Raw genomic sequence first — 144,179 nt, forward strand, 5'->3', positions numbered from 1 at the left:
GGTGGGGATAATCGAATTGCACTTATATCAATTAAATATTGATGCACTGTCATAAAGGTAGTGTGTGTTATGTGTGCTCTTTCAGGAAAACTCCTCTAAAGAGGTGGTCCACTACACAGCATAGTGGCCACATCTATGTAAAGCTCATAAAGAAGAATTTTCTCAAATACCTTGTGTAGTCAATTATAACTCTGTGAGGCGCTATTGTGGTCCTCTCATCCCCATAAACTGACCCTGGGGCTTTGTGACCTCTGAGATCCGGTAATGTCACGTCAACTTCCAGTTGACCCGTCATCATCGAGGCGGGACCCTATCTCCCTGAGTGACTCGACTGTGGGCGGAGCTTGTCACAGGACAGCATCTTTCCTGCTTGCGGCACTATGCAGCAAAGGAGAGCGCGCGTGAGATGCTGGGCCGTGATGAACAGTGAAACTCCACCTACAGCCCAGCCACTCAGGGAGACTGGGGCCCACCTCAGAGACGTCAGGTCAACTGGAAGTTGACATGACATCACCAGATATCAGAGGTCATGGAGCCCGTGGGTCGTGTGATGGGGATGAGCGGACCACAGTAGCTCAGAGGCCCAATTGACTACACAAGGTATTTGAGAAAAGCCTTCTTTATGAGCTTTACATCGATGTGGTCACTAATGCTGAGTAGTGGACCGCCCCTTTAAATTACCATTTACTAAATTAAGCTAGTCAAAGTACATAAGAGCGGTTCTTAAAAATTAGGCAGTTTATTGAATGCAGTCATATCTGATAGCAAGACTCATGACACAATTAGATAAAATAGCTCAGCAATAAAACATTTCTGGCAATAGCAGCGGAGGATCTAACATTTAGGAAACCATTGCGAGCATCCTCTTCTAATCATGAAATAAGGTGCACAAACTACTTGTACAACAATCGTCCCACTCATTTCCCCATTTTTTCATGTAGTTTTGGTTGCGCACAATGAAGTGGAACAATAGAATAGTACATTTCTGATATCTGATGCTACCAGCAGGAGTTTGATTAGAATCTTGACCTCATCTTGGTGACGCGATAGCTCAAAGACTTCTTTTCCTATTTACTATCTTTCCATCTTTGTGGTTAGCAGTGATATACTAAAGAGTTTCATGATGCTATTATTAAATAGTCACTAGTTATTCTCATTTCAATTACTGTTGTATTTTTGGCGTTGATTTCACCCACGTTATGTCTTGTAAAAAAATAAAAATATTCAGAATGAGAAAAAAAAGAGTGTATCATTTAGATGTGAATTAACTTGATTGCTTGCTTGTCTTCAGGGCTCGTAATGAAAGTTCATAAGTCAAAAACATTGCCGCACTCATTGGAAAACCACGGATGGCGTTTACTGTGATTCCCCTAAAAAACACCTGTAAAAGATAACATTTCCAAATTATGATTAGAAATTGCTCCATAGAGAACATAATGTAGGTTCTAGCACAACCTTGATATGATTCACACATTTATAAAGAAACAGTTTCCAACTCTCATATCGTATATGCGTGTGAACTAGGAAAATCCATATTAATGGTTTTTATGATTGAATGATAGCCAGATAGGCAAAATTGCCGGAATCTGAACTTTTCACATTTAATTTGTGCAAATTCCCAAAAAGCTAGTCATATGACCTCCATTTTGCGTTTGCGGTAGGAGATAAATATTTTATACACACCTCTCCTCAACCCTCTCTGTACTTCTCCTGCCATTTGCAATTCTACACTTAGCTTATTTGTATTTTAACTTCTGTTTTCTATCTTCTCTACTATGCTCCACATCATGAAGTAGGGCCAATGTACATCATTGATGTTAATCCACGTGTTTTGCCACACGTGACACATATCATTAACATCAGTGACATTTCTTGCACCCCATGTGACAGTGTAGGGCTTAGTGAAGAATGAAATCGTCGGAGATAGAAAAGGACAGAAGAGAGAAGATAGAGTAGCCTTTCAGAGGACCAATGGAGGTAGGAGAGGTAGGTTAAGAGGAGGACAGATGACTATACATTTTTTTAGTATCTTCGCAGCAGAAGCAATTTTCACTAAAGTTATTAAATACAAATCAATGATGGCTTAGGTACAGTATGCTTCTACTGATGGTGGTTCTCATCCTGTAGTAATGAAGAATGAAGTAATCCTTAATTTGTCCTGTTGTTGTTTTCATGTACTAATGGCAATTCTAGTTCTGCATTTGTAGCGCCCCATGGGGCCTCAGGGGTTACTCGTCACTGGGCCAGTGGTTTTGTGGGGTTGCTGTGACTGGTCTGACCTTGCTCTGTGGCCCCGTAGGCTACATGTAAAAGACAAACGAATGGGTGTCCGGTGTAGAGGGGGGATGGAAGGAGGGTCAAGGGTCCCTGGGAAGCGTGTCACCGGTTGCAGCGGTGACTGAGGTCTTGACGTCCTCCGCCGCGGACCCTTCCTGCGACTTTTCCTCTTCCAGGAGTGGTGCTAGATGGGAATGGGGGGTGCTTTTCAGCGCCATCCGTGGTGTGCGGCCAGGGATTAGCTGTCGCTGCGAGATGTTGCTCTCTTCTGGGGCTGACGTTAATGCAGCCCAGATAGTCCAGTTCCCTACATATGGAGCGAGCCCCAGGGAGGATGAGGGTGATGAGGACAGCTGATGGAGCCGAAGCGCGGGGCGGCGGCACCGGCAATGACCAGGACACCACCAGGGCTGCGGTTCAAAGTTCCTTTTAGTCACAGTTCTTAAAGCTCCCAGGAGGTGTCGCTTTCTGCCGCCATGGATGGACTCCAGCCGGTCCCAGGTGAATCAGAGGCAATCACCGTTGTCTGTGTGAAATGTGTGAGACCTTCCTCCTTGCGTTTGGTTTTGGATCCCCGTGGCTTGAAGCAACTTGGGGACCCCATTGTCTGTGTTAAGTGTCCCATCCTGTGTGAAGGTGATGCGGATCCTCTCTGTGGGACCTGGCTGTAAACCCGACCCCGGATCCTGTATGTCACTGTGCTCCGGGATGGTGGGTGGTGGGCAATGGGACATGAAATTCCCAACCCCTGCAGATTTGTTAGAGTCCATGAAGGTTTTCCCAACCGAGGGCTCTGTTCCCTGACTCCGCTGGCACTGTGTGACCGGTTAGGCATGACCTCAGCTACCATGTCTCCTCTGTCTCACCATCTCCACCGGTTGCCTCTCGCCCTATTCCAGTCTCATTCCTGCACACTCCGTGCGGTGTTGTGGCCCCTGGTCCTGGGATAACGTCCATCAGTCTACCGTCACCAGGACCAGCCTTACTCACCTTCCTATCTTAAGGCTGTCTGCTCTCTCCTGTTCCCAGACTGAACTGAAGTGAAAAAGGTTTGAGTCTCTCTTACTCACTCAGTGCCCCCACCCTTGGGATGACTTAGTGGCTGTTGCCCTGGCAACCTGGATTTCCCCAGATTGCCTGGCTTCCTGTGTAAGTGGTGACTCATAGCTAGATGTTTAGTAAGTGAGAAAACAACACCAGTGATTAACTCCTTCATCATCAGAGTCCAAGCATTGCACTGTAAATGAAATACAATGCCCTGTGGCGACTGAAGCCTCAGGGGTGCCACACAGTCATGTGCTGATGATAGTTCTGGTGATGTATCTATGTACTGATGCTGTTTCTGGTGATGCATTTGCATACTGATGACAGGTCTGGTGCTGCATACATGTAGTGATGATGGTTTAGATGCTGTACCCATATATTGTTGATGGTTCTGATCCTGTAGTAATGTAGATGAAGTAATCCTTAATATGTCAGACTTGACAAATGATCATTATAGGGTCAGAGTACTGACAACATAAAAAATAATGTGATTTGAACAAGTGTATATTTTCTCAGTCTAACAAGTATTTGATTAAAGAAGACCGCACACACTTTAGAACCATGGTAAATCCTTTTGTTTGACCTGCAGCTATCTCACCCAACTCTCCCTTACACAGGAGCACTCACTCTGCCAAGTGCTTTTGTGTTCTCTAAAAAAAAGAGTCTCTGCTAGACATCTCTGGTTGTATCTTATCTCTTGGAAAGCAAAAGTATCTGCAGTCTGAAATTGGAATAGCTGGATTCTTACCTTCCCCACAATCATCTGTCATGGGGAACCATACACAGTAGACTGTTGTCCTGCCAGCCGAAGCTGTCAGTGTTGGGTAGCTTGGCTAATGTTATTCTAATGTAAATGAGTGCAACACTTACTATCCAAAGGCTTTGGGCACTTTTTAAGTCTGACTTACTAGTAGAGCGTGTGACAATTTAATGTGCTCAGGTCAGCATGAACACCACATAGGACCCAGATTAGAAGATAATTTGAAGGTAAAAATAGACCTCGTGTTTTCAAATAATTGGATGACAGACAGGTGAGAGTGATTTATTTAACTTTTTCCAGAGTGGGTGTGTGGCGCCCTGGACAAGCCAGGGGCCACAGGTAACAACACACAAACACCCCCACCCCCAGCAGTTCACAGCAGACATCTCCAGTGAAACCTGATTCCTTTCCTCGGGCTCAGACAGACACACCAGGTGGGCGGAGTCAGGAGATGGAGACGCCCACCGAGGAGTTTGGCTGGCCTGAGGCAGGAAGCAGGTCCAGACAAGTCTAGGAGAGGAAGAGAGAGGAGGTCTGCAGAGAGGCAGACGCAGACTGGGGCCTAGGTTGGAGCCTAGGGCCCTCGTGCAGCAGAGAGTGAGGCAGACGGTAGTGGCCGTCTGCAGGGAGCCGGGCAGACAGTTGGTGGAACCGCAGATAGCCGGGGCTGGGCGGTGGCCCACCGGTACTGAATCGGGGAGCCAGCTGGAAACCGGAGCGCAGGAGGAGCGTACGGAAGGTGCAGGAAAGGACTTACATTACCAACCTGGGGTCAAGGGAAAACACCGAAGCCGCCTGTGGGACCCGTCCATCCAGCCGTTTGTTTCAGCAGAGACTCTGTGTGCATCATTGGGCTGAGTGAGTACCACCGTGCCGTACGGCACAGCGCTGCCCCCGCGACCCTGCACCTCCCCAGGCCCTGCACCTGGCCTGCCATCCATCCCTACCCCATCACTGGGCCCCGGGACAACCAACCCCCTACCCACGGAGGGGAGAAATAACAACAAAGCTGCTCCCTGTCACCGCTCCTGGGATCCCTATACAGAGCAGCGGTGGTGTCCACACAATCACCACAACCATGGGTGACGTCACGGACAACAATAAATCCCCAAAACCAATCCCCTTTTCACTCACGGGCGAGGAGCGCCACTCGAGTCCCCGGGATCCGGCACATCGCTCGAGCCACCGAGCAGCAGAGGCCGCAGCAGCAGCGGCAGCCGGACCCGAGCAGAGGGAGAGCGCGGCGTCCCCTCCTCCGCCCGCGACAGGTGAATTTTCTATTTTTTTTTTCCTTTTCTGCCAACAGCCATAACATTTTTATTTTTCCATCATTCTAGACATATGAGGATTTGGCCTTTTTTGCAGGATGAGTTGTAGTTTTGAAAGACACCATGCATTTTCCCATTCAGTACACTGGAAAATGGGAAAAAAATGAAAATGTAGGATTCCCTGACTATGGTAATGTGTCGCCCAGGGAAGGGGGGTTCTCGGTACCCGGGCGGTTGCAAATGGGAATGTCACTCTGGTGGCCGTTGCCCGGTCACCTGCCCTGGGGCTTCTCTTGTAAAAAGGGGAATTATTTAAAGGAAGGGTGAAAGTTAGTGTACGTGACGCCACCTGTTGCGGTTAAGGGTATAGAACCGCCGCTGCTAAATGTGGGTATTCCCGGGGCTGGTGGTGGTTGCAGCAATGATATTGGGCCCTCCACAGGAAGAGCCGTGCCTGGGAGATGTGAAGGGCAATAATGGAGACAACACAAGGTTGTAATGAACAGTCTCTACTCACTCAGACCCTAGGATTACTGGTTCAGGTCCCATGGAGTATCAGTGCCAATGTAGTGACCCAGGTTGCTGTGTCCCCGGCACTCTCTGTTGGTTGGGTCCACGTAGCATAGAGCGTTTGGGGCCCGACTGTCCCTTTTGAGGGTATCAGTCTCCTTCTCCGTACAGCGGGCAGTGCGGACCCTGTGGGAGGTAAGTGTCCGAACCCCAATCCTAGTTTACTGCTGATGCCTTGTATTATTTGATTCGGTGAAGTTCATGAAGGTGTGCTCACCATGCAGGTGATTATCAAGCCGTATAGAACTGGCGCCTGATTTAGGGCCCTGTGACCCGTGCGTGCTCCGGTCCCAGCGGTACCTGTCCGTACCCGTCCTGGCGACCTCTCTCCCATGCCCCTGTGTCACCCGTTGCATCGACCCACCTCAGGCATGTCCGCACACCTCACTGTGTGCCATGGTCTCTCTGTCCCCTCCCACCAGGCGGGCTAATCCCAGCACTCATTCCTACCTTTAGGCGACCATCCCATTTCTTGATTAACCCAATATTCCCGGTGTGGAGTGGAAAACTAGGATTTTGGTTGTGCTTTGGTGATATCGGCACTGGTACTCCAGGTCCCAGGGGGTAGGTCCTGCATCCCCAAGAGGATGCAGTTCCTTGTAGTGCCCTGAGTGGCTCAGGGGCATTACAGTAACACCAAAATGTACATTGGGGCTGATGTCAACCCAGAAGGCACATTGGCCACAGGTGTGTGTACTGTACACTGATATGGGAATTACTATCTACATTACATAATGCACTTTAACCATGTAAGTATCTGTTCATGTCTCTGCCCATAGTCACTTTTGCGGAGTATGACTCTTTTGGAACTTTGCACAAGGACATTAATGGATTTGATTAATTACACATTATTACTTTGTTTTAATATGCATATAGAAGTTTCAAACATATTTATTTTTGTATCTACATACTTCATTTTTTGATTATTTGTGCCAAGTCCAAAACATGATATTGTTCTGCCCTCCGGTGATGTCTTTGTCCAACATGTGACTCATTTTTAATCCCTTGTCATTTTAATTTACATTTATAGCATTTTTGCAGTGGTATTCCATTCCTTTGTAGGTTTTAGTTTTTGTGTTGGGCATATCCTCCATTTACTATGCACTACGCTCAAGGACACACTTTACTCCAAAATTATTGATTGATTTGTGTTGTGTATTGTGTATTGTGTGTGTTTTGTAATATACATATTTTGTTGAGGTGAATTGTGTTGAGAGCACATTTCTAATTTCTAATAGTTTTAATCAACCGCTGTGGGCTAAGTAGCTAATATCAACTTCTATCGCAGACTAACAGTGGCATGTAAGTGGTTAACAGCAGTGGGCCAAGCTGGGCTCTACCCACTGTTGTTAGAGCCAGATAGTGGCAATGTATCACAGTTATGAGCTACCTGCAAAGATGTAAGATCATTTTCTGAGTCTGCATCAAGAAGGTGACCTTACATATGATGAAAATGTACATCATATGTTGGGAAGGGATTAATGTTTTGGCTGGACAAATGACAGGAATGATAAAGTCTCCTTAGCATTTTAGGTCTAATTTGGAAATTTACAAAGCAATGGTGACATTCAATTGATGGCGGATACATGATCCCCAATCCATAGACACCATGTATCAGAGACTGGCTGTATAATTTCAGCCATGTATGTTTGCCTCTGAAACGCCATAGCGAAAAACATAATTTAAAGGCCATTGGGGTCCAAGCCGCATGGGAGACTAGTCAGAAAGGCAGGTCCTCAGTAGCTTCTTCCCACCTGCTCTCCTTGAGTGATAGGTCTCAGATATGTCTCAGGTCTTAGCATTTCCGACTAAACATAACTGGCTAAAATCATTTCATTTAAGTTTTTTTCCCAGTTAGGGTTTATTTTTTACAGCATTGACCATGTAGCATAGGTGACATACGAATTTTGTTCAGTACAATTAACAAAATAAAAAAAATGGTCATTGTCAGGCTGCCAGCAGGGGGAGCTGGAGTCCTGCAGGGAAAGACACTACACGGAGCTGAGTGAGCACGGAGGGGAACTCCCAGTGTGTGCTGATGCAGTGTCTGCCAGCATCAGCTGGACAGCTGAAGCTGTGGAGCATGCGGGGGATGGTCAGACGGGTCCCGGTCATACACAGTACGGGCAGCAGAAAGACCCGAGGAACTAGCAGTGGAGGAGTTGAGATCAGGCCGAGGTCGGTACCAGAAGAAACAACTGAGTGGGGAGGTAGGAGAGGGGAAAACAACTGGGGCTATTGTGGGAAGGAAGGAGGTGGGACAGTGGAGTTGAAGAACGACTAGGGGACAGAACACAGACAGAGGCTTAGGGCACAGAGAGGGAACGGATCAGGATCCCACTTACAGGGACCAGCACTCACAGGCAAAGCAGCGCTAAGCTTATAGCCATTGCTGGTTCACTGGAAATGTCAGCTTTTAATGCATCCAGGCTCCGGAAGTGAGGCCCGAGAGAAGGCTCCGCCTCCTAGCCATGTGGACAGGGAGGCGAACCATGACAGTCATCTTACTGAAAGTGCATCACACAGGGGAAAACTAACTTTAGTCTGCAGGTCGATAGCATTACCAAGGTGACCGACCACAGTATTGAGAATGCAGCAATGAAGAGAAACTGTGAATGATGACTGTAGCCGCAACTGCATGTTTACATGACTGAAAGCCGGCAGCTCCTGGAGAAATTATGCTCATTTTTTCCCGAGTGCTGCAATTTTAGAAAAACAGCCGTGCACATGTCTACCACTATTAACCTGCAAGTTAACTCCAAGTTAATAGCATTAACTGATGTCACCGATTCACTCTAACAATTTAATCACTCGTATAATACTCAATACTTCTGCATTGAAGTACATTTAATCTGTTTGTTATATATGGACACACAGGCCATTAGACCCTGCCACTGGCAAAATCTAATAGATTTCTGTAAATGGGAAATCATAGCAACTATAGCGGGTGATTACGGTGCAGAGGGAGTCCCCTCTGTCAAGTGTCCATAGGCAGTAGCCTTTACTGACCACAGCATTTAGAGGGGGGCACACGTCTGCCAGAGAGTGGGGTTAAGACCTGCCAGAAGAAGAGTCAGTAAACCTTGTAAGCTCCACTGAACCTGCTTTAAACTTACCATGTTTCCCCGAAAATAAGACCTACCCCAAAAATAAGTCCTAGCATCATTTTACAGGATTTTTGGAGTATACTTTAAAATATAAGCCCTACTCCAAAAATAAGTCCTAGTCACAGTCAGGGCCAGTATTAGGGGGAGTCAAACTGCACAATTTCTCTACGCCCTCACTTTCTGCTGGGGACCCCAGCAGTTGTATTCCGAGGTTAAGATTGTTTAAGGACCTTTGATGAACTCACAGTCATGTGACATCATGTAATCAAAGGTCTCTTAATTGCAAGAGTCTATAGGAACTGAACAAGAGAGAGGCTGGTATGCAGGACTGGTATTAGGGGGAAGGGAGAGCAAACTGGGCAATTTCACAGGGCCCACATTGCTCTAGGAACTCTAGTGTTTATATCCTGATAAGACTGCTTCAGGACCTTTGTGACATTACATCATGTGACTAGGTTGTCCCCAAAAGAGGCTGGTATGTATGTTGATTGTATGTGTAGATAGATAGATACATAGAGAGATAGATAGAGAGCGATAATGGATAGATAGATAGATAGATAGATAGATAGGTAGATATTAGAAAGATGCACGTGTTACACACAGGGTTTGGAGAGTTGTGTTGATGTTCCAGAATGTAATATGACTGTAATTGAATAAATGTTTATCTTTTGTTCAAGAATAAATGTGGATTGATGTTCATGGGAAAAAACTAATAAGACATCCCCTAAAATAAGCCCTAGCCCATCTTTTGGAACTAAAAATAATATAAGACCCAGTCTTATTTTCGGGGAAGCAAGGTAGTTAGCTAGTCTTCTCATTCATGGAGGAAGGGAACAATACGAGTACATGAATAATGGCTCTGACAACAATGTGTTTTGGCATCACAATAGTATTCCCCTCCCTGATGCTTGCCATCAGAAGTTGACAAGCATTCACATATGGAGATAAATAAATACCTGCTCTCAGTCCCTTAGCTTTAAAGGGATTGCTCAGCCTTAAGCTACAAGTCTAAAGGCACTCAAAGTGACTGTAGACCTGAGAATCCTCACATTGAGTGCACTGCACGCTGTGAGAATATTGGTGCCAGCGCAAGGATCGGTACAATTTGCACACTTCCGGCTGCATTCTGACTAGACTATGTCCACCCACGCTTAATGCAAGTGTATTGAGCGAGGCTGTGTTCATTTATTCGGCATGGGCCCACATAGAGTGACTGCAGACTGGCAGCCTAAGGCTGTAATGAGCCTAATTTAAATGTAATGGTAAAACAATTCACTAATATAATTACTGTATATTTACATTTTATTTTATTTTAGCATGGGCTTTCTACTTAAGGATTGTTTTAAGAAATACTCCTTTGTGACAATACATGCTCCACAATCATATCAGATACAAATCCCATATTGCTTACCTGAATACCCTCGTTACAGTAACTTTGCATTATGCAGTCTTTGACTCCTTTATATTTCCTATCATAAAGACTGTCTGCTTGAAGTCGGCTCTTTACTACATCCATTGGAGTAGCTGTGCCCCAGGAAATGGCTCCTGAAAGTTTAAAATTTCAGTTATTTAAAGGAGACTAGAAGATATATGTTGACAAAAGGGTAGAAATGAGAAAGATTTAGTTAGATTTGTCAAATATATTGATTGAATTTGAATATACAGTATTAGAAATCAATAACAGTACATCTGATTATTTTAGTGCAATTTACGTAAATCTTCCCATTTGATTTTTGACGAAAAAATGTAGACAGACAAGTCTACGCGTCTCGGGCAATTTGTGCCCTGATTCATGACAAACAGTGTCTGTAGCAAGAGTTCTTATATACAAATGTCTATAGAATGATTCAAATTCATTTGTTTTGTTTTAATCCTGTTTCTATTTTAATTGTTGGAATAAATTATGTGATGTTGTATGGATTCATTTTCCTGGCGGATGATGGTTTTTCTTTTTCTAATGTGGATCTTATTGTGTTTAGGAGTCTGAGTAATGTTTAGGGCCCATACATGAATACTCTTCTTTTTCTTCTTTAGGATCAGCATTTTCACTTCATCAGCTTGTATAAAGCCTGCTTTACACCTTACAATTAAGCATATGATATCGTATGCGATGTGACATGCCCCCATTGTATGTGCGACACGTTCAATTTGTTGACCGTGTCGCACAAACGATTAATTGCCGTCACACGTACTTATCCTTCCATATGACCTCGATGTGGGCGGCGAACATCCACTTCCTGGAGTGGGAGGGACGTTCAGCGTCACAGCGACGTTACAATGAGGCCGGACAATTGAAGCGGAGGGGCGGAGATGAGCGGGACGTAAACATCCCGCCCACCTCCTTCCTTCCGCATAGGCGGCGGGAGCCACGGGACGCAGGTAAGATCTGTTCATCGTTCCCGTTGTGTCACACACTGCAATGTGTGCTGCCTCGGGAACATTGAACAACCCGACGTGCAATTTTTAGCAAATGAACGACGTGTATGCGATGAACAGTTTTACGTTCAATCGCAATCGCACGTAGCTGTCACACGCTACAACACCACTAACAATGCCGGATGTGCGTCACTTACGACGTGACCCCGCCGAAACATCGTTAGATATGTTGTAGCGTGTAAAGCCCACTTAAGATGCAGTGAAATCCCACCAAAACACAACCAATATGAGAAGACCACCCCCTTATCTGTATCAGGTTTTTCAGTTCCACCATATATTAACAATGATGTTAATATTATTTGAGAACCTCCCACGAAAGACCAGTTGTCAATTAGCCCCTTAAGGGCACAGACTTTTTTTTTTTCATTTTGCACCTTGAGTTTTCCTCCTTTTCTTCCAAGAGCCATAACTTTTTTGTTTTTACATGATTTACATATGAGTGCTGGGTTTTTATTCAAGACCAGCTTTTGTTTTGAATTTCACAGTTCATACTATATACTGAAAAATGGGCAAATTCCAAGTGAGGTGAAATGGTTAAAATCACCAATTGTGCCTATATTTTTTGGGTGTCATTTTTATTGCACTCATTCCATAGTAAAAAATGACAATATGACTCTTCAAGACAGTAACAACAAAATGTGGTTCACATTTCAACAGAAAAGCGCGTGTTAGAAAACAAATCTCTGATGACATTAATCAAGATATCTATAATACTTCTGCGGTATCCTAATGCTTGATTAGATGCCATGGTAGTGATAATAGTGCATTTCAGGTAACTGGCACTGAAAAAAATATCACATGAAGGATGGATGATAGAAGATATTTTAAAACATCAAGCATCGAGAATAGATTGCCAGCAGGTTTAAATATTGAGTACCCAACAAAGATGACATTCGAAAAAAGAAAATATTTTAAAATATACAGTGGGAAAATAAGTATTTGATACACTGCTAATTTTGCAAGTTTTCCCACCTACAAAGAATGGAGAGGTTTGTAATTTTTCTCATAGGTACACACCAATTGTGACAGACAAAATAAAAAAAAAATACAGAAAATCACATTATACGATTTTTAAATAAATAATTTGCATTTTATTGTATGAAATAAGTATTTGATCACCTACCAACCAGCAAGAATTCTGGCTTTGGCAGACTTGACATAGACAAAAATTTGGCCTACCTACAGTTGGCTCAGAGACTGAATCCGTGAGAAGCCCAATGGTCGGTGTTCTTTGTCGGCTTTGACTTTGTTTTCCATTTGAGGCCAGCCAAAAAGAACGTCAAGACAGCTACTCTCTCCAAGTCCTTTATGTTAGCCAACCAGGAGGAGGAGCCTCAACACATTACTGAGCCCTCCAAAATGCTCTTGGTAGATCTAGTAAATGTGTCTTAAGTGCCTACTGGGAAGATGTTCGTTACGGAAGCAAACACAAAGCGTGTTCTACAGTGGGGTCATTCTTCTAAGTTGGCCAGTCATGCCGCTCAGAAGAAGACTACTCTACTTATCTTGTGGCACTACTGGTGGCCAACTCTGTGCAAGGTTATGGAATTTATCTCAGCTTGTCCCTCGTGTGCCCACAATAAGACTCCTAAAAAGATTCCTGCTGGCTAACTACAGTCTCTATCTGTGCCATTTGCTCCATGGCAACACATATTGATGGACTTCATCACTGACCTGCCAGAGTCATCTGGTTGCTCCGCCATCTGGGTAGTAGCAGGCAAGTTCTCTAAAATTGCCCACTTCACACCACTGTCCAGTCTTCCTTTTACAACTGTGCTCGCTGAACACTTCATCCAGCATATCTTCCAGCTAAGTTGGCCTAATGCTCCACATTGTTTCCGATAAAGGCATCCAATTCACATCTCAGTTCTGGAGGAATACCTGTAAACTGTTGGATGTCACCTTAAACTTCTCGTCAGCCTATCATCTGCAGTCGAACAGCCAAGTAGAGCAGGTCAACCAGATCTTGATGAGCTTTCTTGGTTAGTGTGGAGTAAGAATAACATTCTTCCTGAAAGAGCAAGTAGTAAAGGCTGAGTAGTGCTGGTGAAAGTACTACGTTCTGGCAATACAGAGTTGGGCTAGTTCTCCACTGGTAGATTCTCTTGAGACATCTAGGGCCCCAGGCATGAGTACGGAGGACTATGTCAGGCATCTGAACCCATTACTTGAGTAGGAGTACTGATGTGAAACTGTGAGTAGAAGAAATAAAGGACTCTGAAGGTATTGCAGACCTGGATCTGAGATACCTGGCAACTGATGGGAAGAGATAGTGCAGAGGGAGAGTAGGAAGAACATTAAATAATTCTTGAAGTGTACTGTAGCTTGGAACTGAACTGAAGAAGATATTGTTGTTACATGTATCAAGTAAACAATAACGGATTGTCAAGTAAAGTTCTCTTGTATGAAACAAAGTGTCTCCTGATACCACGCGTGTGGGGGTTTCCTGCAATGGAGGAATCAGATGACACCTAAGGTGGATGTGAGCAAGTGAGTGCAACATATGCCACACAAAGCCACACATTTAATAGGAGACATAAGTTCTCTGTAGAGTGCCAGGGCATTATATTGCAACTGCGGCTCAGCCACGACTACCACCGTTTGTCATTCTACAAATACTGACACTGGGCAGCACATTTCACTTCAAAATACCTTGATAGTCTTCAAATTTTATTGAATACTGCACAGATTCAGAACACCCCGTGACAGGTGTAATAAAACAGACACAAAAAATAGCCTCCCCAATGTTTCACAGTAGGTACGATGTTCTATTTTTTGTATGCTTCACTTTTGTGTCTGAACATAGAGCTAATGTAAATTGCCTCAAAGCTCTAGTTTTGTCTCATCTGCCAACTAACATTTTCCCTGAAGCCTTTTGCTTAGACATTATGCATTTTGGCAAGTTCCAGTCTCACTTTGTAATGATTTGCTTTCAACAGTGGCTCAGTCCTCAATTATCTCCCATAAAGTCCAATTTATAAATAAATAAAGTCCAAGACAATGATGGAGGGTGCAATCTGATACTGATGCACTATGACTTCACAGTTTCCTCTAATCTAGTTGTAAGCTGTTCTGGGCTCTTTGGTTACCATTGATATTATCTGTATCTTCAAATTGTCAGCAATTAAGCAATTATCTTCTTGCAGCTAAAGGCCCCGTCACACTAAGCAACATCGCTAGCAACATCGCTGGTAACGAACAACTTTTGTGACGTTGCTAGCGATGTTGCTGTGTGTGACATCCAGCAACAACCTGGCCCCTGCTGTGAGGTCGTTGGTTGTTGCTGAATGTCCTGGGCCATTTTTTAGTTGTTGCTGTCCTGCTGTGAAGCACAGATCGCTGTGTGTGACAGCGAGACAGCAACAACTAATGTGCAGTGAGTAGGGAGCCAGCTTCTGCTGAGGCTGGTAACTAATGTAAACATCGGGTAACCAAGAAGCCCTGTCCTTGGTTACCCGATATTTACCTTTGATACCAGCCTCCTCCGCTCTCACTGCCTGTGCTGCCGGCTCCTGCTCTGTGCACAGATAGCTGCAGCACACATCAGGCAATTAACCCGATGTGTGCTGTAACTAGGAGAGCAAGGAGCCAGCGCTCAGTGTGCGCTGCTCCCTGCTCTGTGCACATTTAGCTGCAGCACACATCGGGTTAATTAACCTGATGTGTGCTGTAACTAGGAGACTGGGGGCTGGTCACTGGTTGCTGGTGAGCTCACCAGCAACTCGTGTAGCCACGCTCCAGCGATCCCTGCCAGGTCAGGTTGCTGGTGGGATCGCTGGAGCGTCGCAGTGTGACAGCTCACCAGCAACCTCCTAGCAACTTACCAGCGATCCCTATCGTTGTTGGGATCGCTGGTAAGTTGCTTAGTGTGACTGGACCTTTAGTCCAGTGAGGTTGAATACAGTCCCATAGACCTTAAACTTCGGAATATCATGTGCTACTATGGTAACAGAAACATCAAGTTGTTTAGAGATGATCTTATAACCGTCCCTTTACCTTTTAGCATTTTTATCAATAATTTTCTTTCTAATCTGAGAAAACACTCTTTTGGTCCATTTTCAATATGCTATACACCATGATGCCAAACAGCACAGAAACTACTTTCACACTTAAAATAAGCAGACTTACTGATTATATGGCTGAAGACACCTATGATGCCAATTACAGGACACAACGAAATCTATAGTCAAAATATATTCAATCTTTTCTAGGGGTAACATCATTTTTGTCCAGGTCATTTTCATTATTGTTTTTACTGCTTATCCACACTTAAAAGCAATGTCTGATTTTTTTATTAGTTAGTATTCAGTAAGTTCAAATTGAAGACTACTTTTGTCAGTCTCAAATTATTTAAGTGACCATTGTGGGCTTTCCCTACTTCAATAGAAAGGTATGTAAAATTTCCATGTGGTAATATATAAATATATATATATATATATATATATATATATATATATATATATATGATTAACAACCTCATGTCCTAATAATTAGTAAGTAGCACTCCAAATAGCATAATAAAACACATTTATTGGACATTAGAGGAATGACCCAACTTGCAATAACAAACAAACAATCTTTATTTGTGACATATTTTAAAAATATTTTTTAGCATAAAGGTACCGAATAAACAGAGAGACACACGCAGGAAATTAATTGTGTCCCTATAACAATCATAAAACAGTGACTGGGACATACAGTACATACCAAAAAATCCAGGTGAACATGTACTTTAGAGTCAGAGCCATATGACCTCCATTTAGAGGACAGGAGCAGACTCTCCGGTTCTGACTGCGCTACTGCAAATAATGGAGTTACCTTTCACCACTGAAAACCCCATCCATAATTTGTTCCCATGAGAATAAATAAATAAATAAATAAGGGTATATGGATTTGGAGTCCTTCATGTGGGAAAAAAGAAATACAGAAGCATGATGTATTAATGCATATGAAAGCGCATACAGACTGCACAGAGCATGCACGAGTCCCCTGGGTGAAATAAATCATTAAGGTGGGCTGACAAAGATTAGAATCATGTTAATAAATTACATCACCTGGACAATAGTAACCTGCAGTGACCCTCACACTCCGACACGTGTTTCGCAAATGGCTTTCTCGAGGAGCTTAGGAAGGAGGCGGTTCGCCGGCCAGAGCGACATCGCAGGGCAGGTGATTGCAGGTGAAGCTGCCGTAGCGATGATGTTTGCTACGGCAGCGATCACTAGATATCGCTGCTGCGATGGGGGCGGGTACTATCGCGCTCGGCTTGCGATGTCGTAGTGTGCAAAGTACCCCTAAGGACAGGCAACAAGCAGAAGAGACTTGTTTGGGCTAAAGAACACAAGGAATGGACATTAGACAAGTGGAAATCTGTGCTTTGGTCTGATGAGTCCAAATTTGAGATCTTTGGATCCAACCACCGTGTCTTTGTGCGATGCAGAAAAGGTGAACGGATGGACTCTACATGCCTGGTTCCCACCATGAAGCATGGAGGAGGAGGTGTGATGGTGTGGGTGTGTTTTTCTGATGACACTCTTGGGGATTTATTCAAAATTGAAGGCATACAGAACCAGCATGGCTACCACAGCATCTTGCAGCGGCATGCTATTCCATCCGGTTTCCGTTTAGTTGGACCCTCATTTATTTTTCAACAGGACAATGACCCCAAACACACCTCCAGGCTGTGAAAGGGCTATTTGACTAAGAAGGAGAGTGATGGGGTGCTACGCCAGATGACCTGGTCTCCACAGTCACCAGACCTGAACCCAATCGAGATGGTTTGGGGGTGAGCTGGACCGCAGAGTGAAGGCAAAAGGGCCAACAAGTGCTAAGCATCTCTGGGAACTCCTTCAAGACTGTTGGAAGACCATTTCCGGTGACTACCTCTTGAAGCCCATCAAGAGAATGCCAAGAGTGTGCAAAGCAGTAATCAAAGCAAAAGGTGGCTACTTTGAAAAACCTAGAATATAAGACATATTTTCAGCTGTTTCAAACTTTTTTGTTAAGTATTTCATTCCACATGTGTTAATTCATAGTTTTGATGCCTTCAATATGAATTTACAATTTTCAGAGTCATGAAAATAAAGAAAACTCTTTGAATGAGAATGGGTGTCCAAACTTTCGGTCGGTACTGTGTATATATATACATATATATATATATATATATATATATATATATATACACACACACACATACAGAAAGTGAAATAGGTTGAACACACCACTGTTGTGTATACAGTAGGTAAATATATTTCTAAAGGTACTTTTGACATGACTTTCTCACCAGATGTCGGTAATAACTAGTGATGTGCGATCACTAAAATGCTCGGGTGCTTGGTACTAGAGTTGTGCAATTTGTAATGCTCGAGTGCTCATCTCAAGTAACAAACATAATGGAAGTTAATGTGAAATTTGAAGATTTTTCTGGCAGACCCTTCCAGGAAGTCTTGGAGGACAGGAAAATCACTGAAATTTATGGAAACAGTGCTCAAATGGAATGGCAACAGCATGGTGAAAATTAGAGAGAGACTCCACAATGCCATACAAAGAAAGCGGGGGGCCCTATTGTAATCAGACACCCACCCACCGCACAAGCTTATAATCATATTGCAAACATGAGAAGAAAACAAAAGCTTTTAAAGTGCAAAAAGATATAAAGTTTATTTTGACAAAGGTGACAGTTCATTTTAAGTTAAAAAATAGATAAAAACAGAGACCATTATTATTGCAAATTACTCCATATTGTTCCCCTATTCATAGGTGTAAATTATGGTTATATTTGAATCACACATAAAATCTTAATGATGATACATATAAATTGTATACACCAATGACATCCAAACAAGAGATCAAGTCAGTGACATAAGGATCATGCCACAAATACATATTGCATATTGCCCATTGGGGATAATATAATATAAAGGGAATCCCAAGAAGGATGGAAGAAATTCAAAGGGGTAAGAGCATTTGTACTGCAGGTTTTAGGGTATGTGCGCACGTTGCTTTTTACCTGCTTTTTACCTGCTTTTTTGCTGCTTTTTCTTCTGCGCTGTTTAATGCCAAAATGGATGTGTTCTTCTATTCAAGCAAAGTCTATGGGAATTTGGGTTTCTTGTTCACACTATGTTGTTCAAAATGCTGCCTTTTTGAGGCAGAACTTTGGTCAAAAACTCAGCTTTTCAAAGAAGCAACATGTCAATTGTTTTTGCCATTTGGGTTTTGCACTGCAAAGCTGAGTTTTTGACCAAAGTTCTGCCACAAAAAGGCAGCATTTTGAACAACATAGTGTGAACAAGAAACCCAAATTCCCATAGACTTTGCTTGAATAGAAGAACACATCCATTTTGGCATTAAACAGCGCAGAAGAAAAAGCAGCAAAAAAGCAGGTAAAAAGCAGGTAAAAAGCAACGTGCGCACATACCCTTACTGCTAAGGAGGGTAGTAGCGGTCAGTCTCAAACAAGTCCTCAAACTAGCCCAACGTATGTTTCAATCAAGATTTTCTTTCTTATTCAGTGGAGAGGTGCAGTGATGTGTGCCCATCGGACACTAAGTTTAAAAAGCCGCCGCTGCTGTCAGAAAGCCGGAAATAGCGTATTGGCGCATGCACGGACCTTCACAACCAGCCTCCAGGGTTAGCTCGCCATCATGTCATCCGGCGCATGCGCGGGAGCGGGGACGCGTCTCCAAAGCTCCCGCGTAGGCGCACGACGTGCAGATGACGGTAGTCACAACAAGAGACAGGTTTCGCAGTCCACGCATGCGCGCAGGAATCTCCGGGAATAAATATGTCTTTTTGATGCAGGGGCGGTGATCCTGATCCATATAGGCAAATTGGAAATCCAAAGATGCAGAGGAGGAAGGAGTTCATATGTATCAGGCGTAAATTTTCATATATTTCCTTCCTATAGCTCTGCACGTATTTAAATGGGTCACCTTTTAACCTATATGGGACAAACAAATAATCCAGCATTATTGATAGACCGATGGGGACTTTAAAAGAATTATATACAAAAAGTGACTAAAATCAACAAAAAATGAAAAAGAGGAAAACAGAATTAGCACAGAGAAGCAAATATACTGCCAATATACAAGACAAAGTATTACTCTCAGCTTATAAGAAACGGTCCAAATAAAAAACGAGAAAAACGAAAAAATGAAAAAAATTTAAGTCAAAAAAACTTTTTTACCTTAAAATGAACTGTCACCTTTTGCAAAATAAACTTTATATCTTTTGCACTTTAACCCCTTAACGACCGCGGACAGTAAAATTACATCCTAGCGGTCATAACGTTACTGCCCGCGGTCTGCCGGCAGCAGCATGCCGCGATCAGCGCACATCTCAGCTGATTTTCACAGCTGAGATGTGTGCCTGCTAGGCACGAGCAGAATCGTTATCTGCTCATGCCATTTAACCCCTGTAATGGCGCTGTCAATATGTGACAGCGCCATTATAATCGCGATCGCGGTAAAAGTTTACTTACCGCCCGATACCGGAAGTCACGTGACATGATCATGTGACTTCCGGTAGTTGTCATGGTAGCACAGGGTCATGCGATGACTCCTGTGCTAGACATGAACCACTTTCACTTTCGCTTTGTACGGAGGCCAGGGAAGCAGGAAGTGCACGTATCTGCTGTTTACAGCTGTGTAGCTGTGATCAGCAGATAGAGCAGAGTGATCGGATTGCTGATCGCTATAGCCCCCTAGGGGGACTAGTAAAATAAAAAAAAAAAGTAAAAAAAAAAGTTTTAAACAATTAAAAAAAAACAAAAAAACCTAAAAGTTCAAATCACCCCCCTTTCGCCCCTTAGAAAATTAAAGGGTTAAAAAAAAAAAATATATACACACATTTGGTATCACCGCGTTCAGAAATACCCGATCTATCAAAATATAAAATCAATTAATCTGATCAGTAAACGGTGTAGCGGCAAAAAAATTCCAAACGCCAAAATGACGTTTTTTTGTCGCTGCAACTTTTGCACAAAATGCAATAACAGGCGATCAAAACATAGCATCTGCGCAAAAATGCTACCGTTAAAAACTTCAGCTCAAGTCGCAAAAAATAAGCCATCACAGAGCCATAGATCCCGAAAAATGAGAACGCAAGGGTCAAGGAATATGGCGAAAAACGTGCGCCACGTTTTTCAGGCAAACTTCCAAATTTTTTTTAACCCCTTATATAAAAGTAAACCTATACATGTTTGGTGTCTACGAACTTGCACTGACCTGAGGCATCACACCCACACATCAGTTTTACCATACAGTGAACACAGTGCATAAAATATCTCAAAAACAATAGTGCTATCGCACTTTTTTTGCAATTTTTCTGCATTTGGAATTTTTTTGCTGTTTTCCAGTACACTATATGGTAAAACCTATGGTTTCATTTAAAAGTACAGCTCGTTCTGCAAAAAATGAGCCCTCACATGACCATATTGACTGAAAAATAAAAAAAGTTACGTCTCTCAGAAAAAAATGGCGAAAAAAACCCCCGGAAAACGAAAAATCGGCCGGTCATGAAGGGGTTAAAAGCTTTTTTTTTTTTTTTTTCTTCTCATGTTTGCAGCATGGTGAAAATGCCTGGACAATACTGATAGGTGGGCCAAGTAGTCCTCTAATGATAATCTACTGCTCATTTAAACAGTGTATTTATCACACCTACACGAAGTAACCCAGTAAGTGAAAACACCACTGGAATCAGGATATCTGCCCCTACGTTATGCTGGTCTTGGATTAGGTAATGAAAATCTGGTGACAGATTCACTTTAATCTTCATAGATTACATAATACCAGGAACTGAACCACATGACTGGTGCATAGCATACGTGAAACCAATGTTCAAAAGGGGAACAAAATCTGAGCCTGGAAATTATAGACCAGTAATTTTAACCTCTATGGTGGGTAAAATCCTTGAGGGTTTCATAAGAGATGCTATGCTGGAGTATCTCTAGAAAAATAATTTCATGACCCAGTATCAACATGGGTTTATGAGACATTGATCCAGTCAAACTTATCTGATCAGCTTCTACGAGGAGGTAAATTCCAGACTGGACAGCAAAAATACAGTGGATGCTGCCTACGTGGATTTTTCAAAGGTGTTTGATACAGTGCCACTCATAAAGATGGTACATAAGATGAAAATAATGGGAATACAAAAAAATATATGTGTAATTAGGCCCTCTTCTTTATAACGTATATATTAATGACCTTGTAGTACATGACTAATTCAGCAGAACCACCATCAGTACAGAGATACATAACTATAACCACCATAAGTATATGAACACAGCATCAGGACCATCTGCCCTGCATACTGTTCCATAACAGTCTTACACTCTCTCATGTGCTGTCCCCTCCCATTCCTCTCTTATACTATACTCTTTCATTATTGCACTCATACTGTCCCCTCAAAATTTGTACCTTATGTTGTCCTCTGACATTATTCCCTTCCCATACCATTATGTCTTATAGTCCCTCTTAAACTGTTCCTTAAGACTTTGTCATACTGTCTCCCCACTAATTTATATTATATACCCTCACACTCGCCCTCATAACCCATACTGGCCCCTCAGAATATCCTCTTCCTCCAAAAGTGCCCCCTCACAGTTCGTACCATCTGGAAGACACAAGCGCAATTGAATACAGGTAAATGGCAAATGCCAATCCTAGAGACAGCAAAATATTGAGATACCTTGGACCTTTGCTTTAGGAGGCCTCATGGCGCCCCCTGCTGGCTGCATCGGGGGACAATACCCTCTCTGTTCCTCCTAGATTTGTGATCTAGATCTAGTTGGTGTGGGTGGGCGCAGCTCCCAGTGCTCTGATACATGTTAAAAATAATATCTTTCACTGTGTCAGAACAGCTGCAGCCAGTAATCTAAAGGGCACGTTACACGCTTCAATATATCTTACGATGTGTCGGCGGGATCACGTCGTAAGTGACGCACATCTGGCATCGTAAGGTACATTGTAGCATGTAACAGCTACGTGCGATTGCGATTGAATGGTAAAACGTTCATCGCATGCAGGTCATTCAATTCCTAAAAATTGAACGTCAGGTTGTTCATCGTACCCAGGATAGCACACATCGCAGTGTGTGACACCCCGGAAACGATAAACAGATCTTACCTACGTCCTGCGGCTCCCGCCGGCAATGCGTAAGGATGGAGGTAGGCGGGATGTTTACGTCCCGCTCATCTCCGCCCCTCCGCTTCTATTGGCCGGCTGCCGCGTGACGTCGATTTGACGCCGAGCGTCCCTCCCACTCCAGCAAGTGGATGTTCGCCGCCCACATCGAGGTCATATGGACGGGTAAGTACGTGTGACGGGGGGTTATTCGTTTGTGCGACACGTTCAACAAATTGAACATGCCGCACATACAATGGGGGCGGGTACGATCGCATACGACATCCTATGCTGAATCGTATGGTGTAAAGCAGGCTTAAGTTATACATCGTTAGATTCAGAATTTCTTTGCCAACATCGTGCATCTCTCAGATGAGTTAGCAAAAACCTGCTGACAGATTCCTTTTAAAATAACTTTAGTAATAAAGAAACAAGACAAAATATACAGATGAGGTATAGCAATGCCATATAACCATTGTGATATTGAATTTAAATTTATGTGTAAACTTTTTCCTGGAAACTTCTTTTAAACATTTTGTTTTGTTGACTTTTTGTTCATTAAAGTAAAGGGAAAAGTAGAAAAAAACCCCATGAGACTGTTCATAATTATAGTTTGATTGTTATATTGACTGGCACAGACACTCCCCTATGTGGTTAACCAACTGCAGGAAGACGACATGGCAGTATTCTCATCCGTAAGCCCTGTAAGAAGCAAATTGCACAGTGCTTCTAGTTTACACCACAGATAGCTTTTACTACAGTGTAGGTGATTTATTGCTGCTAAGTTCTTGGTTATTTAGTATTTCCAAGATACCTGATTTCATGACAAATTTTCCCACTGTGATTTTATTAGGTATACTATTTTAATTTTATTTTTTTTTAATTACCGTATTTTATTTATTTATTTTATTATTTTATTATTTATTTATACTATTTTATTACTATTTTATTAGGTATATTACTGTGTAGCATATGATGCACCGCTGATTCTATACTGAAATTTAAATGGCGCCCTTCCCCAAATTACAATATAAAGTTACAGTAAATAAATGCAATTCCAACATTGTTTTTTGGATTCTAGTTTTAAGCTATCCAATTTAAGGTAAAAGGTAAAAGTGACCTGTGAATAGTATTCTCCAGGTGAGTATCATTAAGGCAATACCAAAGATTTTTTTTCTTTTTGTTAAAAAATATTTAGTTTGTTTTACTACTCCTTACTTTATGGGTTAGTTTTATATTTTGATCATTTTGATCAGAACTTATACTGATGTGGCCATACCATATACAGTGCCTACAAGTAGTATTCAACCCCCTGCAGATTTAGCAGGTTTGATAAGATGCAAATAAGTTAGAGCCTGCAAACTTCAAACAAGAGCAGGATTTATTAACAGATGCATAAATCTTACAAACCAACAAGTTATGTTGCTCAGTTAATTTTAATAAATTTTCAACATAAAAGTGTGGGTCAATTATTATTCAACCCCTAGGTTTAATATTTTGTGGAATAACCCTTGTTTGCAATTACAGCTAATAATCGTCTTTTATAAGACCTGATCAGGCCGGCACAGGTCTCTGGAGTTATCTTGGACCACTCCTCCATGCAGATCTTCTCCAAGTTATCTAGGTTCTTTGGGTGTCTCATGTGGACTTTAATCTTGAGCTCCTTCCACAAGTTTTCAATTGGGTTAAGGTCAGGAGACTGACTAGGCCACTGCAACACCTTGATTTTTTCCCTCTTGAACCAGGCCTTGGTTTTCTTGGCTGTGTGCTTTGGGTCGTTGTCTTTTTGGAAGATGAAATGACGACTCATCTTAAGATCCTTGATGGAGGAGCGGAGGTTCTTGGTCAAAATCTCCAGGTAGGCCGTGCTATCCATCTTCCCATGGATGTGGACCAGATGGCCAGGCCCCTTGGCTGAGAAACAGCCCCACAGCATGATGCTGCCACCACCATGCTTGACTGTAGGGATGGTATTCTTGGGGTCGTATGCCATCCAGTCTCCAAACGTCACGTGTGTGGTTGGCACCAAAGATCTCGATCTTGGTCTCATCAGACCAGAGAACCTTGAACCAGTCTGTCTCAGAGTCCTCCAAGTGATCATGAGCAAACTGTAGACGAGCCTTGACATGACGCTTTGAAAGTAAAGGTACCTTACGGGCTCGTCTGGAACGGAGACCATTGCGGTGGAGTACGTTACTTATGGTATTGACTGAAACCAATGTCCCCACTGCCATGAGATCTTCCCGGAGCTCCTTCCTTGTTGTCCTTGGGTTAGCCTTGACTCTTTGGACAAGCCTGGCCTCGGCACGGGTGGAAACTTTCAAAGGCTGTCCAGGCCGTGGAAGGCTAACAGTAGTTCCATAAGCCTTCCACTTCCGGATGATGCTCCCAACAGTGGAGACAGGTAGGCCCAACTCCTTGGAAAGGGTTTTGTACCCCTTGCCAGCCATGTGACCCTCCACGATCTTGTCTCTGATGGCCTTGGAATGCTCCTTTGTCTTTCCCATGTTGACCAAGTATGAGTGCTGTTCACAAGTTTGGGGAGGGTCTTAATTAGTCAGAAAAGGCTGGAAAAAGAGATAATTAATCCAAACATGTGAAGCTCATTGTTCTTTGTGCCTGAAATACTTCTTAATACTTTAGGGGAACCAAACAGAATTCTGGTGGTTTGAGGGGTTGAATAATAAATGACCCTCTGAATAAACTTTTCACAATTTAAAAAAAAAAAATAAAAAAAGAAATAACATTCTTTTTTGCTGCAGTGCATTTCACACTTCCAGGCTGATCTACAGTCCAAATGTCACAATGCCAAGTTAATTCCGAATGTGTATACCTGCTAAATCTGCAGGGGGTTGAATACTACTTGTAGACACTGTATGTACCGTATATCAATAGTTATCTCGGTACACTTCGTGACAGTGGGGTCCTCCGGGGTCTCCTCTCATAGTGTTTCTTTTCATTCAAATGTTGACAGTTACAGTAGTTCTCACTAACACTGTTGAACTCTGAGCCTGCAGGACACCTTGAATTTCTTTGCCACTTGATTTGGGCTGCTTATCTACCATCCAGACTATCCTGCATTACAACCTTTCATGGATTTTTCCAGTACACTATATGGTAAAACTTATGGTTTCATTTAAAAGTACAACTCATCCCGCAAAAAATAAGCCGTCATATGGGAAAATTGATGGAAAAATAAAAAAGTTACGGCTCTCGGAAGAAAGAGATGGAACCCCCCCCCCCCCCCGAAAAAAGCAAAAACGCCTGGGGTGAATGGGTTAAAAACAAAGATAATTTTAAAAGTACTAAACCAGCAGGTGGCACCACAGCTCAAAGTAAAGCAGGAGGGAGCAGTGAATTAGGATACTATAATCCCTTTACAAAAATTTGTCCAAGCAATGAGAAGTCCAGCTGCTTAAATAAACATAGAAAATAAGCAACATATTAGACTGTGACAAGACAGGCATCACTAATTTCTGTGTTTTAACCCTTGCAGAATGCTGTTTTCATATTACATAGCAAAAATCGGATGACAGATTCCCTTTAAAAGAAATTTTTAAAGTTTTATATGGCAATGTTTTTGGACCAGATGGAATAATATGGTACGTTTGTATTTATTTATTTATGTATATTTACATTGATTTATTAATATGGTGGTGTATATATACAGCACCACACTTTGCAGGATGTAATGTTATCTTTCCATCTACTCTCCCTTTCTCTTCCTCCTTTTTTTTACTATTATGCATTGTAAACCATCAGCCATATTTGCTCATTGACAATCTAATGTCACATAGACATCTGATAAGCATGAATATTATTGTCACTTAAGGCCGCTTTACACGCTGTGATATCGGTACCGATATCGCTACTGTGGGCACCCGCCCCCTTCGGTTTTGCGACATGGGCAAATCGCTGCCTTGTCGCACAACATCGCCTAGACCCGTCACACTACTTACCTGCTCTGCGACGTCGCTGTGACTGGCAAAACGCCTCCTTTCTAAGGGGGCGGTTCGTTCAGTGTCACAGCGACGTCACAGCTGCGTCACTGAACCGCCGCCCAATAGAAGCAGAGGGGGGGAGATGAGTGGGACGAACATCCCGCCCACTTCCTTCCTTCCGCATTGCGGGCGGGAGGCAGGTAAGGAGAGGTTCCTCGTTCCTGCGGTGTCACACGGAGCAATGTGTGCTGCCACAGGAACGAGGAACAACTTCGTTACTGCTGCAGCAACGATATTAGAGAATGGACCCCCATGTCACCAATGAGCGATTTTGCACGTTTTTGCAACGATGCAAAATCGCTCATAGGTGTCACATGCTAAAGCGACCGGATGTGCGTCACAAATTCCGTGACCCCAACGAGATCGCTTGAGCGATGTCGCAGCGTGTAAAGCGGCCTTTAGACATATACATTATTCTTATTGCAAAGACATTTCTTTTTTAGGCAGCAATTGTCCTGTGTATGATTATGACATCAATTCCATCTGCCTATGTGCAGTAATAGGTGGTAACTGTACAGTAATAACTATATATATATATTACATATTCTCTCTCTCTCTCATTATATATATACTAGAAGGTGGCCCGATTCTACGCATCGGGTATTCTAGAATTTACGTATTGTGTAGTTCATGTATGATTTTTGTTATATATATATATAGATGTTGTTGTGTGTAGTTACCAAGTGTTTGTGTAGGGCGCTGTACATGTTCTGAGTGTCGCGGGTGGTGAGAGCGGTGTTGTATGTGTGTTGCGTGTGTTGCGTTGTTTGTGGAGCGCTGTGTGTCTGTAGCGTTGTGTGTGTGTGTGTGTTGTGCGGTTTGTGTGTGTGTGGTGTGTTTTGGGGGGAGGTATGTTTTGAGCAATGTGTGTGTTGTGCAGTATGTGCGTATATTTGTGTGTGCAGCGTTGTCTGTGTGTGTGGGTGTCTGTGTAGGGCGTTGTTGGTGATTCCTAGCTTGTGTGTGTTGTGCAGTGCGCGTGTGTGTGTGTGTTGGGGGGAGGTGTGCACCTCCCATCGTGCTCCATCCCCCATGCTGCGCACCCCCCATCGTGCTGCATCCCCCATGCTGCGCACTCCCAAACGTGCTCCATCCGCCATGCTGCGCACTCCCAAACGTGGTCCATCCGCCATGCTGCGCACTCCCAAACGTGCTCCATCCGGCATGCTGCGCACTCCCAAACGTGCTCCATCCGCCATGCTGCGCACTCCCAAACGTGCTCCATCCGCCATGCTGCGCACTCCCAAACGTGCTCCATCCGCCATGCTGCGCACTCCCAAACGTGCTCCATCCGCCATGCTGCGCACTCCCAAACGTGCTCCATCCGCCATGCTGCGCACTCCCAAACGTGCTCCATCCGCCATGCTGCGCACTCCCAAACGTGCTCCATCCGCCATACTGCGCACTCCCAAACGTGCTCCATCCGCCATACTGCGCACTCCCCATCGTGCACCATCCGGCATGCTGCGCACTCCCAAACGTGCTCCATCCGTCATGCTGCGCACTCCCAAACGTGCTCCATCCGTCATGCTGCGCACTCCCAAACGTGCTCCATCCGCCATGCTGCGCACTCCCAAACGTGCTCCATCCGCCATGCTGCGCACCCCCCATCATGCTCCATCCGCTTGGGAGTGCGCAGCATGCTGGATGGTGCACGATGGGGAGTGCGCAGTATGGCGGATGGAGCACGTTTGGGAGTGCGCAGTATGGCGGATGGAGCACGTTTGGGAGTGCGCAGCATGGCGGATGGACCACGTTTGGGAGTGCGCAGCATGGCGGATGGACCACGTTTGGGAGTGCGCAGCATGGCGGATGGACCACGTTTGGGAGTGCGCAGCATGGCGGATGGAGCACGTTTGGGAGTGCGCAGCATGGCGGATGGAGCACGTTTGGGAGTGCGCAGCATGGCGGATGGAGCATGATGGGGGGTGCGCAGCATGGCGGATGGAGCACGTTTGGGAGTGCGCAGCATGGCGGATGGAGCACTTTTGGGAGTGTGCAGCATGGCGGATAGAGCACGATGGGGAGTGCGCAGCATGGCGGATGGAGCACGTTTGGGAGTGCGCAGCATGGGGGATGGAGCACGTTTGGGAGTGTGCAGCATGGCGGATAGAGCACGATGGGGAGTGCGCAGTATGGCGGATGGAGCACGTTTGGGAGTGCGCAGCATGGCGGATGGAGCACGTTTGGGAGTGTGCAGCATGGCGGATAGAGCACGATGGGGAGTGCGCAGCATGGCGGATGGAGCACGTTTGGGAGTGCGCAGCATGGGGGATGCAGCACGATGGGGAGTGCGCAGTATGGCGGATGGAGCACGTTTGCTCAGCCTCTCTCCTTCCAGCCTCCCTCAGCATCAGCCTCCCCCTCCCAGCCTTCCCCAAGATCAGCCTCTCTGCTCCCAGCCTCCTCCAGCACGCCGTGCTCCTCTGCCGACACTCACCCACACCCGATCGCATCCACTCACCCACACAACTGATCGCATCCACTCACCCACACAACCGATCGCATCCACTCACACACACAACCGATCGCATCCACTCACACACACAACCGATCGCATCCACTCACACACACAACCGATCGCATCCACTCACACACACAACCGATCGCATCCACTCACACACACAACCGATCGCATACACTCACACACACAGACACTGACGATATTGCACATACGCGCTGATACTCACAACATCCGGGGATATCACATGCTTCTGGCCATGTGATCCTCCGTCAGGTCCTGGAAGCTCACAGCACAATATCGCCGCCGAGAAGCAAGCGATATCCCAGGATGTTGTGAGTATTTGGATGCGATGTGATGTGTGAGGTATGTGTGAGTGTGATCTGATTTGTGTGTGTGTGTGTTGTTATGTTATGTATGTTCCGCAGCTGCAGGACCTTGATGTGTGGATGCGATGTGATGTGTGTGTGAGGTGTGTGTGAGAGTGAGTGTGAGCCGGTGTACACTGGTAACTATGATACACATCGGGTAACTAAGGGACCTTAGTTACCCGATGTGTATAATGGTTACCAGCTTTCACGGCCTCCGTTAAGATCCCAGCATCGCAAGGTTATGTCTGGCGCTGCCGGGATCCTGACGGAGCCGGTGTAGAAGCAAGCGATATCCCAGCATGTTGTGATGTGTGGATGTGATGTGTGAGGTGTGTGTGAGAGTGAGTGTGAGAGTGAGTGTGATCTGATGTGTGTGTGTGTACTCACCTGGGAATCGGAGCCCCGTGTCAGTTAGGCCAGAGCGAGCGTGCATTGCGTGAGGGGGGCGGGGCCTGCAGAGAGCCGGGGCGAGAGGCCAATCCGTGTGGGGGGGCGGGGCCATGGCGAGCCCAGCGGCCAATCAGCTTTGTGTCACCGTAAGGACACAATTTCGGAGCATGACAGACAGACAGATAGACAGACAGATAGACAGACAGACAGACAGACAGACAGACAGACAGAATAAGGCAATTATATATATAGATATATATATATATATATACACATTTCTTGCTATGGATAGATTTGTGGATTTGACCCAGTTATACTACTACTACACTACGATATTATTAAGTCAATATAAAATATATACATAAGGAAATTGCTACATCTAGTATAAAAACATTGAAATATTAACTGTGTAAAAATCCTTTTAAGGTTGCAACCAGAAAATATTTTGTCATCGTTCCTGAGCAAATACCTGTGTATTATTAGACCAATATACTTAGACATACTGTATATATAGGAATTGTTGTAAAATGATTACATTATCCTAATTCACTGCGCTCTCCAGCTTTACATTGAGTTGTGCTGCCACCTGCTGGTTTCCCACTTTTTAACTTCTCTTTGTTTTTAATGCACCTTTTTTTGTACCCAAATAAAATAAAATAATGCAATAGTAATCTACAGGGGTTTCAATATACACATTTTTTTTATTTAGGATATAAATGTCTATTTTAAGGAGAACCTTTTCCTCATGCATCAGTATCTCCTCCACCTTCCCACAGGATGAGGATTACACTGCAAACTGAGAAAACTACGTAAGGAAATGTGTGTGGCTTCAAATAACTTTTAAATGAAAAAAGAACTGACTGCTATAACAAACTTCAGATGGAAATTTCAATGTTGATCAAACTGATATCTCCATATTGTATATATGAAGATTTCAAAAATGTCAATCAAAACATTAAGAATATATAAATTGGAACAAGAAATCATGAACAGAAAAAAAACAAGAAACTTCTACCGGATCATAATAATAATAAAAAGAACAAAAGCTACAAAACAGAAACTCTGGAAAAAAACCCTGCAGAAAATATTCAACCAACCTCCAACCTGGACATTCATCAGAATACAGCTATACTACAATAGAGATATCCTCAAAAAGGAAGAGGTTTCTATAAGAATTAAGCCCGCTTTACATTCTACAATATATCTTACAATGTGTTGGCGGGGTCACGTCGTAAGTGACGCACATTCGGCATCGTAAGGTACATTGTACTGTGTGACAGGTACGTGCGATTGTGATTGAACGTTAAAACGTTTATCGCATACACGTCGTTGAATCCTGACGAATTGCATGTCAGGTTGTTCAATGTTCCCGAGGCAGCACACATCGCAATGTGTGACACCCCGGGAACATTGAACAGATCTTACCTGCGTCCTGCGGCTCCCGGACGGTAATGCGGAAGGAAAGAGGTGGGCGGGATGTTTACGTCCCGCTCATCTCCGCCCCTCCGCTTCTATTGGCCGCCTGCCGCGTGACGTCGATGTGACGCCGAACGTCCCTCCCACTCCAGGAAGTGGATGTTCGCCGCCCACATCGAGGTCGTATGGACGGGTAAGTACGTGTGATGGGGGTTAATCGTTTGTGCGGCACGTTCAACAAATTGAACGTGACACACATACGATGGGGGCGTTGCAAATCGCATACGATATTGTATGCGAAATTGCAACGTGTAAAGCAGGCTTAATAGAAATAGAAAATGCCAGAACACCATTCATTGCAGCAGGATAGGTATTATGACATCAGCACGTAGACAGCCCCGTCCATGGCTCCAAAGACTCAGATGCAAAATTCAGCAGAAATCAGGCAGGGAATAAAAATACTTGCTTTTTTATATAAAAAAGTTTAAAAATACCGCATGGTTACAGGTGCCAAACAGATCCCCTTAGGGATATTATATTCAACGCGTTGTGAAGATGGTAAAGTCTTAAGCCTGCTTTACACGCTACAAGATATCTTACAATGTGTCGGCGGGGTCACGTCGTAAGTGACGCACATCCGGCATCGTAAGGTATGTTGTAGCATGTGACAGCGACGTGCAATTGCTATTGAACGAAAAACCGTTCATCGCATGCACGTCGTTCATTCCTGACGAATTGAACGTCAGATTGTTCATCGTACCCGGGGTAGCACACATCGCAGTGTGTGACACCCCGGGAACGATGAACAGATCTCACCTGCCTCTTGTGGCTCCCGGTCCACAATGCGGAAGGAAGGAGGTGGGCGGGATGTTTACGTCCCACTCAGCTCTGCCCCTCCGCTTCTATTGGCTGGCTGCCGCGTGACGTCGATGTGACACCAAACCTCCCTCCCACTCCAGGAAGTGGACGTTCGCCGCCCACATCGAAGTCGTATGGTAGGTAAGTATGTGTGACGGGGGTTAATCGTATGTGCGGCACGTTCAACAAATTGAACGTGCCACACATACGATGGTGGCGTTGCAAATCGCATATGATATCGTATGCGAAATTGCAAAGTGTAAAGCAGGCTTAAATCATGGAACATCCTTTCTTCTATAGGAATAACGCGCCAAATGCACAAAGTGGAAACTCCACCTCTCCACCCAAAGAGGTGATCAAGAAACCAAGCAGAAACACATTCAATCAACCCCAGGAATATCCACTGTATAAGATACATCAACACACGAATAGAAGAGCTAAAAATGTAAATATATCCCTAAGTATCACAAAGAGATTAACAGATGATTTTCAACTATCATTGCCAATAACACCATAACATCTCAATATCATCCAAAGAAGTAATGCCTTAAGTGAACGTGCACAAGCAAAGATGAACAAATGCAAATAAAAAAGTACCTCAACCAAAACAAACACCCATCACTGGACCTCAACTAGGAAAAAACGGCAAATACTGACGTACAAGAAATACATGGTCAACACTCGACCACAAACTAAAGCCGAATATGTATTAATTGACCTGTCCAACATTTACCACATACAATTGCACACTGAAAAATACTCAATAACATAAGAATTCTGGAATTATTGTTAACGATAACTCCAATGCTGAATTCATGGCCAATGGTGGGCGGACCCACACTGTAAATGTCCAGATCTGCGTGGTTTCAAACCTACCCAGGTGCCAGACCCGGGCCAGGGATTGATCCGGATCCAGCACTAGGAAAATAAAAAAAAATAAAATAAAAAAGAAAAAATAAAGAAAACAAAAATTAAACAAGCGCTTCAACTTACTGAGGCTCTGTCGCTGTTGTACACTGCTCCCACGGATACCCATTAACTTCTGGGGCTGTGCATTTTTGCTCATCCATATCACTGCTTTACCCTCCCACCGGCAGTCCTGGCATCTGTAATTGGTTGCAATCCGATGTGCCCCCAGCCTGTGTGACAGCGTCTACCTGCAAACAATCACAGGCGCTGTCTGTGGGTCACTATCGTGGTATAAAAATAAATACAATAATTGGCGTAGGGTCCCCCTATATTATGATACTCAGCACAGATAAAGCATACGGCTACAGGCTGCAGCCCCCAGCTATGCACTTATCTTGGCTGTGTATCAAACTAAGAGGAACTGCATACGGCTTCTCTTTTGCTTTTTTTTTTTAATTATTTAAATAAATAATTTTAAAAAATTATGTGCAGTGCCCCCCAATTTTGATATTCAGATAAAGATAAAGATAAAGCCTTACAGCTGGAGGCAGGTATTCTCATGCTAGGGAAACCCCTGCTTATTTGGCCACCCCCCAGCCTAAAAATAGCAGCTTGAAGCCACCCAGGATTGTCGCAACCATGAGATACGACAAGCTGAGCGCTTTACCGTGATCTTCCCAATTGCCCTGGTGCGGTGGGTATCGGGGTAATATAAGAGGTTAATGGCAGCCCACAGCAAAAACTAAGCCTTAGATTAGTAATGACAGACATCTATGAGACCCCCCATTACTAATCGATACAGTCATATGAGAAAGTTTGGGCACCCCTATTAATGTTAACCTTTTTTCTTTATAACAATTTGTGTTTTTGCAACAGCTATTTTAGTTTTATATATCTAATAACTGATGGACTCAGTAATATTTCTGGATTGAAATGAGGTTTATTGTACTAACAGAAAATGTGCAATCCGCATTTAAACAAAATTTGACCGGTGCAAAAGTATGGGCACCCTTATCAATTTCTTGATTTGAACACTCCTAACTCCTTTTTACTGACTTACTAAAGCACTAAATTGGTTTTGTAACCTCATTGAGCTTTGAACTTCATAGGCAGGTGTATCCAATCATGAGAAAAGGTATTTAAGGTGGCCACTTGCAAGTAGTTCTCCTATTTGAATCTCCTATGAAAAGTGGCATCATGGGCTCCTCAAAACAACTCTCAAAGGTTTGATGGTCGCCGAGCATGGACAACACGCTTCAAATCATCCCACAGATGTTCAATGATATTCAGGTCTGGGGACTGGGATGGCCATTCCAGAACATTGTAATTTTTCCTCTGCATGAATGCCTGAGTAGATTTGGAGCAGTGTTTTGGATCTTTGTCTTGCTGAAATATCCATCCCCTGCGTAGCTGATTCTTGCACATTATTGTCAAGAATCTGCTGATACTGAGTTGAATCCATGCGACCCTCAACTTTAACAAGATTCCTGGTGCTGGCATTGGCCACACAGCCCCTCAAAAATGAAGACTAGCAGTTAATGTTTGATTGGTGTTTTCAGAATTGGAGATTTTCGAAGAGTGATGCTGGGACTGTGGAAGGTTCGAGGTAAGTATGCAAAGGAGGATCTTCGCTCCCCCGGTAAAATGCATCACCTGGGTCCATTCTCTGGGGTACAGTGCAGGGAGGTCAGCTCCGTGTTCAAATAGACAAAGTCTGGCAATAGAAAAAAGTTGTTACCAGCATCACGTCTAAGAAATAACGTTAAAAAACAATTTTATTCCATAACTTGTGCAAATCTAGCAGGATATGTCTAAGACTAAGAACCTCTTTTAGGTGTGAAACGCATAAGACATTGTTTTATACTTCGTGGATGTCCATCTAACCTAGTGTTGGTTTTAACCTTATGGAATAAAATTTGTTTTTAACCTTATTTCTTGGACTTGAGGCTGGAAACACCTTTTTTCTATTGCCATAGTTTCGAGGGGTAGAGGTAGAGCTGTGGTGGAAGCGGAGTCTGAAGGGGGCTCGAAAATTTTGGCAGTATGGGGCTCTAAAATTCCTGGTGGCAGCCCTAGGTAGGATGTACTAGCAACATACAGGCTGCGGCGCGACTGAGGGAGTCCTGCCCACCTGTCTGCCGAAGAGGAGCGTCCTCTGTAATGGTGATGGCAGACGGCGTTGTTGCAGGTTACACTGGAGTCCAGCAGCCTGATGAGTGGAGACAGACCAGCGACCTGTTCTGTGGAGGTGCCTGCCGACCTGTTCACTAGCAGCAGACAACGGAGGCACGCTATGTGAAAGTGGGGGCAATGGCGGCACACTATGTGAAAGGGGGGGGATTGTAATTTTCTATATGGTGGGCACGAGGATGTCTATCAAAGTGTTCTGCGGCATCTGATCTATGTAGTATCAATCCTCCATTCCCAATCCATACACTGTGTATATATATAGATTGGGAATGGAGGATTGAAACTGTATGGGTGAAACGGCCCAGCACACTGTGCCCCACTGGCCCTCCCTCCATCTTGGATATTTCCAATGTCTGACTCCCCATACTGTGTGTGCCCCTCCATGAGGATATTCTGCATCTATCATGATGCATGTAGTGGATATACTGGAGGGGCACACACAGTGTACAGACCGGGGACATCTGCCCCCACCAATCCCATACCCATATATATTTTCACTACTACAATAAGGCCATGTGGATGTGTACCGCCCCGGGGCTCGGCCGCAGTCAAGCCGCTCGGATCCGGGCTTGTCTGTGAGTGGCTCGAGCGCCACTGGACCTGGGGGTCACGTCGCTCTGAAGGGCAGCTAGCGCTACATGAGGGGTTTCGGTGGGGAGGGTCACGGCCGGAGCCGTGGTTTTGGGTTTAAGTTCGTGACGCCACCCACGGGTCGTGGTGAGTGTGGACACCACCGCTGCCGTTGACTAGGCTCCCTGGGATGGTGTTGCACAGCCAGGTGTTAGCCCATCTGTGGGTAGGGGGGTTGATGGTCCCGGGGCCCGTTTGTTGGGGTTTGGATGTGGGGGTGCGGGCATGTTGGTGCAATGCGGGGCGGTGCGCAGCCCGAGGGCAGTGTTGTACTCACTATGACAGATACACCGGAGTCTCTGGTAAACCAAAAAGATGGTGGTCGGTTCCCGCAGCCGACTGCGTCTGGTCCCCCACCCGGTTTGGTGGCTCCCGCCTTTCTCCTGCACCTCGTTTTGTAGACTTTGACTGCCTGCACTTCTGCGACGGGAGTCCGCTCCCCGGCTGTGTGTGTGTGTCGGGAAAGCCCATTTGCCCGCAGACACTGGCCCGTGGGATCTCTCTGCCTAAGCGGTGGCTTTCTATCCCCCTCGTAGGGCTGTTGTCTTCAGTCAGGACTTGGGTGGGAAAGAACCTAAGGTCCAGACCCCAATCAGTGAATTTGACTCGGTCCAGCGGTTTCTGGGCCTCGTTCTGGGTCTGAGTACCGCTCCTGGTGCTCCGGTTTCCAGTTGGTTCCCCGGTTCAGTACCGGCGGGCCACTACCCAGTCCCGGTCCCTTACGGTTCCACCAGCCATCTTCCCGGCTCCTGCAGGCGGCAACCACCATCTGCCTCTTGGCCACAGGGTATCTGGGCTACGACCCAGATCCCCGACAGACGTTTTCTCTTTTCTACTACTCTCCTCTACTCCCTAACTTCATCTGCTTGCTTTTCCCGCCTCAGGCTATCCGAACTCCTCGGTGGGCATGGCCAACCGCCTGGCTCTGCCCCGGGTGTGAACGTCAAAGCCTGAGAGGGGAGACTCAGGGTTTTTAGGTTGGCTGCTGTTACCTTTCTAGGGGACTGGTGTTTGTGCAAGGGCCTGTCTGTGACTACCTGGCTAGTCCAGGGCGTCACACACACATTGAGTATTTGGTGAGGTTTTTTTTACTTTAATATTTTTTTACAGATACGGAGGTAAAAAACTCACCAAATGCTGGCCGTGCACACATGGCCTTACAAGTACTGAGGTAAAAAAAACTCACCAAATACTCAATGTGTGCATGTGGTCCAAGGCCTTGTGCACACGTTCAGTATTAGAGTGTTCATTACCTTAGTATTTAAGCTATGTTCACATAGGGCAGTTTTACAGTTTTTTTTCTTTGTTTTTTTTTTAATTGGTTTAATGCTAATACATGCTAATAAGAAGCTGCAGCTTTTGCTCAGATTTTGCTGCAGAAAAAACTACCGTGTGAACAAAGCCTAAGGTCAAGTGCACACGTTCAGTATTGGTAAGGTTTTACCTCAGTATTTGTAAGGCCTCGTCCACACGCTGAGAATTTGATGAGTTTTTTACTTCAGTATTTGTTAAACTATATTCACACAGGAAGTTTTTGCTGAGTTTTTTCATTTTTTTTGGCAATAGTGTTGCTTACAGATTAAAGTTAGACTGTTCAATACTATGCCTTAGTGTTTTTTTTAGCTGAAGGGTATATTTATTAGATTAGTGGATGTTTTTTAGGTTATAGTTTCAGCAACTATTTTTCAGAAATGATCTGTTTCAGGTGTATGATGATGGGCCCATCCCATGACTCGTCACATGACCCGTGTGTAGGGATGGGGGGGACCCACAGGGGTCCTGGTTACCCTTAATCTGCCCATGGACGTCAGAGGATACTAGTGGCCACAGCACTAGATAGCGCCGCTCAGTGCCAGAACTGCAAATAGATGCCAATGAAGAAAACTCCTAAAATTGTAAGTTACACCCATAGAGAAAATAAAATAAATGGGTGAACCATCCCTTTAATTATTGAAATATTTTATTTGTTTTACTATTTAAAACAAGGATACCAGAACTATGCTTTGTATTAGTTATATGAGAAAAACACATGACCATCTAATATGTGTAACTGTCAAGTTTTCAATTTTGACGACCAAAACTGCTAGACGACCCACGCAATGCACTCTATATACTCAGCCGACGCACTCCAACGTCCTTTGTCAATGCTGGTTTGCATGTAGCATTCAAATAACTAATAAGTCGTGATTAAATCTCCAGGTGCATAAAAAAAGTTACTCGATTTGTGATAACGTTATTTAAAATAAGTATTAAACAAAAATAGTTAAAAAGAATGATGAAACCAGTAAGGAGTACCCGGTAAATATCATATATAATAACAGTTTAAGAGTGGAACATCATTTCTTTATGCACACATAAACTCATCGGGACAGAAGTCCCCAAGTGGTAGATCCAAAAAGCTTCCCTGATGAAAGTTGATTCACACTGAGCAGAAATGATGGCTGCCAGTGATGTTGGACACGTCACGGAGAACGCGAAGCATCAGCCACTGTTGTCACCAGACGAGCCTTTGATAGTGGTGGTGTTACAATGTGGGCAGGTGAGTCTTGTTAATACAGAACTGCCCTACACTTTGTGAATGGTGACAAGGACCTAGAACTTGAATATCATTATTAAGAACGGGGCTATTTTCCATTTTTCATTTTTTGCTCCCATTCTTCCAAGAGCCGTAACTTTTTTATTTTTTTCGTCAATGAGAGTTTATTTTTAGCGGGACGCAATGTACTTTTGAATGACACCATTCATTCTGCTCCATATTGTACTGGAAAACGGGAAAAATAATCCAAATGCGGTGAAATTCCAAAAAAAGGACAATTGCACAGTTGTTTTTGGAGTTTTTTTTATTTTCTGTGTTCACTATTTTGAAAAAGTGACCTGGGATTATGATTCCCCAGTTCAGTACGAGTTCGTAGATACCAAACATGTATAATTTTACTTTTAAGTAAAAGTGGGGGAAAAAAATTCAGAAGTTTGTAAAAAAAAAAAGAATTGTGCCTTTCTTTCCTTTTTCTGAGACCCGTAGCATTCTCATTTTTGGGATCTGAGGCTCAGTGACAGCTTATTTTTTGCACCTTGAGCTGGAATTTTTAATTATACCATTTTTGTGTATATGCAATGTTTTGATCACTCATTATTACATTTTAATACAATGTTGCAGTGGCCAAAAAACCCGTGAAATTGGACTTTTGAACTTCTTATTCTCGCTATGCCGTGTACCGATCACAATTGATTTTATAGTATGATAGATCGGGCATTTCTGAAAACAGCGATACCAAATATGTGTATTTTTTAATTCTTGTTTTATTTTCAATGGGGTAAAAGGGAGTGATTTGAACTTTTAGGTTTTTTTATATTTTAAAACTCTTTTTTTGTATTTTTTTTACTGGTGCCCCTAGGGGACGTTATGATTACACAGTCTGATCACTTCTGCTGATTAGAGCGCATTGCGCTCTGTCATCATTCACAGGAAGTGAGTCATGGCAGTGACAGGGATCATCATCTGACTCCACGCTGCAATGCCAACACATTGGCGCCCTGTCATCATGTCACTGGGCACTGTTGGCAGTGGGGAAAGCATTAGATCGCACTGTCAGAGTTTGACAGCGCGATCTAAGGGGTTAAAAGGACAGGTGGATGTCTGATACACCCGCACACGTTAGCTTCACATGTATATGTAACGCCCTGAACTAGTCAGGTCGTCCCAGGTAGTCACACACACACACACACACACACAACACCACCCCCTCCCTGACTAGGTGACAGCAGCCAACCAAGAAACCCTTGTCACCACCCTCCAGGTTTGATGTCCACACCATGGGGGCGGAGCCATGTGGTTGGCTCCGCCCACCGAAGAGTTCACAGGCCTGGAGGCGGGAAAACAGATGAGTCGAGAGTTGTGCAGGGTAGAGAGAAGTCAAGTTCAAGGGCAGACCTGCGTCCAGGTCTGCCAACAGACTACTCCGGTGGCTGGGTCGGAGCCCAGTCACCTTTGGCAAGGAGGCAGACGGTGGTGGCCGCCTGCAGGAGCTGGGATTACAGCCAGTGGAACCGTAGAGACCGGGGTCGGGCGGTGACCCGCTGGTACCGAACTGGGGAACCGATTGGAAACCGGAGCACCAGGAGGGGTACTCAGACCCAGTACAAAGCCCTGAACCGACAAGGCCGAGTCAAATCAACTGATTGCGGACTGGACTTTAGGACCTATCCCACACAAGACCCGTTAGAAGACAACAGCCCAACCATACAGGGTAAAGCCACCGCCAAGGCATAGAGACCCAAAGGGCCAGCGTCTGCGGGCAAACGGGCTCCTACGGCATATACAAGTCGGGGAGAGGATTACTGTTGCTTAGGCATAGGAGTCAAAACATTCTTACAAAGAGGTGCAGGAGAAAGGTGGAAACCACCAACCTATTCTGGGAGAAGCTGCAGCCGGATGAGGGCCCCGTTCATCACCCCGTTTGGTTTACCAGAGACTCCAGTGTATTGTGTCATAGTGAGTACGCCAGTGCCTTCGGGCCGCGCATCGCGCTGCTCCGCACCAGCGTACGCCCGCAACCGCTCCCACGCTTCAGCACCTCCCCGGGGACCATCATTCTCCTACCCACGGAGGGGTTAACACCAAGCTGCGCAACACCGTCCCCGGGAGGCCTAGTTAACGGCAGCGGTGGTGTCCATCTATTCACCACAACCCGTGGGTGGCGTCACAAACTTAAATCCCAAACCAAACCACCGCGGTCCCGGCCGTGGAACTCCCAGTCAAGTCCCTGCATGTAGCGCCAACTCCCTTGCAGAGCGACATGACCCCCGGATCCATGAGAGGCTCGAGCCACCACCCACTGTACGAGCACGGATCCGAGCGGCTTGGCGGTCGCAGCCGAGCCCGCGGGGCGGTACATATACTGATCAGATCACCAGATATGGGCAGGGATTACCGCGGGCTCGCAGTGCTGACGGGACAGAAACGGCCAAGGACGTACCAATGCTCCAGCTCATTGAGGTTGCATCATTAGGTAATGGCTGCTGGATATTGGGGTACCTCAAATGGAGCGGCTTCACTTTCTCCAGAAATGAGTCCCATAGAAATCATCGTGCAGAGGCTCGTAACTCCCCAGAACCTCCATGACCTGAGGGCGTCCTTCAAGAAGAGTGGGATGCCAAGCATCCGCAGACTTGTGACCAGCATGAGACATCGTTGTCAGCCTGTAATTGATGCTCAAGGCCACATAACAAGTTACTGAGACACTGACATTTTTGGGAGGGGTATACCTGTAGGAGGACGTCCTACGGATAACCCCCCCCTCTTGAAGATGCTGGATGTTATACTCTGAAAGTGTATTTTATCTGTTTACTGCATTGTGCCTCTTCCCTTTCACATCATGCTGCAGTCATTTCTTCTTCTGGATGTCTCTACTGGCTGGTGTTCCATGGCCCATCCACCTGGCACTGCCCCAGAAGTGAGACTGAGTGCACTAGTGCCCAAACACTTGTTCAGTTGGAGGATAAGTACGTGAGAGGGCTAGTGCGATCAGGGGACCACCTTAGCACATCTTTGAGGATGACCAGCAAGTGAGGAGTGAGTGGAAGATGATACGGGGATGATGAGGTCCTTGACCCCACAGGGAGCAAAGGCCATCCTAGTAACATGGGCAGTTCGGAGGTAGAGGAGGGGGTCCCACTAACCCAGAAGCACAGTAAAAGAGGGAGCAGGGTGTAAAAGTACAGTGGCCGACCCCTAGCCAATACTGCTACTACCCACCATGCCGAGGAAATGAACACACCAAGCCAGCTCACAGGAGCTCCATGGTATAGCATTTCTTAAGGCAACGTGCTCATGACAAGAGATGGATGGTTTACATGCAGTGCTGTAAGATCCTGAAGTGAGGCATAATTGTTCTGAACCTGAGCACCACCTGCATGATGAGGCATCTGAATTCCAAGCATGAGTTGCAGTGAAGTACTCACCTGAAAAATAATGAAATATCTGAGGCTCCTCCTGCTTCCTCTTCTACTGCGGTCTCGGCCTCTTCTTCCCTCTCACGATCAACAGGGCCCCCTGTGCCCTCGCAAAGAGAGGATGTGACAGTGTGACGCCCTGGACCCCAGGGGTCACAGTACACTAACACCACACACACACACCCAGTCCCCTGGTTAGGTGACACCAGTCAACCAAAAATCCTTGTTGCCACCCTCCAGGCTTGATGTCTACACAAGGTGGGGCGGAGCCAGGCGGTTGGCCCCACCCACCGAGGAGTTCACAGGCCTGGAGGCAGGAAAAGGACAGTAGTTGGGAGTAGACAGTGAAAGTGAGAGGAGTAAAGACTGTCGGTGTCTGGGTTGGAGCCCAGGCACGATCAGCAAGGTTGGCAGATGGTGGTGGCCGTCTGCAGGAGGTGGTTTAGGTCAGTGGAACCATAGGACCGGGGTCGGGCAGTGGCCCGCCGGTTCCGAACCGGGGAGCAGATTGAAGCCAAGCACCAAGGCAGGGTACTCAGACCCCGACTAGGCTAGGAGTCGCCGAAAAGGTCAAATTCTCTGATTGCGGTCTGGACCTCAGGGGTTCATTCCCACCTAAGTCCCGTCAGAAGGCAACAGCCCAACCCGTCCGGATAAGTGCCACCGCCAAGGGCCAGAGATCCAAGGGCCAGCGCCTGCGGGCAAAACGGGCTCTCCCGACACGTACACGCTGGGGAGCAGACTACCCGTGGGAAGCCATAGGAGTCAAACACATTTACACTGGTGCAGGAAAACGACAGCCACCATCAACCCGTCCGGGGAGAGTGAAAACACCGCAGCCGGCTGTGGGCCCCGTCCATCCAGCCGTTTGGTTTACCAGAGACTCTGTCCTTCTGTGTCTGAGTGAGTACAACAGTGCCATCCGTCACAGCGCTGCATCGCAACATTGCACCCGCGCCCACGCTGCCTCCCCGCATCGGCACCTATACCTCCTCCCTACTCCCCAACCGGGGCCCCTTGACCAACAGCCCCTACCCACGGAGGGGTCAACACCTTAACTGCTCTCCGCCATCGCTCCCGGGATCCCCCGTCACCAGCAGCGGTGGTGCCCACCATCACCACAACCCGTGGGTGGCGTCACGACTGACATCCCTAAACATCCAACCACAAACATCCCCCTTTTCACTCGTGGGCGAGGAGGCACTGCTCGAGCCCCCGGGTCTGGCCCCATACTCGAGCCACCGAGGAGCAGAAGCACTGGACCCGATCGCCAGCGGTTCCAGGCGAGCGGCGTTCCCAACCCCTCCGCCCGCGACAAAAGCACCACCAGCAGCAGTGTCAATGATCATCTCCACGTCGTCCCATGTAAGTGTTCAGCTGACCATCCCCCAAACCCTAAAGTGAAAGAGGAAGTACCATCCTACCCATGCCCGAGCCCTGGTCCTAAATGACAGTGTGACGAGCTCCTGCTGTAATTCTTGGCTGTGTCGCTCCCAGTAGGCGGCTGTAATACTATTGTATGTTCTGAGGATCTCGATAGCGTTAGGGCAATGACAACCAGAGACGAGATCTTGGTACAGAGATGTTTATAATATGTAACCACGATAGGTACACAAACGGAACAAACACAGTAGAACAATAACACACGAAATACCTTCCCGGATCGGAGCGAAGGGAATTCCCGGGACCACGCACCGGACTCCCCCAGGGAGACCACCAAGAGCGAACCCCTATACAGGGACTGTCTGGCAATCACCCCGGAAGGCCTAAATGCGCAGCAGCCGGGACACAAGGGGCAAAAGATAAAGTCCAGAAGTGTCCGTACGGGATGATAGTCCAGAGTGGTTACGAACCAGAAGGAACCGGGCAAAAGGTGCTGACCAAAGACGGCAGACGGAGTCCGGGCACAGCTTGATGAAACCGGGTAAGGTCCAGAATCGGCGTCGGTGGTCTTTCAGGAGGATCCAAATGTCAATCAGGAAATAGGAGCAGCAAAGCAGGAGCACACAGCAAGCAGTATACTCAGGCACTGGACTAGGCTTAGAGGCGGCCTTTTAAGCAGCTAGACAGGAAGTAGGGCAACAGAACAGTAAACTCCATGTTAACCGAGGGCAAGCTCTTTCAAAAGAGAACTGGAAATCCCGGAAACCTGACAGCGGCATCGGCGTCCGGCCTCAGCTGGCTCTGGCTTGAACTGGACTCGTGCGGCCCTAACAGCCGTCGGGATGCCGCGTGATAGTGGAACCGGTGGACTGGAAGGTCCCACTCTCGCTGCTGTAGGCAGAAAAACCGACTGCTCCACAGCCGGTGTTGCAGGGCCCGGGTGCTCCACCTCTGAGGACGGGCCCGGTGATGAGGCCGGGTCTAGTCTGGCCGGGGTCCTGTAAATATTTCAAAAAACTGACCCGCACATCCTACAAGTGTGTATAGGTGCCAGCTGAAAAAACCTAGTAAATACAAAATGGATACGGCCGAACACTAATTGCCATCAATGTATAAGGGAACTCTGGTACTGCATTACTGCTATATGAAAAAAATGAGATTTTTAGTTTATGAATTGGCCAATGCATGTAAGCCCGGAAACCAACGGCAAGGTAAATCTCAATATTCCGGGTCCCTAACTAAAATGCCACTATCTAGGTTAAAAACATCCATGTCTGGGCAGCTAGAATAAAAATCTAACTTGAAATGCCACTATCTGGACTAACCTCCATGTCTGTGCAGCTAGGACTCCTGGTATAAGGATTATGAACACAGCCTGGTTTATAGGGCGGAGTGCTCAGTCAGAAAAAAACCTCAATGCAAATATTTCAAAAAACTGACCCGCACATCCTACAAGTGTGTATAGGTGCCAGCTGAAAAAACCTAGAAAAAACCTGGCCGGGGTCCTGTGACCGCTGACATGACTGGGATGACGGTAGACATCGGGGCTGCTGCTGGAGCTTTATATGAAAGTACTGCAGGTTCCGCTGCCAGGATGGGTGATGGCAGCTCGGCGTCCGCCGAGGACGGGGTAGGTGACGATGGAGTGGTTGCCGCAAGCGGGGGCAGACCAGATCGCTCAGTCACCATGATTAAGGTAATCATCAGGGACTGGGTAACCGCTTACCCTGTCTTCACGTAGGATTTCGATCTCACGGGCTCGCACCGCCACCGCCAGACTCCTCATCTCTTCCCTCCAGTGATTCAATATGAACAGGAACTGTGTCCGCATTTTCCTGCACAGCTGCTCAGTTTCTTCTTCAATCCAAGTCGCAGTCCCGGGAACAGCACGTTCCGGTGACCAGCTCTGCTCCGCCATCTTGCCTCTGCGTTGTCCAGGAACAGTATGTCAGAGTCCTGGCATCCATGCTTCTCTTCCGCTTTCGTTACATTCAGGCACGCCTCCTCGGTTTTCTCCCAGCACTCTTTTGCGTGCTGTGGCCCTCTGGGAACTTCCGGTTCCTGTTTCAGGCTGAGGACGAAGGGCGGGGCTTCGGCTTTGCACGCTTTCTGAGGAAAATGGCGTTTTTGGCGCAAAAAAGCGCAAAAATGGCGGGCGTCACGGGAAAAAGGATCTGGACTCCCGGACTTTACTTATCAAGGGGCACGTCACCCAGGTTAGTGGGTCCTGCTTGCATCCTGTTCATGACGCTAAGATTTTCGAGGGTGTGCTGCCCCCGTGACAGCCGACGGTCTGCTCGGATCCGGATCCACAGTGGCTCGAAGGGTCTCCGGACCCGAGGAGGGATCGCGCGGCCGCTCGAAATGGAAAAGGGGGGTGAAGAAAGGTATTTTCAAAAGGGAGTGGATTGGATAATGTTCGTGACGCTGTGACGCCCTGGGCAAGCCAGGGGTCACAGGTCATCACACCACCACACCCTACATCCCAGTTAGGAACACCAAAGCTACTAAAATCCTTGTTGCCTTCCTCCAGGGGCTGATGTTCACACCAGGGGGTGGGCCAGGCGGTTGGCTCCGCCCACCGAGGAGTACACAGCTCTGGAGGCGGGAGGAACCAGTCAGTTAAGCTAGGGAAGTGAAGGAGTAAACAACAGAGTCTAAGTGAAGTGAAAGTGAAGTAGTAGTGGAGCAAAGAAGAAGAGAGTAAAAGTGAACGTAGAAAGACCTGAAGTTAGTCCAGCTAAGTGCAGGACAGTGTCAGCAAGGTCAGCAACAGCGGTGATCGTCTGGAAGGGGACTGCTCGGAGGTTGCTGGAAGGACCGCGGACGGTTAGTGGCCCGGCGGTCTGGAGCAGTATACGAAGGACAGTCAGCACCAGGGCAGGGGCCTCTCGGACCCCGGCAAGGCTAGGAGTCGCCATAATTTGCCGAATCCGTCAGTGAAGGGGACGTCGATCCCCCAACAACCAAGTCCCGACTGAAGGCAAAAGTCCAACCATTAAGGAGGAACACCGCCACCGCCAGGGCACCAGTTCCTCAGGGCCAGCATCTGCGGGCAAAGTAGGGCTCCTCCGGCCCATATCCAAGCCGGGGAGCGGGTTACCGGTGGGAACCCATCGCTACCAACACAGAAACACTAGGTGCAGGTCAAAGGGACATCACCGTTACCTACTGGGAGAGCAAGTGCAGCCGTCCGTGGGAACCGTCTTTCCAGCCGTGTGGTTTACCGTAAAACTGTGTCAACGTCTCAGGCTGAGTGAGTACCACAGTGCCGCAAGGCACAGCGCTGCCCCCGCGTCCCTGCGCCCACCAGGCCCTGCACCTTTCACTCCATCACTGGGCCCCGGGATCACCAACCCCTACCCACGGAGGAGCAACACAACACCTGGCTGCTCCGCATCACCACTCCCGGGATCCGCATATTGAGCAGCGGTGGTGCTACAAATCACCACAACCGTGGGTGGCGTCATGGACAATAAACCATCCCCACACCCAACAACCCCCTTTCACTCACGGGCGAGGAGCGCCGCTAGAGTCCCCGGGATCCGGCTCATCGCTCGAGCCACCGAGCAGCAGCAGGCCGCAGCAGCCGCGGCAGCCGGACCCGAGCAGCAGTGGGAGAGCGCGGCGTCCCCTCCTCCGCCCGCGACAACTTGGCGTCACGAACAGGATCTTACCGCTCTGCCGTTGGGTAGAGGTGCGCCTTGTGACCGCCGGAGGTATCCGGCTGAAAATTTCCAGAAGTCGCCATCTTTGGCGCGAAAAGTTCCCGCTCGAGCGTCTTCTCGAGTAGCAGAGGCGCGAAGGCCAAAACTCCGCCCCAATAGAGGAGTGGCCGGAAAGAAGCTAAGGGGGACGCGATGGCGGCTGGCTGCATGTGAGAGCAGCTATAAAAGCAGGGACGCCAGGACTCTGCAGTCACTCCGTTCCTGGAAGAAGAAGTCGCTATGTGGATGCCGTCCTGAAACACCGTGGCCCCCGCGCCGGGAACCGCAGCGTGGGTGGAAATCCGGACCGCACAGCTCAACCTAAGGCTGCAGGTCAAGTTGCAGCTCCTCTTGGAGGAGTGGGAGACCGACATGGCGGACGTTATAGCCACCGTGCGGAGACACGAGGAGGAGGCGGAGGAAGGGAGGGTGAGTGACCCACGCCCCTATGTCCCCGAGGGACCGGTCGCTGCGGCTGAGGGACCCGGTCCAAGCCCTCTCCCTCCGCTGCCTCCTTCGCCACCCGTCTCGGAGGCCGTGACCCCGCCACTAGGCCCGCTGCCACCGCAACCGGTAGCGATACCCAGCATGCCCGCCCCGGCGGGCCGACCTGTAGCCAGAGCCCGTAGCAAGCCGGAGGTGTTGCCGTGGAAGGCCCCGAAGTCTGCACCGGAGGCAGCCCTTGAGAAGTTCCCCGAGCCGGAGCTGATGACCCGCTCCGAGCCGAAGGCCCAGCAGCGGAAAGCCCCTATGCCCATCCCCCACACCTCGGCTGAGGTAGCGCCGGGTTGTTGCTGTAAGGCAGCGCCCAAGGCCAAGACACCGCGGGACACGCCGCCCAGATTCCTGACAGTGAGCAACGTCCAGAATGTCCCGCGGGGCCCGACCCGTGCGCCGGAGCTCGCAGCAGCGCCATATTGGGATAGGGAGCCGGTACTGTTGGGCCTGGAGATCGGTGAACGGGAGAGAAAGAAGGCCGAGTTGGTGGCCAGAGCCATTAGAGAAAAAGAAAACCTCCGACAAGCAACATTCCGTGTCCGGGGACCGCTGTACGAGGGGCAGGTGAGGCGGTTTGATGTCCGCCGGGGCTACGGGTTTATCTATGAACCGGGCCTGGAGGCCGAAGTGTTTGTAGCCCGGCGGCATGTGAATGCCCACCTGCCTGAGGAGCACCCCGGCCGTAACCTGATGCCGGGGGACATAGTGCAGTATACCCGGCACTGCGGAGAGAGGGGGTGGTTTGCCCTAGATGCCAAACTGCGGGGCAGCCAGGAGAGCAGAGTGAGTCCTGCACCCCCTCCCTCGGATGAAGCCGAAGAACCGGAGTAGGGCAGCGGAGCACCGCTGCAGCAGTCCCCATTGGGACCACCTTTGTGTTTGTTGAAAAAGTTTGAAAAGTTTGTTGAAAATAATAAGTGAAATGAGACCGAAAAATAACCTGATTGACAGTGATTGAACCGGCTGGAGCCGGCACCGTTGTCCCCGTGGGGACCGTTTAAAAAGTTAGCATGGGAACTATCCATGGACAAGCCCGTGAACTTGCAGGGCAAACACAAACGTTAAGTGGCTTGTAAATATGTTGTTTTACCGTACCGTTTTCCGCAGTTGCCGCCTCCGGAGAGGCAGGTTGGAGGGAGGGCCCTCAGCAGAGCAGGCTGGGGCCCAGCCACCACAGGAACCGGTGGCTACCCTCTGGAGGGGAAGGACAGATCCCGCTCGGGTAACTTGTGCTGGACTGTGGGTCAAGGGGTGCTGCCTGGGTTTTAGGGGCAGCATCAGGGCCAGGTTGCTTGGGTGGGAGAGAGCGGAAACCGTACCCGTAAAACCTTTTAGTAACCTTTAAGAAATGTGCCTCCCGTTGTGGGATGATGTTATGATTCATATGTTTACTTTTTATATTTTACAGAAAATAAAACCGGTGTTGGACGGGCAGCTCGCGGACGGTCTGCATTTTGCTAAGGGGGAATGTGACGCCCTGGGCAAGCCAGGGGTCACAGGTCATCACACCACCACACCCTACATCCCAGTTAGGAACACCAAAGCTACTAAAATCCTTGTTGCCTTCCTCCAGGGGCTGATGTTCACACCAGGGGGTGGGCCAGGCGGTTGGCTCCGCCCACCGAGGAGTACACAGCTCTGGAGGCGGGAGGAACCAGTCAGTTAAGCTAGGGAAGTGAAGGAGTAAACAACAGAGTCTAAGTGAAGTGAAAGTGAAGTAGTAGTGGAGCAAAGAAGAAGAGAGTAAAAGTGAACGTAGAAAGACCTGAAGTTAGTCCAGCTAAGTGCAGGACAGTGTCAGCAAGGTCAGCAACAGCGGTGATCGTCTGGAGGGTGACTGCTCGGAGGTTGCTGGAAGGACCGCGGACGGGTAGTGGCCCGGCGGTCTGGAGCAGTATACGAAGGACAGTCAGCACCAGAGCAGGGGCCTCTCGGACCCCGGCAAGGCTAGGAGTCGCCATAATTTGCCGAATCCGTCAGTGAAGGGGACGTCGATCCCCCAACAACCAAGTCCCGACTGAAGGCAAAAGTCCAACCATTAAGGAGGAACACCGCCACCGCCAGGGCACCAGTTCCTCAGGGCCAGCGTCTGCGGGCAAAGTAGGGCTCCTCCGGCCCATATCCAAGCCGGGGAGCGGGTTACCGGTGGGAACCTATCGCTACCAACACAGAAACACTAGGTGCAGGTCAAAGGGACATCACCGTTACCTACTGGGAGAGCAAGTGCAGCCGTCCGTGGGAACCGTCTTTCCAGCCGTGTGGTTTACCGTAAAACTGTGTCAACGACTCAGGCTGAGTGAGTACCACAGTGCCGCAAGGCAAAGCGCTGCCCCCGCGTCCCTGCGCCCACCAGGCCCTGCACTTTTCACTCCATCACTGGGCCCCGGGATCACCAACCCCTACCCACGGAGGGGCAACACAACACCTGGCTGCTCCGCATCACCACTCCCGGGATCCCCATATTGAGCAGCGGTGGTTCTACAAATCACCACAACCGTGGGTGGCGTCACGGACAATAAACCATCCCCACACCCAACAACCCCCTTTCACTCACGGGCGAGGAGCGCCGCTAGAGTCCCCGGGATCTGGCCCATCGCTCGAGCCACCGAGCAGCAGCAGGCTGCAGCAGCCGCGGCAGCCGGACCCGAGCAGCAGTGGGAGAGCGCGGCGTCCCCTCCTCCGCCCGCGACAACGCCACCCACTGGTTGTGGTAAGAGTGGGATACCACCGCTGCTGTGTTTGGGAGGGAGCGCCCGGGAGCAATGGGATGGCAGCCTGTGATGTTAACCCCTCCGTGGGCAGGGGGAAGGTGTCCCGGGGCTCAGTAATGGTAGCGTGGGGACCCGTTGAAGGCAAAGGGGCACAACGTACTCACACAGTCCAAAGATGCTGACACCAGGTAAACCAAAGTCTTGAATGCTCTGTAGTCCGAACACGCTGGGTCCGTGCCCCTTTGGCGTTGCTGGTTGGTCTGAAGCCTTGTCCCTTGGCACTGTGTTTACACTTGGTGGATCCCTTTCGCCTAAAACTACTCGGGTCCCGCTCACCTGCGTGGCTAGCAGGGTGAGCCTGCTCTCAGGGTTCACGCTTGGGATTTTCTGGACGATTTTGGGAAGTCCTATCCCTCTCAGTGCGCTAGCACCCCGATTTTGGAGCGGGTGGAGAGCGGTTCATGAATATTTCGTCCTCGTCGGGTGAATTACTGGGCTGCATAAAGCTACTTCCCAGCCTAGAGTCTGCATACCCCGTTGTGCCCTGGCCCCTGCCCGGTTGTAGCACAAGGCCGCCGATCTGCCCTCCATGGCAGTACTGTGCCCCTTGCCATTACCCCCTGCGACCGGGGTTCCAGCTCCTTCCAAGCCAGGCCAACGTCCGGCACCTGGGACGGGTACAGGAGGCCAGCTCCGCAGCGTGACCTCTTCCTGTCACTGCTCACTGACACTCTCTGACTACAACTGACACTTCTGGTCCTCCTTTTTACCATCCTTTCATCTGGGTGGCTCTATTCCCCTCAGGCTGCCCAATGGGTGGTTGGTGTGTGTGGTGCAGAGTGTTCCTCAGGATTTGTGTATACCTGTTCTTAGCAACACCAAAGGGACAGGACCCGTAACCAAGGAGGAGCGGGTACCATGCAGAAGGGCAGACTGCATGGCACCCTTGTGACGACCTGATAGGCCAGGGCGTCACAACTGCATTTCAGAATTTCTGACCTTTGAAATGCTGCCAATCTGGCTGGTGGAGATGGTCAGTTTTAAAAATCTGATGACTGTGGCTGTCTCGCAGTACATTGTTCCCAGTTGCTACTACTTTTTCAGGTGGGCATCCCTGCCCTGCACACATGTTGCGGACCAAATTAGGTATGCACTGTGCAACGCCATCAGTAGCAAGGTCCACGTAACCACCAATATGTGAACCAGTAAGTACAGGCAGGGACATTGTATCTCCCTAACTGCCCACTGGGTAAATGTAATGGTGGCTTGGCCAGAGGCAGAAACCATTCTAGCACATGTCCTACCAACACCAAGGATTGCTAGACATTTCTCTGTCCAAGTTGCCTGTTCCTCCTAATCCACTTCCTCTACCGCCTCCTAATTTGGTCAGCTCAAGACCTGTACCATCAACTTCAGCATAGCCATTGGAAAAGATAGCAGCCTGTTCTGAAACTTATCTGTTTGGGAGAACAAAGGAGCTGTGGATGGAGATCAAACAGCACACAGATCAATGGTTGTTGCCGGTGAACCTCAAGCCCAGCCTGGTGGGGTGTGATAATGGGCACAATCTCGCAGCAGCTCTTGGCCTAGCCGGTTTGACGCACATCCCTTGCCTGGCACATGTGCTGAATTTGGTGGTGCAGAGCTTCCATTAAAATTACCCACAAATATCAGAGCTGCTGCTGAACGTGCAGGCAGTATGTGCACGTTTTCGGCAATTTCACCTGCTGCTGCTTGCCTGTCTGTGCTGCAGCTTTACGTCTGCCTTCCCACTCACTGCCTCATATGCGACTTACTGACAAATTGGAACTCCACCTTGCATATGCTGGAGAGACTGCGAGAGCAGCTTCAGGCAATCGTGAAGTTTCAGCTTCAGCATGGACAAGTGAGTCACTCTGTAGAATGGCACCACTTCACCACCAATAAGTAGGTCTTCATGAGGATCGTGTGTGCCATGTTCCGCTGTTTTGAATTTTGAATACTCCACCCACATGGCCGGGGCTGATGACGCCATCATCAGTGTTACAATTCCACTTCTATGCCTGCTTGAAAAAATGCTTCTGGCGATGATGAATGAGGTAGTGGCACAGGTTGAGGAGGAGCAGCAGGATCAGGGACAATTCACACTATTATCAGGCCTTGTTGTCCACACTTGGCTTAGAGGGTGAGTTACTGTACTAACAGTGGACAGGTACACAACTTGAGGAAAAGGGTGAGGGAAAAAAAGGGGTGAGGAGGAGGAGGAACCAGGTTCAGACCAGGGTGGCTCTGAAAGCAGCTCAGGAGCATCATGGTGCATGGTTGGGTGATACAGATGACACAGACCATACACCTCCCACAGAAAACAGATTGCCATTGCCTCTGGGCAGCCTGGCACACATGAGCCAATACATGCTGCTGTACTTGCGCAATGACTCCTGAGTTGCCCGTATTGTTACCAGTTCTAATTACTGGGTAGCCACCCTGCTGGAGTCCTCACGTAAGGTGCAGTACTCATCCTGAGTAAGGAAGAGGTTAAGTGCTGGTGTTTTTCCCATTCACAAACCACACAGGTGCTTTGCCACCGGGGTTGGCCTGGGGTAGATAGGGGGGTGGCCATCATGAGGCATGGGACTTTCACGGTCACTAGGACAACCACCTGGGAGGCGGGCACCACTTGGGGAAAAGGAAGGAGCATCTTCACACAGAGTGAGTTAACCCCGGGTACAGCTTGGGGTGAGGAGCACAGTCGGGACCTCGGTCCAGGCATCTTTCTACCTCACACTTCTGGGAGCACCACAGGACCCGCAGCTTGGAGCAGGCAGCTCAGCCCGGGTTCTCCACAGCTACCGGGGACTCAAGGGTCTGCGGAGAGTGCAGGAAACACCCGCAGCCAGTTCCACATTCCATATACGGGATTGGAGGGACCCCGACCAGAAAGGACACACAGTGGGAACTCCGGCGGTGACCTCCGAATTATCCGGGATCAGTTGGGGCCCATCACGGTGAATACCGGCACCTCCGGGCACCTTACGGACAGTGAGTAAACACCTTGCACCACAACCACTGTGTCAGCCCATCATTGCTGTCGCCATCGCCCCACGCTCTAGTGCCAACGGCCACTGCTACAACCCCCCATCATTCTCCCTGGGGCCTAGCTTCACCTGCGGGAAGCTGAACTATCCTAGGTGCAACACCATCTGCCCAGAGGACAGCGACCTCAGCGGCGGCTAATCCCTGGCCACATACCGCAGGTGGCGGCATGAGACAATTACAACTCCTATCACCCTCATCATCACCCATCCTCATCCTATCTCCATATCCCCTTTTGGTGTACACCTCGGGGCCACGAAGCTGGGCAGCGCCACCCATGACATCTCAGACCCGACATCACCGGCCCGGCGATGAGTATTCAACCCTGCCCCGTGGGTGCTACAGAAGCACTACTGAAGGCATTTCTTTCTGAAAGCTGAGACTCAGTGGAAGCACAAGGCAGAGAAGGAGGAAGTGGCCAACGCAGCTGGGGCACTGGTACCACCTTGTAAGGGAGGGTTAGCATGCCTGAAATGTGGAAAACCTTCCCTAGCACACCACAACATCCGGTACTACAATCTGACACAGTCTGTATTAGCAGGAGGCATTGTTTCAACAACATGGTGAAAGAGTACATTTCCATATTTGTCTACGTACTGAATGATGAGCCTGCCCCATTTACCTTCTGGATCTCTAAATTGGACACATCACCTGAGCTTCTTCTTTATGTCTTGGAGGTGCTGGCTTGCCCTATGGAAAGTGTACTGTCGTAACGTGTATTTAGCATGGCAGGGGGTGTGATCACAGCCAGGCGCATCCGCCTCTCTACAGCCAACGTGGGCAAACTCATATTCGTTAGCCTCTTCATGACACATGACATCCTAGGTACATCATGGATCGTGTTAGGGTAATCCCCGCTGGCTGCCACGGGCAGCCGGCAGAGATCCTCGCACATTTCAGCTGATTTGAACAGCTGATATGTGCGGCTATCATTCATGAGTGGATCCACTCTGCACTCGTGCCTGTTAACCCCTTGCACCGTCCTGTCAAAATGTGACAGCACAGTGTACACCCCAGCCACAGTAGCACTCACTGACCCAGTTCCATCGGAAGTCATGTGACGTGATCTTGTGGATCCAATAGTTGCCATGGTAACATCGGGTCATGTGATGACTCCTGTAGCTATCATGAGTCACTTCCTCTTACATCCGGCAAACCGTCGTGTGTAATAGGAGAGCAGCTTTTCTGCAGATCTCAGCTGTGTAGCTTTGATCTACAGAAAGAAACAAGCAATCAGACTGCTTATTATTATAGCCCCCTAAAGGTGGCGTTACACGCAATGACGGATCTAACGATATATCGCCGGGGTCACAGATTCCATGATGCACATCCGTTTTCGTTAGCGACATCGTTGCGTGTGACAGCAAGGAACAACCATTAACGATGGAAAATACTCACCTTATCGTCCATCGTTGACAGACACGTCGTTCCTTTTTAAAAAATCGTTGATTCTTGCAGGACGCAGGTTGTTCGTCGTTTCCGAGGCAGCACACATCGCTACGTGTGACACCTCGGGAACGATGAACTACAGCTTACCTGCGGCCGTCGGCAAAGGAAGGAGGTGGGCGGGCTGTTACGGCCGCTCATCTCCGCCCCTCCGCTTCTACTGGGCGGCTGCTTAGTGACGCCGTTGTGACGCCGCACGAACCGCCCCCTTACAAAGGAGGCAGTTTGCCGGCACCAGCGACGTCGCTAGGCAGGTAAGTCCGTGTGACGGCTCCTAATGATTTTGTGCGCCACAGGCAGCGATTTGCCCTTGACAAACAAACGACGGGTGCTTTCACCAGCGATATCGCTGCATGCAACACCCCGTTAAGGGAACTAGTAAAATAAAATAAAAGTTAAAAAAAAGTTTTAAAAAAATTAAAAAAAAAATAAAGTTCAAATCACCCCCCCATTAGCCCCATTGAAAATTAAAGGGTTAACAAAATAAAAATATACACATATTTGGTATCATCGTGTTCAGAAACGCCCAATCTATCAAAATATAAAATCAATTAATCTGAGCCATAGATCCCGAAAAATGAGAAGGCTATGGTTTTCGGAAAATGGTGCAAAAAGTGCGCAACATTTTTGGATAAACGTCTGAATTTTTTTTAAACCCCTTAGATAACAGTAAACCTATACATTTTTGTACTGACATGAGGCATCACACTGGCATATCAGTTTACCCATATATTGAACACGGTGAATAAAATATCCCATAAACTACAGTTAGGTCCAGAAATATTTGGACAGTGACACAATTTTCGCGAGTTGGGCTCTGCATGCCACCACATTGGATTTGAAATGAAACCTCTACAACAGAATTCAAGTGCAGATTGTAACGTTTAATTTGAAGGTTTGAACAAAAATATCTGATAGAAATTGTAGGAATTGTACACATTTCTTTACAAACACTCCACATTTTAGGAGGTCAAAAGTAATTGGACAAATAAACCAAACCCAAACAAAATATTTTTATTTTCAATATTTTGTTGCAAATCCTTTGGAGGCAATCACTGCCTTAAGTCTGGAACCCATGGACATAACCAAACGCTGGGTTTCCTCCTTCTTAATGCTTTGCCAGGCCTTTACAGCCGCAGCCTTCAGGTCTTGCTTGTTTGTGGGTCTTTCCGTCTTAAGTCTGGATTTGAGCAAGTGAAATGCATGCTCAATTGGGTTAAGATCTGGTGATTGACTTGGCCATTGCAGAATGTTCCACTTTTTTGCACTCATGAACTCCTGGGTAGCTTTGGCTGTATGCTTGGGGTCATTGTCCATCTGTACTATGAAGCGCCGTCCGATCAACTTTGCGGCATTTGGCTGAATCTGGGCTGAAAGTATATCCCGGTACACTTCAGAATTCATCCGGCTACTCTTGTCTGCTGTTATGTCATCAATAAACACAAGTGACCCAGTGCCATTGAAAGCCATGCATGCCCATGCCATCACGTTGCCTCCACCATGTTTTACAGAGGATGTGGTGTGCCTTGGATCATGTGCCGTTCCCTTTCTTCTCCAAACTTTTTTCTTCCCATCATTCTGGTACAGGTTGATCTTTGTCTCATCTGTCCATAGAATACTTTTCCAGAACTGAGCTGGCTTCATGAGGTGTTTTTCAGCAAATTTAACTCTGGCCTGTCTATTTTTGGAATTGATGAATGGTTTGCATCTAGATATGAACCCTTTGTATTTACTTTCATGGAGTCTTCTCTTTACTGTTGACTTAGAGACAGATACACCTACTTCACTGAGAGTGTTCTGGATTTCAGTTGATGTTGTGAACGGGTTCTTCTTCACCAAAGAAAGTATGCGGCGATCATCCACCACTGTTGTCATCCGTGGACGCCCAGGCCTTTTTGAGTTCCCAAGCTCACCAGTCAATTCCTTTTTTCTCAGAATGTACCCGACTGTTGATTTTGCTACTCCAAGCATGTCTGCTATCTCTCTGATGGATTTTTTCTTTTTTTTCAGCCTCAGGATGTTCTGCTTCACCTCAATTGAGAGTTCCTTAGACCGCATGTTGTCTGGTCACAGCAACAGCTTCCAAATGCAAAACCACACACCTGTAATCAACCCCAGACCTTTTAACTACTTCATTGATTACAGGTTAACGAGGGAGACGCCTTCAGAGTTAATTGCAGCCCTTAGAGTCCCTTGTCCAATTACTTTTGGTCCCTTGAAAAAGAGGAGGCTATGCATTACAGAGCTATGATTCCTAAACCCTTTCTCCGATTTGGATGTGAAAACTCTCATATTGCAGCTGGGAGTGTGCACTTTCAGCCCATATTATATATATGTAATTGTATTTCTGAACATGTTTTTGTAAACAGCTAAAATAACAAAACTTGTGTCACTGTCCAAATATTTCTGGACCTAACTGTATTGTGCAATCGCACTTTTTTTTCAATTTTTCTGTACTTGGAATTTTTTTGCCGTTTTCCAGTACATTATATGGTAAAACTTATGGTTTAATTTAAAACTACAACTTGTCTCACAAAAATAAGTAGTTATATGGCAAGATTGATGGAAAAATAAAAGTTACAGCTCTCGAAAGAAGGAGAGCAAAAAACAAATGGAAAATCTCCCGGGAGTGAAGGGTTAAAGTTAACCAGGCATTGTTATACTCTATTTGCTATTCCCTTATCTTTTCGGGCCTTCCCAAATAAACAAAAACAAACAAATAGAATTGGTTATCTCCTCCTCTGCCTTTTCCACCTATACTGCCACATCCATGCCCACCTCCTCCTACACTTGGACCTCTACTTGCTGGTTCTTATTTTTTATTTGCTGTTATTCAAAGTCATTTCTCTATCCACATTTGTTTGCAGAACAATTGTCCTCCTCTTACCTACATTTTGCTTCCTTTTGCAGCCACCTAGCCCTTACTAAGACCATTTTACAACACCAAAGTTTGGGTCCACATTTACTTATATGGGGTTCGGGATCCGAGGTCAAGTTTGGGTTAAGTCCATATCCTGAACTTAACTTTACACTAAAGTGCTGCCGAACCAGGAGAATCCAAACTTTCATGGGTCCACTCATCCCTAGTCATAGAGTAAATTAGCAAACCAGGACCAGGCCCTTACGGGGGGTGTCATTGTGCTATCAGTCCAATATCCTTTGCGTGAGATCTATTGCATCATTGTATTTCATTTTTATACGTTTTCTGTAAGATCCCTACATTGTAATTTAATCACTTCCCAGACTGCAAACTCCTCTGCTTTTAAGATTCCTCTCCAGTAGTCAACAGCCGTGCTCGTAAAATGACATATGATTAAAATAATCTATCTATGTGCTTAGGGTACCGTCACACTTTAGCAACGCTCCAGCGATCCCAGCAGCGATCTGACCTGGTCAGGATCGCTGGTGCGTCGCTACATTGTCGCTGGTGAGCTGTCAATCAGGCAGATCTCACCAGCGACCAGTGACCAGCCCCCAGCCACCAACGACGCGTGGAAGCGATGCTGCGCTTGGTAACTAAGGTAAATATCGGGTAACCAAGCAAAGCTCTTCGCTTGGTTACCCGATATTTACCTTTAGTTACCAGCACACACCACTTAGCGCTGGCTCCCTGCACTCGTAGCCAGAGTACACATCGGGTTAATAAGCAGACCGCTTTTCTTATTTACCCGATGTGTTCTCTGGCTACGTGTGCAGGGAGCAGGGAGCCGGCACTGGCAGCCTGAGAGCGGCGGACGCTAGTAACCAAGGTAAATATCGGGTAACCAAGCAAAGCCCTTTGCTTAGTTACCTGATATTTACCTTGGTTACCAGCGTCCGCAGCTTTCAGAAGCCGGCTCCCTGCTCCCTGCACATTCAGATCGTTGCTCTCTCGCTGTCAAACACAGCGATGTGTGCTTAACAGCGGGAGAGCAACAAGCAGAAAATGAACCAGAGCAGTGTGTAACGATCAGCGATTTCACAGCAGGGGCCTGATCGCTGCTCAGTTTCACACACAGCGAGATCGCTAATGAGGTCACTGGTGCGTCACAAAAACTGTGACTCAGCAGCGATCTCGCTAGCGATCTTGCTATGTGAGAAGAACCCCTTACTTTCAAGTTCCCTTCAACATCTAGGGTCAAAAGAAGATCAAAATCATTAAGCTTGAAGAAGCTCTTTGAGCTCTACCAAATTCAAACATACCAACAAGACAATGCTAATGTGCCACTTACAAACCACTTACCCTCCAAGGATTCTCTAAACAACTCCTCTTCAGCCATGAAGGAATAGAAACAAAACAGATGGAATCCATCAATCTTCCCACTTATATCACTCAACAACAAAGGTCCGTCCGTCTACTATGTTATTTTTCTTCAGTGGTTACTATTTCTGATAACCTCTTACTACCATTTACCACCAACATTAATAAAATCATGATGTATTCCCTACAACACAGCTCAACAACTTCACTAGATAATATCCTTCAACAACTTCAAGTTAATGACAAAGACGTACGGTAGATGCCAGAACTGACCACATGGCTTATACAATGGGTTAATACATTGCTATCCATAATGAGTTGGCCGATGAACACAGCTCTGTGGAGAATAAAGATAGCTTAATGGAAGAATACTTCACGGCAACCTACAAAAATCCCCCCCCCAAAAAAAATAAGCCCCTGAATAATCAATATGAAAACACAATTAAGTTTTCCTAAAGGACAAGTAATAGCAGTACAAATAATAAGCCCAGAAAAGTAAAAAAAGTGAAAAAATATAAAAGGGATAACCAAAACAAAAAATAATTGTCTAAAGTTTATTAATAATAAATTACAATAATTGGAAAAATACACAAAAAAATGGTAGGGAGCCGTAAAGCTAAAGAAAATGTATAGGGAACATGAGGGTGTTACAAGGAAGTTTTTGCAAACATTGCTGACTGTCATGGCAGCATCAGGATCCGTGGAGACTACAGATTCTGGCACTCTGCCTGATAGCTTCTCTGATGTCTGTGATTAGAGCAGGCCGACTTGTAGTTGGTAGGCAGGCTAGCAATAGTTAATCTCTGCTAGGCAGCTTGTTAATCTCCTTTGATCACGTGCTATGGGAGAGCCAGTCACATTCGGTCCCTTCCGGTATATGTTGGCTCCTGGCTAGTTTTCTGTGTTGAGACTCCTAACAGAGGCTCCACGGACTTTTTTGATTAGCATATTTCCCAGCGGGCAATGCACTTAGGATTTCACTGTCTTGAGCGCCCTTGTTGGCTCCTGGCAGTGTTTTCTCTTGGTGGTCTCCCCGATATCAGTGATTGTTTTGTCTTGTTGGTCTACTAGGCATTGCTCCCACCTGGCCAGAATCCTACTCCACACTGATGAGGGGCAATACCCCAAAACAGCTGTCTGTAGATGGATACCTGGCCTTGGTAATTCCTTTGTCATATCTTTAAACTTGTCAAAGAGTTGGATATTGACTAAAAGGGCCACTGAATATGCTGGTTATGGTGGTTTCCTAAAAAGAGACACTCCTTGGCTAGGTCTTTCCCGGAGGGATATCTGGCTAGTTTTTTGTCTTGAGACTCCTAACAGAGGCTCCACGGACTTTTTTGATTTGCCTATTTCCCAGGGGGCAATGCACCTAGGATTTCACTGTCTTGAGCGCCCTTGTTGGCTGCTGGCAGTGTTTTCTCTTGGTTGTCTCCACAAGATCAGTGATTGTTTTGTCTTGTTGGTCTACTAGGCATTGCTCCCACCTGGTCAGAATCCTACTCCACACTGATGAGGGGCAATACCCCGAAACAGCTGTCTGTGGATGGATCCCTGGCCTTGGTAATTCCCTTGTCATATCTTTAAACTTGTCAAAGAGTTGGATATTGACTAAAAGGGCCACTTAATATGGTGGTTATGGTGGTTTCCTAAAAAGATCCACTCCTTGGCTAGGTCCTTCCCGGAGGGATATCTGGCTAGTTTTCTGTGTTGAGACTCCTAACAGAGGCTCCACGGACTTTTTTGATTCGTATATGTTGGCTGGACACTTCCTTTAATGTCAGCTATAGCTTCTCTATACTGGTCTGGTGAGGTGTTGTGATCCAGACTTACAAGTGGTTATAGTACTTTTTTGTTGTGACTAGTTGTGATGTTAACCTTTTTGTCCATTTGGTTGTTGCCTTCCTTCTCTTGATTTTCTACTTTGTCTCTTTCTGTTTGTTCCTGTGAGTTTACAGTGTGTCTGAGTTTCGTTTTTTTCCTGTCTGTCTTTAGCTCTATTGCCATCACGCTCCTGCTGCTTCGTTCTCTGGGGAGGATAGACAGATTAGTTCTGACCAGGAGAATAGCTAGGCATGGGGCATGAGCATTTCCACCATCATGGGTAATCTATAGGTTAGGGATAGCCATGGGTCCCCTAGCGTGAGAAACAGTATAGGAGCCCCCTGACCCTCGCTATCCAACAGTCACATCGTGACAGATGGAAATAAGTCCACAATGTCATGCCTGTGACCTGTACAACTGGAATGCTCCATATTCACTACAGGCATTATCCTGTGTATGGCAGCTTGCTGCTGCAGCTGACTTGCTGCTGAGTCCTGAGTCTTTTTCTGGCTATAGGGAGGCACAATCAGACTCTACAAATATTTGTATTCCCTTTGACTAGAAGAGTGAATATTCCCCAGCCAATCCCCTGCCAGCACTCAATATTTCAGACAGCCCCTCTCTTCACACAGGTGTCTGACCTTTAGTATGCACTTGGTCAAGCCTTGTCTGTCCATTTGGTCTTGTTTAAGTGTGCCGAGCTGCTCGGATCCGGGTTCTCAGTGGCTTGAGGGTCTCCGGACCCGGGGGTCGTGCGGCCACACAAATGAAGGGGGGGTATTTACAAGGGATGTTATAGAGTTCGTGACGCCACCCGTGGTATGTGGTAATTAGGCGTACCACCGCTGCAGTTGGTGAGTACCCGGGGGTGACCGAATGTGGCAGCCAGATGTTAGAACCCTCCACGAGTAGGGGGGAATACGTCGGGACTCGGTGATTGCGAGGGAATTCTGTTGGGTGCAAGGGGGGGGGGGTCACTTTGGTACTCACTCAGTCTATCAAGCAAACACCGACAACTAGTAAAACAAGTCTCTGGACACCGCTGCTGCTGAGGGGAGCTTAGTTCGGGTCTCGTCCCCAATGGTGCTGCCTGGTGATCCGTGACCTGCCTCCTGGCACTAAGATTACTTCTTAGTGCCAGGTGGTCCCGGTAGTGTGAAACTTGCCGGGTCCTGCTCCCCACTATGGCTAAGTGTGGGAGCCTGCTCTCAGAGCTCACGCTTGGGACTTTCTGGACCATTTTGGATTGGAAAGTCATATGCCTCTTGTTGCGCTAGTATCCCGATTTTGGAGCGGGAGGCAACGAATCTTGAAGGCTCCGTTCTCCGCGGGTAAATTATCGGATTGCCTGAAGCTACTCCCCGACCTACGGTCCATGTACCCCATCATGCCTCGGTCCCGGACCGGTGATGGTGCAAGGCCGCCGGCTGTCCTCCTCGACGGATCCGTGCCCCTTGCCACGATCCCCTGCGACCGGGGGTCTGACTCCTCTAGGCCCAGACCACCATCTGCCACCTAGATTGTTTCCCAGGAGCCCTGCTCCCGACCTCCTCTCACCTTCACTCCTCAAACTACTCTCTCTTTTTGACACTCCTCACCTCCCCTCCCCAACGCCCCAGGTGGGCGACTCTATTCCACTCAAGCCGTCCACTGGTGTGTTTGGTGGGTGTGGTACAGGGTGCATCTAGGGTTTGATTAGCTGATGTAGGCAATGACTCGCCCACCCCAGGGCTATGGGACACCCGGTGCCGGGTCGGACAAGTCCGGGGGTCGTCAGTGGTGGCGGGGCCCGACTCCGTGACCCTGGTGGGGTCAATTAATATGGCTGTTGACTTGGGGGTGAATAAAGTTTATAGTTGTCGTGACGCCACCTGTGGTTTGCGGCTATTAAGCCGCCGCTGCTGTATGGGGACTCCGGGGCTGGTGGAATGGCAGCTTGGATGGTCCTGCTCCCCACAGGTGGAGCGGTGCCCCGGGGCACAGTTGGTGCTTGTAAGTGTCTATGCAGTGATGGAAGTCTATGCAGATGAAATAACAGAGGCAACACCAGGGACTGCAGTTTCAAGATGTTTACTCACAGTTGGTTATTTGACACGGCAGCTGTCCGGTTGCCCACTGGTATGCTGGAATCCCCTGTCAGGGACCTCCGCTGATCCCGGGTAGATCTGGGGGTAAATGCCAGTACACCCCTCTATGTGTTCCTTTCTCAGCTGACTCCTCAAGCCTTGCTCTTGTTGGCTGAACCTGGCTCGGCCTCCACTGCAGCCTCCGGGCTGGGAGCTCGCCTGTCGGTTATTTGCCCCTTTTTAGAGGTTCTGCTGTGGGCTGTGGTCCGGGGAGCATGCAGCTTCCGTAGACCTCGGTTTCTAATCTTTGGAGTTTACTTCTCCTCCTCCAGTGACTAGGGACCGTCCCCTGGATGCAGCTTGATCCCTCCACCGATGTTCCTGTGGAAGAGGCCACCAGCTCAAAAGCTATCTGTGGCCCTGGAATCCTTTCATTCCCTGCTTGGTGTCACCTGGACCCTCTGAGTCCCAGGGTCTTCACCAAGAAGCGTCACTTTCTTCTCTTGCTCCTGCCTGACTAGAGCACTACTCTTCTTTCTCCTCTGCCTCCCGCAGACCTCCTCCTCCTTCTCCCCTCTCTCTCAGACTGCCTAAACTTGACCTCCCTTTCTCTGTCTACTCTCTGGTGGCTCCTCCCACCTCCCCAGTTGCTAAGCTACCACCCAATCGAACGGGGATGGGACTTACCGGCCCTCCGAGGCGAGCCAGCCTCGAGGGTTGCTGCCACAGTCCCCTGTCCCTGTGTGTGCCTACCAATGGGTGTAGTGCAGGTTTACCTGGGAACTGGCATGTACCCCTTTCCTTACCCAGGATGGGACATCACACCTCTGGATGGGGTGCAATGTCTCTGTGGCGACGGAAGCCTCAGGGGCGCCACAGGCAACACCATATGGTTAGGGACCCAAAACCAAGAAGGAGGTGGATACTGCACGGGAGGGCAGATTGTGCAATACCCTGTGACGACTCGATAGTCCAGGGGCGTCACATAAGCTCTGTCTATCCGTTTGGTCTTAATGAAGTTCTGTCTGTTTTGTCTATTCATCTAATCTAAAGTACTCCTTGTTGTGTTTGGCTGTAAAGCTCTGTCTGTTTGGTCAGTCCTGGTTTAGACTCGTTTTTTTTCTTGCCTGTTTTGCCTTTGCTTTTCTTCTTCTTACTGACCTCTCCGGGCTTGCTTTCCATTTGTCCTGACCTGTCCTTCCCTGTCTTTGTCTATGTTTTTCTACCTGTATTTCTGCCCATGTCTCTGGATTCTGCCTTGTCTGTCTCCTGCACCTTGACTCTTCGATCAGCTGCTGCAGGCCCAGGGACTGCCTTGGAGCGACACCTGGTGGCTACCTGTGGCTCAAGTCTATCCTCCCCACCTTGGGCTCTAGCAAAAACCAGGTAGTTCCTTAGTTATGCCCCTCCAGGATAAACCAGCAGAGGCTCCACATCTATCTACCTGCCTCACACACAAGGGGAGACAAATACCTAAAAGAGAAGGCAATGGTTCCCTATAATAGTCCTCTCAGGTTTTTGGGGTTTTTTTTTTGGGGGGGGGGGGTGATAGAAAGAAACCTCTCATTCCGGTCCTCAAAAATCTAATGAGCAATTTCACAATATTTGCCCCACAAAATCTGTTGCAGTGCATCCTATGCGCTATGTTATGTCTTAATTTTTTCTAGTATAACAGTTAGTTACCTTGGGCATCACTAATATTATTTTATTACACAGCAGACATACCTTAGGACTAACTAGTTTGACTAACTAGTTTTTCAAAACTAGGCTAACAAGGTAAAACCATTTCTTCTCCTATCTTAAGCTGGGTTCACACATAGCGACAGCGACAACGACATCGCTGTTACGTCACCATTTTCTGTGACGTAACAGCGACCTTGTAAGTCGCTGTTATAATTGCTGCTTAGCTGTCAAACACAGCGACGCAGCAGCGATCATAACGTCGCTACATGTGCAGAGAGCAGGGAGCCGCGCACACTGCTTAGCGCTGGCTCCTTGCTCTCCTAGCTACAGTACACATCGGGTAAATTAATCCGATGTGTACTGCAGCTACATGTCACAGTGCAGAGAGCAGGGAGCCGCGCACACTGCTTAGCGCTGGCTCCTTGCTCTCCTAGCTACAGTACACATCGGGTAAATTAACCCGATGTGTACTGCAGCTACATGTCACAGTGCAGAGAGCAGGGAGCCGCGCACACTGCTTTGCGCTGGCTCCTTGCTCTCCTAGCTACAGTACACATCGGGTAAATTAACCCGATGTGTACTGCAGCTACATGTCACAGTGCAGAGAGCAGGGAGCCGCGCACACTGCTTAGCGCTGGCTCCTTGCTCTCCTAGCTACAGTACACATAGGGTTAATTACCCGATGTGTAATGCAGCTACATGTGCACAGAGCAGGAGCCGGCACTAGCAGCAAGAGCGGCGGAGGCTGGTAACGAAGGTAAATATCGGGTAACCAGGGAAAGGTCTTCCCTTGGTCACCCGATGTTTACAGTGGTTACAGCTTTCCGCAGCTGCCAGACGCCGGCTCGTGCTCCCTGCTCGCTTCATTTCGTCGCTCTCTCGCTGTCACACACAGCGATGTGTGCTTCACAGCGGGAGAGCGACGACGAAAAAATGAAGCAGGACATTCAGCAACGAGCAACACCTCACAGCAGGGGCCAGCTCGTTGCTGATGTCACACACAGCGACAGCGACGGGACGTCGCTGCAACATCACAGAAAATGGTGACGTTGCAGCAACGTCGTTGTCGTCGTCGCTGTGTGTGACACCACCTTTAGAGAAGCAATCTTCAAGAAAAGAAGCTCTATTGTTACCTCCCCGATATAATTCATGCACAGACTATGAGAAGCATCCACTCCTGGATTGGTTTGAAATAAATGTATGCAAGAACAAGACATAATGAAGAAAAAACAGTGATAACTAAAACTCTTCTGTTTCTTTCTGTATGTATTAATATAGTCAAAATTTAGACCCAGTCCATCCTCCTTCTTTGTTACTTTCATATCTTCTGGAATATATTCTGTACCTTTGGTCTCAGATAGGGTCTGTTTAGTCAGTTTATTTAGGTAATATTTTTTTTTCCTATTGCTGTTGTATTAATAAATAATAATTAGAGTTTTTTTACCTTTCAGTCTAAACTTAAAGGGGTTGTCAAATTTTTGGACAAATCCTGCTCATTCTCCTTCCAGCGATATCTAACGCTGCATTTCAGGGGCCCACATGACACTCAGGCTCTGCAACCAATCAGCTTTCTTTCCCCAACGTTGGAGTTTGAGCAGGAAGTCAGGACAGTGCTCACATCCTACTCCAATGTCCGAAGGCAAGGTAACTGACGCCAGTCACTGATTGGTCATGGGGGCTTGCATCATAACAATGTCATGTGAGCCCCAGGAACGCGGTTTTAAACATCGCTGGAACCACGGTCGCACCGGAGGTGAGTATAGGCTTATTTATTTTTAAAGAACCGAACAAGAGGAATGAGAAGGGATTGTCCAAGTAGTGGACAACCCCTTAACAATGCTCATAGTTGGTCAGATGTTACATACCTGCAATACCACCTGCCAGCCACACGGATAAAGCACTCGGCGTTGTATGGCGATCTAATTTCAGGCATTCACTTAGATATATGTAAGGTATGAAGTACATGCAGTATCCTGGAATGTCCCTCAGAAGCATGGCTCCTGCTCCACGATACATCCCCAGAAGGCCTTCCTTCCTCAAAATACAGTTCACACAGTGCACTGGACCTTTATAGGTTGATTGATAATGACGCAGGGATGTATTCAGCGACATGACCTCTGTAAACACAAAAGTTAAGTGTCAGTAGAGTTGTCCAAGGAAAAAACATACAATAAAAAATTAATTGAGACTTGAATAATATAATGTAATAACATTAGGATTTTTTTCCTAGATCTCTGTATTATGAAAATCCTATGGAAATATATCAATCTATTGACAGCTGATTGTGTTTAGTGGGGTTTGTGCTGCCTGACACCGAGGCCACATTCACATAGATTTTTTTAATGTGTTCAAAAATGATGAGTTTTTCAAGTGAAATCGTTTCAGTAAATATCCCTTTGTAAAAGAGTTTTTCTTGTCCTGAAGAGGTTTTAAGTATGTGAACAGTGGGGTTTTTGGCTGTTTTTTTGAGCAGAAACTCCTATGTTTTTGAGGTGTTTTGCATTTTTAAGAAGGCTTTGGAACATTTTCATTAACAATTTGCTTCAAAAAATCCTAAAAAATATCCCTCAATGTGCGCATACCTTAGTGCATGAGCATACAATGTCTTTTTCAAGTAGATTACTCCTCTATTCTACCTGAAAAAAGGTTCAGAAAAATGAACATAATGTGATGCAAAAACCACTGTGAACATGTTCAATCTCTTGTAATTTTCTTTAACCTCTACTGAGTTCACATACTGTAAAAGGAATCTGTCACCGGGCTTTTGCTATGCAATTTGAGAGCATCAAAGTCCCTGATTATAGTGATGTGTCACTTACTTGGTTGTTTGTTGTCTCTACTGTTGATCTAGCAGTGCTCAGAATGCTGAGCCCTATATAACCCCTGCCCACACCACTGATTAGCAGCATTATGTGGAAAATTAACATGAAAGCTGTTAATCAGTGATGGGGTCAGGGTTACGCAGATCAGTTCACTAGGAGGCACAAGACAACTAGTTGTCACGGGGGTGTACAGATGAAACAGGGGCTCCTAGGCTGATCCTAAGACTGGGGCCCCTGTGCTGTCCCTTATCCCAAAGATAGACTTGATGATAGCCAGGTTCGAGCCTCCAACGTGGCCCTATCTCCTGATCTGGCATAAATCCTTAGTCATATGAAAAGGCTTGTTAGAAAAGCCACTTTTGACTTTTAGGATTGCTACTGCCAATAGGTGGCGCTAGAGTTTGTTTCCTTCCTGGAGAGACGATTTGAATACTTTTTTCTTGTTACACCCTTTACCGATCAGAGTAAATGATTTTATATTTTGATAGATCGGGCATTTTTGAGTGCGGCAATACCAAATATGTGTATTTTTTATTATTTTATTTTCAATGTGGCAAAAGGGCGGGGGTAATTAGAACTTTTAGGCCTTGTGCGCACGCTGCGGTTTTTGCCACGGTTTTGCTGCATGAATTACTGCAGAAATGTTCAGAACCTTTCTGCTGTCATTCCCCAGCAAAACCTATGGTAAAAAAAAAATGCTGTGCGCACACTGCGGTTTTCTCCCTACAGGTTTTGCTGCAGAATTTCTGCAGCAAAAAGAATGTGCATGTCACATCTTTTCCGAAGGTAACTGCGGTTTTTGCCATAGACAATGCTAAAAAACCGCAGGGAACAACCTGTGGAAAATTTGCGACAATACCGCGGCAAAACTGCGGCAAACCGCGGTAAAACCGCATGCGGTTTTCGGGTGCGGTTTGCTGCAGTTTTTTACTGCAGGTGCGGTAATCTTTCAGAAGGTGCAGAATTTGCTTAAGAAAATTCCATTTTCTAGTGCGCCTAGGGCCTTAAGGGTTTTTTTTCCACATGCTTTAAAACTTTGTTTTTTACAATTTTTATTGATTTTATTAGTTCCCCTAGGGGGCTTTATGGCTGCACTGTCTGATCACTTCTGCTAATCTCCTGTGAGTGCTGGCACTCTGTTGACATTCACAGGAAATGAGTCATGACAATGATAGGGGACATCATCTGACCGCACGCTGTCATGGTAACCCATTGGCGCCTCATGATCGCATCACGGGAGTGCCAATTGCTGCAGGGAACAGCGCAATCCCCATACGTGAGTCCATGTTAAAGGGACAGACGCGGCCAAGGATGTATATATATGTCCTTGGTCATGAAGGTGTTAATGGGAGTGAGTCCAGTGTTTTATTAGTTCCCCTAGGGGGCTTTATGGCTGCACTGTCTGATCACTTCTGCTAATCTCCTGTGAGTGCTGGCACTCTGTTGGCATTCACAGGAAATGAGTCATGACAATGATAGGGGACATCATCTGACCGCACGCTGTCATGGTAACCCATTGGCGCCTCATGATCGCATCACGGGAGTGCCAATGGCTGCAGGGAACAGCGCAATCCCCATACGTGAGCCCATGTTAAAGGGACAGACTCGGCCAAGGATGTATATATATGTCCTTGGTCATGAAGGTGTTAATGGGAGTGAGTCCAGTGTTGGGCAGTTGTGGGGGATCTTAGGAAGGAAAAGGATCGGAAAAGCTGAATACTTAAGAAGAATGAAGCAGCTCTAGGGGCGGCCCTTGTCAGGAATCCCAGCTGGTAGTCTGGGTACAGGAATCTCAGCGTATCACATTGACTTGTGTGGCCCTGTACTGGGAAGACGGAGATTCTCGTTATCTGTTCTGCCTGTTTAATGTTCACAAGTAATGTGCCATTGTCTGAAACCACTACGTATATGCCTCTGTATTATGCAGAAGATAACAAGTGTACTATCTACCACCCTTTGTATCCGAGTTAAAAAAAAAAGAGATTTTTTTTTTGTCAACTTTTCCGGCTTCCTCATCCTGAGGACAAAGTGGTCTGAGGTTGCATAGAGCGTGACAGGCCTGAGTCTGAACACACACACGCCCAGGACCACCATCTTTATGTAGCGTGCCTTGACGTGGAAAGCGGGTCCGTTGTCCACTGCTACCACCCCGTGCCATGTTAGGGTACCTTCACACAGTAGCGATCCGACCAGCGATCTGACCTGGTCAGGATCGCTGCTGCATCGCTACATGGTCGCTGGTGAGCTGTCAAACAGGCAGATCTCACCAGCGACCAGTGAACAGCCCCCAGCCAGCAGCGACGTGCAAGCGACGCTGCGCTTGCACGGAGCCGCCGTCTGGAAGCTGCGGAGACTGGTAACTAAGGTAAACATCGGGTATGGTTACCCGATGTTTACATTAGTTACCAGCGCACACCGCTTAGCTGTGTGTGCAGGGAGCAGGGAGCCGCGCACACTGAGCGCTGGCTCCTTGCTCTCCTAGCTACAGTACACATCGGGTTAATTAACCCGATGTGTAATGCAGCTACATGTGCAGAGAGCAGGGAGCCGCGCACACTGCTTAGCGCTGGCTCCTTGCTCTCCTAGCTGCTGTACACATCGGGTTAATTAACCCGATGTGTACAGCAGCTACATGTGCAGAGAGCCGGAGCCGGCAGCACAGGCAGCGTGAGAGCTGCAGAGGCTGGTAACTAAGGTAAATATCGGGTAACCACCTTGGTTACCCGATGTTTATCTTGGTTACAAGATTACCTCAGCTGTCAGACGCCGGCTCCTGCTCCCTGCTCGCTTCATTTGTCGCTCTCTCGCTGTCACACACAGCGATCTGTGTGTCACAGTGGGAGAGCGCCTTTGAAGAAAACGAACCAGGGCTGTGTGTAACGAGCAGCGATCTCGCAGCAGGGGCCAGATCGCTGCTCATTGTCACACACAGCGAGATCGCTAATGAGGTCACTGCTGCGTCACAAAAAGCGTGACTCAGCAGCGATCTCGGCAGTGAGCTCGCTGTGTGTGAAGCACCCCTTACACAGAAGCCATCCACAACTATATTCTCAGCATGGACATATTAAGGGGAGAATTATTAAAACTAATGAAGGTAAAAGTATACCATTGCCTTTGGAAGCCAAGTTTAATTAAAATAGGGCTACACGGTGACATGTGTCAACTGTAATTCTCTGAAAAGCTTGCCAGTGACCTCATGTTGCACTACTATTATAGAGCTCTGACTTTGTTGTAAATAAAATAGCCCAAGAAGCCTGGAAGCTCCCTGGACTCTGGCAGTTTTCTGTTTGATATCCTATTACTGACCCTACTAAACCCTGACCTTGTTTGCTCTATAATCCCTCGTGACTCTGACCCCAGTCTACCTGGCCTTGTTTTTCTCCTACTGGTATCTGATCTCAGCTATTCCATTGACTTGTTGTCACGGCTACACTGTTCGTTAAAGGGAACCAGTCACTAGGATTTTTGTAAATAACCTAAAGCCAGTGCTATACTGGCACTATCAGGCTGATTCCATACATCCCTTTAGTGGTCAGCTCGGATATTTAGGTTTGGAAATTCAACAAAGTAAAGTTTATAAAATTAGCTGCTGAGTGACAGCAGCTGAGGATCAGATAATATCTGGGGGGATATTCATAGTTATCCCCTCCCCCTGTTACAATTAGCATAAGTATTATACAATCAATTCACTTTTCACTTACAGGACCTGTGTGAGGTTATACCCATGTGACCAGAAGGGGCGAGGCTTTTGTTCCCAACATCAACCTGGGAGTCACAGATGTATCCAGGCACCTTCCCCATGCTGTTCCCATTCCATTTGAGCAATTTCATGCCCTAAAACCACCTGGGAGGGTCTTTCAGAAAAAAGCCCAAGTTTCCCATTGACTTCCATTATACTCGTTGCTAGAGGAGCACCTGAGCAGTCTGATTTAATCGATTTGAATATCGAGTATTCAAGCATTTTAGAGCTTGCTCATCACTAATGAGTATATATTCCGCAGACTGTGTGTAGTAGTAGTGTAAGTATTTTTATAGGCAGCAGACTGTGTCAGTGCATCAATGCTGGGTGTGTAATATGCAGAAGGGCTGTGTGCGTATGTGTATGGATGAAAGATTTCTGCGTGTGTGTATGGATGAAAGATCTATGCGTGTGTGTATGGATGAAAGAGCTGTGCTTGTGTGTATGGATGAAAGAGCTGTGCGTGTGTGTATGGATGAAAGATCTATGCGTGTGTGTATGGATGAAAGAGCTGTGCTTGTGTGTATGGATGAAAGAGCTGTGCGTGTGTGTATGGATGAAAGAGCTGTGCTTGTGTGTATGGATGAAAGAGCTGTGCGTGTGTGTATGGATGAAAGAGCTGTGTGTGCCGCCCTGGACAAGCCAGGTCGTCACAGGTACTACACCAACACACCCTACACCCTGGCTAAGCACACCTAAGTCAAACACAAATCCTTGTTGCCTTCCTCCAGGGGCTGATGTCCACACCAGGGGGTGGGCCAGGCGGTTGGTCCCGCCCTCCGAGGAGTTCACAGTCCTGGAGGCGGGAAGAGTTTCAAATCAGTTTTGGAGAAGAAAGTAGCAGTAGAGGAGACTGACCGTGTCCGGGTGTGTGGCCCGGACACACAGCAAGGTTGGCAGACGGTGGGGACCGTCTGCAGGAGAGGCTGATTGGAGTGAACCGCACGGACTGGGGACGGGCGGTGGCCCGCCGATACCGGATCGGGGAGTGAAGAGAAGCCAGCACCATCCGGCAGGGCCTACGAACCCCGACCAGGCTAGGAGTCGCCGTAAAACCGGTCAAATCCGTTAGCGAAGGGAACCTCCGGGGTTTCCCAGCAGCCAAGACCCGATTGAAGGCAACAGCTCACACCATAGAGGGAAACACAGTCACCGCCAAGGCTACAGTTCCCAGGGCCAGAGCCTGCGGGCAAAAGGGGCTCCCTCAGCATCCATCCAAGCTGGGGAGCGGGTTACCGGTGGGAAGCCATTGGAACCGTAAACACAACACAGGTGCAGGGAAAGGCAGTCACCATCAACCTACCGGGAGGAGAACAACCGCAGCCGTCTGTGGGACCCGTCCATCCCGCCGTTTGTTTTACCGGAGACTTTGCATTCGTCATTGGCTGAGTGAGTACCACCGTGCCGTGCGGCACAGCGCTGCCCCCGCGACCCTGCACCTCACCAGGCCCCGTAACCCGCCTGCCATCCCTAACCCTCACTGGGGCCCCGGGACAACCAACCCCCCTACCCACGGAGGGGAGAACCAACATCCAAGCTGCTCCCTGTCATCGCTCCCGGGATCCCCGTCCAGAGCAGCGGTGGTGTCACAACCTCACCACAACCGTGGGTGGCGTCACGGACAATATCCCCAAACCACACCACTGTTATGGACAAGATTATGAATTATTATAAGTATATAAGAGTTACATGGAGATATCCATAAAGAACAGGATTTAAGATGGTGTTTGAACTGTACCCCACATATCTCTTGGCATAAGACTCAGACAGACAGTCTGGGCTATTCTTGTGACCAGTGAATCATGCTGACATTGCTTAATATAAATGAGGAACCAAGCACATTACAGTAAATTGTATATCACAGAATAAGCTGTTCTACTTTATCCAATAGGAGACGTGTTACGTATTCTTGGCACCTAGCCAATAAGGTTATATATATTTGTACAACTTCCGGAAATAAATCAGTCTTACTTTCTATTCATATCTGAGCACGTCTCTGGTGTGTGTGAAAGGTGGTATGCATGCTACCACGAGTGACTCATAATTTGGACTGCAGACAGTTTAAGAGGGATGCATGACTAGATTGCATCAACCTAAATTACGGCCTTATCACCACCCCCCTTTCACTCACGGGCGAGGAACGCCGCTCGAGTCCCCAGGATCCGGCCCACCGCTCGAGCCACCACCGAGCAGCAGCAGCCGGACCCGAGCAGTGGGTGAGCACATCATCCCCTCCTCCGCCCGCAACACAATAATTGAGGATCCCATTTTGCATTGGAGCCAAAGAGCTGCACGTTACGCCACCACTGCCGCTTCTGTGCTGCATCGGGTCAGCATCAGGACGGGATGTCCCATGGGTATAGTGCCAATTCAGTATAATAATATTTATTCACTTATATAGCTCCAGTAATCCCACAGCGCTTTACATACATTGGCAACACTGTCCCCATTGGGGCTCACAATCTAAAGTCCCTATGAGTATGTTTTGGAGTGTGGGAGGAAACCGGAGAACCCGGAGGAAAACCACACAAACACAGGGAGAATATACAAACTCCTTGCAGATGTTGTCCTTGGTGGGATTTTAACCCAGAACCCCAGCATGGCAAGACTGCAGTGCTAACCACAGAGCCACCATGCCACCCAATGCAATGGTTCATTATGGGGCGCTTGCTCTGATACGTACACTCGTGCACTGAGTTGCATTTTTCTCATAGATAATTTAGTTCTTTGAGAAGAAAGGAGTGGTAAATGCAAGAATGTCTACAGAAATTAGATAATCAAGGGGAGAGAAACTGCTTTACAGGGAATCTTGAAGTTCCACAAGAAGATATGGCAGAGTTAGTAGGTAGAGATGAGCGAACCCATGGACGTTGGGTTCAGTGGGTTCAGATGGAATTTAGATAAAGTTTGGTTTGGGACCTGGACTTAACCTGAGCCCCAAAGGAAGTCACTAATTGGGCAGTTCGGGTCTGTGCCCACATGCACCCAGCCATAAACAGATCACTTCCAGTGGAGGGTAGGTGGGGTTTTTCCATTTTTCCAAATTCTGTATTTTTGGTAAAATCTGTGTTTGTTATGAACACTGAACACCAACCCTTGGGTTTACTTATCTTTATTAGTAATCCTTAAAATTAACAAAAAAATCAGCCAACATCCCAGTAAAATTGGAACCTCTCCTGCTACACTGATATTTATCAAAAAGGGCACTATATTAATACAAACAAGCTAATCACCAATACACGGTTTTCTAAAAATCAACAAATATAAAAAAAAAAATCAACATTTCCTACCTGAGGAAGCAGATTGGGTTTGCATTTGCAGTTTTATCTTTACCAGGTCAACAGGCCCACCAATCACCACAGAAACACATCCCGCTAACATGCTTGCAAAAGTCAAGTCTATAAGGTCCGGAAGATTTGTTCGGCTTGTGTCTCGATACTGACTAATTAATCTGTGGGCATTGCTGAAGACGCCAAACACTACTGAGTTGTAAATCGCAATACTAGCCAAAGGGAAGGACATTCCTTTAAAGAATCCAGCCACCTAAGAAGAAAAAAAAAAAACGCAATGCAGTTTTGAGGTTTATAAAAAATCTAAAGTTATACAAAGCCCATTGCATAAACACAAATTCTTAGATTCATCAAAGTATTAAATGACGAAAAACACTAACTAGCAAATTTATTCGCAACATAAGGATGCCCAAATGTGTTGCGAATTTTGGCATTTTTACCCCAGTTTTGGCTAACACCAAAGTGGGTGATGCCGGACAGAAGCTGGGATGGGACATGACTCATTCATGACAAGTTGTTGTGTACCTTACACCACAAATATTACTCAAGTTTCTGGAACGGCAGTGTACACGGAGGCGCATCACTTGTAAGATGTGACTGATTCATTAAGAGGCGTGAGTCTGGTAAGGAATTAGGTGCCTTTGACTCACTATGTCCAGCATTTGATTAATGTAGGGCATGATTTTAACCTCTTCATGCCCAGGCTACTTTTTGTTTTTTCCATTTTTTCCTCCACTCTAAAGCCTCTTTCACACATCCATGGAAAGCACAGATGTTTTTCACAGACGTGTTGAAGGTGCATACAGCCCACCGTGTGCCGTGATTTTGGCATACGTGTGTTCTCTGTGGGCTATCCGTGATAGCACACGGAGATCAGGAACTGTTTACTCACCTTTCCCTGATGCTGCTGTCCGTGGCGCTGATGTCTCCGCCGCTGCTGTCTCCGAAACTGCTGTTTCGGTGTCCACGGTGCAGTGAATATGCAATGAGCGGGACCCAGAAGCAAGTGACAGCAGCACCGAAGACAGCAGCACTGGAGACAGGTGAGTATATAAAATAATTTTATTTGAAAGACGTGTTTTCTCTGGATGACATCAGTGTGTGGTCTCTGTGACATCAGTGCTGCTGGAGAAGAACAGACTTGTCTCCATGCAGAACATATGGACACGCGTGTGTTCCATATGGACACACGGTCCTTGTGAAAACACCGATGAGTGTGCTATGTTAATGGGTTTGCATATGTCTGTGTCTCTGGTATGTTTGAAAACTGTTGTCATATGTACCGTATGTAGGCTTCTTTTTTACTGGACAAATTGTACTTTTGAATTACTTAATCATGTAATGCACTAGAAAGTGGGAAAAATATTCCATGTGAGTTGAAATTGCAAAAAAAAAAAAAAAATCATAATTTTTTTTTATTTTTTATTTACCATGTTTACTATATGGTAAAACTTTAACAATAAAATACCCCTAGTCACTATGATTACAAATATGTAGAAAAAAAAGAACTTGTGTTGTCTCTTGTTGTGTCGTAATTTTCCAAGACCAGTAACGTTTTAAATTTTCAGGATATGGGGCTGTGTGAGGGCTCGTTTTTGTTCCCTTAGCTGATGTGTCGACTGATATTAATTTGAGGTAGATGATACATTCTTTTGATCGCCTCTTATTCTGCAATATTGCGGTCTCCAAAAAAAAAAAAGAAAATCGAATTCTGACATTTTGATTTTTTTCTCATTATGCCTGATTAATTCATGTTATAGATTTGATAAATTAAACTTTTACGAATGCAACGATACCAGATATGTGTATTTTTATTTTTTGTTAATGGCTTTATTTTTTATAAAGCCAAAAGGGGATCATTTCAAAATTTTATATATATTTGTTTCATATTTTTTTTAAAACTTAAAAAGTTTTAAAGGTCCAGTTACACTGATAGACTATTCTGAATGAGCTTTCCCTTGTAGGTAAGGAGAAATGTTCTTTTGGTTTGCATCATCGTTCTAGGCAATGCGATGTCCTGTGTAAACTATTATAGATCATTCAGTGCTCATCTGAAGCACAGTCTGTCTGTTTAAGCAGGATACTAAATGAGTGCTGATTGGTAAATATTTACCAAAATTGGCTAATGTAAATGGATCCTTAGGATTAAGATAATTTCTGAAGACCTTTCACCATTTCATTTTGAACTCGACACAACATTAATAGTGGCTGCAGAGAAGAATAAGGCATTTCTTTTCTGTCTTTCCCTTCTGGAGATATTAGCAATCAAAGTATTGGCATATAGTTAGTTGAGTTTTTTAAAGGGTGTTATCTGAACGGTGTCATTCATCTGTTACTTCTACTCAGCACTGTCTTATCGTGCAGGACGTTAGACCAGGAGATCAGCTCTGTATCCCTACATCTAAGGCTGAGACTACACGGGATTACTGCGAGTCCTCGCATGACACTCAGCACACGCTCGCAGCACAGCGGTAGCCGAGTGTCATGCAAGTGTCATGCGACTGTGGTCTGATCGTGCAAACAGACCACATTTGCGGAGGGGATGGCCGGTGCTGCTTAGGGGAGGGCTTGTGCTGCGGAGGAGAGGGAGGGATTTATCTCCCTATCTCCTCCGTTGCCGGCTGATGTGAGAATCGCACTGCTCTCGCGTTCCACTGCTGTAATGCGAGAGTAATGTGATGTTTCTCTCGCGCCATAGACTTGAATGGGTGTGAGTGGAACAAGATCGCATTGCACCCGCAGCATGCTGCAACTGTTTTCTCAGTTCGATTAGGGCTGAGAAAAGAAACGCTCATGGCAGCTGCCACATAGAGTAATATTGGCCCGAGTGCAATGAGATTTTTTATCGCATTGCACTTGCTCCGTATTACACTTGCTCTGAATAAAAAGTATGAAAAGTAAATTTAGGATGAAAAGCAATTGGACTTAAAAAAAGTTAACTCATTTTGATTGCTAATATCAACTTTAGATTTTAAGGGATTTTTCTGAATTTTCTGTTAACCACATTTATATAATCCCGTACACATTGTACTTGTTAAAATTGATAATATCACGCCAACAGAGAGGCGAAATTAAGAAAAAAATAAAACAAAAACCATATTAAAAAAACAAACAAGTTTTATTATCTATTACATCTGTGTGCAGTTCGACATGGAATATTTGGCAAAAGGTCTTAGAAAGCTGTTGGACTTTGCTAATTGAAAGCAAGCATATGCCAAAATTAGAGTTGTCAATTGAAAGAATAGAGAAAAACCTCTTCAAAACAGAACTTCAGTATGAACAGTAGGAAAAATATGTTGGCCTTTCCCAGTCAAGTGTGTGAGAAATATGGTGCAAGTATTGGCTCCAAAGTTTAATTCCAAATTTGAATTCCCCCAAAATTTCATTTACATTACGTTAAAATATATTTGGAATTTGCTAAATGTATAATGTTCATCAGTTTCCTTGTCTTACTTACACTTTCATTTCTGTAAATTGTAAAAATACAGCTAAATGTTGATCCATATCCTTGGCCAGCTTGTAATCGAACCTGTGAATACAACAAATTTGGAATTATATTTCACTTTAGCTTCTCAGCTACTTTCACAAATCCCATGGTAATGAATGGAAAGAGTCTCAGATTCTCTTACTACCATTTAACTTCCATTAGAAGCCCCCTAGCCCTTCCTACAGCCATCTTTTTGGTTACAACTTCTCATCCCCATTGACTTGTCCGGGGTCAATTTTTGCTGCCAAACCTGTTTTGGTTTTTATTTTTTAAATCCATGCTGGTTTGGTGAACCCAAATAACCTCAAGTTTGCTCATCACTGATTGTAGTTCATGTACATTGTGCCCAGCTCATGCTTTTGGAGACACACACCCCTTAAATTAAGCAGGCTGCATCACTACAACATTGCCAAACATATGGACATTAACTATGTTTTAAGCAAATTTTAGGGCTCAGAAGGGAGGGGGGCATTTGGATTTGGGAGTGCAGATTTTGCTGGATTTCTTTTTTTAGGGGGGAACCATAGTGTATTATAAGAGCCTTTGTGCTACTAGTAACGTGGAAGCCCCCAATATTTCCGTTAACAGATGACAGACCAGAGTAGGGGATTGTGATTTTGTGGGTTGATATGAAGGCTTTTTGGTGGCAATTTGGGTCACAGAACATTGAGATTGAATTGAGATTGTACTGATCTTTTTTCTTCCTCCAAACACAGCAAATCGAGTTGATCCCAAAAAGTTCTATTTTGGTCTTATCTGACCACAGACCCCCACTGGATCATGGTAAATTGGTAAATTTCAAATGGACCTGGAGCAGGCTGACCTTGTGTGGCCTGCAGGATTTTAATCCATGAGGGTGTAGTGTGTTACTAACTGTAATCTTTGAGACTGTGGTCCCAGCTCTATTTAGGTCATTGACCATGTCTTCCCATGTAGTTCTGGGCTGATTCCTGACTTTTCTTAGAATCATCCTTATTCCACGAGGCAAGATCTTGTATGGAACCACAGAATGAGTAAGATTGACAATCAACTTGTTTTTCTTGCATTGTCAAATAATTTTGCCAACAGTTGTTGCCATCTCTCCAAGCTGCTTGCCTATTGCCCTGTAGCTGATCCCAGCTTGTGCAGGTGAATTTTGTCACTAGTGTCCTTAGACAGCTCTTTGGTCTTGGCCATGGTGGAGAAGTGGAGTGTGATTGATTAAGTGTGTGGACAAGTGTCTTTAATATAAGCTTCAACCAGCAACGTTTCTCCTGGTATAGTGACTACTTTATCCATCATAATGTATAGGGGCACATCTGTCCTTCATAATAGCTAGGTCACGGGACACCAGAAATTATGTTGGGGAGTCTTCTTTAAGTGCGGGTTCCACCAACACTCCCACGCCGTTCAGGCCGGCAGGTCCCCCACAGGCAACATGAGTAATTGTTGTCTTTTCTGTGCAATTATAACCAGCTTGTCTGAGGGCATGGCATTTGTCTGGAAGTTGCAACTTCTCACCATGTGCTGAAGAGCGTTGAAAGTTAGTCGATGAGTTGTTGTGCATTTCCAGTACCAGGCCCTTCTTTGGCATACAGTAAGTCCAAATCACTTAGTATATTCATCCCCAGGGTCACATCTAGTCCTCTTCTAGGAGGATGATCCACTAGAACCACTTCTTTCATACCAATGTCTTGCCCACATGGATTCACTATCAATCCCCTTCATGAGCAGCTGACCGTTGTTAGCAGCAATGAGACAAATTATACTGCCATCAAGCATCTCACAGTCCACCTTTCGAACTCAGATTCCAAAACTGGGATTCAGGAATACAGATTGTGCTATCCTCTTTGAGGATTTTGTGAACCATAGACCGCTGCAAGTCATCCATCTACTGCAGCAGTGGGTAGTTTAAAGCTGGTGCTGTTCACTCTGCATCAGGTATAGCATTGCAGTCTCTGGCGAGATGGCCATCTCTTTAGCAATTCCTGTAGAGAGTTCTTCCATTCCATCTTCGCATTCGAAATGGGACAAGTGGGTCAGTGTAAGTGAGCGTAGCAGGTCCCTGAAGGTAGAATTGATTTTCGTTGAATCTTCCAGTGGTAAATCTTTCAATTCTGTTCTCAGAGCTTGAACCATGTCCTTTGGAGTCTCTTCCTCCTCTGACCCTGTCCTGCTTCCGATCACCTGAGCACTATTCATGGGTTTCTCAATCATAGGCATGTACTCCTCCTCTCTCTATATATGGTAGCAACAAGGTATATATTATAAAACATTCAGGTCAACTGTAGCTTGCATCATCTCTTTCAACTTGCTGTGATGGAATTTATTGGCTAATCTGGCGATGAATTGATCCCAAAGCAGTTTACCCACTTCTCAGGAAGCTCCCATGTCCTCAGGGTCCAGCCTCGGCATCTCCTTCAGTTTTTCTTGCAAGGTATTATACCGTAGTACTGCATCAGTGACCCAGCCTCTTGTTGGGTCTGATTGAAAAGGAAAATGCAAAACTGGGTCACCCTGACATGCCCATCCTGATTTCCATCTAGCAGAGCGAGTATTTTTTTAGAGTGTCGCGCTCAGGCTGCACCATCACTGTACGTCTGGCATCACCTTCCATGGCATTCAATGCTACTTCCACTCTACTTCTTAATCTCTCTGTCTAATCCTGTAAAGTTATATTTTTACCATCGTATTTTGGCAGATGCTGCAAGAGTGCCCCGACTGGTAGGTACCTTGCTGATACCGGAGTTGTAACTGGCGGGTTCTTTACCTAAGCAGGGCCATTGCTGCTGAGGGATCATATTCCTCCACATTCCTGTCCCTGGCATTCGCTGTATTCTGCCAACCACGCCAAGTTGTAGACTAAGTGCCGGGGTGGGCTCCCCAGGATACAATTGACCATTGATGAAGAACGAGACCAAACCATGTCAGAGAACTTTTACTTTACTGAGGGTGTAGCGGAAAGTTCTACAGGTCCCACACAATAAAACAAGTAAACTATAACACACAATCGGTCACAATTGACCAGGATCCCTGCACAAGTGACACTGACCTGAGATGTCCGAGAAGATTTCTCAGGAATTTACCTAACCTGGCCCTCTGCCTAGTGCAGCAGCCAAAGAATTAATATTTCAGAAATGGTGTAAATCAATGAGCACACTAGCTGGCCAGTCGATGACATTGCACAAAGGTTCACAACCTTATTTTATCTCTATCCTGCCCTTTTACCACCCAAGGAGTCACCTCAAACTGAGATACGATTGAAGGAGGAGGTGAATAAAGTCATTTTTACTGTGAGTACTTTGGTTGTGGAAACAGTTCTGTCCTCTTAGACTCTGGATCTAGCTAACTGGTCTTTGTGCCTAACTCTAGATTCATGTGCAAATACCGACCAAAATCTCCGTGGTGGGGCCTGAGCTCAGAACCTACCGACTGTAACTTGAACACTGAAAGGATTGCAGTTGTATGGTCGACCATTAGCTGGATGAACAAAGAAACGGTAATGAATCTGGCACTCAGAGTGCGGATTATAGGTTAGGCCTTCCTCGCAGGTCACTCAGAAATTCTTCTGGAGAATTCAACTCTGTATCTTACAGTGGTCATCCCTGAAAAGGCACTCTTCTTCTTAGACAAATATCTCTGGAACTGGAACAGGCCTCTATAATACTTTGGACAGTCAAGGAACTTCAAGATACAGAGTTCTTGAGATTTGGAAGGAGCTCAATCTCAAACGTCCTCACACTTTCGATTGGCTCCAGGAACTACCTGCACCACCAGATTTACCAAACACTGCAATGTAACCTTCACTATCTCATATGGATGGGCAGAAAGGGAAAAAAAAGTTGTTGACCGTCTATGGCTCTTGATATTCTTTAGGCCTTTAGCTCTCTACTTCACCATCATGTTTTGTGTATTTGAATTTTTGAGGAGGAATCTTAACTAAGGTGACATTCCTTGCTAGGACCCTATGTAGGTTCCTATGCAGGTTTGGGCCCCTATGTGGGAGGGGTTGAAAGGGCAAATATTTTTATAAAAAAAACTGTTATGCATCTATGGCTCCCAATTTTCTTTAGGTCTCTGCTGCTTCATTATCATTTTTTATGTATACAGTATTAGTTTGTTTTAGCGGGAACCTAATACAATATCACAAGTCTCCAATACAAGTTCGTGTTTCAGCAGTGTCATCTGTGTCTCATTGATGGAGAGGGTGATCACTTGAAGATCAGAACTGTGATTTCAGTGAGGAAAAAAAGTATTTAGTCAGCCACCAATTGTGCAAGTTCTCCCACTTAAAAAGATGAGAGAGGCCTGTAATTGACATCATAGGTAGACCACAACTATGAGAGACAAAATGAGGAAACAAATCCAGAAAATCACCTTGTCTGATTTAGCAAGATTGTTTCTGCAAATTATGGTGCAAAATAAGTATTTAGCCAATAACAAAAGTTCATCTCATTATTTTGTTATATATCCTTTGTTGGCAATGACAGAGGTCAAACATTTTCTGCAAGTCTTCAGAAGGTTGGCAAACACTGTTGGTTATATGTTTGTGTGGTGCTCCTGTGGCTTCAGGCTTCACAGGGTACTGCACCTCATCTGCTGGGGTGCAGTATTCATCTCAGATTCAGAGGAGGTCATCACCGGTAACACCACCACAATCCACCAAAACACACAGTTGGTTGCTCTGTCACTGGGACCGGGCTAGGGTAGAGACATTGGGGGGTGGCCATCACTAATGTAGTGGACCCTCTGCTCACTAGTTCAGGAACCAAAGGGGGAGGGGCTTAACATCGGGGAGTGAGGCGACACGCACATACAGCCAAGCAGTCAGTAGTCAGACAGTGACAGACAGGGAACAAGTGAGACGTGGAGAACACGGTCACTGAGGAGAGAGCAACGCCATAGCTCCCTCAGGAAAGCCTCCCCTATGGCCTGCTGGGTATGCTTATGTGCCTCCCTGGTTGTTGAGCCCTGGACGGTGTCCACGAACACCAGTCCTCTGCAGCTCCCCTTGATAAACCAGGCTAAGTAGTATCCCACCGCTGCCACCAATTGTGGAGACACGGGGGTCAGTGGGTGCTCTCGTCCTCTGATCCGGCCACCTTTAGAAAGACAGCATGGCCCAGGGCTCATCCCAACTGAACGCCCAACCTCCTTAACCGTGGGTGGAACACTACTCAGACAACACAGGGTGAGGGAATCACAATATTAAGACTTTATTGGATCTCCAAACAATTAATGGCACATAGCACATAACCAGCAAAACACACAATTGTAACAGGCAACAGAGTCTCACCCTTCCGCTGGCTCACCAGGGATTTAGAATGTCCATGCCTCAGAGCTTCCAGGGTTATTAACTCCAAACCAGCAGCACCCCGCTTTCGGCGGGCACCCACCAAGAATGGAATAATGCCAGATTTAGGAAGCTGGCTAAGGTCTGCAAAGTTTGTAGTCCGGTGACTGTATTGTCCCAAGCTGGATTCCTTCCTTAGGTAGTCCTTGATATCTCAGCCGAATCCTTGCATTCGATGCTGAAGTCCATGTAGTGTTATAATGCAGATTTAGCTATGGCTTGCCAATCGGATCCGCAGGTCCTAGATTGGTAGCATGTAGCAAGAGTCTCTGTTATGATCCGGAACCATGGAAGATCACCACAAATCATTGGTAAAAAGGTGACAAGAGCATTGGCAACTAATCTGGCCGCCATCCCCTTACTAACCATCAACACTAGAAGTAGCCGAGGGGTGAACTAACATCCTGTGCACCGCGAACCCAGCCGGAGAACTAACTATCCTAAAGGTAGGAAAGATGAATAACTCTCTGCCTCAGAAAATAGACAAGAATAGCAAGCCCCCCACATTCAAAGACTGCGGTGATATAGGAAAAACACAATACACAGGTAGATGACAGGATTAGCAAAAGGTGAGGCCCCCGCTGACTAAAATAGGAAAGGACAGGAAAGGGACTGATGGTAGCCAGAGAAAAACCCTGCAAAATACCAACTTCCTGATAGTACAAAAAGGCCCTCAGATCGCTCGATCTGAACTCCGTCCTATACCAGGTGCCCTTGTCATACCAATGAACAGAAAACAAGAATTATAACAAATTCAACAAGCCATAAACACATGGACCCAAAGGAGCTATACTCCACACAGAACTGCAGGGAGTTCCTCAACATTCCACTGAGGGGGAAAATCCCTGGAAGGAAATAAACTGAAACCAACCACAACAAATGACAAACCCAGATAAGCAAAAGAACCAGGCAATAAATAAAGAGCAAGAACTTATCTGGAGTGGATGTGATGTAGAGCAGGATTAAGCAGGCTGGAGATACAAAGAACAACTGACATCCGGCAACAGCCTGCAATCAGACCAGGACTTAAATAAGCAGAGAGTTAGGAAAGGAAACACCCACTGCACAACACACCTGGTCTCTGTCCAAACCCTTCCTGGCCACCAGAGGGAGCCTCCCAGCAGCCAAGACATAACTAACATTCACAACAAGTCTCTCTGGGCAATGGACAGTCCTCCTTCTTATACCCCTGAGCTCTCCATACAGACCACTGGGGGTCTTCACGATTGGTGGATAAACACATCGTAATACAATGGGTATCTTTCCTTCAGTGGCAAAAAAAAGTTACATGAGTCAACAAAAATTTCAATACTAAACTCCCAAGAGTCTTGTAGAACAATGAGGGATTGTCCCCCATCTATAAACAAACTGTCTTTATGTCTGGCTGAATTTTAAGAAAGTTAACCCATGCTAGGCACTGACAGTCCATGTCGTCACAGCCATCACTAATGTAGTGGATCCTCTGCTCACTAGTTCAGGAACCAAAGGGGGAGGGGCTTAACGCCGGGGAGTGAGGCGACACGCACATACAGCCAAGCAGTCAGTAGTCAGACAGTGACAGACAGGGAACAAGTGAGACGTGGAGGACACGGTCACTGAGGAGAGAACTCCGCCATAGCTCCCTCAGGACCAGGCACACAGAGAACAGGGTGCGCAGCACTAGACTGGTGGGAACTGTATGCCCCGCCAGCAGAATCCGCCGGGCAGAGGATTTCAAGTCTTCTGGCCCACTCAAAGTGCCCGGAGCACAGCAGCATATAGAGCCAGGAGTCGTGACCAAAAAGACGGCACCAACTACAGACTCGCGCTGCCTGCTATACGTGACAGGAACAGAGGCAATCCAAAGACTTGGGTCCCAGCGTAGCTTCAAGTCACAGGGACTCACACAACACAGCGCAGGGAGGAAGGACTCACAGAGAAACCCACTGGTTCTGACCTCCGAACTATCCGGGATTGGCTGGAGCCCATGCTGGGGACCGGCAGTCCAAGGGCAGCGACATATCAGTGAGTAAAAAACTTTGATTGCAACACCTGTTTTGCTCCCTTTCTTCACCCCTCTAACCCTGCACTGCTTTAATAGAGTGGACTACAACTCCCAACATCCTCCCTGGGGCCTGAGCTCTGCCTGTGGAGAGCTATACCATCCGAGCTGCATTATCATCTGCCCCAGAGAAGACCTCCCGCAGCGGCGGCTAATACACGGCCTCACACCACAGGTAGTGTCACGAATAGCTACAACCCCAATCCTCATCATACCCCATTTATTGACACTGCAGGGGTCACGGAACTGGGCCTGGCCGCTGTGACAACCTGAATCGACACCGGCCCTGTGACAAGTAACCCTGAGGGACCCCATTGGTGCGTCATTGGCCCATTCCTCCATGCAGATCTCCTCTAGAGCAGTGATGTTTTGGGACTGTCACTGGGTAACATGGACTTTCAACTTCCTCCAAAGGTTTTCAATGGGGTTGAGATCTGGATACTGTCTAGGCCACTCCAGGACCTTCATATGCTTCTTTCGAAGCCACTCCTTCATTGGCCTTGCGGTGTGCTTGGGATCATTATCATGCTGAAAGACCCAGCCACGTTTCATCTTCAATGCCCTTGCTGATGAAAGGAGTCTTGCACTCAAAATCTCCTGATACATGGCCCCATTCATTCTTTCACGTACACAGATCAGTCATGCTGGTCCCTTTGCAGAGAAATAGCCCCCAAGCATGATGTTGCCACCCTCATGCTTCACTAGGTATGGTATTCTTTGGATGCAACTCAGAGTTCTGTCCCTCCAAACATGACGAGTTGTGTTTCTACCAAACAGTTCTACTTTGGTTTCATCAGAACTTATGACATTCTCCAAATACTCTTCTGGATAATCCAAATGCTCTCTAGCATCTTCAGACAGGCCTGGACATGCTAGGCCTGAGGGTTAGCAAGGGGTTAAGGTGTAGGGCACTTTGTGCTCGAAAAGTGGGAGGTGGGGTCATAAGGGCTATGGGGCCATGTAATTGGTCAGGGGGTTGTCAGTAGTAGGGGAGTATATATAGGGCCGAATTATGAGGTGGGAGGCTCATTCAATACCTTGAAGACGTCCGGAATTGTCGTTGTACCCAGGACGGTCCGGAGAGGAAGTTCCTGTCCCAAAGGAGGTCGTCTATGGCGGAGCGGCGTGGGTAGCGCTGGCTCCAGTGGACACAGCGGCGGTGGACGGTGGATGATCAGGCGGCGGAGGTGGTCGAGCTCCCGGTGCCTCCGGGAGGGGGTCAAGGCCCTCACAGGAGTTGGATCCGGATGGGCCCCGGGACCCCCCTTCGGCGCTGGCAGCAGCATCGTAGGACGTCGGGGGAAGCGACAGAGATTTCGGCAGCAGCGGGGCGGTGAGTGACGGCGCGGGGTCGGCATAGTGATGTGGGCGGCGCAATCACGTGACCCGGGGCGCGGTCACGTGGTCCGGCGTCGCGGTCACATGGCCCCGGCGTCCTGACGTCATGGTCACATGGCCCTGCGGTGCGGTCATGTGACCGGGCATTGAACCCGGAAGTGCGGCCTGTGCAGCCGTGCAGGGCCTGTATGGGATCCCGGGTCGCAGTGGCCAGTGGTGACGGGCGCATTGCGGCTGCGTGACCCGCCGCGCGCACCCGACCCGCCGCGCGCACCCGACCCGCCGCGCTCACCCGACCCGTTGGGGCTCACCCGATGCTTTGCGGTCACGTGAGGCCGGCGCAGTCACGTGGGGCCGGCGCGGTCACGTGGGGCCGGCGCGGTCACGTGGGGTCGGCGCGGTCACGTGGGGCCGATGCGGTCGCGTGCCCTTCGATGTCACTTCCACATGGCTTGCTGGGTGGCCACGTGACCGGCATCATCCAGGAGGCGCGGCCTGCACGTCGGTGCGAGGCCCTCTGATGGCGCGATCACACGGTTACTGGACACGTCACCGAGCCATCTGCAGCAAGGAAGTGCGGCCGGCACATCCGTGCAGGGCCTGGCCATCAGGGAGTTCACGGCAGATGTCGTCCAGCAGAGTGGGTGAGTGATACCTCTGATTCCACCAGTGCGGCCTGCGCAGCCATGTAGGGCCCGGCCAGCAGTCCGGCGGTGGCACGTGATGGGGCAACATCGTAGGAGGGCTACGGCGTGGGGGTTTGGTGTGACAACCTGGGTGGCGCGTCCGCGTGACCCGTGGCGCGGTCACGTGGTCCGGCGTTGCCGTCATGTGCCCTCGGCGTCTGGTGCAAGATTCAGGAGCTGTGCCCTGCGCAATTGCGCACGGTTATTGTAGCAGATCCAACTCTGGATACGGATTCACACAGGCGGCTGAGCGGCTGGAGCGCACCCCCTCCCAGTTGTGGCTCAGAGCCGGTGACCTTTTGCCAAGCGTCCCCGGATGGTTGATTAGTCCGGGCGCTTTCGGTGCGGCCCAGGAGGGCTGCATCCTGCGTCTACCTGTGAAGAAGATGGCGGTGCTCGACGCGGAGGACATGCGACGGCTGTTCCGTGGGAAGCCATGGAGTCAGCCTAGTAAGAATAAGGCTCACTTAAAACTTGTTTTAATGCTTGGATTATGGGGAGTGGCAAAGGGTTGATATATATATATATGGTTTCGGGTGCACTAGGGTGGCAGGGTGTTTGTCAGTGGGTTTCGGAATGGTGCCCTGTGGCCAGCGTTCATTTTGTGGGAGTAGTTGCTTTGTGGTACAGTAGGCCTTTTGTACGCTTCATGAGTGTTCGGGGGTGTTTTTTCCTGATAATGTGTTTTCATGATAGTGTGTATGTTTGCAGGTGAAGACATATTTTCTTTTGGTTGGTGTAAAGGTGCTTGCATTGTATGTGTGATTTTGTATGTGACTTCACGGCGGTTTGCGCGTAATTCAGGTGGTGATACGGATATTGGCAAAGCGGTGGTGAATGCTATGTTCATGGCGGTTTCATGGCTTACTATAATAGTCATGGGGGTCTTTCGGCTAGAGGATTATAGGTGCGCCCCAGTGTTGTATAAGCATTTCAATGGTAGTTTGCTGACATGGCGAACCGTTTTGGGGGGGGGGCACACTTGGCGGATTAATCTTTCGCATTTAATGGTGGGTGAGTGCTATTGTTGGTCAAAGGTGCTGGGACAGGTGGTTCCGTTTTCAATAGGGCATGTTTTATATTTTATATGCCTCGGTACAGGGGTTGTGTGTGTACGATGGGTTATCATGTTCACTGGGGGGCGATATGTGTTGTTGCGGTCAGACGCTCAGGAGATGGTAAAGATGTTTGGGACGGCAGATCTTTCGGGAACCTATCCTTTATGGTAGGGGTAGATGTTATCTCCCTGGGGATCTTGGAGTTGACCATTTACTGGATTTGGTCTCCAGGTTAGCTGCTGATTAATGGAAAGTATTTGGCGGATTAAGGTATTAAATAAATAAATAAATAAAATATAAAACTGATAATAATGGTGTGGCATTATCATGCTTGGTCGGAGAAGGTGTTCGTTGCCTATTCCGGCACTTGGGTTTTCAGTGTGTGTCGGCGATTTCTTGGGGTACATATATATTGTGTGGGGCCGGGTTTTATAGTTGCTCAATGTTTGGTGGTTGCGGCCCGCGGTTGAGGTTCTGGCCGGTAGTTGGGGATGGGATGATTGAGTGTGTCTTTTTGTTCCTGGTCCAACATAGAAATACCGAGGTGTTTTTCATGCCCAGGGTGTCCTCGCGGTTAGCATGTGTTTTGATAGGTCGACGTGTTTGATTTGTCTGGGTGGGGCCCTATGTCGGAAGTCAGGACACGGGTCATTATTATGTTCCCATGTATATCATGATGCTTCTGGGGTGTGTTTGGTTTATTGAATATGTGGGTCTATGTGCCGCTTGGGGTTTTTGCATTATCGTAAGTAGCTGGACCAATAGCTTTGTGCCAATAACATAAGCCAATAGAGTAATTAGACCTAAAACATAACTTTTAATATTCCAAATGTAAAATTGAACTATAGTTCAAAACATGAGTTAAAACCAGGGTTCACAATCGTACCTATAGTGGGACGATTAACCAGATCCCAAATATGGAAAAAATAGGATCATAGATAAACGAACTGCCACAGCTGACTTCAATCTAAAGTAGATAAGTGCCAAAAAACAAATACACTTACGGTAATTCAGCTGTAATAAATACATAAGAGGTTCATCAGAGATCCTGGACAGAGAACCTGTCTTGACGTGTATTATAGGCAGATTTTGTTATATTGAGAAATAAGACTGAAACTTTTCTCTCTCAAATAAGGAATGGTCTTACCAAATCCCAAGAAGATAGGCAGGCATTAATAGCAAGTTACCGGCTCCGAAAGCAGGGGGGCTGTTTCCCAGCACATCAAATCCCATTTGGCCAGATAACTTCAGTCAGGCAATTTCAGTGGTTCCCACTCCCAACGTTTCACAATGGATCATCAGGGGAGTCCAAGTGGGATATCAGCTGTGGACGTCATTAAATCTCGCTTTAACATGACCCTCCACAGATGCCCGATTCACTATAATAGCAATAAATACATATCAAAAAGTGCCCTGGGAACTGCCATATAGGCTCCGTTTATCATGCCCCATGGTTACGTTAACTCACCGCATCCAGGCGTATGTCAGACCTGATTCAAACTTGCCGCGCTTTGCATTTGGAGTACGCTCCAAATATAGCACAGCGCATGCGCGGATTGGTTGAAATGATGACGCGCACCTCCCATCATGCCTTCGAACCGGAAGTACGCGTCATTCAAGGCGGCGTCGCTTGTAGAGCGTCATCCTCCTCACCCGATAACATCATATCCGGGCGGGTGGAACGCAAACAGCCCCATTGAAAGGTGCATATGTTAGCGCTGCCTAGCAACCTCGGTTCGCTAAACCGAGGCTGTATCTCTGATTGTACGGCACTGGGCGCGAGTCCACCAAGAATGCCGATGTATATTAGCAGTATCACAGGTCAGGTTTATACTCATAGTAAATTAAAATAGAACGCACTAGGCCGGTACGGCCCAAATAGTGTAAACCAGAGAAAAATACCCAAATATAGATTGTGATTAAAAAACAGAGGGCTTTTTCAGCCCTAGCCCTAATCCAGCACTTTGCTGGGAAAAACACAATTGGGTCAATCAGTAACCCGATGGGACCACCAGAGTGGGGGCTAAGGCTATGCGGCGACGATGATCAGGGGGTTTGGAGGGTGTTTAAATGTATATCATTTGTTTGTTGTTGGTATGTGATACAAATTGGGGCAGGATCAACTATACATGTTTTTCATCTGGGGAGGGTAAACTAGACTAAGGTGCACACTGATCACTGACCCTAGGTGTAGATGCACCCTACCTAACATGTGGGGGTCGGCACCCTATTAAAACCCACGCCCATTGGTGCCCCCACTCGGGCGTCGACTCTCCCTCCTACAAGAAGCCCCTATTCCTAAGGTGCTCCTAGAAAGGGGGAAAAGGAGAGTGATTCATTTAAACCAGCAGGTACCATAGTACCCAGAGTATATATCCAGAAGCATTCCTTCTGGAGAATGATCCTGTCCCAATTTCCACCACGTAGGGGGGGATGGATCAGATCGATACCCATTACTCTAAAGCTTCCCAAATCGCCATTATGTGAAGCATTAAAGTGTCTTGCCACTGGTGTGTCGTTTTTATTCAGAATATCATTTTTGTGTTCCCCCACTCTACGCCTCAGCTCCCTGATGGTCTTTCCTATATACAACTTGCCGCATCCACAGCTCACCTTGTACACTACCCCCTTTGATTTGCAAGTTATAAGTGACCTCAAGGAGTATGATTTACTACCTGTTGAATTTTTGAAGTCCTTTCCTTCTTCCATATACTTGCAATTGATGCAATCATAACACTTAAAACAGCCCTTTACTTCACTTCTTTTAGCTGTTTTCTCCTGGAAATGACTGTGGACCAATCTGTCACTCAGAGATCTCGCCTTTCTATAAGTGACAGATGGGTAATCCAAGAGATATTTATTGATCGCAGGGTCCATGCGTAATATGGGCCAGTGTTTCGATAGTATTTTCCTTAAATCCACTGAGCCGTTGTTAAACGTTGTAATGAACCTTAAGGTGTCCATGGTGGTAGCACTCTGGTTGTTGGGGTGTAGTAAAGAGCTCCGATCCAAGCCACATGTGGAATTGTAGGCCGTCTTAATAACCTGCTCAGGATAGCCTCTCTCTCTCAGGCGTCCCACCAGGTCATCCGATTGTACCCTAAAAGCCGCATTATCCGAACAGTTTCTCCGCATTCTTATAAACTGTCCCTTAGGGATCCCCCTTTTAAGGGCAACAGGGTGAGCACTCTCCCATTTGAGCAGGGAGTTTGATGAGGTGGCCTTTCTATAGGCTGTTGTACCAAGACGACCCTCTGGTCCTCTCTCGACTAAAACATCGAGGAACGCCAGCCTGTCTCCACCTACTTCACAGGTGAAGCGTAAGCCAATGTTGTTATTATTCAATTTGGCCATAAAGATGTAGAACTCCGCCTCAGAGCCTTTCCAGACAAGGAAGACGTCGTCAATGTATCTAATCCACAAGACGACGTCCTCCGTGTCCATCAGGCCGCCAAAAACCACCTTCTCCTCCCACCAGCCCAGGAGGAGGTTGGCATACGATGGGGCACAGCACGTCCCCATCGCAGTCCCCCTGAGCTGATGGAAGACCCTCCCATCGAAGGTGAAGACGTTTTTGGTTAAACAAAAGGTAAGGGCCTTGATGACAAAGTCATTATGCTGCATATATTGGTTCCCTCTAGTACTCAAAAAGTACCTCACAGCCTCCACTCCCGCCTCGTGGGGGATAGATGAATATAGAGCTTCCACGTCAATACTACATAAGAGCATGCCTTCCTCTAAATAGATATCGTCAATTCTACGTAGGAAGTCAGTTGTGTCTCTCAAATATGAATTAAGGGACACCACAAACGGTCTTAGAATCCTGTCAACATAGATGCTCAATTTTTCTGTTATACTACCAATACCCGACACAATAGGGCGACCCTTCAACGGGTTGCATCCTTTGTGTATTTTTGGCAAGATGTAAAATGTTGCCATTACTGGAAAAGTAGGTAATAGGTAGTCAAACTCATTTTTGCTAATAAGATTCAAGCCAAGGGCTTCATCCAACATATTCCTTAGTTCATTTTTAAATGTTGGAATTGGACTTGAATCAAGTCTGGTATAACATGCCTCATCCCTGAGGATCTCCAGACAGATGTTTTTGTAATCTTGGGAGTCCAGTATCACCACGTTACCCCCCTTGTCAGAGGGCTTGATGGTGATACTGGAGTCCCTTTCCAAGGTTAGCAGACTTTGCATCTCCGTTTTTGACAGGTTGTATGGACCCCTATGTGTTCCAATGCTGTTTTTTGCATTACCTGCAGTTACATGGGGTGCGTTCGGGAGTCTGTGGGTCGTGGCTGCACAGGGGCAGTTGTAGGAAATTTTATACGCGCGGACTGGGGGTTCTTACTGTGGTTTTTTAGGGTTGCCGGCTGCGTTCTGGGCAGACCTTATCGGGTCAAATTCATTACAGCCGTGGATAGAAGCTTCATAGGGGTTAATTATATGATGAGAAGGAGTTCTTGCTTACGATGGGTTTTGGGGTTTGCTTCTGGGACAGCGGGCTTTGCATTGCCTTGCGGGTACATGGCTTGCTTTGGAGTGGCTTCTTTTATGGTGCCCCCGCACGGTGGGGCCTAGGGTAATGTGTCGGCGCAAGGACTGTGTAGCATTTCAGTTGGGTGACCCCGTGTGTGATTTACTGGTATCAGGAGTCTCCGGTTGGCGAATTGTTTGGTTATCTAGCTGGCCAGTGCTGATGGCGGGTGTTGTTCCATGTGTCGGGATTTCTGGATAGAGCATGAGGCGGGACATGTTGTTTCAATGACAAGCGACTGGTCTCCCGCGGTGGTATAGCCTCTCTGGCACTACATGGCTATACAGGATCGTTGCGCGGCGCAGCTGCGGGGAGGTGTATTTGAAGCAGTGTGCGTGCAGGTTGCAACTAGTACAATACCTTCCTTAATGTCGAGGGGGTGTCATGCCAGGGCAGGGTAAGCTGGTGCGGTGCATTCATTTTTAATTTATATACCAGGTACTCGTCTGGGGCAGTGCCCCGTTTGGAGGTGTTTTGCGGTGCTTTAAGGCCGAGTGGCAGACAGGCGCGGGGCACCTGGTGGGTGCAATGTTTTGCCGGATGGCCCGTGTGTTAGGGTGTCTGGAGTTTTGGAATAATGTGGTGTGAGTGTCTGAGTTTTCCTGGATTTGGGAGTGTGGAGTGCTTTTCCCTCATGGTGTGTAGTGTCGAACCCGCAGTTCAGCGGGGATTGGGTGCGGAGTACATTCCACTTTGGTAAGAGGGCGGCAATATTGTGTCGTGCTTTGGGGTTCAAGTTCCAGGGCGATGCACCAATTAATTGGGGTCATGTGGCCTGGGGGGTGGCCCCCCCTTCCCTTTTTATGGGTCATGGAGCAGTATGTGGTGTTAGAAATGGTACTTTGACTTAGGTGTTGGGACCGCCTTGATGGCGGGGTTGTTATGGCACATGAGTAAACAGTTGGGGTCTTTTCTTTAGTCTGGTCTCAGCTTGACGGTCTTCGGTTCTGGGTCAAAGTTATTACGGGTTAGATTGTTTTGCTATTGAGCTGGGTGGACATTACAAGATCGGTGCTATCATGCTCGGTTGATGGGACCAACGGCGTTTGGGTACTGCACGTGGGGGGAGGAGACTGGGTCACTGGGGCGTCAAGGGGCTTGATCCGTGACATCGGGCCTGAATGCCTTGGTCCATTTCCCCCTACCTGGGTGCCATGGTCATGTTGTTGTTCATAGTGGCTCCCATTTGGGATGACTACATAGTGGGTTTTACCGGGCACGTTTTAGGAATTGGCTGGGGTTGGTGAACCAGTGTAGGTTCTTTGGTTTCCAGGACTTATGGTTGGCTTTGCTTAATTATTAGGTGCTGTGCAATTTTCATAGGCGCCTGCAATGTTGCGGTCTCAACGAGGCAGAGTGTACCCCCTATTCCATGGGGGTGGGGAGGCGGCTCAGGTGGCTCGTTGGGGACTGGTCGCGCAGGCGGTGCATAGGATTGGATGACGCGGTCGGCTAGTTGCAGGTCTTGGGTGCGGCCGACCTTGTTGTACTGGTGGCTTGGTGCAGGTTTGGCATTGTGAGGTCTAATGGGGGTCAGTTTTGTTTGATTGGTATTGGTACTGAAGCATTGGTTACCTGAGCAGTGGAGTTGGCTCAGGTTGGGCTTTGGTGGTGGTACTCGCACGTACAAGGTGTCATACGTGCTCGCTGTGGCGGAAAGGAGGGGGGTATTTGAAGTCGGTGGATTGCACAAAGAGCACGAAGGAACGGGTTACCCCTCGTGGTGCAATGGTATGGTTGGTGGGTCCCTGCTGTGCTCGGTCACAGCGGGACATGTTAACGTGGGACCCTGCTGTGCTGGGTCACAGCAGGGCATGTTAATGTGCTGGGTGTCCTCGAGTCGGTGTGGTGCGGCTGAGGGCACATGGTGGAGCAACACTCGGCTGGGTGTCCTCGAGTCGGTGTGGTGCGGCTGAGGGCACATGGTGGAGCTGGTGTTGCAATCATGTACAACGGGACTCTTCACTTACCCCCCCTCCTTTGCTGGTGGTTATGTTTTATGGAGTTATTACTATATATTTGTGAATGAAATGTTATTGATTATTTGGTGATAATAAACGAGGCTGCTGTGGCCTTTTACATCCAATGTCACGCAGTCTGTGTCTTATTTTGGGTTGAGAAGCGGAAAAGGTGGTTAAATGGTTTTTGGTTGGTACGGCAAAATAGGGCCGACAGTCAGTCTTTCCTAAGTAAAGAAAAGCCCGGACGCCTGCCCTGAAGGGGCTCAAGGGAGGGCAACATGACTGAGGAGGGATGCTAGGCCTGAGGGTTAGCAAGGGGTTAAGGTGTAGGGCATTTTGTGCGGGAAAAGTGGGAGGTGGGGTCATAAGGGCTATGGGGCCATGTAATTGGTCAGGGGGTTGTCAGTAGTAGGGGAGTATATATAGGGCCGAATTATGAGGTGGGAGGCTCATTCAATACCTTGAAGACGTCCGGAATTGTCCCGCCCACCCGCCCTATTTCAGGATTTCGGGAGATCGACATGAAGAAACGAAGAGGATTGACCTTGTCGCAGCAGTTGGCGGAAAGGAGGGGGGTATTTGAAGTCGGTGGATTGCACAAAGAGCACGAAGGAACGGATTACCCCTCGTGGTGCAATGGTATGGTTGGTGGGTCCCTGCTGTGCTCGGTCACAGCGGGACATGTTAACGTGGGACCCTGCTGTGCTGGGTCACAGCAGGGCATGTTAATGTGCTGGGTGTCCTCGAGTCGGTGTGGTGCGGCTGAGGGCACATGGTGGAGCTGGTGTTGCAATCATGTACAACGGGACTCTTCACTTACCCCCCCTCCTTTGCTGGTGGTTATGTTTTATGGAGTTATTACTATATATTTGTGAATAAAATGTTATTGATTATTTGGTGATAATAAACGAGGCTGCTGTGGCCTTTTACATCCAATGTCACGCAGTCTGTGTCTTATTTTGGGTTGAGAAGCGGAAAAGGTGGTTAAATGGTTTTTGGTTGGTACGGTAAAATAGGGCCGACAGTCAGTCTTTCCTAAGTCATGCAGATTCAGTCTTCCCAGTCTGGTGCAGGGCTACAATTTTGTTTTTGGTGTCCTTCGACAGCTCTTTGGTCTTCACCATAGTGGAGTTTGGAATGTGACTGTTTGAGGTTGTGGATAGGTGTCTTTTATACTGATAGGTTCAAACAGGTGCCATTACTACAGGTAACAAGTGGAGGACAGAGGAGCCTCTTAAAGAAGAAGTTTCAGGTCTGTGAGAGCCAGAAATCTTGCATGTTTTTAGATGACTAAATAATTATTTTCCACCATAATTTGCAAAAAAAACCTTGCCAAATCAAACAAGGTGATATTCTGGATTTGTTTTCTCATTTTGTCTCTCATAGTTGTGGTCTACCTATGATGTCAATTACAGGCCTCTCTCATCTTTTTAAGTGGGAGAACTTGCACAATTTGTGGCTGACTAAATACTTTTTTTTTCTCCACTGTATATGTCTCCCATGGTTTGGATACTAAATTACTGAAGCAAAATAACATCCAAATTTGATAAGTCACACAGAGACAATGTTGCCACAAGAATGAATGGCCATCATCAAGCCCAGGATCGAGTTGCATAATTTATCAAATTAATTTTCAATTAAGTTTGGCACACACCACAGACCCATGTAGGTGAAATCTGATTTGGTCAACCGTCCAGGAAATTTCAGTGGTTCTCCTGGAATTACAAACAAGAACAAAAGATAGAATGGCGTGCTTGATCACAATAGTAATTGGGATAATTTTGGGCAGTTTTTGTTAATTTTAAAAAGCATGCAAATTTTGTCTCTACTATGTATTATGAAATGGGCTGTTATTTACCACCAGATGCCAACCTCTTACCTATAGCCATATAAGTTGAGGTCATTTTGACATTTATAAATCTGTTTGTAGAAATGGATACTGTCCCAGGAGGCCTCAGAGAGTAAAGGGTACTTTACACGCTGCGATCTTGCTAGCGAGATCGCTAGCGAGCGTACCCGCCCCCGTTGGTTGTGCGACACGGGCAAATCGCTGCCCGTGTCGCACAACATCGTTAGTCCCCGTCACACGGATGTACCTGCCCTGCGACGTCGCTCTGGCCGGCAATCCGCCTCCTTTCTAAGGGGGCGGTTCGTGCGGCGTCACAGCGACGTCACGTGGAAGTCGTCCAATAGAAGCGGAGGGGCGGAGAGGAGCGGGACGTAACATCCCGCCCACCTCCTTCCTTCCGCATTGCCGGTGGAGGCAGGTAAGGATATGTTCGTCGCTTTTGCGATGTCACACACAGCGATGTGTGGTGGCGCAGGAATGACGAACAATATCGTACCTGCAGCAGCAACGACATTAAAGAAAGGAGCGACGTGTCAACGATCATCGATTTTGAACGATTTTGTGATTGTTGATCGATGCTCCTTGGTGTCACACGCTGAGATATCGCTAACGGCGCCGGATGTGCGTCACTAACGACGTGACCCTGACGATATATCGTTAGCGATGTCGTAGTGTGTAAAGAACCCTTTACACATCCTTTCTCAACATATATACCAGCACTTTAGATTGACAGCAGAGTGATTCACCCCAAATCAAACTTTTAGAAAAAAAATTGTCAGAGCTGGTGAACTCAAAGTTCAAAAGATTCGATCATCTCTATTTACCCCTTGTAACTTCTCTGCCCCTTTGCAAATGAGCCAAAGTTTTATTTTTGAGTAATCTGTAAAAATTAGTGAGTGGATAGAACAAGACAACATAACCAGTGTGAGGTTATTCAAGGATAAGACAGCAAGGAGATATTAACAGAAAAGCTGCAATCATTGTATATACATGTTTAGTCTTGTTCCGGTGAATGATCCACTTTAATATACTAGTTATGAAAACTGGTGGGCATACATAACAGGGGTGACTCCCATACTAAAAGCAGTACCCTGATTGGATGGTTCAGGTAACACCTCTACTTGTTTATTTCTAGAAGTTGAGGAATCTTATTTGGCAAGTTTCCAAAATATTTTCCTGTTTAAGAAATCATTTTAAAGATATAGGATAATATTTTACATTAAAAAGGTGCAAGAAAATACATGTAAAGCATAATTAAATACCTTCACAGTGTCCAAAGGGTGCCCCACAACAACACTAGCAGCCCCTATAAGATAGACATATTTTGTATTAGTTGGTTCCTAAAGTAAGGGGCTATACATGAGTGAGCAACTGTTATTATATTAAAGGGAATCTGTCACTCTTTTACGTTTTTGTAGTTATTAATATGGGCATACAGGTTGTATAAAAAAGATGAAATTAGCCATACCTGTATACCTCCTGGATGATGGGCTGTTTGGTAACAATCCTTTCTTATATCTTCTATCTTCCAGGCTATGGGGCATGCGCTGCCCGGAAGATAAGCCTGCCTCCGGTCTTCATTATATAAGCATTCCTCCTCCCCTTCTCTTCCCTGGTGTTCCTGTGACGGACAGAAATCTTGCGCCTGCGCATTCTGCCTGCCATCCCTCCCTGCACTGTTTCACCCTTCTGTGGGGATAGGCTACAATTTTTGCTGTGCACAGGCGCCGGGGAGTCACTGCGACTTCACAGTGCAGGGGAGAGATGGCAGGTAGAATGCGCAGACACAGGATTTCTGGCCGTGCACCTGATGTCACAGGTATTCTGAAGACAAGGGGAGGAAGAATCCTGTATAATGAAGACTGGAGGCAGACTTATCTTCCAGATATCACACGCCCCATAGTCTGGAAGATTGAAAATATAAAAGAGGATTTTTGACAAACGACCCACCATCCAGGAGGCATACAGGTATGGCTATTTTCACCTTTAGGGTGCCCTCACATGAGCGTATAACTCGCATGAGTATCGGAACGTATCACTCGGTGCGGCCGCACACTCTCCAGACAGGAGCATGTCAGCTTCATAGAAATTGTCAGAGTTCCAGGATTTCCAGTTTTCTTTTGAAGGATCTTGCCCTTTGTTAACATGGAGTTTTCTGTTCTGTTGCCCTACTTCCTGTTCATCTGTTTAAAAGCCCGCCCCTAAGCTTAGTCTAGTTGCCTGAGTATACTGCTTCCTGTGTACTCCTGCCCTGCTGCTCTTGGTTCCTGATTGATATTTGGATCCTGTGGAAAACACCCGACACCGGTTCTGGACTTCACCTGGTCTCATCAAGCTGTGCTCGGACTCCGTCTGCCGTCTCTGGTCGGCACTTCTGCCCGGTCCCTTCCGTTTCATATCCACCCTAGGACTCACATCACGTACGGACATTTTTGGACTATACCTGTTGCCCTTTCGTGTCCCGGCTGCTGCGCATTTAGGCCTTCTGGGGTGATCGCCAGACAGTCCCTGTATAGGGGTTCGCTCCTGGTGGTCTCCCTGGGGGAGTCCGGTGCGTGGCCCCGGGAATTCCCCTTTGTTCCGAACCTGGCCGGTATTTACTGTGTTTATGTTCTACTGTGTTTATGTTCTGTTTTGTGTACATATTGTTTGTTGCATATTATAAACGTCTTTACACCAAGAACCCGTCTCTGGTTATCATTGCCCTAACGCAATCGAAATCCTCAGTTCATACAGTAGTATTACAGAAATACACGCAGCTGACCCGCTCCTGTCAGCAGAGAAGCCAGATGATGCGTTCCGATACTCATGCGAGTTATACGCTCATGTGAGTCCAGCCTTAGGCTGAGTGAGGGACTACTGCGAGTGCTCGCATGACACTCGGCTTACAATTGCAACACAGTGGGAGCCGAGTGTCATGCGACTGTGGTCCAATCGTGCGATCAGACCACAGTTGCGGAGGGGAGGGCCGGAGCTGCGGAAGGGAGGGTCGGGGCTGCAAAGGGGAGGGTTAGAGCTGCGGAGGGGAGGGATTTATCACCCTATCTCCTCCGTTGCCGGCTAATGCGAGAATCACACTGCGATGTTTCTCTCGCCCCATAGACTTGAATGGGTGCAAGTGGAACAAAATCGCATTCCACCCGCAGCATACTGCGACTGTTTTCTCGGTCCGATTAGGGCTGAGTAAACAATCACAAATGGGAGCTGCCCCATAAAGTAATATTGCTTTGAGTGGAAAGCGATTTTTTTATCGCATTCCACCTGATCCGTATTACTCGCCATGGGTGCTGACCCTTATGCAACCTGTATGCCCATATTAATAACTTAAAAAAACCCAAAAGGGTGATAGATTCCCTTTAAGCATGTAGAGGTAAGTTCATTAAACCTATGTAATGGCACACACCCAATGACACTCTTGTTTATTTTATTTTTATTATGAATTATTGTGTCTCTGTGGAGTTCCACTTCAAGAGGTATTCTGTCCTAGAAATATTGCATAGCTCCATAATAGAGTCTGAAGAGACATGGAACAATTGAATAAAGTTATGATTCCATGGAAGTCAATGACCATAGTACAATGGTTCCGTGCATCTTGTGTGTATGAGGTGCAATCGGCATTGAATATTACTGATGCACTAAAATGTTTAATGTATATTCTGTTATAAAAATGATCTATATCCAGGAAATTATTAATTATAGATTCTATAATTATAATAAATATAAATTATAGACTTCCATCAACAATAATCTAATTCTATGGACCGCTATCTAAGAAAGAAACAACCACTTGGATTTGTTGAACACATTACAAAAACGATATACTCCCTGTTATTTAAGCAAGTGATCCTCTTCTGTCTCTAATATCCTCTACAATTTTAAAAATGTCTAAAATATATCTAATGATATAGAATTGTATGATAAGGAGTCAGGGACATTTGTGATGCACACACAAAGTAATACAAAGTAAATAGCACAAAAACAAATACTAACTTACCACCAAGGTATCCAGCTACAAACTCTTCAAGTTGGACTCTACCCATTTTCATGTTTTAGCAGAAGTATCTCCTCTCGTACATAGCATTTGTATCTGTGTATTTGCTTTCTTCCAGTCCAAAGGTTTTAATGTACAAAACGAATGTGTTCTTCTGGCAGATGAAGCCGTATTATGTGTCATCAGTTTTATGCTAATGCCAATACTAGTTCATGATTGTCAGATTTTCCCAGTGTAACAACACACAGTTTAGAAACTTTAAGATATATTTCTTCTCTCCATATCTATTATTGATCATTCAGATTTGTATTATATGTACATGTGTAATGTAGAAATTCTTATTTTGGAAGACATAAAGTTGTATATTACTTTTATGGCTGTCTTGTGCTATTAGTTAAATCTACCTCTATTCAGATGCTTTATCCTCATTTTAGTTTATGATTTACACGTTAAAGTAAAATGAGGAGAATGGGACAAAAGGTGTTTGCTGGGTTGTAACATGATTCATTAACTACGGTAAATGTTTTTATAAAGCCACTTCTGTTTTAGTGCTACCATAAAATTATTTCTGTACTGGGAAAAATTGTATTAATTTAAAGGAAACTTGTGAGGTAAAAAAAATATTAAAAACCTATATAACAATGAAAAACAGCATAAAAACAACCTCAAACTCAAAATATTGTGTTTTGCAAAGTGTGCACAGTACCAACATTCCAAACTGTACTATTGAAAAATGAGATTTTTGGCAAAAAATTGCAATTTTTCGAGGTACCTCGCCACATCACGGCAAATCTCTTGAGGCAGTCCTACACTAAAATATTTTTATTTAAAGTGTGCCATGCGGCCTCACATATGCAAAAATAGGACTGCACAGCACGTACCTGGTGCTTTTCAGTCTCGTCTCCATGACTAATTCATGGTTGTGGGCGGGACAGGCCCGAGCACATGCTGCTTAGAATATATAGCCTGTGGACAAGGCTGGATGGCCAGTGTGAACAGCCACCAATCGCCAAAAATCAAGACAGATGGAAAAATAAAGAAATGAAGTGCACTGCAATATGGGGACAACCAAAAACCTATATAACAATGAAAAACAGCATAAAAACAACCTCTACTCAAAATATTGTGTTTTGCAAAGTGTGCACAGTACCAACATTCCAAACTGTACTATTGAAAAATGAGATTTTTGGCAAAAAAATTGCAATTTTTCGAGCTACCTCGCCACGTCACGGCAAATCTCTTGAGGCAGTCCTACACTACAATATTTTTATTTAAAGTGTGCCATGCGGCCTCACAGATGCAAAAATAGGACTGCACAGCACGTACCTGGTGCTTTTCAGTCTTGTCTCCATGACTAATTCATGGTTGTGGGCGAGATATAAAAAAAATATTAACCTGCAGATATCAGGTTAAATCTGTAGGTTAATAGCATTCTGATGCTGCCCAATTCCGAGAGCCTCGCTGCTGGGAGGAAATGAACTTATTTCCTACCGGCAGCGTCGGCTTTCACTCATAGGGGTGGACCGCTGCACCTTCAGAGTTGGCTGTCAGTCAGTGCCGAGCGTGCGGTTAAAGCTTCCGCTCACTATGCCCCGAGCGGTGAATGAAACCATGTCAGCTTACCCCTATGACTGAAAACCCGAGGATGCTGGGAGAAATAAAGTTAATTTCCTCTGGGAGCTTTAGAATACTAATGACCTGTAGATTAACCTAATATCTGCAATTTAATAGCATTTTTTTACATGACAAGTTCCCATTAATGAGCGATTTCAAGCCAGATTTTATTACAGTTCAACAATATTCATAGGTTTCCCCAAAGCGATGAACCGCCTTTTGCACTTCCCATTGATGACATTTGGAGCAATGTACACAGAACTCTATGGGTAACAGAAAGTGCATAATTCATTCAGCTAGAGTGATGTTCCCTAACTGCAGTCCTCTACTACCCTGAACATGTTATGAGTGATGGATATACAGTACCATAAAGAGAACATGTGTTAGAATTCCTAGTGCACTAAAATTTATTACTGTATTTTTCGGATTATAAGAGGGACTTTATTCCTCCAAATTTTGGGGAAAATAGGGCCGCATCTTGTATTGTGAATGTAGCTTACCGGAGGACCATGGGGGCGAAGGAACACAGGGAGCCGGTGGGGGCATGAGCGGGGTGATGCTGCAAGCCCTGGACGGGTAAGAGGGAGGGTCGCAGTGCCATTGATCTCTAGGCGGCGGGTGTGATGGACTTCAGTAAAATGGCACCAGGGGCAGCACATGCGCAGATTGAGATCTTAGCTCTGGGCCCACTTGCGCCGCCGCGAGCTTCCTATTTCCCCTCTCCACCACCTCTGTGCCACTCTGGTAAGCTACATTCACATTAAAAGACAGATCATTATGTGCCACTTCCATGCCTGCAGCAGCTGGGCTGCTCGGATCCGGACCCGCTGTGTGGCTCGAGGGATCCTCCGGACCCGAGGGTCACGCGGACACGCCGAATGAAAAGGGGATGTAGTTGTATGGCCTTGGCTGTATTCGGTTCGTGACACCACCCACGGTGTGTGGTGAAGTGGGACACCACTGCTGCTGTTGTGGGGTACCCGGGGGAGATGTAGTGGCAGCCGGATGTTAACCCCTCCGTGGGTAGGGATGGTTACTCCGGGGCCCAGTGTCTCTGTGCAGGGTATGGCGATGGCATGGGCTTGCATGCCCAGATGGACCAGGGGATGTTTGGTTACTCACAATTAAATGAATCACATGAGTCTTTTGGTAAACCAAGGTGCTGATGGCCGGCCGCCGCGGCCGGTTGTACTCTGGTCCCCCACCCGGGCTGGTAGTCGCCGTCTTTTCCTCTGCACTAGTTGTGGTTGTGTGTTTAGACTTCCCAGTATGGAACACGGGAGTCCGCTCCTGGCTTTCTGTGTGCCTGAGGAACCGCGCCCGCTGACGCTGATCCGTGGGATCTATGGGTGGGCGGTTGCCCTATCCCTCTCTTTGGGTGGTTGTCTGCTTTTGGGACTTTGATTGGGACAGGACCTGTAATCCTGCCCTCAATCGGTTGATTAGCTAGGCTGTTGGTTCCGGTCCTGGCTTCAGGGTCCGAGTACCCCCTCTGTGCACGGTTTCCGGTCGGGTCTCCGGTGTCGGTACCGGCGGGCTCCAACCCTGCCCCGGTCCTCCTCGGATCTGCCGAGCCATCTTCTCATCTCCTGCTGACGGAGACTACCGTCTGCCACCTAGCCAAGGTACCAGGGCTTCGACCCTGGCACCGTCCAACTTGAACTTCTCCTCCGCTGGAGCTACACCTAGCTCCAGCCTCCACTCCTCTCAACTTGAACTACAACTTAATCTGTTTGTTTTCCCGCCCGGGCTGTCTAGACCCCTAGGTGGGCGTTTCCTAACCTCCTTCCTTGTCCCGCCCCCTGGTGTGTCTGTCTTACCCTGAGGGGGGTGACTAGGGTTTCAGGTCGGTTGTATGTGACCTAGGTGAGGGAAAGTGTTATGCGGGGGCCTATTGTGTGACTACCTTGTTTTGCCAGGGTGTCACAATAAGACTGCAAGACATACCCCCATTTTAATATTGAACATTTTTTTATATTCATATTTTCTTCCTCTAAAATGGGGGTGTGTTTTGTATTACGGTATGAGGGGAAAACAAAGATTGCAATATGCTGGTTAAAGGGAATCTGTCACTAGTTTTTGCAACCTAATAACCTAACCCTAGAGTAGTGTAGAAACAGAGACCCTGATTCCAGCCATGTGTCACTTACTGGACTGCTTGCTGTAGGTATGTTATATCACTGCTTTAGCAGCAGATTATCAACAGAGTATACCTTCTGCCAGGTAGACCTCTGAAAAATCCCACCCTTCCACTGATTGACAGCTTTCTGCCTATGCACAGCATATATAGAAATATGTAATTTTGTTGTGTGGATGGGGTTATCTAGAGCTTGGCATTCAGAGAAATGGTAGATCTGCACTAGATAAATCAGTGATTTTATGTAAACTACAGTAAGTGACATCACTGGAATCAAGGTCTCTTCTTCTATATGATGTTAAGTGGGCTTTACACGCTACGATATCGTTAATGAATTATCGTCGGGGTCACATTGTTTGTGACGCACATCCGGCGTCATTAACGATATCGTAGCGTGTAACAGTTATGTGCGACCTAAAACGATAGCAAAAGCGGCAAAAAACGATTGCCGCGGAGAGGTCATCCTAAAACAAAAAATCGTTTACCTCTCATTAGCGATGTTGTTCCTCGTTCCTGCGGCAGCACGCATCACTGTGTGTGACACCTCAGGAGCGAGGAACATCTCCTTACCTGCCTCCACCGGCTATGCGGAAAGAAGGAGGTGGGCGGGATCTTACGTCCCCCTCAATCCCACCCCTCCGCTTCTATTGGACGGCTGCTGTGTGATGTCGCTCTGACACCGCACGACCCGCCCCCTTAGAAAGGAGGCGGATCGCTGGCCAGAGCGACGTCGCAGGGCAGGTAAGTCCGTGTGACGGGGGTAAGTGAGGTTGTACGCCACGGGCAGCGATTTGCCTGTGTCGCACAACCGACGAGGGGGGTACGATCGCTTGCGAGATCGCAGCATGTAAAGCCCGCTTTACTCTCAGATGGGGCAACAAAAACTTGGTGATAGATTTTATTTGGGGGCAACTTTTTTTAAAAGACAAATTTCATATCAATGGTTTACAAAGTTGCTGCATGCAAAGAGGCCTTAAGATAGGTAAGATTCACATCTACAGCCAGGTCTAAGGTCAATAGAAGTGTGCACCTATCTAGAGCTTGTGTGGACAATACAATTAGTGCATGCTATCTTATAATTTGATAATAACTGCTCCAAGATCTTAAAGGGAATCTGTCACCAGGTTTTTGCCACCTAATCTGAGAGCAGCATAACGTAGGGGCAGAGATCCTGATTCCAGTGATGTGTCACTTACTGGGCTGCTTAGTGTAGTTTTGATAAAGTCACTGTTTAATCAGCAGTAGATTAACATTACAGGACTACTTGGTGTGCTGCCAGGTAGTCCAGCATATTCATGAGCTCTGCGTAACTGCTAGATCTGCAGCAGAGAAAGCATTGATCTTACCAAAATGACAGCAAACAGTTCAGTAAGTGACACATCGATGGAATCAGGATCTCTGTCTTTACAGCATTCTGCTCTCAGATGGGAGAGCAAAAACCTGGTGACAGATTCCTTTTAACTAAAGCTTTACCTAAAGGTTACACAACCATTGTATTATTTAACTTTACAAAACTCAAAAAACACAAGATTATTGTTATGTGAGTTAATACAAATATGCAAACAATTCAATTGTCAGTAATTTTCTTACATTCCTAGGAAATATAATCCTGGCAGAACATTGTTAAACAAATGAGTTCAATATGTGAATTGGGAAGAAGAGGGAGTTGAAAAAGTATTTTGACAAACTAGATATTGAGGTCAGTAAATATACAGACAAGTCAAACATAGATTGGAATCAGACGCCATCAGGTCACTGGAGTTACAAACTACCGTACTGGATTGGTCCCGTCTGAACACCCCTCTCATTATATGAAGGCCTATGATAGTGCAAATGGACACAAGTTGTCATAAAAACAATTTTTCGTCAATTTTGACTGCCTAGAAACAGTTAATATGGCTAAATACTGTATATACTGAAGAAAAAATTCAAACATCTTCATCTTTGCCATAATAAGCTAAGCATAGCAAAGAGAATAATTATTAATTCACCACCACAACCTTTCCACTTCCTCATAGTCTAATGAATCGATAAAGGTTTTTTTTTTTAAAAATAAACAAAACAATGCTCCTGTGGTGCCCCTGCGGCTTCAGGCGCCACAGCGTACTCCATCTCGGATACGAAGGAGGTCATCACCGGTAAATAGCCAACAACAAACTCAACCAACACATAACACGGGAGCTCTTCCACTGGGTCCGGGCTAGGGTAGGTGCTGGGGTGGCAATCACGAGGTATGGGACCTCTTGCCCACTAGTTCAGGAACCCGGAAGGCGGGGCACCAACAGGGGAGTTAGGAGCCATCACACACAGTAGTCAGCTCTGGGCGAGCAAGCACCAGGTCGCATTCAGAAGGAGATAAGCATGAGACATGGACAGTTCCGGACACGTGGTCTGCAGCTGGAAGCTTGACCCGGGTTCTTAGGAAAGAAGGGGGATCCCAGGGTTCGCAGGGAATGCAGAGGGCACCCGTGACCCGTTCCACGGCCCAGGAGCTGGGGTGGAGGGAAACTGTCGAGAGGTGAAGCACAGAAGGAAACACCTCGACCTCCGAAGTATCCGGGATCAGCTGGAGTCTATCACAGCACAGCCTGGTACTCCAACGGCAGTGTGCTTCCACTGAGTAAAGAACTTGAACTGCACCTTCTGTGTCGTCCTGTTACTGCCGGCACTTCCAACATCATGCCCCTTCGCCATAGGCAACTACCATTCCTATCATCCTCCCTGGGGTCAAGCTCTACCTGTGGAGAGCTGAAACACCCGAGCTGCATTACCATCAGCCCCAGAAGAGAGAGAACCCCCGCAGTGGCGGCTAATACTGGCCGCACACCACAGGTGGCGTCACGAACAACTAATCCCATCACCCCCATGCCCATCTTTATTGACACCGCCAGGGTCACAAAACCGGGCAAGGGCACTGCGGTGACCCAGGAGAAGCACCGCGGCCCGGTGACGGGTAACCCACAGACCCTGTGGCGCATCATTTATGCCGGAAGGAATTCAACATCATTCAAAGCATCAGCAGGAATGCCAGGATCTGTGATTGGCTGCCATGGTCAGGTGTCTTTAGCACCGCGGTATTGCTGACATCACAGATGACCTGCTGATCAAGTCACTTGACCATCGCAGCCAATCACAGATCCCAGTGATCTGCTGCTACTTTGAACACAGACCATGAAATGTCGGTAGGGAAGTGGAATTTTGGTATTTTTTAATACGGTATAATGTACATTTTTAACAAATTTGACAACACCTTGAAGTTTCTCCTGGTGTTCTAAAGTATTTTATGCTATTTTTATGCTAACACATCCAGCAAAGTTTATGAGAATCCTGAAGTGCTGTGCCCACATTTTCAGATTTTTTTCTTTGCAGATTTTGGTGCAGAAAAAAACTGCACCACACAGTTGACTGTTCTGCACCGTGGGAACATTCCCTTAAAGAGGTTGGCCTCTATGACAGCAGCTTGCTGCCTTGTGTGTCATTTATAGCTATGGTGAAGTTAGGTCAAACACACACACTAGGCCAGCCCTGTGTAGTCAGGAACTTGCACTATCATAGAATTGAAAAAAATATCAACAGATATGTTTTTGTGCCAAAAATTTATTAATTAATATTTTTTCATATATTTAATTAATTAATAGACAGACTGAGTGAAAGGGGACGTTTCGGCCCAATTACAGGCCTTCTTCACACCAATATACACTAGGGAAATGTAAAAACAAACAATAATCAATATTTACATTATGATACAATATCAACATGAATACACAACATACATATAGAATACGTATACAAACATATAGAGATTTTCATGTCAGTGTTGAATATATTTGAAGGACAGTAATATAAAATACATGCTAGCAGTTTGTCATGTAGAGATTTAGAAAAGGCAACATGATGGTATGTATGAGAGAGCGCATACCTCAGATGCTGAGAGATGGGTTATTCAGGTTCTGTACGTGCAGAAAAAGAGAGGGTTTTTTTTGTTCTAGAGGAACACCACTTAAATCATTAACTCTTTCATTAGGAGTCTTAATGAACAAGTCCTATGGAAAAGGAATATACATAAGAGGTCATATATATATATATGTTTCTGGTGTAACACTGTGTAAGCATTTTTACCTTGTTGGTATTTGTGTGAGGTTTCACAAAATCAATAGTTCGAATCTTTATAACCCAGGCTATCAAAAAATTATTATTCTTTTCTTGTGGTCCCTTAATAGAATTGAAAATTTCAAGATTAGAGGTAGCATTTCTTTTATCACTGAGTTTTCGCATGGGTTGTATGTCATAGATACCTTGAATACTAGTATAATCAATATGGTAGTAGCTGGAGCAATATAGAAGTCCATGCAGGTTGAACCATCAAGAACAATCATACAATATGTGTTGTACGAAAGAAGAGGGACAAGGATGACTCCGTATGCCTTATTTTTATGTAATAAAAATTCTGGGTGGCATATAATGTGAAGAATACCTTATTGGCGCTATCATGGAGGCCTAGTCTGCCCTTGCTTATAAACACCTGGGATAGTTTTATGGCTTGCAGACCCTAAAGAATTGGGGGTAAATGATCAGGTGATCTGGGGATTATATTTAATTATATGACTACCCACTGTATTACTTTTTGTTATTACCTTGGAACTATGGTGTACATCAGGAGTCATGTATTGTAAAGAATTATAGACATCACTGTGGAGCTTGTTATTAGCTGAAATGATGACAGTCACAGTTACAACAGGTAAAATTCGTGTATAGTTGAAAGTAAGATCTCATGGAATACTACATATTACCTGGACATTCCCGGTTCAGTATTAGTACAATGCAGTGGGTAATGAGTTCCTCTAGAATAGAGAAGGATAGTGTCCAGTTACCATAGTTGTAAGCAGAGAGATGGTGTGCACAGAGAATCTGATAAGTAACATACCTCGTTGCCGTCTTCCCAGACTGTGGCCAGTTGCGCTGTGTCACCCGGTTTGCAGGCTATTTAGCACTGCAAACCGGAAGTAGCGTCGGACGCCAGCGCATGCGCAGTAGCGATCCGCGCTTCCATTAGGATATGTATGGTATCGTGCAGCGTGTAATAGAGACGCCCGCGCATGCGCAGTGGGTGTTTTTACGCACTTAGACGAAAAACAGTACTGGGAAGACGTACGTTGTGATAGAAAGTAGTTGCCTGATCCGTTGTAATATGGTAAATAGCAGAATGGTTAGATAGAGTTCAGATGAGACTAGGGAGCGTACAAAAGAAGGGGTTCTAGGAGATATATAGAATTTAGGCATATTTTTGCAGGAGAACGTAGTAGTACTGAAACGCTTATACAGACATATATATAATTATACATGAGTGATAGAATCGGAGGGGGGAAGAAACGGTGGGAAGAATATACTAGGCTTTTAAGAAATCTATAAATTAAAAAACATTTCTAAGGAGAGCGATACATAAATTTCAATCAGAGGTGATAGAGCATATATCCTCATGGTAAATATATAGCAACATATAGTCCATCTTATTCATGGAAAAAACCTGGAAAAAATTTTTTTTGGGTTAAAGGCAACACAGTAAGGGTCCCAATATGTTAAATAGAAATAAGACTATAGTAATAAGACTATATAGGGTGTTGATTTATACGTTACCAACTACCAGTGGGTGCATGATGGAAGAGGAAAAGGTGATATGTCCTAGGTTTTCTGGAAAAAATATATCAAGACATAGTTAGTGTAGTCCTAAAAATAAAACCTATAGACTTGGTTCAAAATATATTTATGTTAATGGCCAGTCAATTTCCCTGTTTAGACCTTTCGGTGTTAGAGTTTGTAATTTGTGTATCCAAAAACTTTCCCGTTTCTTCAGGAGTTCTATATGGTTGCCTCCCCGTCTGGGTCTATGCACCTTGTCGATGACCTGATAGCGTAATTGCGCTACACTGTGCTTTGCCTCATGAAAGTGGTAAGGGATGGGGAGCCATAGTTTACCACATCTAATCGTAGATTTATGGCTAGCTATTCTATCGCCCACATGTTGGATAGTTTCTCCCACATACAATAAGCCACACGTGCATTTGATAATATACACAACAAAATTGCTCTCACATGTAAAATATTCTTTGATTGGAAAACTCTTCCCCGATCTAGGGTGTGTAAAATGGTCACCCTTTATCACATTGGAGCAAGATGCGCAACTAAGACAGGGGAATGTGCCGGTGCGTCTTGGTGTTAGCAGTGTTTGTGTAATGCTTTTCTCGCTACCAATATCATCCTTGATTAGAGAATCTCTGATGTTTTGAGGTCTTCTTTTGCACATTAGAGGTGGAAGTAGAAATTATGTTATTTCTGGATACGCTTTTTTAAGTAAGGGCCAATGGCGGTTAATTATATTGTAAATCTTTGACATGGACGGGTGATGGGTATGTACAAATGGTATCCTCTCTACTGTTGTTTCATCTTTCTCTGAAGGAATGGATGATAGTGCCTTTTCTCTCTCAACTTTTAGTAGGGTTTCTGGGTAATCACGTTCACGGAACCTTTGTGTCATCTCCTCAAGTCTCTGATTTCTCGTGGTTTCCTCTGAGACTATTCTGGTGACTCTTTTAAATTGTGACCTGGGCAAACTGTTCTTAGTGGATTTTGGATGGCAGCTAGTGTATAGCAGCATGCAGTTACGGTCAGTGGGTTTCCAATAAAGATCGGAGGATAGTTGACCTGTCTCATCTTTCTTTATGCAAGTGTCAAGAAAATTGATTTCATTCTGCTGTTGGTTGAGCGTAAATTTTAATTCGGGCCATATATTGTTGATGTGACTGTCAAAAGCCAAGAGACTAGTGACATCTCCTTGCCAAATACAGAAAATATCATCGATAAATCTGACCCATATAAGGGTCAGTTCATCGAAAGATGGATAAGAGTACACAAACCTATTCTCAAAAAAATCCATAAACAGATTTGCGTAAGTCGGGGCTACATTCGAGCCCATAGCGGTCCCGTGTCATTGTATGTAGAAATCGTCCTTAAAGAGAAAATAATTCTCTTCAAGGACTATTTCGAGTAAGCCCATCGTGAAGTCCATTGAACCCTGGCTTAAGCTCGTTTTTTCCAGGGCAAGTTTTGTTGCTCTAGTGCCCTTGTCATGTGAGATTGATGTATATAAACTGCTTACATCCCATGTACAGAGAAGACTGTTCGGGGAGGTCTTATTGAGAGTTCTGATTTTTTGTAAAAAATCATTAGTGTCCAATATGTAAGATCTAGTGTTTTTAGTCAAGGGAGTTAGTACTTTTTCTAAATAGATGGAAAGAGGTGAAAGAATGGATTCTGTGGATGCCACAATAGGCCGGCCTGGAGGATTGTTGAGCGTCTTATGTACTTTGGGAAGTGTATAAAAAACAGGTGTAACAGGGTGTGCTTTTGTAAGAAAAGTGCGAGTTGTTTGGTCAATGATACCTTTCTCTTGGTAAATAGATAAAAAATTTTGGATTCTTTGTTGAATTTTAAAGATTGGGTCTGAGGTAATTTTCTGATAGGTAATGGTATCATTGAGTTGGCGTCTTATCTCCTGAATGTAGTCATGTATGTTTTGAACTACAACGGCACCCCCTTTGTCAGCAGGTTTCAAGGTTATCATTTTGTTATTCCTAAGTGAGGTAATGGCTAATTTCTCCAGTGTATTGGTATTATTCCGTGTTGGGTAAAAACCCAATTCATGTTCATGTATGTTATCCTTTACATCTCGGTCAACCAAGGCTATAAATGTCTCAACCGCATGGTGTGTTTTAGGCGGCATATATTGGCTTGGATTACGAAGACCCAGTGTTTTAATACTAGTCTCATTGGGAGGTGGTTCGGGATTGAGTTTCTGTAAAGGATTAATACCAAAGTGGGTTTTAAGTCTGACTGACCTGTAGAACTTTTGCATATCCCTTTCTAATGTAAAGGAGTCCCATTTGGGTGTAGGACAAAAAGTAAGACCTTTGTTAAGTACAGCTAGTTCATTAGGAGCCAAAGTATAGTCAGAAATATTGATAACTAAATTGGGACCCTCACCTGTGATCTCAATGTCATCCCCCAATCTCCGCCTCCGCCTCCTCGACCTCCTCGTTGGTTTGGTTTTCTTCTGCCAGGTCCTAAAAAAGACGTTGAGCTTGGAAGACTGCCACCAGATTTGCTGCCAGAGGAAGCTGAATGGTTGTAGACCGGTTGTCTTCTCCACTGTCGTGTGTTGGTTTGTCCATCGTTCCATCTATAAACCCTGTTGTGTAGGTAATCGTCTGTATCTCTTTGGAATTTTTGTCTCTTTCTTTCTTCCAGACCCTTCTTGAAATCCTTTAATGTGTCTTCAGCTTTTTTCTTAAAAGAGGCGAGGTCCCCCGGGGTCAGACTATCTGCCAATTGGGTTTCGATAGTCAAGATTTTTTCTTTAGACTCTTTTATGGCTGTCTGAAGGTGTTCCACCGTCAGAACAATTATATCTAAGGAGCACTTATTAAGAATTTGTTGATATTTTTTGCAATAATTCTCGTTATTAGAAAATAGGGTGGGTTTTAAATTACACCTAAGGCCCCTGGGGATCTGATTCTGCCTGTAGTATTCCGCTAAAGTCGTACAATGGAGGTCTAGAGAAATGAATGTACGGTTCTCCTTTTCCCAGTCCCTAGTCCTGACCTCTCTGATAGGAGTTTTAAGGAATTCTGTAGAATTAGTGACTTGTGCCAGTATGCTATTACTGGTTGTGTCATCATAGGCAAATGTATCAAATGACATGAGTGGGCTGGTGCAATCACCAAGACAGATATATCAGTTTAAAGTAAATGGTGTGCACTCTGCCCTAATGGGGAGGAGGGATTGAGGTGCTAGTGAGGGGACCGAGGTCCGAACTACAGTATATATGGAACACTGCACTCTCATAGAATTGAAAAAAATATCAACAGATTCGTTTTTGTGCCAAAAATTTATTAATTAATATTTTTTCATATATTTAATTAATTAATAGACAGACTGAGTGAAAGGGGACGTTTCGGCCCAATTACAGGCCTTCTTCACGCCAATATACACTAGGGAAATGTACTGACACTGACATGAAAATCTCTATATGTTTGTATACGTATTCTATATGTATGTTGTGTATTTATGTTGATATTGTATCATAATGTAAATATTGATTATTGTTTGTTTTTACACTTCCCTAGTGTATATTGGCGTGAAGAAGGCCTGTAATTGGGCCGAAACGTCACCTTTCACTCAGTCTGTCTATTAATTAATTAAATATATGAAAAAATATTAATTAATACATTTTTGGCACAAAAACGAATCTGTTGATATTTTTTTCAATTCTATGAGAGTGCAGTGTTCCATATATACTGTAGTTCGGACCTCGGTCCCCTCACTAGCACCTCAATCCCTCCTCCCCATTAGGGCAGAGTGCACACCAGTTACTTTAAACTAGTCAGGAACTTGAGTTATTTCTGAACTGCTGCTAATCCTGCCCTCCCCGCTACCTCATGATGATTGACAGTTTCATCCTTTTTTATTCTATATAGGAAGAAAACTCTCAAATATAAAGGAATACTCGCAGATTAAGGGCCGCTTTACACGCTACGACATCGCTAGCAATTGCTAGCGATTTTGAGCGCGATAGCAGCCGCCCCCGTCGTTGTAACGATATGTGGTGATCGCTGCCGTAGCGAACATTATCGCTACGGCAGCGTCACACGCACATACCTGTGCAGCAACATTGCTGTGACCGGCGAACCGCCTACTTTCTAAGGGGGCGGTTTGTTCAGCATCACAACGACGTCACAGCAGCGTCATTGAACCACCGCCCAATAGAAAAGGAGGGGAGGAGATGAGCGGCTGGAACATCCCACCCACCTCCTTTCTTCCTTTTTTTCCGGTGGACACAGGTAAGGAGATGTTTGTCGTTCCAGCGGCGTCACACATAGCAATGTGTGCTGCCGCATGAACGACAAACAACATCGTTACTGCAGCAGCAACGAAAATTGGGAAGGGACCCCCATGTCACCGATGAGCGATTTTGAACGTTTTTCCGATGATTCAAAATCGCTCACAGGTGTCACACGCAACGACATTGCTAAAGCGGCCGAATGTGCGTCACACACTCCGTGACCCCAATGGGATCGCTTTAGCGATCTCGTAGCATGTAAAGCCACCTTTAGGCCATGTGCGCACTAGAAAATTGACTTTTCTTCAGAAAAATCCGCACCCTCTGCCAGAATACCGCACTCGCATCAAAAACCGCGGTAAAACTGCACCCGTGTTTTTGCCGCGATTTGACGCGTTTTTTTCCGCGGGTTGGTCCCTGCAGTTTTCTACTATTATCTATGGCAAAAACCGCAGGTACCTGCAGAAAAGTGACATACACATTAATTCCGCAGCGGAAATTCCGCGGGTAAATCCGCAGGTATAAAAAATCCGCAGTGTGCGCACAGCATTTTTTTTTATACCCGTAGGTTTTGCTGGGGAATGTCTGCAAAAATGTTAGACACATTTTCTGCAGCAAATCCGCAGAAAATCTGCGGTAAAAACAGCAGCGTGCGCACATAGCCTAAAGGCCCCGTCACACGCAGCGACGTATCTAACAATATATCGCCAGGGTCACAGATTCCGTGACGCACATCTGGCATCGTTAGTGACGTCGTTGTGTGTGACACCAACTTGCGACAGTTAACGATGGAAAATACTCACCAAATCGTCCATCGTTGACACGTCGTTCCTTTTCAAAAAAATCGTTGATCGTTGAGGACGCAGGATGTTTGTCGTTCCCGAGGCAGCACACATCGCTACGTGTGATACCTTGGGAATGACGAACTACAGCTTACCTGCGGCCGCCGGTAATGAGGAAGGAAGGAGGTGGGCAGGATGTTACGGCCGCTTATCTCCACCCTTCTATTGGGCGGCCGCTTAGTGATGCCGCTGTGATGCCGCACGAACCGCCCCCCTTAGAAAGGAGGCGGTTTGCCGGCCACAGCGATGTTGCTAGGCAGGTAAGTCCATGTGACGGCTCCTAACGATATTGTGCGCCACGGGCAGCGATTTGCCCGTAACGCACAAACGATATCGCTGCGTGTGACGGGGCCTTAAAAGACCTCAGACAGATTACAAGGCATGAGCCCAATCGATATATCAACTGACATGTCTTTTGATTCCCTTTAAAGATCATATGATTAAAGGGAACCAACCAGCAACATTTTCCCATATAAAGTAAAGGCAGAGCCATACTGTCACTGGCATGGTGAATCAAATCATACCTTCAGTTTCCAAATTGGATGTTTTATTGCAGAAAAAAAACATTCTCAGAGGTCCAGAAATGTGTGCATTCTTTGAATGACGTGTGCAGCAAGTCTGGGCCTCTGTATATATTCCTCTTCCTGCATCATTCTGACTTGCCCCCTTTTCTTTATTTAAATTTCACGCTGTGCCCCCATTGCTAATGTTGGTGTCGCATGTGCTTTGCTACTATGATGTTGTGTCACGCTCCCCGGCTCCCCTGCTAGGCTCCCCGGCTCCCCTGCCATGCTCCCCGGCTCCTCTGCCATGCTCCCCGGCTCCCCTGCCTTGCTTACCGGCTCCCCTGCCACGCTTCCCCGCTCTCAGGTCGCGGTCCGCCGCTCCTGTGCCAGGCTTCTCGGTCCCCCGCTCCACAGCCTTCCTGCTCCATCGCCTGCGGTCCCCAGGCAGCCCGGTCCCCGCTCCCGGCGCCCGTCGGCAACTCGGCCCCAGCCCGGCTCTCCTGCCTCCTGCTCACCGCTCCCTGCTCTGGCTTCTGGCACCCGGGCCTCGCGCATGCGCATTAGGGCGCGCGCGCGGTCATTGACCCTCTCTTAAAGGGCCAGTGTCCTCCAACAGGATATTGAAGAATCAGGTACAGGGTATATAGGGGGATCCTTTCCAAGTGGACGGGGCCTGTTCTTCGTGTTTTGCTAAGCTAGGAGTCAGATCTCCTTGTGTCTTGCGGTATACTTACCTATCTCTCTCCTAGAGCCGCTCCTGCCTCGCCATCCGGTCCTGACGATTCCCGAACCCCGAACGGTGACTGTCCGCCATCCCGTCAGTCCATACCATCTCTGATCCCTGTGGTGACCCATCTTCTCGCTTCGTCGGTTCCGGACTCTGCCTGACAACATCTCGGCCTCCGAACCTGAGCTCCGTCACCCGGACTACCTTCGGTGACTCCGTGGTCCCAGGGACTTCTACACTCCACTCCTTGGAACGGACTGTCCTGCTACCTGTAGTGCTCCGGCTACCAGACCCCTTGCCTTCAGTGAGGTGTTCGGCCCAGTGGATCCACCTCCTGGGTCTGCCCGTCCACCCGGCCCTAACATGTTGTCTTCATTAAAAAAAAATGTCATCAAAGCAAAAGTTCCTATGTCACTCATAGTTGTCTCTGTAGCAATATGTATACAGTTAGGTGAACAGTGACACAATTTTCGCGAGTTGGGCTCTGCATGCCACCACATTGGATTTGAAATGAAACCTCTACAACAGAATTCAAGTGCAGATTGTAACGTTTAATTTGAAGGTTTGAACAAAAATATCTTTAGAAATTGTAGGAATTGTACACATTTCTTTACAAAGACTCCACATTTTAGGAGGTCAAAAGTAATTGGACAAATAAACCAAACCCAAACAAAATACTTTTATTTTCAATATTTTGTTGCGAATCCTTTGGAGGCAATCACTGCCTTAAGTCTGGAACCCATGGACATCACCAAACGCTGGGTTTCCTCCTTCTTAATGCTTTGCCAGGCCTTTACAGCCGCAGCCTTCAGGTCTTGCTTGTTTGTGGGTCTTTCCGTCTTAAGTCTGGATTTGAGCAAGTGAAATGCATGCTCAATTGGGTTAAAATCTGGTGATTGACTTGGCCATTGCAGAATGTTCCACTTTTTTGCACTCATGAACTCCTGGGTAGCTTTGGCTGTATGCTTGGGGTCATTGTCCATCTGTACTATGAAGCGCCGTCCGATCAACTTTGCGGCATTTGGCTGAATCTGGGCTGAAAGTATATCCCGGTACACTTCAGAATTCATCCGGCTACTCTTGTCTGCTGTTATGTCATCAATAAACACAAGTGACCCAGTGCCATTGAAAGCCATGCATGCCCATGCCATCACGTTGCCTCCACCATGTTTTACAGAGGATGTGGTGTGCCTTGGATCATGTGCCGTTCCCTTTCTTCTCCAAACTTTTTTCTTCCCATCATTCTGGTACAGGTTGATCTTTGTCTCATCTGTCCATAGAATACTTTTCCAGAACTGAGCTGGCTTCATGAGGTTTTTTTCAGCAAATTTAACTCTGGCCTGTCTATTTTTGGAATTGATGAATGGTTTGTATCTAGATGTGAACCCTTTGTATTTACTTTCATGGAGTCTTCTCTTTACTGTTGACTTAGAGACAGATACACCTACTTCACTGAGAGTGTTCCGGACTTCAGTTGATGTTGTGAACGGGTTCTTCTTCACCAAAGAAAGTATGCGGCGATCATCCACCACTGTTGTCATCCATGGACGCCCAGGCCTTTTTGAGTTCCCAAGCTCACCAGTCAATTCCTTTTTTCTCAGAATGTACCCGACTGTTGATTTTGCTACTCCAAGCATGTCTGCTATCTCTCTGATGCATTTTTTCTTTTTATTCAGCCTCAGGATGTTCTGCTTCACCTCAATTGAGAGTTCCTTAGACCGCATGTTGTCTGGTCACAGCAACAGCTTCCAAATGCAAAACCACACACCTGTAATCAACCCCAGACCTTTTCACTACTTCATTGATTACAGGTTAACGAGGGAGACGCCTTCAGAGTTAATTTCAGCCCTTAGAGTCCCTTGTCCAATTACTTTTGGTCCCTTGAAAAAGAGGAGGCTATGCATTACAGAGCTATGATTCCCAAACCCTTTCTCCGATTTGGATGGGAAAACTGTCATATTGCAGCTGGGAGTGTGCACTTTCAGCCCATATTATATATATAATTGTATTTCTGAACATGTTTTTGTAAACAGCTAAAATAACAAAACTTGTGTCACTGTCCAAATATTTCTGGCCCTGACTGTATGTTGTATGGCCTCTAGGGGTCTCACTACTTGTATGTGTTCACCACAAGCAAGTGGGAACTCGCTGGTACTGCAGACAGAGTGCAGGCAGCAGAGGGAGATGTAATGGCTGACAATACCACCTAATAAAGGCCTGAAGATCTGCACTGAGTGTGATTACTGAGAGACACAACAACAGAACATGGTGGCAGCTGGGCACAGAACCTTCATGTGACACCTGCAAATCCTCAGAGCTTGTGTGTGAGACTGGGACTGTATAGAACATCATAGCAACTGTAAGTACAGATTTCCTGTCATTATACAAGATGGAGACTGGTCTGAAGCCCCCTCAGAAACTGGATGTCTCATCATGTAATCTATCCCAGACATGGAGACACTGGAAAGAGGAGTTTACTCTGTATGTGGATGTGACAGTGGCCCCCAGTGATGACAAACGTAAAGTAAAGCTGTTTTATTACTTAATTGGGGAAAAAGGCAGAGAACTAGCCCAGACCTTACCAGACACAGACCACCTCGTCCTAGCAGAGATTGTGGAGGCATTTGATAAGCACTGTGACCCCAAGAGACATGAGACTGTGGAGAGATACAAGTTTTTTACAAGACAGCAGGCGGATGGTGAAAATGTAGACAGATATGTGACAGAGCTGAGGACATTGGCTGTAACATGTGGCTTTGGGGAAATCAGGGATAGCCTCATAAGAGACAGAATTGTATGTGGCATTATGGACACTCGCCTCATAGAAAGGTTACTCAGAGACGAAGAGCTGACCTTAGAGAGATCCATACAAATCTGCAGGGCTGCAGAGCTGACAAAGCACAGCCTGAAGATGATGGCAGGCGCCAGTGATAATAATGATGATGATGAGGTACATGCAGTATCTATGAGAGGAAAGACAAGACCAAGCTCCCCTATAAGCACGATCCACTGCAAATATTGTGGTAAGAGACATGAGAGAGACAAGACCAAGTGTGCAGCATATGGCGAAACCTGCAGGTTATGTGGCAAGAAGAATCATTTCTCAGCTGTCTGCAGGCTGGGAACAAGCAAACAGCATGGACAGGTCCACACTGTGACACCAGACACTGACAGTGCAGAGGACATTACATGGCTACAGCTGCAACCTGCAACAGAGAATGTCAATGTAATCAGGCAGCCAGTAGTCAAGGATGCCAAGCAGCTCTATGCAACCTTCCTGTTGGATGAGAAGCCCATTAGATTTCAGCTGGATTGTGGAGCAAGCTGTAATGTAATTCCAAGTGCTCTGCTGAGCAAACAGGTTTCCATTGAGCCAACGGACAAGGTACTGGCATACCTCCCAACTTTTCAAGAAAGGAAAGAGGCACATTTTGACCACGCCCCTAGCCACACCCATTTGGAAGTAAGGGTCATTCAGCAGATGCCCCGGACTGTTCATTCATATTCATAGCAGTCAGAATTTTTTTATATTTCTGTGTCACTATATGACATGTTGCTTATTTGTGCCTATCAATCTGTGTTCACACGTTGCATAAATTCTGTTTCTTTTTGTTTCTGTCAGCACCAAACTACACAATAGCAATCTTCTCTGTTTTTTCCATTTTTGCTGCATTTTTTCTGCCTTTTCTCCATTATTTAATGCGTTTTTGGTTCAGATGTGAATCTGCGTTTTTAAGTGTTTTTATTTTACACAGAAGCTTTTTCCTGCATTTTTTTAAGCTCCACATAGAAAGCTCCAGAGAAACCACCCCCCCCCCCAAAAACGCAGAATTCAGCAGTGTCTTTTCATGAAATCACATCCACTTTACTTGGACAATTAAACACAGCAGAATAAATGTGCAAAGAAACAGCAGAAAAAAATGCAGCATTTACACTACATGTGAATATGGACTAATTGTCCAAGCAAAGTGGATGAGACGTCCTGAAATCTCCGCCCCCGGTGCGTGGAAAGATGCCGCTGAATGGTGCGGATTTGGTGTTTCTTTCTTTAGAAGCTTCAGGATTCACATCAGCAACAAACATGTATCAAATAAGGGGGACAATGTATAAAAAATACCGCAAACACGCAATAATCAGAGGAGATTGTTATTGCGCTCGTGGCGCGGACACCTGCAGAAAAAATGCCGCATTTACGCTATGTGTGAACACGGCCTCAGTGATCCATTTTTATTACATTTTTTATGGGTTTTAATAAAGAAAAATAATAAATTGCGCCTTTTTTTCCCGCCATTTACCGATCCCTATAAATAATCTGATCGCTGTGTTGTTCAGGTCATTACGATTACAGGGACACCAAATATGTTCATGTTATTTGCTGATTTGTGATGTTTATTATTTTATAAAAAAGTGCAATAAAATTACATTATTCTATTTTTTTTTATTATTTTTAGTAACTTTATTAGAAGAAAAAAAAAATCCTCTTTTCCTCTCCCTCTAGAATACAGGACATAGAGATGCTGCTCTGTACAATGGAGCTGTGTCCTGTGTAATCTGCTGTGTAAGAGGCTGCATTGTAGGTTCATTTATGTGAAATCCTCCCTCTGACATCATCAATCCTAGTGCCTCAACAGCTAGAGCAGCTAGGAAAGCCTAGGAAGCTGTTGGACACATGTTTTGAACGTTGCTGGTTTGAATCCAAGGTGGTGAAGATAAAAAAAAAAAAAATTGTATTTGTATTTTTTTCCTCAATTCTTTATAGTAGTTTTATGGGAACAAATGAATCTGACTCTTTCACCAACATTGAGATACAGTATACCTATCTATCTATCTATCTATCTCTCTCTCTATCTATCTATCTATCTCTATCCCTCTATCTATCTATCTATCTATCCCTCTATCTATCTATCTATCTATCTCTATCCCTCTATCTATGATTCTATCTCTCTATCTATGATTCTAGCTATCTATGATTCTATCTATCTATTATCTGTCGTGTATCTATATATCCCTCTATCATCCATCCCTCTATCATCCATCCATCCCACTATCATCCATCCCTCCCTCTATCTCTCCATTCATCCCTCTATTCATCCCTCTATCATCCATGCATCCATCCCTCCCTCTATCCCTCCTTTCATCCCTCTATCCCTCCATTCATCCCTCCTTCTATCCCTCCATTCATCCCTCCATTCATCCCCCTATCATCCATCCATCCCTCCCTCTATCCCTCCATTCATCCCTCCATTCATCCCTCTATCATCCATCCATCCCTCCCTCTATCCCTCCTTTCATCCCTCTATCCCTCCATTCATCCCTCCTTCTATCCCTCCATTCATCCATCCATCCCTCCCTCTATCCCTCCATTCACCCCTCAATTCATCCCTCTATCATCCATCCATCCCTGCCTCTATCCCTCCATTCATCCCTCTATCCCTCCATTCATCCCTCCCTCTATCCCTCCATTCATCCCTCTATCATCCATCCATCCCTCCATCCCTCCCTCTATCCCTCCATTCATCCCTCTATCATCCATCCATCCCTCCCTCTATCCCTCCATTCATCCCTCTATCATCCATGCATCCATCCCTCTATCCCTCCATTCATCCCTCCATTCATCCCTCTATCATCCATCCCTCCCTCTATCCCTCCATTCATCCCTCTATCATCCATCCATCCCTCCCTCTATCTCTCCATTCATCCCTCCATTCATCCCTCTATCCCTCCATTCATCCCTCCATTCATCCCTCTATCATCCATCCATCCATCCCTCCCTCTATCCCTCCCTCTATCCCTCCATTCATCCCTCCATTCATCCCTCTATCATCCATCCATCCCTCCCTCTATCCCTCCCTCTATCCCTCCATTCATCCCTCCATTCATCCCTCTATCATCCATCCATCCCTCCCTCTATCCCTCCATTCATCCCTCCCTCTAGCCCTCCATTCATCCCTCCATTTATCCCTCTATCATCCATCCCTCCCTCTATCCCTCCATTCATCCCTCTATCCCTCCATTCATCCCTCCATTCATCCCTCCATTCATCCCTCCATTCATCCATCCATCCCTCCCTCTATCCCTCCATTCATCCCTCCATTCATCCCTCTATCATCCATCCATCCCTGCCTCTATCCCTCCATTCATCCCTCCCTCTATCCCTCCATTCATCCCTCTATCCCTCCATTCATCCCTCCTTCTATCCCTCCATTCATCCCTCCATTCATCCCTCTATCATCCATCCATCCCTCCCTCTATCCCTCCATTCATCCCTCCATTCATCCCTCTATCATCCATCCATCCCTGCCTCTATCCCTCCATTCATCCCTCCCTCTATCCCTCCATTCATCCCTCTATTATCCATCCATCCCTCCCTCCCTCTATCCCTCCATTCATCTCTCCATTCATCCATCCCTCCATTCATCTTTGCAGCTGAATAATCTGCTTCTGGTGTCTCACCTGCAGTATAGAGGTCAAGATAACAAAATCTTCCTATTGCTTTCAATGCAGGCAGTAGCTCAGTGGTAAAGCTGCTTCTTTGAAACAATGAACTCACAGTTCCATGAGTTCAAGTCCCGGCTCCCCCGAAAATCCAGAGCTGATGATAATTTAATTTAATTTATTCACTCCACTGTGGGGAAGAGCCGGGACATCAGCTGTGAGCCGCGGGAGTGCGGGACAGACCTGACAAATCGTGCAAGTCCACAGAATCCGGGACGGTTGGGAGGTATGTACTGGTGATGTACAACAAAAGTGTTCTGAAACTTATGGGGACATGTAAGCTCAAAATACGGAACCCATGTAACAGGAAAAGTTACAGAGCTGAATTTCCCGTGCTGCATGGTGGGAACCATGTACCAATACTGGGAGTAAAAGCAGTGCAGGCAATGGACTTAATAAAAGTACAGTCGCAGAACATTATGTCTGTTGAAGTATCCCAGGATATACCAAATCCCAAACTAAATGTAGAGCGCAATTTGGACTTTCAAAAAATAAAAATGGAGTATGCTGATTGATTTGAAAGTGATGGGTGATTTGAAAGTAAATACAGGCTAGAAATTGATAAAACCGTGCAGCCTACCAGATTACCTACAAGAAGGGTGCCTGTAGCTTTAATGCAACCACTGAAAGTAGAGCTACAAGATTTACAGAAAAGAGGCATGATAGAACCAGTCCAGAAGAGTACAGATTGGGTTTGGTCATAGTACAGAAACCATCAGGCAAGTTAAGAATATGCATTGATCCGAAGCTACTCAACAAGGCGCTGAAAAGAAATCATTACCCGATGCCAACATTGGATGATGTTCTCCCAGATGTATCAAAGGCTAAATATTTTCTGTATGTGATGTCAAAAATGGATTCTGGCATGTGGAACTGACTGAAGAATCAAGTTTATTGACAACATTTTCTTCACCATTTGGACGCTATAAATGGCTGAGACTGCCCATGAGACTAAAACCTGCTTCGGAGATGTTCCAGCAGAAATTGATGCAGGCTTTGGAAGGACTTCCTGGAGTAAACGCAATAGCAGATGATATCCTTATAGTAGGAGAAGGTGAAGATATGGAATCTGCAATCAAGGATCCTGATCAGAAGATGATACAATTGTTGGACCGATGTAGAGCAAAACAAATAAAGCTGAACTTGGACAAATTCAAACTGAAAATGACAGAAGTTGCATATATTGGACATCTTCTGACCTCAAATGGTGTAAAAATGGATCCAGAAAAGGTGAGAGCAATTCAAGATTTGCCAACCCCAACTGATGTGTGTGGAGTACAACTATTTCTGGGCATGGTAAATTATCTCTCCAAATTTTGCAAGCATCTGTCAGATATGTGTGAGCCACTGAGACAGCTAACCCACAAAGATGTGCTCTGGGAATAAACAGAAAACCAGGAAACTGCTTTTCGGTCAGTAAAGAAGGCTACTGCAGATGCAGCAACCCTGAAGTATTTCGATTGAGAAGTGGTGGTACAATGTGATGCTTCAGAAAAAGGCCTTGGAGCTACACTAATGAAGAACAAACAGACAATCACGTTTGCAAGCAGAGCCCTAACAACAACATAGCAGGGATATGTGTGGAGCCCCGCAAACGCTGTGTCGGTGCATTACCTTCAGGGACTCCACGTAGATGGATCTGTCTGGTCACAGGTAGGAAACCTTCTTTGTAGTTTGTCGTGACGCCACTCTCAGATTTGCGGTCAGTGGGGGACCGCCACTGCAGGTTGAGGGACGCCTGGGGCTGATGGTGGGTGCAGCCAGTTGTAGTAGCCTCCTGAGAGTGAGGCAAGCCCCAGGGCCCTGTGTAGGTGCGTAGTACCACAAGGCGCAGAATGACTCAACACAGGCAGGATGTCTTTCAGGGTTTTTACTCACAGTTGATGGCAGGGTGAGTGACCCGGGCGTAGCTGGGATGAACCAAGTGGGAACCAGGTGTCCTTCAGGCTGACTTGTGAGGGTGACTACTAACTCGCCTTCCTTAGCCCTTGGTGGTTTGGGGTAACCCCGACTTTGAGTCCCTATGGGGGTCACCCAGGGAAGATGCTGCAGCCTCTCTCCCCTTCGTTTGCCGTTTGCTTGTCGCCTGGACCAGGCCACTCCAGCTGCTTGCCTCCTGTGACCTATGGGCCCTAACTGTGGCTACGTGGCTGCGGCTTTTGTGGTGTTGTGGCGTGGGCTTTGAGAGCCCCACACCGGCAGGTTTAGCAAAAGAAAGCTGGATCTATCTCCGCTTCGGGATCTGCCGCCCGTTTGGGCCTGGTACTCTCTAGCAGTCTCCTTACTTCCCACTCCGTTGCCCTCTCTCTAGCTGAAGATGGATTTCGGGTAGCACTCCTAGTTGACCGTTCTCCCCCGTCGGTAGCCACTGCGCGGACGCTGTCAGACTACAGCAGCCCACGGGATCTGCTCCTCACTCGAGCTCCCTGGACTCTGCACTGCCTGGCTCACTGCCCCTCCTCTCCTGTTCTTGCCTACGCCACCTAGCAACCAGACTCTCTTACCACACCCCTTGAGAGGAGATGGAGGCTTTTGGCCCCCTCCACTATTCCAGTGGAGGTGAAGGCTTTTCCCCCTCCTGGGATCCCCAGGGGTCCTCTCATAGGTACATGTGTGAGACCTGATCACTATGCGCCTGTGTACCACACCCCGGTCAGCCTTCTGGATTACCTGTGTTGTACTGTCCCCAGCATGGGTGCAGTACTCAGTGGTGCCTGACCAGGTCAGGGGCGCCACATTCCCCCTTAGTTATCACCAGCACGTCCTCGGGCTGCAAGACAACATTTTAAAATGCATAAAACATTAAAACATGGTAAAACATTTTAAGACCACCAGCTATCATACATCACCACCCTCCACCCACAAGTCCGTTAACCACCCAGACCCTCTCACGTTGGCCGCGCCTTCAGCCACTTCTGGCAGGATGTTGAGGCGGCTTTCCTGGTCTGGTAGTTTCAGGGTATACCTGGCCTGGTGGAGTCGCGCCTTCAGCCACTTCTGGCAGGATGTAGAGGCGGCCCCCACAGTTGGTGCTGACCAGGTACCCTTTTTGTGGTGGAGAGCCAGGCCCCATAAACAGGCATGCTCTCTGGTCGCAGGTGAGCCAAGGCCCTATATACGGACGGGCTCCTCCTGGTTGCAGACGAGCCAAGCCCCTAAACAGGCTGACTCTGGTAGTGGTGCCTCTGGTGTAACTATTTACACTGCGAGAGTTTGTGGCTATAGCCAGTTCATAGCCTTAAGGTTTATGGTTTTCTCACACAAGTTTATGTGGGCACATACTTAAACGTAAACGTTGCAAAACTTCAAACTTTTCAAAACTTTAACTTGCTGCATGCTTTCTTCTTGCTTTATGTGAACTTTGCTCCTGTTTCCTCCTTACCAGGGCTTAGGCCTGTAGGGCTGGGGCATCTGTTACTTCCTGTGCTTTTATCGTCTATTTCTTGATCCTTTCTTTCCTCTTCTTCAGTGTCTCTGTCTTCATCTTCTGTTGTGACTGCAGGGCTTCTGCAAGGACTTCTAGGACATGGTGCAACATCTAGGGCATACCAGCCTCTTTCTCCCTGATGCATAGTGAACTCCACTGAGTCTCCTATCTTCAAATTTCTTCCAGGGTGTCCTCTGGGCAAATGGGCTCTCACATCCCTTCGATTGACGAAAATCCCTTCCTTCACACCAGGTGATACTATAAAGCCGTATCCTGATTTGAGGCTGAAATCTTCGACAATTCCTCGACGCAGGGGTCCTCTGATCTGGGGTTTGAACCTTCTCAGGAACCGTTTCTCCTCTAGGTCTCTGGCGGTGACTTCGTCTTTCTGCTCAGGAGATTGTGATGTTGGAGGATACTTTGTACTACCGCCTCGGCGCCGTGTCTTGCGGGCTGGATTCTGCGAAGTACAGCTTACAAGCTCCCAGGTGGGGCGGTTGGGCAGGTCTTCTTCAGCAGGAGGTGTCAGGTCTTCCTCGTCCCAGCGGGAATATGGCAGCATCTCCGGCTCTGGGACTAGCACTGCTGCTGGCTCCGGGGGCAACTCCTCAGCTTCTTGCCCTCCTCTCCCCCTTAGTTCTTCGCTGCACTCTGGTCGTGGCAGCGCTGGGGATGAGTGTTCCTCAGCTGGCCCAGGCGGTGGACTCTTCGGCGTGGTTGCCGCAGGGGTTGCCTTAGGGGTGTGCGGAGGGAGCATGTACTGGTCCACCATCTCCTGTGGGAACTTGGCCTCCAGGTCAGCCTTCAGCTGCCAGTATGCGGGGTCCTCACCTACCAGGGATTTGACGCGTTTTTTTCCGCGGGTTGGTCCCTGCAGTTTTCTACTATTATCTATGGCAAAAACCGCAGGTACCTGCAGAAAAGTGACATACACATTAATTCCGCAGCGGAAATTCCGCGGGTAAATCCGCAGGTATAAAAAATCCGCAGTGTGCGCACAGCATTTTTTTTTATACCCGTAGGTTTTGCTGGGGAATGTCTGCAAAAATGTTAGACACATTTTCTGCAGCAAATCCGCAGAAAATCTGCGGTAAAAACAGCAGCGTGCGCACATAGCCTAAAGGCCCCGTCACACGCAGCGACGTATCTAACAATATATCGCCAGGGTCACAGATTCCGTGACGCACATCTGGCATCGTTAGTGACGTCGTTGTGTGTGACACCAACTTGCGACAGTTAACGATGGAAAATACTCACCAAATCGTCCATCGTTGACACGTCGTTCCTTTTCAAAAAAATCGTTGATCGTTGATCGTTGAGGACGCAGGATGTTTGTCGTTCCCGAGGCAGCACACATCGCTACGTGTGATACCTTGGGAATGACGAACTACAGCTTACCTGCGGCCGCCGGTAATGAGGAAGGAAGGAGGTGGGCAGGATGTTACGGCCGCTTATCTCCACCCTTCTATTGGGCGGCCGCTTAGTGATGCCGCTGTGATGCCGCACGAACCGCCCCCCTTAGAAAGGAGGCGGTTTGCCGGCCACAGCGATGTTGCTAGGCAGGTAAGTCCATGTGACGGCTCCTAACGATATTGTGCGCCACGGGCAGCGATTTGCCCGTAACGCACAAACGATATCGCTGCGTGTGACGGGGCCTTAAAAGACCTCAGACAGATTACAAGGCATGAGCCCAATCGATATATCAACTGACATGTCTTTTGATTCCCTTTAAAGATCATATGATTAAAGGGAACCAACCAGCAACATTTTCCCATATAAAGTAAAGGCAGAGCCATACTGTCACTGGCATGGTGAATCAAATCATACCTTCAGTTTCCAAATTGGATGTTTTATTGCAGAAAAAAAACATTCTCAGAGGTCCAGAAATGTGTGCATTCTTTGAATGACGTGTGCAGCAAGTCTGGGCCTCTGTATATATTCCTCTTCCTGCATCATTCTGACTTGCCCCCTTTTCTTTATTTAAATTTCACGCTGTGCCCCCATTGCTAATGTTGGTGTCGCATGTGCTTTGCTACTATGATGTTGTGTCACGCTCCCCGGCTCCCCTGCTAGGCTCCCCGGCTCCCCTGCCATGCTCCCCGGCTCCTCTGCCATGCTCCCCGGCTCCCCTGCCTTGCTTACCGGCTCCCCTGCCACGCTTCCCCGCTCTCAGGTCGCGGTCCGCCGCTCCTGTGCCAGGCTTCTCGGTCCCCCGCTCCACAGCCTTCCTGCTCCATCGCCTGCGGTCCCCAGGCAGCCCGGTCCCCGCTCCCGGCGCCCGTCGGCAACTCGGCCCCAGCCCGGCTCTCCTGCCTCCTGCTCACCGCTCCCTGCTCTGGCTTCTGGCACCCGGGCCTCGCGCATGCGCATTAGGGCGCGCGCGCGGTCATTGACCCTCTCTTAAAGGGCCAGTGTCCTCCAACAGGATATTGAAGAATCAGGTACAGGGTATATAGGGGGATCCTTTCCAAGTGGACGGGGCCTGTTCTTCGTGTTTTGCTAAGCTAGGAGTCAGATCTCCTTGTGTCTTGCGGTATACTTACCTATCTCTCTCCTAGAGCCGCTCCTGCCTCGCCATCCGGTCCTGACGATTCCCGAACCCCGAACGGTGACTGTCCGCCATCCCGTCAGTCCATACCATCTCTGATCCCTGTGGTGACCCATCTTCTCGCTTCGTCGGTTCCGGACTCTGCCTGACAACATCTCGGCCTCCGAACCTGAGCTCCGTCACCCGGACTACCTTCGGTGACTCCGTGGTCCCAGGGACTTCTACACTCCACTCCTTGGAACGGACTGTCCTGCTACCTGTAGTGCTCCGGCTACCAGACCCCTTGCCTTCAGTGAGGTGTTCGGCCCAGTGGATCCACCTCCTGGGTCTGCCCGTCCACCCGGCCCTAACATGTTGTCTTCATTAAAAAAAAATGTCATCAAAGCAAAAGTTCCTATGTCACTCATAGTTGTCTCTGTAGCAATATGTATACAGTTAGGTGAACAGTGACACAATTTTCGCGAGTTGGGCTCTGCATGCCACCACATTGGATTTGAAATGAAACCTCTACAACAGAATTCAAGTGCAGATTGTAACGTTTAATTTGAAGGTTTGAACAAAAATATCTGATAGAAATTGTAGGAATTGTACACATTTCTTTACAAAGACTCCACATTTTAGGAGGTCAAAAGTAATTGGACAAATAAACCAAACCCAAACAAAATACTTTTATTTTCAATATTTTGTTGCGAATCCTTTGGAGGCAATCACTGCCTTAAGTCTGGAACCCATGGACATCACCAAACGCTGGGTTTCCTCCTTCTTAATGCTTTGCCAGGCCTTTACAGCCGCAGCCTTCAGGTCTTGCTTGTTTGTGGGTCTTTCCGTCTTAAGTCTGGATTTGAGCAAGTGAAATGCATGCTCAATTGGGTTAAAATCTGGTGATTGACTTGGCCATTGCAGAATGTTCCACTTTTTTGCACTCATGAACTCCTGGGTAGCTTTGGCTGTATGCTTGGGGTCATTGTCCATCTGTACTATGAAGCGCCGTCCGATCAACTTTGCGGCATTTGGCTGAATCTGGGCTGAAAGTATATCCCGGTACACTTCAGAATTCATCCGGCTACTCTTGTCTGCTGTTATGTCATCAATAAACACAAGTGACCCAGTGCCATTGAAAGCCATGCATGCCCATGCCATCACGTTGCCTCCACCATGTTTTACAGAGGATGTGGTGTGCCTTGGATCATGTGCCGTTCCCTTTCTTCTCCAAACTTTTTTCTTCCCATCATTCTGGTACAGGTTGATCTTTGTCTCATCTGTCCATAGAATACTTTTCCAGAACTGAGCTGGCTTCATGAGGTTTTTTTCAGCAAATTTAACTCTGGCCTGTCTATTTTTGGAATTGATGAATGGTTTGTATCTAGATGTGAACCCTTTGTATTTACTTTCATGGAGTCTTCTCTTTACTGTTGACTTAGAGACAGATACACCTACTTCACTGAGAGTGTTCCGGACTTCAGTTGATGTTGTGAACGGGTTCTTCTTCACCAAAGAAAGTATGCGGCGATCATCCACCACTGTTGTCATCCATGGACGCCCAGGCCTTTTTGAGTTCCCAAGCTCACCAGTCAATTCCTTTTTTCTCAGAATGTACCCGACTGTTGATTTTGCTACTCCAAGCATGTCTGCTATCTCTCTGATGCATTTTTTCTTTTTATTCAGCCTCAGGATGTTCTGCTTCACCTCAATTGAGAGTTCCTTAGACCGCATGTTGTCTGGTCACAGCAACAGCTTCCAAATGCAAAACCACACACCTGTAATCAACCCCAGACCTTTTCACTACTTCATTGATTACAGGTTAACGAGGGAGACGCCTTCAGAGTTAATTTCAGCCCTTAGAGTCCCTTGTCCAATTACTTTTGGTCCCTTGAAAAAGAGGAGGCTATGCATTACAGAGCTATGATTCCCAAACCCTTTCTCCGATTTGGATGGGAAAACTGTCATATTGCAGCTGGGAGTGTGCACTTTCAGCCCATATTATATATATAATTGTATTTCTGAACATGTTTTTGTAAACAGCTAAAATAACAAAACTTGTGTCACTGTCCAAATATTTCTGGCCCTGACTGTATGTTGTATGGCCTCTAGGGGTCTCACTACTTGTATGTGTTCACCACAAGCAAGTGGGAACTCGCTGGTACTGCAGACAGAGTGCAGGCAGCAGAGGGAGATGCAATGGCTGACAATACCACCTAATAAAGGCCTGAAGATCTGCACTGAGTGTGATTACTGAGAGACACAACAACAGAACATGGTGGCAGCTGGGCACAGAACCTTCATGTGACACCTGCAAATCCTCAGAGCTTGTGTGTGAGACTGGGACTGTATAGAACATCATAGCAACTGTAAGTACAGATTTCCTGTCATTATACAAGATGGAGACTGGTCTGAAGCCCCCTCAGAAACTGGATGTCTCATCATGTAATCTATCCCAGACATGGAGACACTGGAAAGAGGAGTTTACTCTGTATGTGGATGTGACAGTGGCCCCCAGTGATGACAAACGTAAAGTAAAGCTGTTTTATTACTTAATTGGGGAAAAAGGCAGAGAACTAGCCCAGACCTTACCAGACACAGACCACCTCGTCCTAGCAGAGATTGTGGAGGCATTTGATAAGCACTGTGACCCCAAGAGACATGAGACTGTGGAGAGATACAAGTTTTTTACAAGACAGCAGGCGGATGGTGAAAATGTAGACAGATATGTGACAGAGCTGAGGACATTGGCTGTAACATGTGGCTTTGGGGAAATCAGGGATAGCCTCATAAGAGACAGAATTGTATGTGGCATTATGGACACTCGCCTCATAGAAAGGTTACTCAGAGACGAAGAGCTGACCTTAGAGAGATCCATACAAATCTGCAGGGCTGCAGAGCTGACAAAGCACAGCCTGAAGATGATGGCAGGCGCCAGTGATAATAATGATGATGATGAGGTACATGCAGTATCTATGAGAGGAAAGACAAGACCAAGCTCCCCTATAAGCACGATCCACTGCAAATATTGTGGTAAGAGACATGAGAGAGACAAGACCAAGTGTGCAGCATATGGCGAAACCTGCAGGTTATGTGGCAAGAAGAATCATTTCTCAGCTGTCTGCAGGCTGGGAATAAGCAAACAGCATAGACAGGTCCACACTGTGACACCAGACACTGACAGTGCAGAGGACATTACATGGCTACAGCTGCAACCTGCAACAGAGAATGTCAATGTAATCAGGCAGCCAGTAGTCAAGGATGCCAAGCAGCTCTATGCAACCTTCCTGTTGGATGAGAAGCCCATTAGATTTCAGCTGGATTGTGGAGCAAGCTGTAATGTAATTCCAAGTGCTCTGCTGAGCAAACAGGTTTCCATTGAGCCAACGGACAAGGTACTGGCATACCTCCCAACTTTTCAAGAAAGGAAAGAGGCACATTTTGACCACGCCCCTAGCCACACCCATTTGGAAGTAAGGGTCATTCAGCAGATGCCCCGGACTGTTCATTCATATTCATAGCAGTCAGAATTTTTTTATATTTCTGTGTCACTATATGACATGTTGCTTATTTGTGCCTATCAATCTGTGTTCACACGTTGCATAAATTCTGTTTCTTTTTGTTTCTGTCAGCACCAAACTACACAATAGCAATCTTCTCTGTTTTTTCCATTTTTGCTGCATTTTTTCTGCCTTTTCTCCATTATTTAATGCGTTTTTGGTTCAGATGTGAATCTGCGTTTTTAAGTGTTTTTATTTTACACAGAAGCTTTTTCCTGCATTTTTTTAAGCTCCACATAGAAAGCTCCAGAGAAACCACCCCCCCCCCCAAAAACGCAGAATTCAGCAGTGTCTTTTCATGAAATCACATCCACTTTACTTGGACAATTAAACACAGCAGAATAAATGTGCAAAGAAACAGCAGAAAAAAATGCAGCATTTACACTACATGTGAATATGGACTAATTGTCCAAGCAAAGTGGATGAGACGTCCTGAAATCTCCGCCCCCGGTGCGTGGAAAGATGCCGCTGAATGGTGCGGATTTGGTGTTTCTTTCTTTAGAAGCTTCAGGATTCACATCAGCAACAAACATGTATCAAATAAGGGGGACAATGTATAAAAAATACCGCAAACACGCAATAATCAGAGGAGATTGTTATTGCGCTCGTGGCGCGGACACCTGCAGAAAAAATGCCGCATTTACGCTATGTGTGAACACGGCCTCAGTGATCCATTTTTATTACATTTTTTATGGGTTTTAATAAAGAAAAATAATAAATTGCGCCTTTTTTTCCCGCCATTTACCGATCCCTATAAATAATCTGATCGCTGTGTTGTTCAGGTCATTACGATTACAGGGACACCAAATATGTTCATGTTATTTGCTGATTTGTGATGTTTATTATTTTATAAAAAAGTGCAATAAAATTACATTATTCTATTTTTTTTTATTATTTTTAGTAACTTTATTAGAAGAAAAAAAAAATCCTCTTTTCCTCTCCCTCTAGAATACAGGACATAGAGATGCTGCTCTGTACAATGGAGCTGTGTCCTGTGTAATCTGCTGTGTAAGAGGCTGCATTGTAGGTTCATTTATGTGAAATCCTCCCTCTGACATCATCAATCCTAGTGCCTCAACAGCTAGAGCAGCTAGGAAAGCCTAGGAAGCTGTTGGACACATGTTTTGAACGTTGCTGGTTTGAATCCAAGGTGGTGAAGATAAAAAAAAAAAAAATTGTATTTGTATTTTTTTCCTCAATTCTTTATAGTAGTTTTATGGGAACAAATGAATCTGACTCTTTCACCAACATTGAGATACAGTATACCTATCTATCTATCTATCTATCTATCTCTCTCTCTATCTATCTATCTATCTCTATCCCTCTATCTATCTATCTATCTATCCCTCTATCTATCTATCTATCTATCTATCTCTATCCCTCTATCTATGATTCTATCTCTCTATCTATGATTCTAGCTATCTATGATTCTATCTATCTATTATCTGTCGTGTATCTATATATCCCTCTATCATCCATCCCTCTATCATCCATCCATCCCACTATCATCCATCCCTCCCTCTATCTCTCCATTCATCCCTCTATTCATCCCTCTATCATCCATGCATCCATCCCTCCCTCTATCCCTCCTTTCATCCCTCTATCCCTCCATTCATCCCTCCTTCTATCCCTCCATTCATCCCTCCATTCATCCCCCTATCATCCATCCATCCCTCCCTCTATCCCTCCATTCATCCCTCCATTCATCCCTCTATCATCCATCCATCCCTCCCTCTATCCCTCCTTTCATCCCTCTATCCCTCCATTCATCCCTCCTTCTATCCCTCCATTCATCCATCCATCCCTCCCTCTATCCCTCCATTCACCCCTCAATTCATCCCTCTATCATCCATCCATCCCTGCCTCTATCCCTCCATTCATCCCTCTATCCCTCCATTCATCCCTCCCTCTATCCCTCCATTCATCCCTCTATCATCCATCCATCCCTCCATCCCTCCCTCTATCCCTCCATTCATCCCTCTATCATCCATCCATCCCTCCCTCTATCCCTCCATTCATCCCTCTATCATCCATGCATCCATCCCTCTATCCCTCCATTCATCCCTCCATTCATCCCTCTATCATCCATCCCTCCCTCTATCCCTCCATTCATCCCTCTATCATCCATCCATCCCTCCCTCTATCTCTCCATTCATCCCTCCATTCATCCCTCTATCCCTCCATTCATCCCTCCATTCATCCCTCTATCATCCATCCATCCATCCCTCCCTCTATCCCTCCCTCTATCCCTCCATTCATCCCTCCATTCATCCCTCTATCATCCATCCATCCCTCCCTCTATCCCTCCCTCTATCCCTCCATTCATCCCTCCATTCATCCCTCTATCATCCATCCATCCCTCCCTCTATCCCTCCATTCATCCCTCCCTCTAGCCCTCCATTCATCCCTCCATTTATCCCTCTATCATCCATCCCTCCCTCTATCCCTCCATTCATCCCTCTATCCCTCCATTCATCCCTCCATTCATCCCTCCATTCATCCCTCCATTCATCCATCCATCCCTCCCTCTATCCCTCCATTCATCCCTCCATTCATCCCTCTATCATCCATCCATCCCTGCCTCTATCCCTCCATTCATCCCTCCCTCTATCCCTCCATTCATCCCTCTATCCCTCCATTCATCCCTCCTTCTATCCCTCCATTCATCCCTCCATTCATCCCTCTATCATCCATCCATCCCTCCCTCTATCCCTCCATTCATCCCTCCATTCATCCCTCTATCATCCATCCATCCCTGCCTCTATCCCTCCATTCATCCCTCCCTCTATCCCTCCATTCATCCCTCTATTATCCATCCATCCCTCCCTCCCTCTATCCCTCCATTCATCTCTCCATTCATCCATCCCTCCATTCATCTTTGCAGCTGAATAATCTGCTTCTGGTGTCTCACCTGCAGTATAGAGGTCAAGATAACAAAATCTTCCTATTGCTTTCAATGCAGGCAGTAGCTCAGTGGTAAAGCTGCTTCTTTGAAACAATGAACTCACAGTTCCATGAGTTCAAGTCCCGGCTCCCCTGAAAATCCAGAGCTGATGATAATTTAATTTAATTTATTCACTCCACTGTGGGGAAGAGCCGGGACATCAGCTGTGAGCCGCGGGAGTGCGGGACAGACCTGACAAATCGTGCAAGTCCACAGAATCCGGGACGGTTGGGAGGTATGTACTGGTGATGTACAACAAAAGTGTTCTGAAACTTATGGGGACATGTAAGCTCAAAATACGGAACCCATGTAACAGGAAAAGTTACAGAGCTGAATTTCCCGTGCTGCATGGTGGGAACCATGTACCAATACTGGGAGTAAAAGCAGTGCAGGCAATGGACTTAATAAAAGTACAGTCGCAGAACATTATGTCTGTTGAAGTATCCCAGGATATACCAAATCCCAAACTAAATGTAGAGCGCAATTTGGACTTTCAAAAAATAAAAATGGAGTATGCTGATTGATTTGAAAGTGATGGGTGATTTGAAAGTAAATACAGGCTAGAAATTGATAAAACCGTGCAGCCTACCAGATTACCTACAAGAAGGGTGCCTGTAGCTTTAATGCAACCACTGAAAGTAGAGCTACAAGATTTACAGAAAAGAGGCATGATAGAACCAGTCCAGAAGAGTACAGATTGGGTTTGGTCATAGTACAGAAACCATCAGGCAAGTTAAGAATATGCATTGATCCGAAGCTACTCAACAAGGCGCTGAAAAGAAATCATTACCCGATGCCAACATTGGATGATGTTCTCCCAGATGTATCAAAGGCTAAATATTTTCTGTATGTGATGTCAAAAATGGATTCTGGCATGTGGAACTGACTGAAGAATCAAGTTTATTGACAACATTTTCTTCACCATTTGGACGCTATAAATGGCTGAGACTGCCCATGAGACTAAAACCTGCTTCGGAGATGTTCCAGCAGAAATTGATGCAGGCTTTGGAAGGACTTCCTGGAGTAAACGCAATAGCAGATGATATCCTTATAGTAGGAGAAGGTGAAGATATGGAATCTGCAATCAAGGATCCTGATCAGAAGATGATACAATTGTTGGACCGATGTAGAGCAAAACAAATAAAGCTGAACTTGGACAAATTCAAACTGAAAATGACAGAAGTTGCATATATTGGACATCTTCTGACCTCAAATGGTGTAAAAATGGATCCAGAAAAGGTGAGAGCAATTCAAGATTTGCCAACCCCAACTGATGTGTGTGGAGTACAACTATTTCTGGGCATGGTAAATTATCTCTCCAAATTTTGCAAGCATCTGTCAGATATGTGTGAGCCACTGAGACAGCTAACCCACAAAGATGTGCTCTGGGAATAAACAGAAAACCAGGAAACTGCTTTTCGGTCAGTAAAGAAGGCTACTGCAGATGCAGCAACCCTGAAGTATTTCGATTGAGAAGTGGTGGTACAATGTGATGCTTCAGAAAAAGGCCTTGGAGCTACACTAATGAAGAACAAACAGACAATCACGTTTGCAAGCAGAGCCCTAACAACAACATAGCAGGGATATGTGTGGAGCCCCGCAAACGCTGTGTCGGTGCATTACCTTCAGGGACTCCACGTAGATGGATCTGTCTGGTCACAGGTAGGAAACCTTCTTTGTAGTTTGTCGTGACGCCACTCTCAGATTTGCGGTCAGTGGGGGACCGCCACTGCAGGTTGAGGGACGCCTGGGGCTGATGGTGGGTGCAGCCAGTTGTAGTAGCCTCCTGAGAGTGAGGCAAGCCCCAGGGCCCTGTGTAGGTGCGTAGTACCACAAGGCGCAGAATGACTCAACACAGGCAGGATGTCTTTCAGGGTTTTTACTCACAGTTGATGGCAGGGTGAGTGACCCGGGCGTAGCTGGGATGAACCAAGTGGGAACCAGGTGTCCTTCAGGCTGACTTGTGAGGGTGACTACTAACTCGCCTTCCTTAGCCCTTGGTGGTTTGGGGTAACCCCGACTTTGAGTCCCTATGGGGGTCACCCAGGGAAGATGCTGCAGCCTCTCTCCCCTTCGTTTGCCGTTTGCTTGTCGCCTGGACCAGGCCACTCCAGCTGCTTGCCTCCTGTGACCTATGGGCCCTAACTGTGGCTACGTGGCTGCGGCTTTTGTGGTGTTGTGGCGTGGGCTTTGAGAGCCCCACACCGGCAGGTTTAGCAAAAGAAAGCTGGATCTATCTCCGCTTCGGGATCTGCCGCCCGTTTGGGCCTGGTACTCTCTAGCAGTCTCCTTACTTCCCACTCCGTTGCCCTCTCTCTAGCTGAAGATGGATTTCGGGTAGCACTCCTAGTTGACCGTTCTCCCCCGTCGGTAGCCACTGCGCGGACGCTGTCAGACTACAGCAGCCCACGGGATCTGCTCCTCACTCGAGCTCCCTGGACTCTGCACTGCCTGGCTCACTGCCCCTCCTCTCCTGTTCTTGCCTACGCCACCTAGCAACCAGACTCTCTTACCACACCCCTTGAGAGGAGATGGAGGCTTTTGGCCCCCTCCACTATTCCAGTGGAGGTGAAGGCTTTTCCCCCTCCTGGGATCCCCAGGGGTCCTCTCATAGGTACATGTGTGAGACCTGATCACTATGCGCCTGTGTACCACACCCCGGTCAGCCTTCTGGATTACCTGTGTTGTACTGTCCCCAGCATGGGTGCAGTACTCAGTGGTGCCTGACCAGGTCAGGGGCGCCACATTCCCCCTTAGTTATCACCAGCACGTCCTCGGGCTGCAAGACAACATTTTAAAATGCATAAAACATTAAAACATGGTAAAACATTTTAAGACCACCAGCTATCATACATCACCACCCTCCACCCACAAGTCCGTTAACCACCCAGACCCTCTCACGTTGGCCGCGCCTTCAGCCACTTCTGGCAGGATGTTGAGGCGGCTTTCCTGGTCTGGTAGTTTCAGGGTATACCTGGCCTGGTGGAGTCGCGCCTTCAGCCACTTCTGGCAGGATGTAGAGGCGGCCCCCACAGTTGGTGCTGACCAGGTACCCTTTTTGTGGTGGAGAGCCAGGCCCCATAAACAGGCATGCTCTCTGGTCGCAGGTGAGCCAAGGCCCTATATACGGACGGGCTCCTCCTGGTTGCAGACGAGCCAAGCCCCTAAACAGGCTGACTCTGGTAGTGGTGCCTCTGGTGTAACTATTTACACTGCGAGAGTTTGTGGCTATAGCCAGTTCATAGCCTTAAGGTTTATGGTTTTCTCACACAAGTTTATGTGGGCACATACTTAAACGTAAACGTTGCAAAACTTCAAACTTTTCAAAACTTTAACTTGCTGCATGCTTTCTTCTTGCTTTATGTGAACTTTGCTCCTGTTTCCTCCTTACCAGGGCTTAGGCCTGTAGGGCTGGGGCATCTGTTACTTCCTGTGCTTTTATCGTCTATTTCTTGATCCTTTCTTTCCTCTTCTTCAGTGTCTCTGTCTTCATCTTCTGTTGTGACTGCAGGGCTTCTGCAAGGACTTCTAGGACATGGTGCAACATCTAGGGCATACCAGCCTCTTTCTCCCTGATGCATAGTGAACTCCACTGAGTCTCCTATCTTCAAATTTCTTCCAGGGTGTCCTCTGGGCAAATGAGCTCTCACATCCCTTCGATTGACGAAAATCCCTTCCTTCACACCAGGTGATACTATAAAGCCATATCCTGATTTGAGGCTGAAATCTTCGACAATTCCTCGACGCAGGGGTCCTCTGATCTGGGGTTTGAACCTTCTCAGGAACCGTTTCTCCTCTAGGTCTCTGGCGGTGACTTCGTCTTTCTGCTCAGGAGATTGTGATGTTGGAGGATACTTTGTACTACCGCCTCGGCGCCGTGTCTTGCGGGCTGGATTCTGCGAAGTACAGCTTACAAGCTCCCAGGTGGGGCGGTTGGGCAGGTCTTCTTCAGCAGGAGGTGTCAGGTCTTCCTCGTCCCAGCGGGAATATGGCAGCATCTCCGGCTCTGGGACTAGCACTGCTGCTGGCTCCGGGGGCAACTCCTCAGCTTCTTGCCCTCCTCTCCCCCTTAGTTCTTCGCTGCACTCTGGTCGTGGCAGCGCTGGGGATGAGTGTTCCTCAGCTGGCCCAGGCGGTGGACTCTTCGGCGTGGTTGCCGCAGGGGTTGCCTTAGGGGTGTGCGGAGGGAGCATGTACTGGTCCACCATCTCCTGTGGGAACTTGGCCTCCAGGTCAGCCTTCAGCTGCCAGTATGCGGGGTCCTCACCTACCAGGGATTTCCTAGTAGGGACTTCCTTAGACTGGGGAGCGGTGTCTGCTCTGGCCCTGCAGGCCGGGATAAATGGTGATGTAGTCTTTTCTTGGCGGGCCGCGCAGGGCATCGCTGCGGCGGCCTGGTCTTGGCGGGCCGCGCCTGGCATGGCGGCGGCCTGGTCTGTGCGGGCCGAGCCTGGCGTGGCGGCGGCCTGGATCTGCGTCGCTGTTGCGGCCAGTTCTTGGCGGGCCGGACTGGGCATTGCAGCCGCGGTCTGAATTGGCGTCGCATCCTCAATGGGGTCCGTGCAGGTGGAGCTGGGCGTCGCTGCAGTGATCGGGGCTTGACGGGCCGCACCTGGCGGGGCTGCGGCCTGGTTCAGCATCTCACTTGCGGCTCGGACGAGCGTCGCTGCTGCGGTGGGGTCTTGGCGGACTGGGCTCAGCAGGGTGGCAGCCTGGGTCAGCGTCACACCTGCGGCACGGATGAGTATCGCCGTGGCAGTCGGACCTTTGCGGGCCAGGCGGGGTGTCGTTGCGGCGGCCTGGATTTGGCGGGCCGCACCTAGCGTGGCTGCGGCCTCGCTCAGCGTCGCCGCGCCAGGCGCCTCTTCTGGGACCGCGGTCGTAGCAGCAGGGGTCGGAGCACTTGCGCTGGCCGGGGCAACTCTGGACTCACTCATCGGTGGCACCATCGGGATCTGAGTCGTCGCCGCTCGATCTGGCATGCGTCGCGCGGCTCCCTCCTCGTAGGTCCGAACCGCCGCAGCCATCTCCAGAAGCTCCGTGCGTCCCTCACTGAGCTGTCGTATAATCCTGGCCTCCAGCTGATCGCAGAAGATAGCAAGCTCCCGGCACCACCAGGCAGCAGAGCCTGGTTCTGGGTATCCACGTCTGGACTCCATTTCTTCTCTCTGCAGCAGCAGGCTTGTGGCTCCCTTTCCTTCCCGCCGTCTCCGGACGCTTCCGCTCTCTTCACAAGCGAGGTCAGAACTCTGCAGGGGATCTCTGGGTAGCCACACCTCTTCGTGGGCGGTAACTTCTTCCAGCGCGGGCTGCTGTTGTTTTTCAGCGCGCTTTTCATGGTGGCAATATGGCGGCGCTTCCAATTTTTCAAGCGGACCGCCCAGGCACATGGTCACCTGTCTCAACAGGTCTAGTCCTTATCCTGTTCGTGACGCCAGATGTGGAGCCCCGCAAACGCTGTGTCGGTGCATTACCTTCAGGGACTCCACGTAGATGGATCTGTCTGGTCACAGGTAGGAAACCTTCTTTGTAGTTTGTCGTGACGCCACTCTCAGATTTGCGGTCAGTGGGGGACCGCCACTGCAGGTTGAGGGACGCCTGGGGCTGATGGTGGGTGCAGCCAGTTGTAGTAGCCTCCTGAGAGTGAGGCAAGCCCCAGGGCCCTGTGTAGGTGCGTAGTACCACAAGGCGCAGAATGACTCAACACAGGCAGGATGTCTTTCAGGGTTTTTACTCACAGTTGATGGCAGGGTGAGTGACCCGGGCGTAGCTGGGATGAACCAAGTGGGAACCAGGTGTCCTTCAGGCTGACTTGTGAGGGTGACTACTAACTCGCCTTCCTTAGCCCTTGGTGGTTTGGGGTAACCCCGACTTTGAGTCCCTATGGGGGTCACCCAGGGAAGATGCTGCAGCCTCTCTCCCCTTCGTTTGCCGTTTGCTTGTCGCCTGGACCAGGCCACTCCAGCTGCTTGCCTCCTGTGACCTATGGGCCCTAACTGTGGCTACGTGGCTGCGGCTTTTGTGGTGTTGTGGCGTGGGCTTTGAGAGCCCCACACCGGCAGGTTTAGCAAAAGAAAGCTGGATCTATCTCCGCTTCGGGATCTGCCGCCCATTTGGGCCTGGTACTCTCTAGCAGTCTCCTTACTTCCCACTCCGTTGCCCTCTCTCTAGCTGAAGATGGATTTCGGGTAGCACTCCTAGTTGACCGTTCTCCCCCGTCGGTAGCCACTGCGCGGACGCTGTCAGACTACAGCAGCCCACGGGATCTGCTCCTCACTCGAGCTCCCTGGACTCTGCACTGCCTGGCTCACTGCCCCTCCTCTCCTGTTCTTGCCTACGCCACCTAGCAACCAGACTCTCTTACCACACCCCTTGAGAGGAGATGGAGGCTTTTGGCCCCCTCCACTATTCCAGTGGAGGTGAAGGCTTTTCCCCCTCCTGGGATCCCCAGGGGTCCTCTCATAGGTACATGTGTGAGACCTGATCACTATGCGCCTGTGTACCACACCCCGGTCAGCCTTCTGGATTACCTGTGTTGTACTGTCCCCAGCATGGGTGCAGTACTCAGTGGTGCCTGACCAGGTCAGGGGCGCCACATATGCTCAGATTGAGAAGGAGTTACTGGCTGTGGTATTTGGGATGGAGAAGTTTCACCAGTACACCTATGGTCTACGAGTAACAGTGCAGTCTGATCACAAGCCATTGGAGAGTATTATAAAGAAGCCATTACTAAATGCCCAAAAGAGACTACAGCACATGCTGTTACGACTTCAGAAATACGATTTTGACATCTGTTACTGTCTAGCAAGAGACTTGCTGATTGAAGATACTCTAAGCAGAGCATACCTACCTGTCACAAATGATGAGGAGAATGAAATTGGCAGTGTCAAAAGACAATTTGAAGCAAATACAAACTTGTACAGAGAAGGATAAATTGCTCCAGATCTTAAAGACTGTCATCTTGCAGGGCTGGCCAAAATACAAGCAACATGCTCCAAGGGAAGTTTCTCCATTCTTCCACATAAGAGATGAACTGTCAGTGCAGCAAGGGATCATCTTTAAAGGAGACAGAGCTGTTATACCAGAAGCTCTCAGAAGAGACATACTGGAAACACTGCACTCTTCTCACTTAGGCAGGGAAGGATGTCTACGGCGAGCAAGAGAATCTATTATTGGCCAGGAATGAATGACCACATTAAAAACTATATAGCACAAAGTGAAATATGTGCATCCTGCAGTGATAAGCAACAGAAGGAGACATTGCAACCTCATGAAATTCCACAGAGGCCTTGGTCAAAAATTGGAACAGATGTGTTCACATGGAATGACAAAGAATACCTGATTACAGTGTACTATTTGTCTAACTTTTGGGAGATTGATTTGTTACAGGACACAAGGGCGAGAACAGTGATTTAAAAACTCAAGACCCATTTGCCAGGTATGGCATTCCAGATATCGTGTTCTCTGACAATGCTGCTCAGTTTACTTCAGAAGAGTTTAAAACTTTCAGCAAGAGATGGGAATTTGAACATCAGACGTCTTCTCCAAGATATCCACAGAGTAATGGCAAAGCAGAGTCAGCAGTAAAACGGCCAAAAGACTCCTAATAAAAAAATCAAAACGGACAGGTACTGATTTATATCTGTCTATACTGGATCATAGAAACACACCCACCCAAAGCATAGACAGCAGTCCGGCACAGAGGCTCATGAGAAGACGTACAAAGACACTCATACCAACTGTTAGTCATCTGTTAAAGCCAAAGTTGGTGGGAAACATCAAAGATCAACTGAAGAAAAATCAAGATATGCAAGCTTTCTATTACACTAAATCTGCAAAGGATCTGCCAGATCTCCAGAGGAAGGACAACATACAGCTGCAGCCAAGCAGCAAATACGACAAACACTGGCAAAAGGCAAAGGTTGTCCAGAAACTAGGACCTCGGTCCTACGAAATTGTAACAGAAGACAGAAGAAGCCTAAGGAGAAATCAGAGATATTGCAGGAAAACACAAGAACAAGATGAATCATGGCCTTTTGAACAGTATCCTGATACTCAAGATAACAAGATAACGAGGCAGCAAGTCCAAGCCAAGTACCAACAGTGACTGCTGACCATCAGGGTGAGAATGTTAACCAGAGACAGGTAATATCTGAAGGCATATTACCAGAATCAGAACAACTACCAGTGGAGGACAGTGACTCTTCTTATGGTGCGAGGGCGGGCAAAATGATCAGAAAGCCTGTGCACCTCAAGGATTATATCTAACTGTATATATTGTAATTATCTTTTACTTGGTCAGATTAACTGTTGTGTTTATTAAGTTTGATTGTTCTTCTTGTTTAAAGAGAAAGGATGTAGCAATATGTATATGTTGTATGGCCTCTAGGGGCCTCTAGGGGTCTCACTAATTGTATTACTGAGGTGCCATGTTACTGAGTCTCCGCGTTGTCTTCAGTAACATGGCGCCTGAGATTGTGATACACGCATGCGCTGACTCTGGTGCCATTTTAATGAAGACAACTGAGAGGAAAGGCGGTGTGGCACAAAAATTTAAATAAAGAAAAGTGGGCAAGCCAGGAGGACGCAGGAGGAGAAATATATACAGAGGACCCGACCAACACAGAGCCACCCCCGATGCACACGTCAAGCAAAGAATACACACATTTCTGGACCTTTGAGAAGGTTTTTCTGCAATCAAACATCTAATCTGAAAACTGAAGGTATGATTTTACCATGATTTGATTCACCATGCTAACGCCAGTATGGCATTTCCTTTACTGTATATAGGAAAATCCTGCTGGTTGGATCCCTTTAACACACAGGCATTCTGATGCACATCTGCAGATGTAAAAGGACAGATAGCAGTGTGCTACATGTGACATACAAATTATTTTCCCTTATTTACAGCACTATACATAACAGAGAATACTATGTAATAAAATATGGGGTGCTTCTCTCAGTCTTCATCGTTT

The 144,179-nt window shown here is 46.8% G+C and overlaps 1 protein-coding gene across 1 annotated transcript; it reads right to left on the reverse strand.

Annotated features, from left to right (window-relative positions):
• Positions 1-722: 722 nt before the first annotated feature.
• On the reverse strand, positions 723-100,636 carry SLC25A48 (solute carrier family 25 member 48). The gene is made up of 7 exons (XM_075342272.1): positions 100,537-100,636; positions 97,805-97,848; positions 77,705-77,776; positions 74,248-74,500; positions 66,262-66,513; positions 10,438-10,571; positions 723-1,381 (listed from the first exon to the last, which is right to left on the reverse strand). Exons 1-7 carry the CDS (start codon positions 100,586-100,588, stop codon positions 1,265-1,267), a joined length of 924 nt encoding a protein of 307 aa, XP_075198387.1. The 5' UTR covers positions 100,589-100,636; the 3' UTR covers positions 723-1,264.
• Between the last annotated feature and the right edge of the window lie 43,543 nt (positions 100,637-144,179).

Source organism: Anomaloglossus baeobatrachus, chromosome 4 (assembly GCF_048569485.1).
Source record: "Anomaloglossus baeobatrachus isolate aAnoBae1 chromosome 4, aAnoBae1.hap1, whole genome shotgun sequence".
Classification (NCBI taxonomy): Eukaryota; Metazoa; Chordata; class Amphibia; order Anura; family Aromobatidae; genus Anomaloglossus; species Anomaloglossus baeobatrachus.

Excerpts from the sequence above, each read along its gene's own strand:
- SLC25A48 (XM_075342272.1), bottom strand. The coding sequence starts at position 100,588 with ATGAAAATGGGTAGAGTCCAACTTGAAGAGTTTGTAGCTGGATACCTT. Across the intron at positions 97,849-100,536 it reads TGTAGCTGGATACCTTGGTG|GGGCTGCTAGTGTTGTTGTG; the intron begins GTAAGTTAGTAT and ends TCTATCTTATAG. Across the intron at positions 1,382-10,437 it reads ACTGTAACGAGGGTATTCAG|GTGTTTTTTAGGGGAATCAC; the intron begins GTAAGCAATATG and ends TATCTTTTACAG.